General features: G+C 41.4%; 2 protein-coding genes across 12 annotated transcripts in view; both read right to left on the reverse strand.

Annotated features, from left to right (window-relative positions):
- The window catches only part of LOC121860080 (rap guanine nucleotide exchange factor 4-like), a 91,827-nt gene extending 74,604 nt beyond the window's left edge, over positions 1-17,223 (reverse strand). For all 5 annotated transcript variants that reach the window (XR_006087810.1, XM_042357094.1, XM_042357093.1 and 2 more), the window contains exons 1-2: positions 17,180-17,223; positions 4,696-5,078 (exon numbers count right to left, since the gene is read on the reverse strand). Coding sequence is in view for 4 of the 5 variants with exons in the window: in XM_042357094.1 (XP_042213028.1) it covers positions 4,696-4,734 (39 nt within the window). In the remaining variant the exon portion in view is untranslated. The remainder of the gene's footprint in view (positions 1-4,695; positions 5,079-17,179) is intronic.
- Positions 17,224-71,692: 54,469 nt separating this feature from the next.
- Positions 71,693-121,642, reverse strand: LOC121860083 (kinesin heavy chain-like). 7 transcript variants are annotated; one of them, XM_042357104.1, is made up of 24 exons: positions 121,527-121,642; positions 97,733-97,834; positions 97,130-97,255; positions 96,789-96,932; positions 96,360-96,484; positions 95,806-95,910; positions 93,693-93,838; positions 93,322-93,409; positions 92,730-92,862; positions 92,392-92,555; positions 91,773-91,979; positions 91,341-91,496; positions 90,861-90,980; positions 89,200-89,223; positions 88,571-88,714; positions 87,887-88,071; positions 87,509-87,610; positions 83,886-83,918; positions 79,192-79,324; positions 78,821-79,009; positions 76,827-76,946; positions 73,241-73,376; positions 72,786-72,890; positions 71,693-72,393 (listed from the first exon to the last, which is right to left on the reverse strand). In XM_042357104.1, the coding sequence occupies exons 2-24, from the start codon at positions 97,764-97,766 to the stop codon at positions 72,380-72,382; spliced, it is 2,733 nt and encodes a 910-aa protein (XP_042213038.1). In that variant the 5' UTR covers positions 97,767-97,834; positions 121,527-121,642; the 3' UTR covers positions 71,693-72,379. The 7 variants fall into 7 exon arrangements, with proteins under 7 accessions (XP_042213038.1, XP_042213036.1, XP_042213037.1 ...); XM_042357102.1 differs by having other exon boundaries at positions 83,886-83,984; XM_042357103.1 differs by lacking the exon at positions 89,200-89,223 and having other exon boundaries at positions 83,886-83,984.
- Positions 121,643-137,097: the final 15,455 nt, after the last annotated feature.

Here is a 137,097-nt window from a genome sequence, read left to right on the forward strand (position 1 = left end):
AGAGAGAGAGAGAGAGAGAGAGAGAGAGAGAGAGAGAGAGAGAGAGAGAGAGAGAGAGAGAGAGAGAGAGAGAGAGAGAGAGAGAGAGAGAGAGAGAGAGAGAGAGAGAGAGAGAGAGAGAGAGAGAGAGAGAGAGAGAGAGAGAGAGAGAGAGAGAGAGAGAGAAAGAGAGAGAGAGAGAGAGAGAGAGAGAGAGAGAGAGAGAGAGAGAGAGAGAGAGAGAGAGAGAGAATATAAATCCTGGCAGTCTTTCTCCTTTCCTGTTCTGTGTGTCAGTGCTGTCATCAGCCAATCACATTAATACGCCTGTTGTCTCCTTTTTGACTGGCTGACTGACTAGGCAGCTGACGTCTCTGCTAACCATCGGCTGATTGGTCTCCTGACTGCTGACAATCTCCCTGACGGATGGCCTGAGTGATTGCCTCTTATGGCTGTCTCACTGGGGAGTAATCACCTACGTCAGCGGAGTCACCTATCGAAAACACAATCACCTGACCCAATTAAGTCTTCTGCCCCTGATAATTAACCTGTCCCTGATATAAGTCACCTATCTATAATCTAATCCACCTGTCCTAATTAATTTACCTGTTCAGAATTTGAACCACCTGTCCCAATTAAGCCATCTGCCCTAATCAAGTGCCCTGTTCTCATTAAGTCAACTTTTCTAATTAAGTCACCTGTTCCACACGTTGTAACAGTGCCACATACGAATTAGCAGTGCCACACACGCATTAACAGTGCCACACACGCATTAACAGTGCCACACACGAATTAACAGTGCCACACACGAATTAACAGTGCCACACACGAATTAACAGTGCCACACACGAATTAACAGTGCCACACACGAATTAACAGTGCCACACACGAATTAACAGTGCCACACACGCATTAACAGTGCCACACACGCATTAACAGTGCCACACACATATTACTACGTATTATAAAAACGGAAAAAGCAACAATACCTTTTGAGGGACTTTATTCAGACTCGTATTACAACCAAATAAAATACAACAAACAAGCAAAAATTATGCCTGACGCAGCACCCGGAAGCATATACAGTATATATATCGTCTGGCGAAAGGGAACGATAATAGCTATTAACTGCTCGTACTGGCACTGTCCTTCTGGCTGTTAGGGTCTGTTGTCCACCATTACATCCGCAATCAACAGACATCAACAGATTAACAGTAACACGAGCCTGATTTAATCAACGGGAGGAGATTGCAGCCTTGATAATATTGAGAGCTCTGAGTCGTCACTCCGTCAGGCTCCCTTTGTGAGTTCCAAGAATCTCTGGAGTTTAATTTATGAGATCAGGAGTGGCGGGAATAGCCCATAGGGGGTAGGAGACGGGAGGAGACGGGAGGAGGAGATAGACGGGGTAAGGAGGAGGAGATAGACGGGGATTAGGAGGAGGAGGAGGACGGAGCAAATAGACGGGGAGGAAGAAAATGTTGGAAGACCAGTAGGAGGTAGACGTAAAGAGGAAGAGAGGAAGAGAAGGAAGAGTGGTGGTGAAGAGGAGGAGGAAGAGGTGAGAGCAACAGGGGGATGACGTTAGGTTAGGTTCGGTCAAGGTAAACACAAGTCACAGGTCACACAATAATTAACAATCCCAGGTAAGGTCAAGACAAGTCACAATCAGAGTACAATCACAAACCTTCATGTCACATCCATAATTACAGGAAATCACACGAACGTCATGAATCTCCAGGTAAATCAGGAAACGCCACGAGTCAGGTCAAGAAAGGTCAAAGATCAACGAGGCTAGTTACTGGAATATCACCTTTAATACATCAACCCGGCAACACGAGACACACTATGCATTAATAAGAGAATATACCACAAAGTTCTACGTCACATTTCACTGAACAATGGACAAGTTTGGTACAACGGCGGTGATTAAAGATAGTGAATTATATACCTCCAATAAACCTTCATTAAATTCTATATATATACAAATTCATGGTATAAAAACTCCACTATATACCTTTAAGTTAAGCCAAACCTTTACTAAACTCTATATATAAATTCATGGTAGGGAAAATATTATCAAAGTCTGTATATATAAATTAGTGACAGAAAAAAACCTTCATTAACTCGATACATTTAATTTAGGTTGAAAGTTAAGGACGTTCCCGTATTTCCGTATTTCATGTAAGTAATTTTTATGTTTTTATCCTGTGTTCCAAGATAATGTTAAGTTCTATAGTCTGAATTTTGCTTATTTATTTACAGTGGGGACGGTGGGATATGGTGGGGAGGGAGGAGGGACGATGGGGAGGGAGGGGGGAAAGGTGGGGAGGCAGGGGGATGAGAGTGTCAGGGTGTAGATGTAAGTGAGGGAGGAGGGGAGTACGTCAGGGTGTTGGTGTACGGGAGGATCAATATGGCGTCTCTTTGTTTACACTGTGTAGCAATATCTGTTGAGCGTCTGGGTAGCTCCTCCACCCCTGTATTGACGGTCAACAACAACACGGAGATTATACCGCGCTTGGAGGTTGTTCAAGGTGTTCCTTCTGTTCACTAAACGTTATTTTAGTCTCAGGAGATGAAGTTACACCTTAGACTGTGTACCAACAGGAGAGAGTTATCGGTACACTGATCTACACTTGTTAATAACGAGTGTATGATCAGGTTCCTCCTATGCCAATTTAAATCACTCCTTCACTTAAGTAGATCCAGTTAGCGGTGGGATAAGAGGCAGGAGGCGAAATGTGTGAAGAGGATCAGAGACTCAATGAGGTGATGGTAAGTTACGTCAACACAACTCAGTCAACAACTTCTGCAAACAGCCGAGAGTAACATCCTACCTCGCCATCATCTTATCGACGGCATTTAAGAACCCTTCAACAGAGTGCCACTACTACTAAACTAATACTCATGGCATCTTAGTTATAGGACCCGGCCGTTAGTATTTTACAAACATTCTCAAAAACGGTATTAATGTTCTTGAAAACACCAGAACATAGCAGGGGGTTATAAGGGGGGTGAGAAGGGGTTGTGTTGGGGGTGGGTGAGAAGGGAGGGGGAGGTTGTGGGAAATGGTGGGGAGGTTGTGAGGAGTAGTGGGAAGGGGAGGTTGTGAAGGGCGATGGAGAGGGAGGTTGTGGGAAATGGTGGGGAGATTGGGGTACTGGTGAGGAGAGGGGGGGAGGAGGCTATGAACAACAACACAATCAGTTACTAACACTCAAACAAACTTTCTCAACACACTGAAAAGGATTAATGATCTGGGCTGTCCGATTCAGCTCCCGATGTCCTCCCTCAGGTAACGTCTCAGGTGTTTAGTGTCAATACCTGGTGATTTGTGAGTTGAATGGAGGTGGACAGGTGAGGGTGTATCAGGCCGCTCTTGACACTGTCCTCACGCAGTGGACGAAACGTTACTATACTTCTATTAGGTAATTCAGTAAATATAATAATAATACATATGTATGATTAATATATTATTACGCCATGATTTGCATAACATGGACTGTAATAATAGAGGATTTACATATTACAAAGTCATATAATATGCATTGAAATATTACGAAGCCTTATTAATACATGCGATAAATTGTATAATATGCGACTGTAATACCCAATTTCTACCATAAAAATTAATTTGATATTTCGTATGATCAATGTCTAGATATTTACCTAAGAAAATAAGAACATTAAGAATGGAGGAAACTACAGCGGGCCTATTAGTCCATACTGGGCAGTCCCATTTACACCAAACCCCTATTACTCATATATCCATCCAACCTATGTTTGAAGCTATCCAGCGTATTCGAGTTAATGATGATGTTTGGTAACTTATTCCACTCATCCACAACTATTTCCAAACCATTGTTTACCTATTTCGCGCCTAAATCTACGAGTTCGCTCCTGGTTGGATAGTTTAAGTACCTTTGTTGTATCACCTTTGTTTAACCCTGACTTCCATTTATACACCTCTATCATATAGCCCCTCACTCTACGTGTCTCGAAGGAGTGTACATTCAGATGCTTTAACCTGTCTCTGTACTCAAGGTTCCTAATGCCCGGGATTAGTCTTGTTATTCTCCTCTGAATGTTTTCTAGGAATTCTATATCCATTCTGTAGTACGGTGGCCAGAACTGAACTGCGTCATCCAAGTGAGGTCTCACAAGCGCAAGATATAGTTTTAGGATAACCTCGCTAGTCTTGTAACTAACACTCCTTTGTATAAACACAAGTACTTTATTAGCCCTGTTTCGAGCAAATACACATTGTTTACTTGGTTTAAGATTCCTACTTATCATTACTCCTAAATCTTTCTCACAGTCAGATTTCTCTATAACATCGTTGTTCATCTGTTATCTGGTCTCTCTGTTTGCATCTCCTAGACTAAGTACTTTACATTTGTCCCGTTAAATCTGCCATTTTTCAGACCATGCAAAAAATTTGTTTAGATCTTTCTGTAGTTTTGCGGAGTCCTCGTCAGAAGAACACACACACACACACACACACACACACACACACACACACACACACACACACCTCAAAACAAACATTATAATCACGAGTATTATTAAAAAAAAAGACATTCCCACTTTTCTACCATTTTGAATAGAAGACAAGACTTAATTTATATATTTACAAAATATAGAAATACTAAAATATAACGTACGATACAATTAACTTATAAACATAATTCAGAAGTAGTTTAATTACTGTACCTTGGGATTAACGTGGTAAATGCCTCGGTGGTACCACATAGTCCAGAGCCCTGACTTGACCACACGATTCAGGGATACAGCCTGCTAGGGTCATCCAGGGATACTTGAGTACATCAGCAGACACAATGATGATTTATGTGGATAACCTAAGTCATCCACGAACACTTTGGGTCATCCACGGACAGAGTAACGGACACGGGTAGTTTATTGCTCAACCCATATCAGTGGGGTGAAGATGAGCTTGGTCGCTATGTAAACACTTGCCAAAATTTTCCATTGGAGGTTCGCCATTATTTTCCAGGTTACATAAATCTCACTTGTAATTTCCCCATTCATTCATAAATACAGACACCATTAATTACACTAGTTCATATTGTTAATCCCTGTTATATGGTAAAAATTATTTATTATTAACGTTACTAACATGAGGTTAAAGATCTTCATTTTTACGAAACAGAGAGAGAGAGTGTATGATAGATGTATGTTATTTACTGCTTTTTAACTTTAATTAAATGAACCTAACCTAACCATACCAAACCTAACAAGATATGAAGTCACCTATTCAAAACTAACCTAACCTAACTCCTAACTAATCTAAAACCTTTCCTAACTAAAAATCAAACCTAAAACCTAACCTAACCTAAGACCTAACCTAACCTATAACCTAAGACCTAACCTAACAAGACCTAACCTAACCATTACAGACGAGGATTCCCAGAAGCCTGACATAAACTGCTTTGTTGTGCCAAACCTCCACCCGTGTGCTATACAGGTCATAACGCCATAACATCCGGCTAATTATACCTAACCTACCACATGACACAATTACACGAGCGATCATAACATGTAATTACTAAGGTTTGGCATGACAATTGCTTTAAGAACATGACAGTGTAATAATTTACTCTCAATAGCTCCATATAACGTGTTATTTTAGCTAGTTTATACTGCTATTGTAATCTATTGAGGGTAAATTGCTATTTTGGGGACATTTTTAATTGACGTGGCTTTTGAGTTATAGCTAGCAACGTGGAGAGGGGTGACGTGGTTTATGGGTTAATTAGTTGACCCCAGGTGAGTTATTCTATACACAGGTGAGTTATATTAGTCGCTGGTGGTAGTTATATGTGACTTGCAAAATAATACAGGTAGCAACAGGTGACTCATATACAGGTAACAACAGGTGACTCATATACAAGTAACAACAGGTAACTCATATACAAGTAACAACAGGTAACTCATATACAGGTAACAACAGGTAACTGATACACATGTAGTGGTAACAAGTGACTCCTATACAGGTAACAACAGGTGACTCGTATACAAGTAACAACAGGTAACCAATATACAGGTAAGTAAAATGCAGGTAAAAACAGGTAACAGGTGACTCATATACAGGTAACAACAGGTAACTAAAGCTCACTGGCCATAAGGTACAGTCAGCACAAACTTTCTTCATTAAAACAAAAATTTTAATCCTCAACTTCAGCTCTGAAATAACACTTCAACATTCACCAACTCCCTAACATCGACCTCCCAACATACCATGGAAAAAAATATTACTAAAAATCTATCATAAACATTAATAAACATCAATTTGTGTTTATAGATTAACGTCTTTGGTATGTTTTTAATGGGTCGTCACTCCTATTACATCCAGGTGTTCCAGTGACTATTTAATCCTATTTAGAAGGTTAATTGGGTAAATAAACAGACCGACAGACAGACAGACAGACAGACAGACAGACAGACATAACCAAATATCCCTGAATCGTAATAACAATGTACGAATATGATAAAAAGTAACATTTAATTCAACTGTTTACGAATCTTATTGAAATATAACACAATGAACAATATAATCCTAAAACATTAAGTCGAACTTCAATACATAACAGCCATGATGAATTATGAGTAATGTTGTGGTATTTTCATTATCATCGTCACCGGAAGTAACGTATGAGTGTATCAGCCATTACTGGAACAAAGTGTGGGTGAATTATAGCCTTGTATACCTCCAATGTCACGTATAACAACTAAAAAATTATATATCATGCATACCAACGTGTTATGGGAATATTTGGCAGTGAGGAATTAATTTAAGGAAACGATTTGTAGGTCAGTTTAATATAGATTCTCATTTGATCGTAAGTTTATGTGTTTTTCCTTCATTATTATTTTTCGCCATAAAGTAAAGTTTTGGTATAATTTTACTTAATGGGATAAAGTTTCAGTATAAAATCTACGCCATTTAGATCTATAATACGCCACTTAGGTCTACAGGTAAGATCCATCACAATTAGGCCTGTAAGTGTCCTCAACTTCGTATTAAAAACAAACCTCAATTATCCGGAATTTAACTAATATTAATCCTCTTGTATCCGGATTCTTATTTTTCTCCTTGTAAAATCCTCATAAAAACGCATTTGTATAGCTTATTCTAACTCACAGATAATCTTTTTTTACAGTTTAGTTTCTCTACAACATTTACTATTACTTAAAGCTGTAGTTATGAATAGTTACAAAAAATATAATAGTTTAAAGTACTATTACAACGTCAAAATATTTTACAGCGGAATATTAAAGAGAAACTCTCTTTTAACCGACATATTCTCATATCCGGCACTCCCTCAGTCGGGAAGTTGCCGGATAATGAAACTTTTACTGAATTTTGATGGAAAATAGAGGAAAATCGATGTAGTCTTTTATGCAACATTAATTGTTTAAGCTCTCACAGGAGGCGTGGTATCTCAGCTCACAGGAGGCGTGTCATCACAGCTCACAGAGGTACGTTATCTCAGCTCACAGTGCTCAGGTACACTTACACCATTATTATTATTATTATTATTATTATTATCGTTGTTATTACGACAGATGGACGCAAACAATTCACTCACGTCTCCATAACTAAACATCTATATGTCCTTGTTCCGTTACAACATCCACTTATTCTTCCTGTACATCACTCTCTCACATTCTCTCAGTGGTGGTCATGTTAGCATACAAATTCGTCATTACATATTCACCTTCATACATACAGCTTTCACTACTGACTGAAATTAGCATCAATGGTCAAGCTGCTGTGACGCCAGGCAGTGGGGATTAATCTTATGTAGAGATGAACGGCGTCTCATTCAACCTAACACTAAAACACATCGCTAAATTTACGAACAGCTTTTATGGTGTAACATACATTAGCTTAGGGACAGTTCTTGATAGCGTAGTTCTATAACAGATAAGTTTGTTAACAAGTGAGGGATGTAGGTGTTGTCTAATGTGTGTTTATAGTCACCTGGCGCTACTAAATCCCTTTCAGTTGGATCAGATTCTCACCGTTGGAGAAGTCAATACTATGTTACATTGGGTTTCGAGGTTTATACAATGCTACAGTGATAAGAGAGTTTCAGATAACCAATAAATATGTATTTTCCATTGTAACTTGTCGTAGTGAATGATTGAAGAATACGTAGAATTTTAGGGGTCTGTTTTAAGGGATCCGTTTAAAGAGGTCCGTTTTAAGGGGTCTGTTTTAAGAGGTCTGTTTTAGAATCTATTAAAGGTGTCATCAATTCCGTCTTGTCATACATAACTTAATAAAATCAAATAAAGACGATGAATTAGTGAATAAGTCAGATGAAGACGATGAATTGATGACTAAAGCACTTGATGACGATGACCAACGTGAATGTTGAGAATGTAGACAACACAAATTAGCATACGCACCCCTCTCCCCCTCCCCTCCCACACCCCTCTCCCCTTCCCCTTCCCTCACCCCTCTCCCCCCACTCCTACCCCCTTCCTTGTCCCCCTCACCCCTCTCCCTTCTCTCCCACCCTCTCACTTGTCCCCCTCACCCCTCTCTCCCTCCTCTCAATGACCTTATTACATAATGACCGAAATTCATGCATACGAATGAGGTAATGCAGAGTATTAAAGGCATGTAAGGAAGAGCTTAGTATGCCCTTAGCAAATTTGTTTAACATGTCATTAAAAGCGGGTGTAGTGCCATAATCCTGGAGGACAGCGAATATGATACCGATTTTCAAGAAGGGAGACAGATCACTATCCTCTAACTAGTTCAATCCGTTTAACATCAATTGTAGGCAAATTGCTGGTAACAATAATTTCAAATTCTATTCGAAATCACCTGAAGAAGCACAAGTTGATCAATGATTCCCAACAAGTGGGCGTTCATGTTTGACTAATCTATTAATATCATTTCAGCTGTTTTCGAATCAGTGGACGACGGGCAAGATTATGATGTGGTATATCTTGACTTTAGCAAAGCCTTCGACAGAGTCCCCCACGAGAGACTAATGCGAAAAGTGGAGGCTCATGGCAGTGGAGGAGATATTCTAAAATGGATTAGGGTGTGGTTACAGAACAGGAAGCAGTGATTAAGCATTAACGGCACTAAATCCGATTGGAGTAAAGTCACTAGTGGAGTACCCCAAGGCTCAGTACTTGGCCCATTATTATTTATTATATACATAAACGACATAGATATCGGCATAGACAGCAACATAAGAAATTTGCTGATGACACTAAAATAGGACGTGTTATTAAATCTGACGAGGACTCGGCAAAACTACAGGAAGATCTAAAAAAATATTTCGAATGGTTTGAAAAATGGCGAATGAAATGTAAAGTACTTACTCTAGGAGATGTAAACAGAGAAACCAGTCATCAAATGAACAACGATGTTATAGAGAAATCCGACTGTGAGAAAGATTTAGGAGTAATGATAAGTAGGAACCTTAAGCCAAGTAAACAATGTGTATTTGCTCGTAACAGGGCTAATAAAGTACTTGGGTTCATACACAGGAGTGTTAGTTACAAGACTAGCGAGGTCATCCTAAAACTATATCTTGCGCTTGTGAGACCTCACTTGGATTAAGCAGTTCAGTTCTGGTCACCGTACTACAGAATGGATAAAGAATCCTTAGAAAGAATTCTGAGGAGAATGACAAGACTAATCCCGGGCATTAGGAACCTTGAGTACAGAGACAGGTTAAAGCATCTTAATTTGCACTCCCTCGAGAGACGTAGAGTGAGGGGCGATATGATCGAGGTGTATAAATGGAAGTCAGGGCTAAACAAAGGTGATATAACAAAGGTACTCAAATTATCCAACCAGGAGCGAACTCTTTATAATTGTTTTATATGAGACAAATTTAGATTTAGGCGTGAGATAGGTAAACATTGGCCTGGAAATAGAGTAGTGGATGAGTGGAACAAGTTACCAAATATCATCATTAACTCGAATACACTGGATAGCTTCAAACATAGGTTGGATGGATATATGAGCGATAGGGGTTTGGTGTAAACAGGACTGCCTAGTATTGGCCAATATGCCCGCTGTAGTTTCCTCCATTCTTATGCTCTAATTGGCTAATTGTATAATCAAGCTAGAAACCTGTTATCATTTATAAATATGATATATTAACTCTCTTTGTTATATTTGTTATATTTAGAGTCAAATTTACATAATATAAACTAGATATTTTATCCAGAATTATTAAGCATTGGTAATATAAATTACTATTTTTAATTTAATGAGCTAATTTACATAAGTTATCAGGAGTCTCCAGTGACGTAATATATAATGATAAATTGATAGGTTTTAATTTGGGGTAATTTGACCTTCAACAGCTTAGTCGTGTGATTCAGGCGTAACTACATTGACTATTCTGTATTCTGATTGGTTGATACTTATTTTTTTTTTGCATTCTCATTGGTTAAAAAAATTCTACGTGATTGTTGGTAAACACTTTATGTATTCTGATTGGTTGAAATTTTTTTTATATTTTGATCGATTGGTTAATGCGTTAATGACCTGATTTTCATAAGGATATCTCCTGTATATCGTTGTTATGAGGTCCCTGTGTTCTGATTGGTCGATAGTGTTGTTCATGTTACATTCAATTAAATCTGGTCTAATTATTGATCAAATCTCATACATACATACATACATACATACATACATACATACATACATACATACGTACATACATACATACATGCATACATCCATCTTAACTAATGGTCTTACTATGGTGGTCCTCCAACTGCTCAACACGGGACCATGGAGGACCACTTGACCCTAAATTCAACCATAATACAAAGCCTTTATACCTCTTCCTCACCTCCTGGTCACCTCTCCCTCACTTCTTCCTCACCCTTCCACCTCTCCCCCCTTCTCCTCACCCCCCCCTTCCCCTCAACTCCCCCACCCTTCCTTCTTACGTGTGGTGCTGACGTCATCTACAGGTGTTTTCATGAATCATCCGCGGGGGAACTGGAGGCAGGTTCACAGCTGTCGTTACCACTGACTCCACTTCCCCCGAGGTAAAGAAACACGTGATAATTAGTTTACGAATTCTCAGGTCACGTGAGATAACGGGGGGGTTAAGGATGTTAGCATTAGAGTGGTTAATCTTCAGGTGATTCTAAGACACTGGCTGTTACGTGATTGGCTGAGTCTTAACTCTCGTCTTGATATATAGTGTGTGTGTGTGTGTGTGTGTGATTAGCGGTCTGCAAGCACTACCTCGATCTGACACCAACTGCGCCACCTCTTTATCTCTCCCTGTTTATCACTCTGTTTAGTACACACACACACACACACACACACACACACACACACACACACACACACACACACACACACACACACACACACAAACAAACAAACACTCACACCATTATGCATTCAATAAGTGGACCAAACAAAAAACAAACATTAAATGGAAACTTTAGCATCACAAACACAGTAAATCCTTCACGACACACCACAGAATATTCAAGGTATATTTACTTAACATTATACATACATATAAACACACACTGAGACACGGGGAAGTATTAATACCCCCAAAAAAAAAAATATCCACTTATGTTAGAACAGATATTTAATTCCTTTTATTATTGGATGTTACTTTTAATATTTACTTAAAGTCGTATAATTCTCTCACCTCCTTCCTTCCTTCCCCTCCTCCCCCACCTCCCTCCTCCTTCCTCCCCACCTACCCTCCTCCCCCCACCTACCCTCCTTCCCCCCCAGCCGGAAGTGACGACAGTGTTGTAGTTCCAGTGTGAACCTGACGGATGAACCTGACGGATGAACCTGATGGATGAACGTGATGGATGAACCTGACGAGTGAACTTAACGGGTGGAACTGACTGATGAACCTGACGGGTGAACTTTACGGGTGAACCTGATGGATGAACCTGACGGGTGAACCTGACGGGTGAACTTAACGGGTGAAACTGACTGATGAACCTGACTGGTGAATCTGGCCGGCCGGAACTACACACATCCGGCCGGGGTGATATTCAGGGCGACACCCTCCCTTCAGCTGGATGACCCTGAATCACCCCTTGTATCTTTTCCAGACTGTCCCCACGTGACCCTGACCCGTCGAAGGGCTTAAATGGATAAGAACTAACGAGAGACCTGAAGATTAATCACCCCTGCTTGATACACTTGATTGACACCCTTACCTAGACGAATTAGGTTAGGTTAGGTTAGGTTTGGTTTGGTTAGGTTAGGTTAGGTAGAATCTTTGCTACGATAACTTTGGCGATTCCTACGACATTTACAATACGGATAGATTAAATATATATCAAGTCTAAATATACCTCCATTTATATTCTATTTTAAGGATATTATTTAAACATTACCAATTTATTTAATTTTGTTAATAATTATCTCAACAAACATTGATAATATTGTTTTTCTTCAACACGTTTAAGAGGAAGTAAGATAATGATAAGTGTGTGTGTGTGTGTGTGTGTGTGTGTGTGTGTGTGTGTGTATGTGTGTGTGTGTGTGTGTGTGTGTGTGTCTACGTGAGTATAGGTGTAAACATTCCCAGGCAGACAAACATACCGACAGACACGGCCTTTTCATACACCTTTAATAATAGAACAGCAATACTATCTCGTCCACAAAGTCTTTAATGTATTAATATGTAAATGAGTTGGCTGGTATGTAAATGAGGGTAATTGTTTGTCAAATGAGGGAGAACTTTGTGTTTTGATTCCCCTTTCTGTCTGTCTGTCTGTCTCTCTGTCTGTCTGTCTGTCTCTCTCTCTCTCTCTCTCTCTCTCTCTCCTCCACCTGCCCTCCAACACCTCAATTTACTCACACGGGCACACCTGTACGGAACACCTGTCTCAACCTCAACATGTAATTAGTGTTCACCTTAGTCTCACACACACACACTAGTCTAGGAAAAGAACCAAATGTACTGGTCAGGGAGGTAGGGGAGGGTGGGGGGGGGACTAGACTAAGCCAGTCACCCAGCCAGCCAGGTCCTGTGTCCACCACCAGCATTACAATTAACTATAGTGAGAAGCCAAACGTGTTTCTATTGTTGATTACTCTCTCTCAGTGGATTTTGCCGATGCTATCACCTGAAGATTATCCTTCCAATTTATTTTACTTAAAGCATAACCACGATAAGGCTTAATAACATACTAGTAACACGCTAGTAACATAGTAAAGTCCTAGTAACATTCTAGTAACGTTAGGGAGGTACTAGCCAGTTAAACTACCAATCAGACCTCACTATTGGCAAGCTATTAAGTTCATTTCCTCACTAGTCCTCTCTGCTACAGGATTAGTTAACGCTCTTTACTTGTACCTGTTGAGATATTAATTAATTTGTTTTAATATTTTACACCTGTGTTAATATTATATAATTTGAGAACTAACTTGAATTAATTTTTAGGTTAGGTTAATTTATTCGGGTGGTTTAAGAAATATATGTGGTTGTAAATGTAAAGAAATATTAAAATTAACTTTGATTAATTGGTATTTAAGGTAATTATATGTGTAAATTAAAGTAATTTTTGTTATAATATTGAGAAAAATAACTTTGGATGTCAAGATGTTTACTTAATTACTTGTTTGTCTCTAAATATTAAGTAAAATAACAATTATCTAGAAGTAATTTGTTATTTAAATCACTTGATGGTGTGAGGTAATTTTTTGTTATTTGTTACCGATATAAAAATGAATTAACCTTTGACAACACGATTTATTAACTTATTCACAAAATAAAAACGTTAACTTTATCAAATCATTAACCGTAAAAATAATACTTTCATAATCTTTCAAAAATATATAAACTTTAATAATTTTCTTGACTGTATATCGAGAAGCTGACATGGTACTTTATTTAATGGCTAAATAACTTAATACGTGTCACTGAGTATGATAGTGTATGAATCAATAAGGTACACAAAGCAATTTCTTCCCCAGGTGTTAAAATCAATTAAATACGCCAGGTGTTTTCATAAGATACGCCAATCAATACAGGGAAGAATAATAACTCTATTAACTTAGGTATGATTGCAAGTATGAAATATGTGTGTGTGTGTGCGTGTGTGTGTGTGTGTGTATGTGTGTGTGTGTGTGTGTGTGTGTGTGTGTGTGTGTGTACTCGTATCACTATTATTATTTATACTCTTCTGGGAATGGCATCACCACAAGTGCAATGTATACACCTGAAGTGGGGGTGGGGGGTGGGGGTGGGTGGGGGTGGGGGTGGGGGGGTGTACCTACTCTTCCTTCACCCCTCTCCACCACCACCACCACCACCACTACCATAACCACCACCACCACCACCATCCCATAGGCCTAACTTAAACGTGTCAATAGGCCTATAAAACACACACTTAGCATAATGTGATGACATGTAATGTGGGTTATTACATATTAGAAACTTGTACTGAACAAACTAAATTGTTGATAGATTAAACGTATATATTTCTATTAACTATCTATCTATCTATCTATCTATCTATCTATCTATCTATAAGTCTATCTATCTATCTATCTATCCCCACTGCTCTCTGTCTGTCTGTCTGTCTCAATCACTAGTATCTCATTATCAAAACAAACCAGACAGACAGAGAGACAGATATTTGTTCAGTAAAATCGACAAACAAATTTACATTGGCTCAGTATTGAATTAAAGACAAGAATTAACTTTGTCTGTGTATAAGTAAAGACATACCTGGTCTCTTACTCCTTAATTAAGGTTTGCTCAGGTGTCTTGGTAATTAAAAGTGTTTCCCAGGTAAGTTTATTCTAGATGTTTTAAGAAAGAATAAAGTTACATTCTTTCTCATTAACGAAAGATACTGGGAATAGTCTCTCTCTCTCTCTCTCTCTCTCTCTCTCTCTCTCTCTCTCTCTCTCTCTCTCTAATAATAAGGTACCATATTGCACCATACTGGAACTCACTGCATCATACAGTACTATACTACATCATACTGCATCAAACTGCACCATATTGCCTCATACTTTACCATACTACATCATACTGCACCATTCTATATCATACAGCATCATATTCCATCAAACAGCATCATACTGCACCATATTGCATCATACTGCACCATACTGCATAATACTGCATAATACTGCATCATACTGCATAATACTGCATCATACTGCATAATACTGCACCATACTGCATAATACTGCACCATATTGCATCATATTTCATCAAACAGCATCATACTGCACCATATTGCATCATACTGCACCATACTGCATAATACTGCATCATACTGCATCATACTGCACCATACTGCGTTATACTGTACCATACTGCATAATACTGCACCATACTGCATAATACTGCACCATACTGTATAATACTGCACCATACTCCATCAAACACACTCAAACAGCATCATACTCCATCACACTTCATCATACTCTCACACAAAAGCTGAAATTAACTTGTTGAGTTAATGGAAAAAAACTCGAAACGAAAATTGAACGAATTACGAAACTGACAGAGTGACAAACGGACAAACATCACTACTATTACTCCCTCCAAACAGAATCATTACGTGAAGGGAATAATACAGGTGAGTACAAGGGGCAATTTGGTAGTTAATGAAGGAAGTGATGGAAGACTTAGTGAGTATGGGGACTAATTGAAGTTCATTGGTAATTAAAACAGGTGGACAAGTCAGCTGGGTTATAAGTGTCATGTTACCTGTGTGTGTGTGTGGGAGTGTAGGGGGTGGTGTGTGTGGGGTGGGGGGGTGTGGGGGGGGTGGGGGGAGGTATGATGCACTATGTGTCTATGCGTATGTATCTGTGTACGTGTGTGTGTATCTGTGTACGTGTATGTGTGTGTATGTAAGTCTTTTTCACTTCAATATAAATTACAAGTACGTTTTCAGGTCAACGAGTCACCCCATCACACGTGTCAATTGGACATAAACTCTTTCCTCTTCTCTAATAAAACGATTTATTTTTTTACGTAATGATCAATGAAAGTATGATTCTATGAGTGTATGTGTGTATGAGTGTATGAATGTATGAGTATATGAGTGTATATGATTATGAGTGTGTGTATGAGTGTATGAGTGTATGTTTGTATGAGTGTATGAGTGTATGCGTGTATGAATGTATGTGTGTATGAGTGTATGTTTGTATGAGTGTATGTGTGTATGAATGTATGAGTGGATGAGTTTATGATTGTATGAATGTATGGGTGCATGAGAGTATGAGTGTATGTGTATATGAGTGTATGAGTGTATGCGTGTATGAATGTATGAGTGTATGAGTTACTGAACTGTATAAGGATCTTTAACTCTTAAGGTTATATCGCCCCTCAGTATAGCCTAACACCACCACCTTATACTCGTATATACGTGGGGGTTCCAAGACCACATACCTCTTCCTATGACCCTGATACCACCAGTCACCTAATTTGCATACAGTATTCCTTTATAAGATCTATTGACTGTACTAAGACACTTTTGAACTTCCTTGTAAGGATTTGTAGCATAAACACACTTCTGTATAAAAGATAAGAACATTCGTCTATGTACTTATAAAATGAATAAGATTACGTTCCTTAACCTGTGTGTGTGTGATGGTTTTTGTTATTCTCACCAGATTAAGGTAGTATATTCAGTGTTGCTTACTTAGTGTTGCTTACTTACAGTGTTGCTTACTTACAGTGTTGCTTACTTACAGTGTTGCTTGCTTACTTACAAGTGAGGAAATATTATGTTTATCATTATCGTTTGCTGCGTCAACTTTTTTTTTATATATCAATCTGTTTCCATAATAATTTTATACGATTTTTATTTTATTTTTTTTATAATTTATGCAATTTTAACCTCTATGAGATTTTCTATGAGGAATTAACATTATTTGGTGTATTTTTCACATGTATCTTCAAAGGTTTATTAATTATCAATAAATTCTACACTTTTGCTTTCACTAGTTAGGGTAAATTATCTTGTCACAAATATATATTAATCCTTTAACGGGGAATATAACCCATATTAACAAACCTAAACCATTCCAGTATTACTTTCTGTATTTCTTTAACATAAACTTTGGGCTTGTCAACACATATATCACCAAAAATTCCAAGTAAGCGCATGTAAAAAAAACACACTCTTATTTACACCCATTTACAAGTGTAACAGCGACATTTACACCAGAGAGTATAGCAATCCAGGTCTAGAACGAGAGGCGTCGTTCACCACACTAGCGCCACCCCAGTCTGACCGACATACACTCACTCACACACACACACTTACTACATTACGTGGCTGAGATACTAATTTAACTATACTAACACAACTTAACATCTTAATCATCTACAAATTATACATAATACTATAACTTTATTCATTCTTGACTATGTATGATATTATGTTGAGTAAAAAACATAAGAGAAATGAATGTCGAAATGTGTACACGTGATCAGGGAGTATTGAGCAAAAGCCCTGACTCGTGTGTCGTAGAAGAGGAAGGAAAGGCGAACGAAACACTGTGAAAAAAATTGCCTGAGGTGATTATATACACGTGGGGAGGGGGAGTGGGGAGAGAGGGGAGGAGGAGGAGGGTAGATTAGAAGGGGAAGAGGACCTGGGGGAGTGGAGGGGTGTGTGTGTGTGTGTGAGATGGGCAAGGTTTACAGTCACTTTCCTGGTGTCACATCCCTACGCCACAGTACCGTTTTTAATTACAGATGTTGGTGTTTTTGTTTATAGGTGTTCTTTTTAATTACAGGTGTTTGTGTTTTTGTTTACAGGTGTTCTTTTTAATTACAGGTGATTGTGTTTTTGTTTATAGGTGTTCTTTTTAATTGCAATTGTTGATGTGTTAAATTGCAGGTGTTGTTAGTTTTAATTGCAGGTGTTGGCATTTTTAATTACAGGTGTTAGGTTTTTATTACAGGTGATGGTGTTTTTAATTACAGCCACACCTCCACCATCCATCCCGGTTAACTGTACTACTCCCACTTAAGTTACCCACTTTCAGTACCTTGGCCCCCCACCTGTCCACCACCACGGACATCAATGAAGAGATTCAACATCGGATCAGGTGTGCCTCTCAAGCCCCATGATAATGATTAAAGTTGCTTCCTGTATGAACTATGGATTAGATATATGTAGTTTATTTAATCATTTAGCCCACATGGACCTCGTTATAATGTGTCGTCACCTGTAGAAGAAACCCCTTTATACGGGCACCTAGTATAACATACAAACCGCAGACATAAGTGGGAGGTAAACTTGTCTATTTCCTGTCTTTTGTGTCTTTTAGCCAACTGTCTACTGGGGTCAGAGGTCACACCTGGAAGAGGAATAAAATGAAGGTGAGGTGAGGTGAGGTGAGGTGAGGTGAGGTGAGGTGAGGTGAGGCGAAGACAACCTATCATTGTTAACAGTTTGGTGACTTCTGGGATGGTTAGGATGAGGGGAGAGGTCAGGGTGAAGGAAGAGGGTGAGGGATAAGGGGAGGGGAGGGATGTGGGTGAGAGATGATGGGAGGATGAGGGATAAAAGTGAGGGATGAAGGGAAGGGAGGGAGGTTGAAGGTGAGGCAAGGGATTGGTAGTTGAGAAACGGCAGGGGTTGTGGGGAGGAGGGGAGGATAGTATGGTCATGGCAGGGGGAGGGGAGGAAGGTGTTATCATTGAGTCATGGTAGGAGAGGGGAGGGAGGGAGGAGGGATAGGATGTTGTTGTTGTGTCATGGAAGGGATGAGGGGAGGGAGGAGGAGGGAGGGGGAGGAGGAGGGGAGGGGAGGGGAGGGTAGAACACCGACTCTAGTTTATACAAATGCAAATCAACTAACGTCAGACCAGTACCAGCGTCCCATTGTACCAGAGTAGATTATACCAATGTGATAATTAATGTACAGCTGATGGTTACCAATGACCTGTTAACCACATTAGGGTCGCGTGCCCCAAATACCACCGGGCAAAGGTCAATTGCTAATATAAACAAGGTCAAAAAAGGTCAAAAGAGGTCATCATAGGTCAGTTTGTCTAATCCATGTTATAATTTAGCCGACCAATCACAACATAGATATGAGAGCTGGTTGGCTGATTCATCTCTCGTAAAAAAAAAATTAAATAGATAAATAAAAAATCAGAGCAAAATAAAGATCCACTATAACTTGAATCAAATGAGTGACTTTTGTTATGCTTCGCCACAAATATTGAAAGGTTATACTCAATAGCCTTATCTGTCTGTATGTCATTTCACACTAATCACACCTGTAAACTATCTCCACCAGGTAATCAATTACGGGAGGATTGGATACTTTTCATTTCCAATCAAAAATCTTCAATCTGTCAACCTGGAAGTAATCTGAGAAAGTTTAAGAACTTCTACTTTCCAATTATCTAATGTCAATATTAAAACACACACACACACACACACACACACACACACAGTCAAGGAAGCCTCGTACCGTCTCTACATGCTACGAAGACTTAGGTCACTTGGGACACCCACGCCAGAGCTGAGGACCATCTACAACGCTTTTATTCTCCCCAAACTTACATATGCGTCACCAGCCTGGTCGTCTTCTCTCAACTCCACCCAACAACGTCAGCTAGAGAAGGTACAGAAAAGGGCCTGCAGAATCATGCTCGGCGCAGAATACTCCGGCTACACCAACGCTCTCTCCACCCTGGAAATGCCATCCCTCAGTGACCTCCACCACCAAGCACTGGAAAGGTTTGGCCGTGGACTACTGCACCACCCTCGTCATCGCCACCTCCTGCCACCTGCAGCCCCCCACCCAACTCGCGCAGTCCGCCACTACAACAAAATTCAGCCCATAAGAGCCCGCACCGATAGATATAAGAACAGCACCATCCCATCTATTGTTAAAATAATAAACAACTCCTGATTTATGTACTGTACAGCCCTGTAAATGTATTCAATGCATATTATATCATTATGTCTAAATCAAATGTAAGTCTGTATATTTTCAGCCACCGGCTACAACTCTATTAATAAACCGTTTATTATTATTATTATTATTATTATCACACACACACACACACACACACACACACACATTAACTGAAATTATCTCTCGCTATGTAAATTAAACAAAACAAATCAATTCATACACTCAGTAACGGGAAATAATAACACTATCTTGTACACCATTAAGTTGTTTTTGTTGCTCCATCATAAACATAATTCATTTAATGGCAAAATTTCGGGTCACATTAATGAATTTCACAATGAACACTGTGTCTCCTGTTGTCTCAGTTGGGTTGTCAAAATCATTCGTCAGTTGAGTCATATTGTTCAATACCAAGTTGTGATTACCCTAAACCCTCTCAATAACGGACTTCTCAATTGAGGATATTCTCAATAACAGAATCCTCCCAATAACGGACAGGGTTTACAAGAATTAATCCGGTATTGAGAGAGTTTACTGCACACTCGAGAGGCAACACTTCCCTTAACGGTAATGAGAAACACAAGATGGCGGTCACGAGAAACACACAAGATGGGGGTCACGAAAAAGAAAGAAAGAAAGAAAGAAAGAAGGAAGGAAAGAAAGAAAGAAAGAAAGAAAGAAAGAAAGAACTACAATTCTTCAACCTAACCTACCCTAACCTAACCTACCCTAACCTAACCTAACCTAACCTAACCTACCCTAACCTAACCTGACTGTGTTGCTTTACTTTATGTTCAATCTCCAAAATATATCATCGTATTATACCTTTACAAACACACAGTGAGACCGTAGCCAGTTCTCTTTCTAGTAGGTGGCGTTGAGTGTGACACGAAATGACTGGACTTCTTGAATTCAGGTGTGTGATGTTTAGGTGAAATTGTTCAACTTTTGTGTTCTGTTATATTTGTGTTGTGTTTTGTGTTGTGTTTTGTGTTTGTTTTCTGTAGAGACAAGGAGAGTAACGAGACTTCAGAGAAATAGTCAAATGATGGACGGTTTTGACGTGAGTGAAATTGATACTTTTAGTGTATTTGTTTTCACTCGGGGGTACGATCGGTGGTACGGTCGGTGGTACGGTCAGGGGTACGGTCGAGGATACGGCTGCTGAGTGGATACAACACTCGTCTTGTGTCCTATAAGTAGTTGGTTCACGTCTAATTTACCCAGCTGAGAAAGGGTTCTTAACTTTACAGATTAAGAAATGAAAGCAATCAGGTGCAGTGTCGGCCATATTGTGTACTAAAACCAAAACATTGACTGCATTATGCTGTATCCACACTGCCCCGAACGCAACTGTGCCTGTACCTGTAATTATACTGTTATTTCTGTATTTACAAGTCCAATAATTCTGTAATAGTATATATATAACTTGTACCAGGACAGTCTTTCATGAATTATCTGATGGAACGTTTTCTTGCAGCCGAGAAACCATCCGACTCTCCCTTTAATGGTCGAGTAATTGGTGAGTGACAACTGGGAGAAAAGGGGTGAGGGGGTGAGGGGTGAGGAGGATGGGAATTAGGAGAGGGAGAGAAATGAGGGATCAGGGGAAGGTGGGAGTGAGGGCAGGAAGAGGATTTAGGAGAGAGAGAGAGAGAGGGGGGGGGGGATCAGCTATAAACCAGAGTCTATCTTTAAAATTGGGTAATAAATGACCCCGTGACCTTTGACCTTAAATAATATAACAACTAGATCAGTATTTATTTATGTTTTATACCTTGTGGAAGAGATAACTGGTGATTTTAATCCGTATTTTACAAAATGAAAAATATGAATACAATGAATAATGACGCCATCGTTTGTTCAAAGTAAGAGCATTATCCTAACCACTTTTTATCACTATTTATCCCTATTCTATTTCTATTCTATCTATCTTTCGTCTTGTCTTTATTCTCCGCATGGTAACTGTATATATTCACCCACTTGAAGACACCCACACACACACCCACACACACACACCCACACTCTCTCTCTCTCTCTCTCTCTCTCTCTCTCTCTGGTACGTGCCTATAGATATCCTTCTGGGATAAGAGCGACCACAGTAGTACCAGAATAGCTGAGGAGGTTGAAAGACATGGGCTACAGGGCTGGGGGAAGACATGGGGAAGACATGGGCTGAAGTGGGAAGACATGGGCTAGGGGGAAGACAGAAGACCTGGGGGAAGACATGGAAGACATGGCTGAAGGGAAGACACATGGGCTGGGGGGAAGACATGGGCTGAAGGAAGACATGGGCTGGAAGGGGAAGGGAAGACATGGGCTGGGAAGACAATGAAGGAAGACTGGGAAGACAGGGAAGACATGGGCTGAAGGAAGACATGGGCTGAAGGGAAGACATGGGCTGGGGGAAGACATGGGCTGGGGGAAGACACAGAAAGGGCTGAAGGGAAGACATGGGCTGGGGGGAAGACATGGGCTGAGGGAAGACATGGGCTGGGGGGAAGAAGGGCGGCTGAAGGGGAAGACATGAAGGAAGACATGGGCTGAAGACATGGGCTGGGGAAGACATGGGCTGAAGGAAGACATGGGCTGGGGGAAGACATGGGCTGAAGGGAAGACATGGGAGACATGGGCTGGGGGAAGATGGGCTGAAGGGAAGACATGGCTGGGGGGAAGACATGGGCTGAAGGAAGACATGGGCTGAAGGAAGACATGGGCTGAAGGAAGACATGGGCTGGGGAAGGGGGAAGACATGGGCTGAAGGGAGACATGGGCTGGGGGAAGACAGGGCTGAAGGGAAGGGCTGAAGGGAAGACATGGGCTGGGGGGAAGACATATGGGCTGAAGGGAAGACATGGGCTGGGGGGGAAGACATGGGCTGGAGGGAAGACATGGGCTGAAGGAAGACAGGGAAGACATGGGCTGAAGGGAAGACATGGGCTGGGGGGGGAAGACATGGGCTGAAGGGAAGACATGGGCTGAAGGGAAGACATGGGCTGGGGAAGACATGGGCTGGGGGAACATGGGGGGGGAAGACATGGGCTGAAGGGAAGACATGGGCTGAAGGGGAGACAGGGAAGACATGGGGGGGGAAGACATGGGCTGGGGAAGACATGGGCTAAGGGAAGACATGGGCTGAAGAGGAGACGCTGGGGGGAAGACATGGGTTGAAGGGAAGAAAATAAGTATATAGCAAATAAAAACAACAAAACCAAGCACACACACACACACACACACACACACACACACACACACACACACACACACACACCACAAGCAGGGACATTGAAATCCCTCAAACTAAGAGACATATAAAATATATATATATACATAAGCCAAAAGACCTAAATTATATACTATTTTTTTCCATGACATAAAAGCCCCTTTAACATGATACCACGGAATTATTCTTCAAAAAAATATTGTGTGGAACTGTGCTGGATAGTTTGTTGTTGGTGACTTTGTTTTTTTACACTGTTTGTACACTTCACTTTTAAAATATCTTTGTAAACTCAACTAATTTTAAGTTATGTGTTTTAATATTCCTTTTTCTTTGGATTTTATGTAACTATGTGCAGTAAATTATGAAAGTCTGTTCGTCTCTCCTGAATCTCGAACCCATGAGTGATTCAGACTTGTGAATCCGAAGCATTTATGGACTTATTAATGTATCAGTATACTGCTTCGGGTTCACGAGTTTGAATAACAGGTGTGAGAGACAATAACAGGTGTAATAAAAAAGGCAGTAACAGGTGTGAAAGAGACAATAACAGGTGTAAAAGAGGCAGTAACAGGTGTAATAAAAGAGACAATAACAGGTGTGAAAGAGACAATAACAGGTGTAATAAAAAGGCAGTAACAGGTGTGAGAGACAATAACAGGTGTGAAAGAGACAATAACAGGTGTGAGAGAGACAATAACAGGTGTGAAAGAGACAATAACAGGTGTGAAAGGGACAATAACAGGTGTAATAAAAAAGGCAGTAACAGGTGTGAAAGAGAAGACAATAACAGGTGTGGGAAAAGGGACAATAACAGGTGTAATAAAAGGCAGTAACAGGTGAAAGAGACAAATAACAGGTGTAATAAAAAAAGTAACAGGTGAAAGAGACAATAACAGGTGTAAAAGAGGCAGTAACAGGTGTAATAAAGAGACAATAACAGGTGAAAGAGACAATAACAGGTGTACAAAAAGGCAGTAAATAGTGGAAAGAGAGGTGAAAAGAGACACAACAGGTGTGAGAGAGACAACAATAGTGAAAGAGACACAACAGGTGCGAAAGGGACAATAACAGTAATAAAAGGCAGTAACAGGTGAAAGAGACAATAACAGGTGTGAAAGGGACAATAACAGGTGTAATAAAAAAGGCAGTAACAGGTGTGAAAGAGACAATAACAGGTGTAATAAAAAAAGGCAGTAACAGGTGGGAAAGGAGACAATAACAGGTGTAATAAAAGGGCAGCAATAGTGTGCGAGAGATAATAACAGGTGAAAGAGACAATAACAGGTGTGAAATAAAAAGGGCAGTAACAGGTGTGAAAGAGATAATAACAACAGGTGAAAGAGACAATAACAGGTGTGAAAGAGACAATAACAGGTGTAAAAAAGAGTGGGCAGTAACAGGTGTAATAAAAAGAGACAACACAGGTGGAAAGAGATAATAACAGGTGTAATAAAAGGCAGTAACAGGTGAGAGACAATAATGAGGTGTGAAAGAGACAATAACAGGTGAAAGAGACAAATACCAGTAATAAAAAAGGCAGTAACAGGTGTAATAAAAGAGACAATAATAAAAAAGAGACAATAACAGGTAATAAAAGGCAGTAACAGGTGTGGAGAGACAATAACAGTGTGGAAAGAGACAATAACATGTGTGAAAGGGACAATAACAGGTGTATGTAAAAAAGGCAGTAATAGGAAAGAGAGGTGTGAAAGAGACAATAACAGGTGTGAGAGACAATAACAAAAAGAAGAGACAATAACAGGTGAAAGGGACAATAACAGGTGTAATAAAAAAAGGCAGTAACAGGTGCGAAAGAGACAATAACAGGTGCAAAAGGGACAATAATGAAAAATAAAAGGCAGTAACAGGTGAAAGAGACAATAGCAGGTGTACAAAAAAAGGCAGTAACAGGTGAAAGAGGACACAACAGGTGTAAAAGAGGCAGTAATGTAATAAAAGAGACAATAACAGGTGTGTTATACGGCCAACAGGTGTAATAAAAGCAGTAACAGGTGAAAGAGGAGGTGAAAGAGACAATAACAGGTGTGAGAGAGACAATAACAGGTGTGAAAGAGACAATAACAGGTGTGAAAGGGACAATAACAGGTGTAATAAAAAAGGCAGTAACAGGTGTGAAAGAGACAATAACAGGTGTGAAAGGGACAATAACAGGTGTAATAAAAAGGCAGTAACAGGTGTGAAAGAGACAATAACAGGTGTAATAAAAAAGGCAGTAACAGGTGTGAAAGAGACAATAACAGGTGGCTAAAAGGGCAGTAACAGGTGTGAAAGAGATAATAACAGGTGTGAAAGAGACAATAACAGGTGTAATAAAAAGGGCAGTAACAGGTGTGAAAGAGATAACAACAGGTGTGAAAAGAGACAATAACAGGTGTGAAAGAGACACAACAGGTGTAAAAGAGGCAGTAACAGGTGTAATAAAAGAGACAATAACAGGTGTGAAAGAGACAACAGGTAACAGGTGTGAAAGAGACAATAACAGGTGTGAAAGAGACAATAACAGGTGTAATAAAGAAGGCAGTAACAGGTGTAATAAAAGAGACAATAACAGGTGTGAAAGAGACAATAACAGGTGTAATAAAAAGGCAGTAACAGGTGTGAGAGACAATAACAGGTGTGAAAGAGACAATAACATGTGTGAAAGGGACAATAACAGGTGTAATAAAAAAGGCAGTAACAGGTGTGAAAGAGAGGTGTGAAAGAGACAATAACAGGTGTGAGAGAGACAATAACAGGTGTGAAAGAGACAATAACAGGTGTAATAAAAAAGGCAGTAACAGGTGTGAAAGAGACAATAACAGGTGTAATAAAAAAGGCAGTAACAGGTGTGAAAGAGACAATAACAGGTGTAATAAAAAAGGCAATAACAGGTGTGAAAAACAGACAACAGATAAGACAGACAACAGGTAAGAAGGCTTTAGAAAGTAATATATATCCCGGCGTCCAAGACAGGTAACATATTGAAGAACGCGTGAGCCAGTCTGGGCTTAAAAAAAAACGTACGAGTATTTTGCAGCCAGTACGTGACTCTGTGTGTGTGTGTGTGGTTTAAATTGTTGTAGTTATATGTTGGGTTTTTTCATTTCCTGTTTTCTTACCAAACTACCTGTGTTTTTATCCGACTATCTGTGCCGCCACTTTCTGCTAACTAACTCTCTTCCTATTGCCTGTGTTCCTCCCCACTACCTGTTACCTAGAGACAACCAATCACCAACTGACACCTAACATGTCAACACCAGGCCTCAATTTTGTAATTAATTGGCCATAAACATCATCAGGAGAAAGAGAGAGAGAGAGAGAGAGAGAGAGAGAGAGAGAGAGAGCAACAAACCTTCCAACTTTACAACAACAGGATTAGGTTAGGTTAGGTTAGAATTAGGTTAGGTTAGGTTAGAATTAGGTTAGGTTAGGTTAGAATTAGGTTAGGTTAGGTTAGGGTGTTTAATCATCTAGTCAAGATCCCGGACCTGTCATCCCTGTGGTCGCCAGTTAGTCACTTCCCACCCGACAGTGCCTATGACGTCACGCAGGCAGACGGGAGAGCCACGCCCACCCCAGGAAGCTGATGGGCGTGGTTTCCGGTGTGGGCGGAAGTGAGACCCCAAACTGGTTAGCGGGAGGGCGTGGAGGAAGTGTGGGGGAGGGAGGGGGAGGGAAGGAGGGGTGAATGGGGGAGGGAGGAGGGAGGGTGGGAGAGGGAGGTGGAGAGGGGGAAGGATGGTGATAGGGAGGGTGGATGAGAGAGGGAAGAAGGGAGGGTGGGGAATGTGGGTGGGTAGGTGGGAGACGGAGGGTATGAAGGAAGGGAGCGTAGGGGGGAGAAAGGAGGGAGGGAGATACAGTTAGTGTGGGGAATTAATGAAGAGGGAAGAGAGAGGGAGGGGCAATAAAAGAGGTGAGTGAGAGAGGGGGAAATAAATGAGTTGAGTGAGGGAGGGAGGAAGTAGGGAGATTGAGTGAGGGAAGAATGAGGAAATGAGAAAGGGCAGGGAGAAGACGCGAGGAAGAGGAGCGAGGGTGGAAGAAGAATGAGGAAGGAAGAGGAATAAAGGAGGAAGAAGAGTGAGGGAGGAAGAAGAATGAAGGAGGAAGAAGAATGAGGGAGGAAGAAGAGTGAGGGAGGAAGAAGAATGAAGGAGGAAGAAGAATGAGGGAGGAAGAAGAATGAAGGAGGAAGAAGAATGAGGGAGGAAGAAGAATGAGGAAGGAGAGTGAGGGAGGAAGGACAGTGAGGGAGGTAAAGTTTCCTACGTTTTATTTGTTGTCTGTGTGTGTTTTAACCCCACATCCCCCCCTCCCCCCATTAAAGCTTTACCCACACTTGGAAAAACCATTGTCGGCGATAGGTATAAGTGATCATATCTCCATAAATTTCCATCTCCCACAGAAATAAAGATCATATGCGTTTCTAACAGGAAGAAATACGTATGAAAAACCTTGCTAACAATTTCCCCGTTATGGCGTAAATCGATTTTTTATGGAACAATTTTTTTTAGGAATATTTTGTGATGAAAAGTCAAATCATAACGAGTAGACTGTTTCGTTTAAGGAACAGGTAAGACCTCTCTCTTTCTTTCCCATCCCTTTCTCCTTTTCCATTTTTTTCTCCCTCCTTCATCCCCTTTCTCTCTCTTATTTTTCCCTCTTCCTTCCCCTCCCTGACCCTCCTTCCTCTCCTCTTCTCCCTGTTTTCCCACCTTCGTCCTCCTTCATTCCCTTTCTCTCCCTTATTTTTCCCTCTTCCTTCCCCTCCCTGACCCTCCTTACTCTCCTCTTCTCCCTGTTTTCCCACCTTCCTCCTCCTTCATTCCCTTTCTCTCCCTTATTTTTCCCTCTTCCTTCCCCTTCCTGACCCTCCTTCTTCTCCTCTTCTCCCTGTTTTCCGACCTTCCTCCTCCTTTTTTCTTTCTTATCCGTCCTATCCCCTCTCCTCTCTCTCTCCTTCCCATTCCTCTCTTTCCTTAATTTCCTTCCCCACCTCTCTCTTCTTCCTCCCCCTCTCCCTCCTTCCTCTCTCCCCCCTACCAGGTAAGCGTCCTTAGGGTACTCACCTGAACACAAGCAGGTGCTGGTGCCTGGGCGTCCACAGTGCCGCTGAGTAAGGTGTACCAGTTGGTTCCCTGATCTCCTCTCTGGTACACTGAAACACACGCAAGGAATAGTGTTATTTCCTTATACTTAAACTTATATCTCACTTACACTCCTCAACCTGTGTTATTTCCTTATACTTACACTGAATCACACACAAGAATCACAGTGTTACTTCCTGATAATTAGAGTGAAACACACACAAGGATCAGTGTTACTTCCTCATACTTAACACTGAAACACGCAAGAATAACAGTGTTACTTCATCATTCACCGAAACACACGAGAATAACAGTGTTACTTCATCATACACCGAAACACACGAGAATAACAGTGTTACTTCATCATACACCGAAACACACGAAAATCACAGTGTTAAATCCTGATACTTACACTGAAACACACACAAGAATGCGTATTACTTCCTTATACTCATACTTATATCTCACTTACACTCCTCAACCTGTGTTACTTCATCATACTTACACTGAAGCTGTCCTCAATTTTAACCCAAACAACAGAAGGGATTATATGCAATATTTCAGCTTCCATTTTATCAAAGTAAAGTCACTGTTCCAACTTAATAAATCCCTTTTGATCTGTTTACGTCCCTCATAGACCGTTAAGCTGCACCATAGAAAGTTTCACATTGTTTGTAGGACAGCTCTAGGCCCACAGTTTAGGCCAGGTGTGTGCTGTAGGGTGTAAGTTTAGGTAAAAATAATATGACACAGAACGCTAACACCAGAGGGCGTAGGAGGCTCCCTAAAGCAAACATTTCTACACGACAGAAAAGCATCACCCAACATCTGCAACAGAAGACGAGGTTGGAATCCATAAGGATGAATCGGTATGCTGGCAGACACGGGAGCTTTCCGTGTCATATGAGACTGAGGGGGGGCGAAGAGGAGACTCAGCTCCATTCCAGAGTGTGACAATACAGTTGAGTGGTTGGCAATATCTACCATGTTCGATAAAATTCTAGGGAGTTCACTCGCCATTATACACTCAACCACTGCAGGGATGTCATCAAGAGTTACATAACTAGCCCCCTCGGGGGCAAATCTGAATCTGATCAAGAGTTACAGTGACTCTCTGTTGATGGTCGACTGTTCCACTACATTATCCCCTTATAATGACCAGCAATGATACCTGGCTGTGTCGCTTACTACACTTAGAGGAGCAGGAGTGTTCAAAGAGGTCCTCCGAGGTCTGTTCAACACTAAGATTATCCATTACTGATAACTCTGGTTGTGATGAGTAGAGTCTTATGTTATCTCTGTCATGTTTTCTTGATCTACATCACCTTCACTCATCTCGTAACAAACCTTATCTTCACCCACCATTAATATGAAACGTGTTCCCAATACAGTGATAAGGGAAGTATTGATACAGTCGACGTCCTGAGAACAACATGACTCCGTGAGAATGTAATCTAACTAGTGGCTCCCCAGTCAGCCAGAGGGCAAGTTAAGGCCCTACGATTCTCAGCTGCTGAATACTACTAAGTCAAGCCCTCACAAATCCTCGACTACTCCTAACCAATTCAAGAATCCTTATACCTCACTGCGTCCTCACTGCTTCCCTGAGTACGTAAAAACACTCGTTTAAACACTGAAAACAAAGACTGAACTCACAGCTCCATATTGCTGTTTTTGACATTCCCGTTTTCCACGAGAACAGATCAACGGGGATTATATAATGCTGTTTTTATGCAATATGATTTATCATTATAGTTTAGTTGCTTCTTGATTATACACGTGATTCACTCAGTTTTATTTTCGTTATCCTGTGAGGTTTTCCCTACTGCCGTCCTTGACTACGTACACCACACTACAGGTCCAGTTAACCACGCCAGAGACGTCCTTGACTACGTACAGCCACACCAAGTCTCACTCGCATGTCTTCTCATTATGGTGTGTGTGTGTATATGTGTGTGTGTGTGTGTGTGTGTTTATACAATCATACAGACACTCAAACACGATCACATCACACAGATATACACAAACATAGATACATACATATCTTTAATACATATATACATAATATACATAACTGTGACGGTACAATAGGTATATAAAGTAAAATACATAAAGGTAATGTTGAATAGAAATTTCTCATTGTTGTTGTATCTATAAGAATTCAGCGGAGAAGCAATAATTCAGGGTTATATAATTTTTCTTTTGTGTGTAGAGGGGGAGGGAGGAGGGGGTATTTTATGCTAAACCTCGAGATTAAACTTGTAAAATATTTAAAACTTTGAACCTAAAAGCGTTAAAAGCATTTACTCTCTCTCTCTCTCTCTCTCCTGGCTTCCACGAAATTATCTGAAGAATATAGACCAACACACAGACACATCTACAAAAAAATTCTATCTTATTAAAATTCCAAACAGCACATTCTTTCCTGGAGGCGAAATGGAGGAGATTTAAGAAAAGTCCCCAACAGAGGCGCTTTCACTGGTGCCTGAGCTCCTGTGTCCTAGAAAAATGTCCCTGCCTGCCTGCCTGCCTGCCTGCCTGCCTCCCTGCCTCCCTCACTCACTCACTCCCTGCCTACTCCCTGCTAAACTTAAGACGTGTTTAGGATTCTTGAAAAAAAAATATTTCCCAAACATCACCGTTTCACTTTAACTCCAGATTCAATGCAAACAAATAAACCAAAGAGGAATGTGGTAACTCAGGAGGGATGTGGTAACTCAGGAGGGAATGTGGTAACTCAGGAGTGAATGTGGCAACTCAGGAAGGAATGTAGTAACTCATGAGAGAACGCAGTAACTCATGAGAGAACGCAGTAACTCATGAGTGAATCTGGTAACTCACATAGTATATAATAAAGTGACACAGCAGGAAAAATCAACAGGTACTCACAGGTAACACCACGTTCTAGGTCCTCATAATAGGAACAGCGTGCCAGGTCCCCCAGCACAGGTGAGGGGAGGCGGTCCAAAGGGGTCAACCTCCGGAGTCTAGAGGTGATGGTCGATACATCCCCCTCACTCCTCTCCTCTGGCCTGTGGATACGAAATACATGGTCAAGGAGTGGGGGGAGTGGGGGGGGGGAGAGAGGTGGGAGAGGTGGTGGAGGTGGGAGAGGGGGAGGGTGAGGGTGGGAGAGTGGGGAGTGGTGAGGTGGGGAGAGTGGGAGTGGTGGGAGAGAGAGAGTGGGGGAAATTGGAAGACAAAAGAAAATGACGGAGAAAGAGAGAGACACAGAGAGAGGTCGGGAAAGAAGGAAGAGAGAGGAGGGAAAGGAAGACAAAAGAAAGGGGAGAGAGAGAGAAAAGAGAAAGGGAGAGAGATTATGAGAAGGATATAAGGGATGAACAGAGGAGGAGGAAAAAGAAGAGGTAGAGGAGGAGGAAGAAGAAGAAGAAGAGGAAGAGGAGGAGAAACAAGAGCTAGGAAGGACGAGGAAGGGGAGACACGGTATAACAAAGGATAAGAAGCTAAAGATGAGAAGATACTGAAGAGGAAGAGAGGGAAAGGGAATAAAAGACTGGAAGAGGGACAAAGAGGATGAGAAAGAGAGGAAGAAGGAGGAAGAGAATGAGAAAGGGTAAGACTAGAAGAGGGAAGAGAGGGCTGAGAAAAATACTGACAGGAAGAGAGAGAGAGAGAGAGAGAGAGAGAGAGAGAGAGAGAGAGAGAGAGAGAGAGAGGCTTAACATATTCTAAAGTCCATAAACATCTGAGTACGATAACTGTGTACTCAAGAGGTTAAGTCATCATAATCAAGGGATAAATCACCGTACTCAAGGGGTTAAATCACCGTACTCAAGGTGTTAAGTCATCGTACTCAAGGGGTTACCAGGTGTTCTTATCCCTTATATAAGCGATAGTGGAGTCCCATATGTCTATCTGATCATTTGGAGGCAGTGCGGATATAGTACACTGTATTGTCATAGAAGTAGTCACAGATACACACACAGACAGGTGAAAATACACTCATTAACCTTCACTCCCTCTAATCATCAAGTTTGGTACCCATTCACAGCTGGGTTGAACGAAGGACACCTCGGGGATGGAACAGAGTATGAGCATTGTATCCACTTTACCACCTTACTCTTTGAGCCTAATACCACACTGTAAAAACTCCACCACATAATCAGGGAGACTTTGATGTTAAGGCTAAATAAAGAAAAAATAAATAAAGGTATAATGAGGTTGGGGTAATTTGTCGATGATGTGTGCAGGTGTGCTGTGTCAAACAGGTGTGTTGTGTCAAACAGGTGTGTTGTGTACAAGTGTGTCATATCAAGGTGACTCTTAGCTTATATTTCTATTATGAAAACTTTATCAATTTTCAGATCAAAAACGCTTCATTTTCAGAACTAGTTAATGCTGTACCAACGACCAAAATCCAGAGAGTTTGATCAGCCTCGTACGCAGCCACATATACCAGTGCTGCCATCTGTTGGTTGACTGGGGTACTATGGCACTAAATCTCCACCAATCAAGGAGTCACAAGATGGCGATGTTATTATTTATATTTACATGTCAGTCCATTATTTCTAGTTACGAATCAACATTAATGAGGTAATTTATGTTGTGTTAATATACACTGTGAATCTAACTTAACCTAACCCAACCCAACCTATCGCTATTGACTTGTTGAAGAAATCCTATTCTTGAGTACACATTGACTTTACCCAAACACACTCACCACACCATCACCACATAACACTCACCACACCACACTATCACCACATCACACTCACCACACCACACTATCACCACATCATATCACTCAGTCACCATATCATCATCACCACTCCAAGTAACTCATGTAACGCCCCCCTCTTCCCTTATCATCAATCTCCAAGGACAGGTCCCACCTCCTGCCCACTCTGAAGAGCCCACCTCCGCCCCCTCTGCCCATCAATCTCGACAGGTAAGAGCCCACCTCCCCCCCTCCTGCCCATCAACTCCAGGACAGGTAAGAGCCCACCTCCGCCCCCCTTGCCCATCAATCTCCAAGGACAGGTAAGAGCCCACCTCCCTCCCTTGCCCATCAATCTCCAGGGACAGGTGGGGCCCTTCCTTGCCCATCAATCTCCAGGACAGGTAACAGGACAGGTAAGAGGCCCACCTCCGCTCCCCTCCCCTTGCCCATCAATCTCCAAGGACAGGTAAGAGCCCACCTCCGCCCCCTCCCCTTGCCCATCAATCTCCAAGGACAGGTAAGAGCCCTCCCCCGCTCCCCTTCTCTCCCGTCACCGTCCCATCCTTCAAAACATCAACCCATCAACATTCCTCTAAATTTGGAGTAAAACTTGAATGGATCCCCATCTACAGTGTGGTTTTTTCGTCCTCCAAATAGCCTCCAACAGCTCAAAACATCATTGGAAAAAATATTCAGTGTTTGGCAGAAGGGGTCGTCTCGGCGTTTGGGTTTGATAGTGGATTTTTTTCTGATATTTTCCTGCGCCATTAATGAAAAATATAGTAGTGACAAAGGTAGGTTAGGTTAGGTTACGTTAGGTTAGGTTACGTTAGGTTAGGTTACGTTAGGTTACGTTAGGTTAGGGTTAGAACAGGACTAGATGTTTCGGTTCAGTGTTTACGTAGAAGAATATTATTTTAAAGAATTTGAAGTTATGGAAAGAATTTGCGGATTAAGTCAAACTATATAAAAGAATTTATATCAAAACAACGCGAAAAATACTAAGAATTTCTGAGATTAATCGAAATATCGTTGTCTTTACCTTACAAAGTTTATTTTAAAGATAAATTGACGTAAATTGATATAAGGAAGTGAATATCTGCCCCTCGTTAATGTGGAACTATATTGTGTGAAGTATTGCTTCTGAATACAAGAAAAATAAATGAAAACATTGGAATTAATTTTTTAGAAGAATTTGTTGCATGGGAAGGATTAAGGCAGAACAATAAATACAGATATAGTAAAACGAAATAAAATAGATGCCAGAAATAGGGACTATGGAGGTTTAACTGGGGTGAAATTGATAAAAGATGATGTAGAAGGTAAGAGAGAGAGAGAGAGACAGACAGAGAGAGACAGAGAGAGAGAGACAGAGAGAGAGAGACAGAGAGAGAGTGAATCACCATACACCACCCTCTTTTATGGTGTCACCTGAGTTCACCTGATCCTCCGTTCGTCAGATTTATTTAATTCCTCTCAGTGGACACAGTGCTGCTCGTGTCCTCTCCAAAGTATTCCGGGGCTCGAATCAGGGACAACCATATTCCACCCAGCTGTGAATAGGTACCTAAATATACAGTTAGGGAAGTGATGATTGAGTGCACTGTCAGGTACACTATAATGTAAATAAACAAGATGAAGACAAACAAGAACACAAGACAATGATTATGTTTACGATGACAGCCATTTCAGTCAGGGAGGAAGAGGAGGACTGACAGCTAGGATGCTAAAAATATCAGGAGGAAGATCGTGTTCCTTAAGATCTCTATCTGACAGACCTTCGCCAGATGGAAGTCCTCCCCGGGAAAGTAGAGTCAAGGAAATACAACCAAACCTACAGTACCTCGAGGTAGGGATTCTGAGCACGATCCACTGAGATAACTTTTGGAGAACCTTGAGAAGTTTACTAACAATATGACTTATGTTGACGACAGGCCAGAGAGAGGACTTGATCATGGTAGAGAAGGGGAAGAGGAGGAAGAGGAGCAGGAGGAGGAAGAGGAGCAGGAGGAGGAGGAGGAGGAAGGGGAAGAGGCGGACATCATCAGTATATTCAGTCAACAACAGGATAAGGAAAAGGTAGTACTTGAAGGTTTTTAACAGGGTGGGACTCAGGACTCCACCTTGAAGGATGCTAAACAAGGATGTGAAGCCTTTATCGTGAGTTTTAAGCTTGACCTCCAGTGATAAGGGGCAATCGAATTAAGGTGTCTCTCTCTCTCTCTCCTCAACATCTGGTCACGCTAGTAGTAGTAGTAGTAGTAGAGCAGTAGTAGATAGTGTGGTGGTGGTGGTGGTGTGGTAAATGGTAGTAGTAGGTATATGGTAAGTGCTGGTAGTAGTGTAGTATGTAGTGGTAGTATTATTGGTAGGTGGCGGTAGGTGGTGTACCCACGCGGGCTCCTCCTCACCTGGTCGATAGTATGGTTAGTTTCATTACCTGTTCCCGGGAGACCTGCAGCCTTACCCACCCTCCCCTAAGGTGGGCCACGGGAGACCCACCACCTGGCCCACCCTCCATAAAGAGACAGAGTGACTCGACGTGTTTACGCTCCTGTGTGTGAGAGAGAGAAAGAGAGAGAGAGAGGGGGGGAGGGGGGACACACTCTCTCTACTACGTGTTAGGTAACTATGACAGATAAATCCAGGTAAGTTGTATCGCATGGTTACACCTCCATCCCTTTTCCACCACTGACAGGGCAAATTATAAGAGGAATTTGTCTGTGTGTCTGTCTGTCTGTCTGTCTGTCTGTCTGTCTATCTTTCGGACTGTACCCCTGTGTCTGTCTGTCTGTATGTCTGTCTGTCTCTCTGATAATCTTCACCGACAGTGTTCAGGTAAATCCCGTGGAACTGGACACACCTGTTGTATATAATGTCATGGTCATTACAGGATTATCAAAGAAAAACTTTATAATATTGGATGTATAAGACTCTGAGTATTATATTCATTACCAAATTCTTAAAACGAGATGAAAGCAAGGAGCATTATTGATCAGTATTAAATATTTCACTGAGACAAAATACCTAAGCGAAGGGTTTTAAATATACTGAACAAAGGTCATATATAACTAGGAACGAGAATATAGCAAATAGCAAATGATAAATAATTAACAACTATATTACCAGTTAGTTATAGTGTCGCTTTTTATACAAGAGTTATCCAGAGAACGCAAATTATCCACAATTATCCACTAAAGTCTGTATATTATTCTGTAGGTGACGTCACAACATAACACAGGTGACGTCACAACATAACACAGGTGACGTCACAACATAACACAGGTGACGTCACAACATAACACAGGTGACGTCACAACATAACACAGGTGACGTCACAACATAACACAGGTAACGTCACAACATAACACAGGTAACGTCACAGCATAGCACATGGCTGTGTTAATAATCTATTCACTTAAAACACGAAAAAAAATTAGTTCAGGTTAAATATAATAAAATTGTAATAAGCAAGCCAGGATAAACACACACACACACACACACACACACACACACACACACCGCCAAATATCATCATGTGTACACTATGACGTGTTGTGTTTATTGTCAGTATTGATCCAGTGTTGCAGGGGCTAGAAGTGTTGTGTGTGTTACAGGCACAGAAGTGTTGTGTGTTTTAGGGGCTGGGAAGTGTTGTTGTGTTGCAGGGGCTGGGGGGAGGGGTGTTGTGTGTTGCAGGGGCTGGGGGGTGTTGTGTGTTGCAGGGGCTGGGGGAGGGGTGTGTTGCAGGGGCTGGGGGGGTGTTATGTGTGCAGGGAGGCTGGGGAGGGGTGTTGTGTTGCAGGGGCTGGGGGGTGTTGTGTGTTGCAGGGCTGGGGGGTGTTGTGTGTTGCAGGGGCTGGGGTGTTGTGTGTTGCAGGGGCTGGGGGGTGTGTGTTGCAGGGGCTGGGGGGAGGGGTGTTGTGTGTGTTGCAGGGGCTGGGGGTGTTGTGTGTTGGGGGCTGGGGGGTGTTGTGTGTTGGGGCTGGGGGGTGTTGTGTGTTGCAGAGGGCTGGGGGTGTTGTGTGTTGCAAGGGGCTGGGGGGTGTTGTGTGTGACCCAGGGCTGAGAAGTGTTGTGTGTTGTTACTGTTGTGAAGTCTTTGTATCTGTGTTTTTGTGTGTACCTTTGTTTGTGTATACCTGTGTTTGTGTGTGTATCTGTGTTTGTAACTATACCTGTACTTGTATGGTGGAGGTTTTTTGAGATTACAAGTGTTCACAACGACAATGTATCAAAGCCTCAATGAATGTTTGTATTTTTATGCTTTTGTGTATAGAGAGAGAGAAAGAGAGAGAGAGGTACAAAACACCTCATATGGCGTCGTCGTCATCAGTAGGAGGAAGAGGGGGTAATGCTGGTAACCTTGGAAACATACCTCAACCCTCAGTGCACAGTACTATAACTTCCCACACAGAAGAAAATAACACAACTCAACTCGTCTGACTCTTCCCAGATATAAATCAGGATGGTGGAAAAAAAAATACGACTGGAGTTATTGTAGAGCCCCACCCCACCCCTGAAGCTTTCTATTTAACTTGTCACTCCTCAGCACAAATTGCTTCTCCTGTTACTACTTTCAGAGGGCTTGGAGAAGGCTTTAAAAGGTCAGACAGAATCAGATCCTCTACAGTGAACAAATTCCTTTTTCTAGGGAGTTTTGTAAGACGTCATTGAACCCTCCAAAAGAAGAGACTCAGGGCAGGGTTTCTGTGGGTGACTGAAATTAGTAATAAAGTGAACCCCAATCAAATTTACTCGAATGCAGCAATTTATAAAGGCTTAATTACTCCTCCTTAAGACAACAGCAATAAAGACCGACTCCTGAACCACCTCATTATGACAGGTTCAGTTCTTGTTTACTTAAATCTGCTTTACAGGCACACACTATTACGTCAGGCTCGTGGCTTAAGGGTAGCAAGAGAAGACGGCTCTGTTTCTACCGTACTACGTCCACTGGGAACAAAAGTGAGATAGTTCTTCCTGTGTGTCATTGAGTTTGTAAAAGTTTGATGTGTTGTTGTACGTTGGTGAATATAATGGAGGAAGGAACAACATTTTTATTCTTGCCACACTCGTTCCCAGTCACCCGTATCTTCTCTCTCTCTCACTCCCAGGAAAAACTTGCAAGCCTTCCTAGTTCTTAGACCGGTTCTATACCACGCCTCCCACGCCTCCCACGCATCTAGACGCCTCCCACGTCATCCCTTCTGCCCTCTACAGCCCATCCATTAACCTCATTTCTGTCCTCCCACACCCTCCTCTCACCCCACCCTCTTCCACCCTCCGCCCACCTCATCCTCCTCCCAAATACTAATCTCGCGCACCCTCACCTGATTAATAACCCACTCACCTTCCCCTCACCCACCAACCCTCCCCCTAACCCACCAACCCTCCCCTCACCCTAGCCCCACCACCAGCCCTCCCCTAACCCACCCAACCTCCCCCTCACCCCTAGCCCTCCCCCTCACCCACCAAAACTCCCCTCACCCACCAGCCCTCCCCTGCCCCACCACCAACCTCCCCTCACCCCACCAGCACTCCCCCCTCACCCCACCACCAACCCTCCCCTCACCCCACAGCCCTCCCCTCACCCCACCACCAGCCCTCCCCTAATCCACCAGCCCTCCCCTCACCCCACCACCAGCCCTCCCTCCCCTGCTCCCTCCCCTCACCCCACCACCAACCCTCCCCCTCACCCACCACCAGCCCCTCCCCCTAACCCCACCAGCCCTCCCCTCACCTACCAACCCTCCCCCTCACCCCACCACCAGCCTCCCCTCACCCCACCACCAGCCCTCCCCTCACCCACCCAACGCCCACACTGAGCAGATCATCCCCTATCCAGTCGTCACCAATCATTACTTCTCCCTTATACCATCGTCCCTCCACCACTGGCCCTTAGTCCCCTCCCCTTCCACTGATCCCCCCTCCATTCCCCTTCATTGCCCTCCTTCCCTCCAACCTCCAATGCCCTTCCTTCCTCCTTCCACTTTTCATTTTCCTCCTATGACTCTCCTGCATTGCCCTCCCTCTCTAACTAATGCCCTCTATTGTCCTCTCTCCTTTTCCTCCTCCTCTACCCCTCAACTGCCTCCCCCCCCCTCCAGTGCCTCCTCCCTCCTTCCACCCTCCATTGACCTCCCTCACCCTCCAGTGCCCTCCCTCCCCATTCCCTCACCCAGGAGCGCCACGTGTAGAGATGATCAATACGTGGCCCCGAGTCTCACACCCACCTGTTGCTCCCCGAAAACACAGGAGCCGCACCACTTTGTCTACTTGTCTGTCTGTCTTTCTCATGTGTGTCTCTGTCTCTCTGTCTATCTCTCTGTCTGTCTCCTCAAACACCCCCCCCCCACCCACTGAGTCCACCTTAACATCCCGTCGTACTTTACATCAGGAAAGGACTCAAACTTAACCACGATACTCAGACGGACTCAGTAAAACTTCTATCAGATGCACGATGTCGCACTCGAACATCAAGGAGGACCCATTAGCCACCACTCAAGTGTATGTTCTGATAGCGGCCACACAGATAAAACCCAGAGAGTGGAGAGGAGGGGGACGAGTGATGGAGGAGGAGAAAGAGGAAGAGGGAGAGGGAGAGGGTGGGAGAGGGGATTTGAGGAAGGGTGAAGGAAAGAAAGTGGTTTTGAGGAAGAGTGAGGGGGAGAAAGTATTGAAGAGAGTGAGGGAGAGAAAGTATTGAAGAGAGTGAGGGAGAGAAAGTATTGAAGAGAGTGAGGGAGAGAAAGTATTGAAGAGAGTGAGGGAGAGAAAGTATTGAAGGGAGTGAGGGAGAGAAAGTATTGAAGAGAGTGAGGGAGAGAAAGTGAAGTGAGAGTGAGGAGAAATGATGAAGAGTGAGGGAAGAAACTGATGAAGAGTGAGGAGAGAAGTGATGAAGGGGTGAGGAGAGAAAGTATTGAAGAGGGTGAGGGAAGAAATATTGAGAGGATATGAGGAGAGAAAGTATTGAAGAGAGTGAGGGAGAGAAAGTATTGAAGAGAGTGAGGGAGAGAAAGTATTGAAGAGAGTGAGGGAGAGAAAGTAAGGCTGAGGGAGGTCAGGAAGGAGTTATTTGAGGAAGGGAAAGGGGGAGAAAGTAATTTTGAGGAAGGGAGAGGGAGAGAAAGTATTGAAGAGAGTGAGGGAGAGTAGTTTTGAAGAAAAGTAAAGAAGAGAAAGTACATAGTATATTTCATCGTCTTGCCAAATTTAAACTAAAAAAAGAAAAGTCAATAATGAACAATACACAATAACAAGAGTGTCCATAAAAGGTAGCAAGGCACCCACCCTACCCCACCCCAACCCCACCCCATCCCACCCCACCCCACACCCCACTAGCCCCACCTCACCCCCACCCCAACCCACCCCACATTACCCCAAAATATAAATAATATTTTCTTGGTTTTAATTTATTCTGGCGATTTTTATTTCGTTGTGACAGGTTGTGAAAAAATAAGGTCGGAAAATACTGCAGTTTCTTAACAATTTCTTGCGATCTTTGTTTTGTCAGGTTTTTTAAGTCAAAGGTTCTTAGTAAAGCCGTAATTAAGGTCTTTTTTCTCCTCTCTCTCTCTCTCTCTCTCTCTCCATCCGATAAGATAATCTCTGGCTGTTTTCCCCCACATGATATTTCTGTCCTGCTCTGTACACACACACACACACACACACACGACAAATCCTCAAAATACAGTCATGGGGATTTTACCTGTAACCTATACATGGTTATTTATTGTTAAAGTCTGACGAATATTTCTTATATATAAAAAATAAATTAGAAAAAAATATGCAAAGTGTATATTTTTTTTTGTTTCAATTAATATTCGTAGATCTTGAGTCCTATAAAAATTTATTCTTCTTCTTCTTCTTCTTCTTCTTCTTCTTCTTCTTCTTTTTCTTTTCTTCTTCTTCTTCTTCTTCTTCTTCTTCTTCTTCTTCTTCTTCTTCTTCTTCTTCTTCTTCTTCTTCTTCTTCTTCTTTTTCTTTTTCTTCTTCTTCTTCTTCTCGTTTCCTCCTGTGTATTTTTCTCTCACCTCCCCGCCCCCCTTACGTCCCTTTCCTCACTTCCTTCCTCTTGTTTTTCTCCTCACTTCCTTCCTCTTGTTTCTCTCCTCACTTCCCTCTTCTTGTTTTTCTCCTCACTTCCTTCCTCTTGTTTTTCTCCTCACTTCCTTCCTCTTGTTTTTCTCCTCACTTCCTTCTTCTTGTTTTTCTCCTCACTTCCTTCTTCTTGTTTTTCTCCTCACTTCCTTCCTCTTGTTTTCCTCCTTCCTTCCTTCGCCCTAATTCTCTCCTTACCTCAGCCTTTTCCTCTTACCTCAATCTTCCCTCCTTACCTGTTGAACCACTAATTAACTAGCCACCTGTCCTTCGCTTATGACTTACCTGTTGGACACACCTGGTCGTGTTACCTAGCTAATTACTCTCTGTTTGTGTCTCCTTTGCCATCTGTCTGTCTGTCTGTCTGTCTGTTTATATCTCTCTCTCTGTCTTATCTTATGACTCGATTATCTGTCTGTCTGTCCTTACCCCTTTTATGCTTCAACTATCACCTGTCTCCATCTACCAAGTTTGACTTTCCGTCTATTTCTTTGCTTCTCTTTCTCACTATCTGCCTGTCTCTCTGTCTCGCTCTCTTTCTTTCTCTGTCCGTCTCCTGCTGTCTGTCTCTCTCTGTCTTTCTTTCTCTCAAGTATTTATTTATTTATAGTTATTATTCACGTTTTTTTACGCAGCAATTTCACCTGCGTCATTAAAATAATCACAATGAGTTATCACTGTTTTTTTAGAGAGTTTATTACCCTACGACACGCACGCACACACACACACACACACACACACACACACACACACACACACACACATTTCCATCATGTGTAATTTTCATTTTTCGAGTTATCGGGAATGTGTGTGTGTGTGTGTGTGTGTGTGTGTGTGTGTGTGTCAGGGCTCGTTTGAAACCGCAGATCCATCCCTGACAGCGTGTGATGGTGCGAGTCCTTAATTAAGTTTGTGATGGATGACATTAACACCCAACACACTCACACTCACTTTTTTGCGTGTGTTTTTCGTATTACAGAATGGATATAGAATCCCTAGAAAGAATTCAGAGGAGAATGACAAGAATAATCCCGGGCATTAGGAACCTTGAGTACAGAGACAGGTTAAAGCATCTTAATTTGCACTCCCTCGAGAGACGTGGAGTGAGGGGCGACCTGATAGAGGTGTATAAATGGAAGTCAGGGCTAAACAAAGGTGATATAACAAAGGTACTCAAACTATCCAACCAGGAGCGAACTCGTAACAATGGTTTTAAATGAGACAAATTTAGATTTAGGCGTGAAATAGGTAAATAATGGCTTGGAAATAGAGTAGTGGACGAGTGGAACAAGTGAAACTCGAATACGCTGGATAGCTTCAAACATAGGTTGGATGGATATATGAGCGATAGGGGTATGGGACTGCCCAGTATGGGTCAATACGCCCGCTGCAGTTTCCTCCATGTTCTTATGTAATTAGAATGACTCAAATGCTCACTAGTTGGCTTCACTGTTAAGGGGGGGGGATAAAATTGCCAAATATCACCAGCGTGTACAGGTAGATGATGGAAGAGATATACGCTTATATACAGGTATCATCATATCTTTTAATATACGCAAATATAAAAAAAAAGACTACACTGCTTTTTTTTTCATAGTGAGTTAATGAGGATGATATTCTAAATGGCAAAAGTGAACTGGTCTTGTCGTCATGATGCACAAAATAGGTTTCACATTTTACTCTCGGAAAAATAGATAATGATGTAGGTTGTGTTCTTATAGGGACTTATTGATGGTGTTTGGTTTAATATAATACTCGAGTTCATATTTTTCTCATTGCTAGCGAGATAAATTATTTTCCAATTATAAAGATATTATATAGTAAGTAGAGGATCATGTGAAGATTAGGCACCCCAGTTGACAGTACATCACGTTATTAATAAATATATTAATAACCTAACCTATCCTCACCTCACCTCACCTCACCTCACCTGCCAGCTCCCGCCTTCACACACCTGGGTTCAAATTCTCTTCCAACATTTTAAAATCGAAGCAAACAGGAAATTTATATGATGGGAAGAATCTCCAACATATTGGCTCTATTGAGGATGAAAGTCAAGGGTGTGTTGCTACATTCTGTAACTTGAATATGTTCATTAAAATGCTAACTAGGTTGTTGAGTGTGTTTGTAAAGGGGGTGGAGAAGGGAAGAGTGTGTGGGGGGGTGGGGGAAGAGTGTGTGGGGGGGTGGGGGAAAGTGTGGGGTGATGGTGGAGGTGGGAGGAAAGGGTGAGAGTGTGTGGAGGGAGGTGGGAGGAGAGTGAGTGTGTGGGGGAATGAGGAGTGTGAGTGGGGGAAAGAGGTGGGAGGAGTGTGTGAGGGGGAGATGGTAAGAGTATATGGAGGAAGGATCAAGGAGGAGAGTGTGTGGGGTGGTGGAAGGAGAGTGTGGGGGTGATGATGGAGGTGGGAGGAGAGTGTGGGGGTGATGATGGAGGTGGGAGGAGTGGAAGGAAGAAGGAGAGAAGAAGAGTAGACTGATTGAAAAGAATAAAATAAAAAGAGGAAATAGTACAATAAACAAGAATTACACCAATAACAAATTACTACAGGAAGAATAACAAATAAAACAAATACAGAAAATAATAACAGCATAAACAGTAATAACAATTATGCTTCAGAAAGTATTAAGAGAATATGTGAGAAAGTATAACAAATTAATGAAACTTTCTATTAAAGTTGTTATATTTTACACTTGTTTTTTTTCTTTTGTTTTTTACCTGTTATTAATTACCTCTTGGTATTATATATCTTTGTTGAATTGAAATGTTTTATTGGAAGACTCAGACCAGTAATGTTAAAATTCATATTAATTACCATCAAACAAGAGCCCTAATGTACGTTAATAGTCGTCGACGTCATTTAAAAAACATAATCCAGGTTGGAACGAAAGAGGAACTGAGGTGGGAGGGGTGTGGAAGGGAGAGGTGGGAGGGGGGGATGGAGAAGGGTGGGAAGGGGTGGAAGCGGGGAGTAAGAGGATGGAGAGACGTAGTAAGTAGTGGAGAGGGATAGTGAAGGGTGGAGAAGAGTGGGGAGGGAGTGGAGAGGGGTGAGGAGGGAGTGGAGAGGGGTAAGGGAGGGTAGGGAGGGGTGGAGAGGGGTAAACAGGTGTGGAAAGGGGTGGGAAGAGGGTGGAGAGGGAGGGGGGGAGCACAAAGGGCGGGGAGGGGTGGGCCCGACTAAACCACCTGTGGATGTGGCCTACTATATTGATTGTCGGTTGGTTAGGGTGGGTGGGTGGGTGGATGGGTGGAGGAGAAGGGTGGGTGGGTAGGTGGAGGATGGGGGCCGTTGGGCGGGTTGGGGGTGAGGGAGGATTGCTAGGTGGTGAGGGAGAAATTAGGGTGAAGATGAGGAAAGATAAGAAATGGGAGGGCGGGAGAGTGAGGGAAGGAGGAGGTGAAGAAGAATGCGATTGAGGGAGAAAGAATATAAGTGAGGGAGGATGGTTGGAGATGAGGGAGTAACAATGTAAAACCTCCATCTAACGAACTAAATATATATGAAAATCCATTATATCGAGGGTCCATTATATATGAAACCCTAATATAGGAGATCACATAGATATAAATCCGTTATATGAAGGTTTCACTGTATAAGATTATAGATCAATTATATTCCACACACCTGAACAGTTGACGTATCATAATTCTCAATTCAACTCAAGAAAATTATTAATCGATATTATCTTTATTTAAACAAATACCAGCAGGCCAACAGATCACATTTCCTGCCTTTAACAAACAAGTAAAGATTTTCTATACTATATATATTCTATCGCGTATATTCAATGATATATAAGATCTAAGTAATAGCTAAATTTATATAGGCAAATTGGTAGACACGGGGAAAGTCATGTGATTTTGGTATAGATTAAATTCTTGTGGATGTGATTTTTGACGGGGTGTGGAGAGAGAGAGAGAGAGAGAGAGAGAGAGAGCATATTCATATTTCCGTGTTAGTGAGGATGTAGTAGGGTAGTTTAAGGTAGGGAGAATGGGTAGAATAGGGTAGAGACAAAGGGGGAGACTGACGTAAAATAAAAATCTTCTTATTTCGAATTAATTCTTAAATATTTTTTTCCTCTTACAGCCTTCCACTACAACCACTACCACCACCACCCCTCCTACAACCACCACTACCACCACCACTTCCCCTCCTACAATCACCACCGCCACTACCACTTCCCCTCCTACCACCACCATTAAGGAAGTCATTACCATCATTAGCCTAGCCACTGAAAGCCCTACCACCATTATCCAAATATATCTCTCATTGGAACTACACCCGCCACTACCTGCGCCACTGATGCCATTGTCGCGCCATTCTCGTTCCCCACTAGCGCACCACTACCTACCTGGCTAAGTCATTACACACGCACCTCTCTCTCTCTCTCTATAAATAGTTCGTCTTGGACAGTTGCTTACACACACACACACACACCAAGTGATTGATGGTAATTGACGTGGAAAGATGCACAGTACTTCAATTCTTACGATGGATTGAGTGATAGAGAGCCAGACATTCGTGGGCCTTGAGTGTGGATACGTGGATATATTAGGTGAGAATATCTTTTGCGTGTGGATAAACTCGCATTAAACTACCTCGTACTAAACCTGGGATCGATGTGGTGGCTGAGTGGATACTGCAATCACCCTTTGTCCTAATGGTCACAGGTTCGAGCTCAAAGCACTCCCAGGTATTCCAATTATATTACAGGTATCCAACGTTACAATTGGGGAAATGAAGGCTGTAGAGTGCAATATCGGCCATGATGCATCTCTGTAACGAAAAGCATAGGGCACAGTGTACTATATCCGCACTGCCTCATAAATAGACCCTCAGTAACTGGGGATCGATCTTCACTCAGAGCTCCCTGTACAATGTACATTGATTACATTCACTCAACATTCTACCTGGAGACATCTGACGTTCACAGGATAAATAAGACGGGAAGAAAATAAGGAAATATTACACATAGTCTTTTGTTGTCCAATGTTCATCTGTCTGTCACAACCTATCAGAGGGGAGGTCCTGATCCCACTGAAAGAAGATTTAATTATGAAAAAAGGAAACAAAAAACGTAATTTTGTGCACCTTTAACTCTTGGGGGAATTGTTACTGGGATAATCGCCCTGTGTCATCAGACTAGACAAATATAATCCGACTTTGTTCGATGATGGATTCAGTATATATCATATCAGAGAGTTTTTGTGTTTTTTATTTCTCAAACTGATTTATTGTATTGAAAACAAATATTAATTCACGCTCAAGCGGATCCAACACCTCTTTATAAATACTCAAGAGGATCCAACACCCTTAATAAGCACTCAAGAGGTTCTAACACCACTCTCTCTCTCTCTCTCTCTCTTCGTACCAGTGAATCTAATTATCACACCTCTGCTAAACACACCCCCAATTACAAACCTGTCCTTTATCGGGTAACAACAGGTACAGCGAAGGGTGAAATAGGCAACTTGACTCTACAAAGAACACATTACCCTCAAGACCCGACGCTTACAGGAGAACCTAAACATCTGGGATAATTAATGAGAGGAAAAAGGTGAAAACAATACTAATTACTTCCCAAGAACGTGATGGATTATAGAGAATATATAGGTTAGATTAGGTTAGGTTAGGTTAGGTTAGGTTAGCGTTAGACAATTATCCTTAATAAGTTACTGAGTTGTTTATATACCTGACAGGTGTGACAGGTTAAGGGGTTAATTAGTGAAGCGGCGAAAGACCTCACAAGAAGGGGAGGAGGTGTTGTGACGTAATGCTCCATCACCTTTACCTGAGAAACATCGCCAGACACTACCATTGGCCCCACCACGCCCACCCCTACGCCCCCAGGCTCCCACGTCCACCCCTATGCTCCCCATGCCCGCCCCTCACGCCCCCACGCCCACCCCCCCCCACGCCAACCCCGAAGCGCAGCCCTACATTCCACGCCCAGCCCCACCCTCCACGCCCACCGTTCCTTAAGGTGTTGGAAGAATGGCGGGGAGTGGTGTGTAGCAGGTGTGTTTGACTGAGGTGATGTAGCAGGTGTGTTTGACTGAGGTGATGTAGCAGGTGTGTTTGACTGAGGTGATGTAGCAGGTGTGTTTGACTGAGGCAATGTAGCAGGTGTGTTTTGACTGAGGTGATGTAGCAGGTGTGTTTGACTGAGGTGATGTAGCAGGTGTGTTTGACTGAGGTGATGTAGCAGGTGTGTTTGACTGTTTGACTGAGGCGAGAGACAAATTATACACAGATGACGTCATAGCATAAAAACTTGACGTGTTTTACCTACAATAATAGACAGGTAACACTTCCTACCGTCAATAAATACATAGGTAATTTCCATATACGTGTAACATAAACATCGAAAGTCATGTTATCTATGATTCCATTACGTTTATAGTCTTGCTGACAAATGAGCATCGCGGTGACTCGGGCACAGCCAACACTCGTTTCTTTGTGATGGTTTGCGATAAATCTTTTTCCTGTGGCTTGATTTCGTTATTATTAGTCATAGTTAAGCAAGCAATGGAAGTAAATATTTATTCTCTTGATATTAAACATAATTCACAGACGAGAACTCACCGGCTGTCACACAACAACATGCCAAGGAGCTTACAGATCTCCGATGAGGTAGTCCGTATTCCGGGAAAGGATTCCTTCTGTTATGGGAACGATGTTTTCTGTCTGAGGCTTTCATGTCACCACGTTCCTAACTCTTCCGTCCTGTTCATGTCTGTACACCGACAGGTAGAGAATATTAGCTGTTGACGTACATTCTGATGGCTGTACAGGTGTAGCCCTCGTGCAAAACTCACTGTACTGACTCCAGGAGTGTACAGACCCACTGGCTACCGTCCACACCATAATCTCTGCCGCCATACGACAAGCTCTCACGTGTGATTTACATGTCAAAGGAACAAAACATTATTGGTGTAGTAAATAAAGACTTGAAAAAGTGAGAGACTAAAATTAAGACCTTTTAAAACTCTTGTGCTTGACCCTTCGAAGACCTGACAACGCCAACAATGGTTCTAGATAACGCCTGGCGTTCCCCTTAACCACACAGTAAATCAGCACAAGTAAATGACGGGTTTAGAAGGTTACTACAGACAGACGAACTTTCGCTCGCTTTTTGCCTGTAGTGGCATTCCTATACAGTAAGGCGCTTAGGAGTAAATATATGCAGGCTATTTTGCATCAGTGACTGCCAGCTCTCTCTCTCTCTCTCTCTCTCTCTCTCAACGTCCTCTGTTATCCTCATAAACTATCAGCGGGAAGAAGAAACTGTATTAAAATATTTCAGTGTTTATGTGACTTTCCTCCCCGAATCACTCTAGCTGAAAATTCTAAGAGACACCCCTTGAAATTAATCCATAATATCGTTTTCTGTATCAAATTCTAACGTGGAGAGTTATAGGGGGTAAATTGTGTTATCCTTGTAGTAATTATCGAATCCCTATAATCGAATTACGACTATAATGGGGAGCTGGAGAGGCCATTACTATATCCCTATCATCGTCTTTCCCCCTACCCCTCCTCCCCCTTCTCGACCTCCCCCTTCCCCCTTCCCTCTCTCCATCTTCCCCTCCTCAACCCCCCTCCACCCTTCAACACACACGTACACGAAACGAAATATGTACACACACGTATACAAAGTCACACACACACACACACACACACACACACACACACACACACACAGGCTACAACAAAACTTACCTAAGCATTACTCATACTAATTAAAATTCAAAGACAAACTTCAAAGTCTATGGCACTAATGAAACAACAATCATCAATGTTCCCACCTGTGATAAACACCTGGTCTGCTAATTACCTTCATTTATGCTAATTACCAATAATTTAGTAACGTTATTCACAGGTATATATTAGGTTAGGTTAGGTTAGGTTAGGTACAACATTATCTAACGTAAGAATAAAGACGTTAATATATACAAACGCTCATATTTATATATCAAATTAAAATAGTCTTTACTGCTCTACTGTATAAACCTATCCATTTTACTCCAATTAATCCGAACAATATACAAATTATATAAATATTTAATTAATCTACATAAGAGAGCTTAAGTAATTAAATACTATATAATGGAAGCTTATGAGTGGACTTTGGACAATGTTTATGCGGCCGTCCATCGTGAGTATTTGTGTATCAAGCGAGTTTTTACGTATCAAGCGAGTATTTGCATATCATAGCGAGTATTTACGTATCAAGCGAGTATTTGCGTATCAAGCGAGTATTTGTGTATCAAGCGAGTATTTGCGTATCAAGCGAGTATTTGTGTATCAAGCGAGTATTTGTGTATCAAGCGAGTATTTGCGTATCAAGCGAGTATTTGTGTATCAAGCGAGTATTTGTGTATCAAGCGAGTATTTGCGTATCAAGCGAGTATTTGCATATCATAGCGAGTATTTACGTATCATAGCGAGTGTATGAGTCAAAGTGTAAAAATTAACTGTGTTACATTGTGTTTGTTTGTTCTAGATAGGCGTAATCTAGAGAGCTTAGGGAGAGGTGGGGGTGAGAGAGGTGGGGTGAGAGAGGTGGGGGTGAGAGAGGTGGGGTGAGAGAGGTGGGGTGAGAGAGGTGGAGAGAGGTGGGGGAGAGAGGTGGGGTGAGAGAGGTGGGGGGAGAGAGGGTGGGGGAGAGAGGTGGGGGTGAGAGAGGTGGGGGGGAGAGGTGGGGGTGAGGGAGAGGTGGGGGGAGGGAGGTATGGAGAGAGGTGGCGGTGAAAGAGGTGGGGGTAGAGGTGGGGTGGGAGAGAGAGGTAGGGGTGAGAGAGGTGGGGAGAGAGGTGGGGTGAGGGAGAGTGGGGGTGAGGGAGAGGTGGGGGGTGAGGGAGAGGAGAGGTACAGGGGTGAGGGAGAGGCATGAGAGAGTGGCGAGGAGAGTTACATATTCTTCCATTATAACCACTCTCTCTTCTCTACATCTCCTCCTCCTCCCCCCCATCCATCTCCCTCCCATCCCTCCTACCCCACCCCTACCCTTCCCCTCCTCTACTACCCTATCCACCTCCCACTCCCCCTCTCTTCCTCTTTCCTTTTTGCATGTACTTACCTATACAGTAGTCTCTCTCTCTCTGGAGGTCATGTGGAAGCTGTAGAGGTCATGTGGAAGCAGTAGAGGTCATGTGGAAGCTGTAGAGGTCATGTGGAAGCTATAGAGGTCATGTGGAAGCTGTAGAGGTCATGTGGAAGCTATAGAGGTCATGTGGAAGCTGTAGAGGTCATGTGGAAGCTATAGAGGTCATGTGGAAGCTGTAGAGGTCATGTGGAAGCTGCATAGGTCCTTGGGGGGGGTTCTGTGGAGTTCCTAGGGTGGTGTGGAGATCCTAGGGTAGTGTGGAGGTCCTAGGGTGGTGTGGAGGTCCTAGGGTGGTGTGGAGGTCCTAGGGTGGTGTGGAGGTCCCAGGGGGTGTGTGGAGGTCCTAGGGGGTGTGGAGGTCCTAGGGTGGTGTGGAGGTCCTAGGGTGTTGTGGAGGTCCTAGGGTGGTGTGGAGGTCCTAGGGGGTGTGGAGGTCCTAGGGTGGGTGTGGGAGGTCCTAGGGTGTTGTGGAGGTCCTAGGGTGGTGTGGAGGTCCTAGGGGGGTGGAGGTGGAGGTCCTAGGGTGGTGTGGAGGTCCTAGGGTGTTGTGGAGGTCCTAGGGTGGTGTGGAGGTCCTAGGGTGGTGTGGAGGTCCTAGGGTGTTGTGGAGGTCCTAGGGTGGTGGAGGTCCTAGGGGGTGTGGAGGTCCTAGGGTGGAGGTCCTAGGGTGTGGAGGTCCTAGGGTGGTGTGGAGGTCCTAGGGTGTTGTGGAGGTCCTAGGGTGTTGTGGAGGTCCTAGGGTGGTGTGGAGGTCCTTGAGGCCGCGAACGGGTGGATGTTTGGATCCTGGCAAAGGAAGGAAGGAGTCGAGGAAAGAGAAGGAGAGGTGTGAGGTGGGGAAGAGAGGGACGGGGAGAGGGACGGTTCTGAGCGGGGAAAGAGAGAGGGGCGGGGAGAGGGACGGTTCTGAGCGGGGAAAGAGAGAGGGGCGGGGAGAAGGACGGTTACGGAACAGAGAGAAAGAGAGATGGTACGAAACAGGGAGAGGAACGGTACGAAACAGGGAGAGAGACGGTATGAAACAGGGAGAGAGGCGGTACAGGGAAAGGAAGGGTACGGAACAAGGAGAGAGACGGTACGAAACAAGGAAAGAAACGGTATAAAACAGGGAAAGGAACGGTACGGAACAGGGAAAGGAACTGTACGAAATAGGGAAAGGAATGGGGAAAAATGGGGAACTAGGGAATATTACCTGGCGCAAAATGTCAAGGGTGGCCGCTCGGGGTAATGACTTCTTCACCTGTACGATGAGCTTCGCCTCCTAGACGTGATTTGAATTTAGTTTTGACACCAAGATAATTCTCAAGAGGTACACGGCGAGAGTAGGATTTTTATCATGATTCCTATTGGATTTTATGCTAATGTGTAATATTGTAGGTGATGATGATGATGATGATGATGAAAATAATAATAATAATAATAGTGCAAATAGTAGAAATAGCCCGTGTTGACGTCAGTGCTCGAGGATTCTGGACGCGGGGACAGCGAGCCTTCTTTGACATCAGGATTTTTGATCCCATGGCCGCATGTCACCGTAACTTAGCTCTCGATGCTGCACACAGGAGGAACGAGAACGACAAGATAAGGGCATATGGGGAGAGAATTCAGAACGTTGATCAAGGCAGCTTCACTCCTCTAGTGTTCACAACCTCTGGTGGGATGGGACCAAGCAAAAGATGCTTCTACGCCAGACTCGCGGAGGTGATCTCCGAACAGAAGCAGCAACCCACAAGTTATGTTACAGCCTGGATGAGATGTCGACTGTCCTTCTCTCTCCTTAGGTCGGCTTTGCTCTGCCTCAGGGGAACGAGAACATCGTCCCCAATGCCGACAACAGCTGCAGATATTGACTATGAGGCAACAGTCACTGAATGCCGCATAGATCTGCGGCTCAATTAACTCAGCACAGCTAGGATAGCTTCTTATGTATTAGGATATTTAATATTAAGGTAATAAAATGGTGGCGAAGGTGTGGCTATTGGGGGAGGCTGGAGGCCATTTAAAAAAAAAGTAGTAGTAGTAGTAGTAGTAACATACCTACAGTACACAAATAATTTAAAGGAAAATTCGAACAATTGATAATGAGAATAATTAGCCTCATTAAGTGATCAGATTATTAATTCCTAACATTTAATCAGTTTAATTATAATTGTGTAACAGTGAGAAATTATCCCTTCCCTTCCATTTTCCTCCCCCTTTCCTGTTCCCTATCTTTACTTCCCTTCCCACCACCTCCCTCCTCCCCTTCCTCCTTCCCTTCCTTCCCTCCACCTTCCTCTCCCCCTCCATCTCCTCCCTTCACCTCCTCTCCCTCCATCCACCACCCACCCCCCACCACAGGAGCAGAAAAAATACCGTATATCATAATAGCATTTCAATTTAACTTCAATAATAATAAAAAATAAATAAAAAAAAATTCTACCCCTGATTGACGCATCTCTTATGACCCGAGAAAATTGTCGCCTGGAGAAAGTTGTCGTGTGTAAAATGAAAGAACATAAAAGTTTGTACAAGAACCAAAGTTTGACCTTCTTGCTGGCCAGAACATTTAGCACTATATTGTTGTTATTATTATTGTTATTTGTTGATGTTATTGTTGTTATTGTTGTTATTTGTTGTTGTTTTTGTTATTGTTATTATTGTTTTTTTATTATTATTGTTATTAATGTTGTTATTATTATTGTTATCATCATCATCATCTCACATAAAGACAGGAGAAGTGTCTTACATGTAATCTGTGTATGCGAGTGTCTCAGTGCGCTAAGTCAATCTTCAGCCGAGTGCCTATTGGATTACTCAGTACTAACAATATCACAGGAGAGAGGATAGGACAAGGCAGAGAAACAAGACGTTACAGAAAGACTAATAGTGATTTAGTTTTTGAATATTAGGTCAAAGGTCACTGTGGTATCAGGTCAGGTTTGTTGTGTAAATAGGAAGGATATTTTTGCATACGGAAGGGTGCAACCACAGCTAGTATATCAGCTATCTTTGGTCGAATTGGTTTACTATTTACTATTATTTTGAATACCTGTACTGTCTAGGTTCATTATGAAATTGTATACCTGCACAGTTTAAGTACAGTCCCCTTCACTAGTGCGTTTACAGGGGCTCGTCAGGTTTACAGTCCCCTTCACTAGTGCGTTTACAGGGGCTCGTCAGGTTTACAGTCCCCTTCACTAGTGAGTTTACAGGGGCTCGTCAGGTTTTGTGCAGCGTGTTTGTGTTTGTTTACATTCGACAGAGGGAAACTCGCAATAATAAACATATAATGGAATCAAAGTAAAACAATATTAAAACAAATATCTCAATATAATGATATGTGAAATGTTTATATGACGAGCCCCTATAAACGCACTAGTGAAGGGGACTGTAAACCTGACGAGCCCCTGTAAACTCACTAGTGAAGGGGACTGTAAACCTGACGAGCCCCTGTAAACTCACTAGTGAAGGGGACTGTAAACCTGACGAGCCCCTGTAAACTCACTAGTGAAGGGGACTGTACATTTTATATCGGAAGCATGACTCAAAACTCCTTCAATAACAAGTTTTAAAAGACTTTGTCGATTCACTTAAAAATAAAAGCTGATATTTTGAGTAGAAAAACACCACTCAGAGTTTTCTTTGATGAAGGTGTCAAAGGGATTTGAAATGACCAGAAAATAAGAAAAAGGAATAAAAAAAATCGTAAATGATTGAATAAAGACGAGGTATTTACGAGAAGCCAGAGTGGTGGGGCTGAGTGATGTAAACAAACCCTGACAAAACAAATGACGATCACCAATACTTATACTTTGATTACAAAGTTTATGACCGTAAAAACGAAAACATTTAAGAAACTACGGGCGAATAAGAACATCTAAAATAACTACGGACTTGAACTACGGACACGAACTAAGGACGACAAATAACAACTCAGAGAAGAGGTAAGAAGGCTGAGAGGTTGCTGAGAGACCTACACTAGCGTCCTGTGAACTCTTGAGGGTGACAAAACACCGATGAAAGTTAGATAAATTTATTAAAGTTTCACCATGAAGAAGAGGACTTTTTTTTTTGGTGACAGGCAAGAAGAAATGGGCGTCTCTCTCTCTCTCTCTCTCTCTCTCTCTCTCTGTGGGTGGGAGTCTGTCTGTCTGTCCTCATTACCAAGAGGATCAACTACCATTACCCTCTATAAAGACACAATTTCTTTTATCTAACTCATTAACGACATTTTACTTCCCCTTCCTAATCAATTCTTCAACAACAACAACAACAGCACCGAGAGAGAGATGGTCATTATAACACCCTGGAATATTCTCCTCACAACTGTTGTATAATAATGGGTTGTAATGATGAAGTATAATTTAAAAAAAAATAATTGCTTTTTGCTTGTATGGTCTATTTATCATCTTTATTACCTCAATCTCCTTATTCCCTTGTTTATACTCTCTCTCTCTCTTTACCTCCTTTCAATGTATTTATCTTTTCAATTTTCATGAGTCGTATTATGCAGGAAAAGGTTAATTTATTTTATTATTCATTAACTGGCCTCCAAGGCATCGTTCTGCATCAACCACCATTTTTATCCAGGATATTTTGCCCCCGTGAGGTCTAGCGGAAATAAATCTTTAATTATTCTAAAACGTGATTTTCTAAACTAGATTTAACACGATATCTTCTCAAAACATATCTGGTATCAGTTCTATGTTATCTTATGTTATCTTGAATTAATGTATCACTGTTATTTTTTGTAGAATTATGAATCAATCGGTTAGTTATCATCGAGCTAATCCCGACATTGTGAGGATGATTTATACACACGATCCCTGAGTTAACACAACAAGACTAGAGTTTGTTTATAAGTGACGTCACTTGAATGCTCGCTTAGTTAAACACTTCTGGCTTATTCAGCACTTTTCTCACAACTTATCCAAACAATAAAATAATAAGAAAATACCTAATAAATAAAAGAAAATACAACTTCTACTCTGATATAAACAAGTAAACAAGTATCAACAAACAGAGAAAAGGAAGTTGATTTTTTTTGGACAATATTGTAAAAAATAATCTGACGGAAAAATTACCTTCAATACGTAATCACATTAATTTTACCCTCACCCCCAATAAAAAAAGATTGCTATTGTATGTCTGTCTGTCTGTCTGTGTCTGTCTGTCCGTCTGTCTGTCTCTACCAATATAACATACAATTATCTCCATAATCCAGTTCTCTCATTCTTCTCCATTCTCTAACCCTACCCCTCCCTCCCCTTATCTCTCTCTCCTTCTCCTTCCCTCACACTTCTCCTCCCCCCATCCCCCCCCCCTCCCTCATCTCCCCCCTCATATCAGGTCGACGATCCACCAGGGAGCTATGATGGATATTAGATATTGCTTACCAGAAATTCTCCCACACCTCCCCCAGCACCACCCCCCATCCTCACCCCCACCACACCTCATAATCCTTCATCCTTTTCCCCACCCACTTATATGAGTCCCATCCTCATCCTCCCTGATATATACGTAATCAATCTCCCTAATCTTCCAGGAACCAGAAATGAACATACGATTCAGTGAACCAGTGATGAGTTAATCCTGGGCTACGTTGCTTTAGGTTAGGTTAGGTTAGGGAGTTATGTGTCTCTCTCTCTCTCTCTCTCTCTCTTTGTATAAAAATCTTTCTCTCGTGGCTTTTTCAGTATATCGTTTTCCTTTTACGTAGGAGGCAGGAGGAAGAATGGAGGTGGGGGAAAGGGAAGAGGCAGAAGGGAGGAGGAAAAATGGAGGAGGGATAAGGGAAAAGGGACAAGAGAGGTGGGAGGAGGAGGAAGAGGAAGACAAGAAGGGAGGAAGAGGAAGACAAGAAGGGAGGAAGAGGAAGACACGAAGGATGAAGGAGGAAGAGGAAGACAAGAAGGCAGGAAGAAACAAAGTCGTAAACATCAGATACGAGGAACCAGGTGTGTAAATTAAAAGGCATAAGTGACCAGGTAAACATACTTGAATAAGGTCCCCTCCCCCTCCCCTCCTCCCCTCCCCTTCCCTCCCCCCTAGTACACATTACCTTGTTGATAGGTGTGATCGATAACCAGTTGGGGCGGCCTCTATCTTATCGCCAGACCCCCACCCCTACCTCCTATCCCCCCACCCACCCCTATCTACCCACCCCCTATCCCCCCACCCGCCCACACTCTTGTTTTTGGTTATAGTAAGATTAGCTTGTTAGTAGTGGGGCGATAATCACAACATATCAAATCACCTGAAGATTAGGCACCCAAACTTATTACCCGTGAAGAAAAAACACTCTAATGTTAACCTAACCTAACCACACACCCTTGTTCCCACACACAATTGTTCCCCAAGAAGATGGTTGATGCCGTTGAAGGTAGGAACAAATTAGCCAAGTTACGTTACATCTCAAACCAATTATGTTTAGCTTAACTTGTTGTAATGGCCAGCAACTATCCACAGTCTCACCCCCAGCGATCACTACCTACACCCCTAAACACCCCACTCCCCAGCCTTCCCCAACACCCCACTACCAACACCCCACTCCCCAGCCTTCCCCAACACCCCACTCCCCCTATAACACTGTAGTTCCCCCTCTCTATACCATGGCTGCTCATACTACACACTCACAACAATACAGCCTTTGTTTTCACTACAACCCTTACACAGAAGAGAACAATCACGACTTGTTGAAAAAATACGACTTCAGAGACCCTTAATACACGAAAAAACGACCTCTCACCCCTCTACCTCCCCCCATCAAACAAAAACACTCCTGGTTTTTGTTTTTTGTTAATTTTACGTGAAAAAAAAAGAGGATCACTTACCTTTTGTCAATACTGTCGACCCAGTCTCTTCCTATCATGGTGGTGAAGATGAAATGTTTATTTAGGTTACGTTGAAATGTTTCTGTCACTGTGCTGTATATTTTGGTTGATCGTGGTTGGTTGTGGTTGATCGTGGTTGGTTGTGGTTTTTCGTGGTTTGTCACTATAATAATGATTCTAAGTTCATAATAAAATAACCACTGATGTTATTCTTACGAGTGTGTTATTGATATATGGATCGTAATTAACAATATCTTCACTGTTAATTGTGGGATTTTATACTGTAGATGTGATTAGCACTGTATAAACATTGTCTTTCTACACTGTTACTATCAATGTTTCTACAGGTATATTTTCACTGTCAATATACTGTCACTGTTACACTCACTACGCTCTAATTATCACTGTTTTTACCTGGTAGGACATAGATAAAATTACATTATTATCACACTTCTGTTAACGGTGCCATTCATTACACCGCCGTCACTGTTTTCAAGTCACTGCATTTCCTCTTTATTGCATCACTGTTATTGCTCTTACTACACTGCTGTTATTGCTGACTTTACACTGTAGTCTCTTCACCCCTATGCAGTTACTCTGAGCTGTAATCAATTTTACTACACTGCAGATAACTTCACTGTTTTGTCACGTATTCTCACTGTAATGTAGGTGTTTTCACTGTACTGTAACTGCCCTCACGACACTGCAGTTCTCCCTCGCTAGACTACAGGTGTTCTCACTATTCGTTCACATAATCATTCACGACTCACCTGTTCCTCTAGTATACCTGTATGTTAATTACCACAGGTGTACCACTCATTACGGTTTTCGTCTCTCAGAAGGGCTGAAGACCTAAGGCACTAGCTCTGATTGTACACGGTAGAGGTGCCAGGTCAAGCGACTTACCTGTGGACAACGGCTGATTACCTCCTTATTATAGCTAAATCAAGACGTATTTCATCGTATTTTTGCTTCATCACTCGTCGCCACTGATGATAGAGGGAGGACAATGGGGTAATTACCAGGTGATGAGAGAGAGGTGTAATGACTCATTTCCTGGTGCTTTAAACCAAATCCAACCTTTAACAAAACGTCTTTTTCCTGACTTGTTTTTTTTTATCCTTAAATATCTAAGTATATGGTTAGATGCTGGCGATGGTTACGTGTTTTATTGTCATGGTCGAAGGCAGCGAGGAGAAGTAGGCGGCGTCTTCAGGTGTGTTTGTGTGTAGTGTGTCAGTGTAAGGGAGAGCGAGGGCGTGTGTATGGCAGGAGGCAGGTCAGTCCACCGACCCCACGCGGCTCTCACGCCGTCACTGGTCCTTCACCACCTCCACTACCCTCAGCAGCCTGGCCACGCCCCCCTCCTCCTCCTCCTTCTCCCGCCCTCTATCACGCCTGCCCCGCTCCTCCCCACCTGTGGCACTCTTCCTCCCCACCTGTGGCACTCTTCCTCCCCACCTGTGGCACTCATTCCCCCACCTGTGGCACTCTTCTTCCCCACCTGTGGCACTCTTCCTCCTATTTGTGGCACTCATCCCCCACCTGTGGCACTCTTCTTCCCCCACCTGCCCAGCACTCTTCCCTCCCCTCATGCTCTTCTTCCCCATCTGTGGCACTCTTCCCCCAACCTGTGGCACTCATCGCCCCACCACGGCACTCTTCCTCCCCACCTGTGGCACTCATCTTCCCACCTGTGGCACTCATCCTCCACCTGTGGCACTCTTCTTCCCCACCTATGGCACTCTTCCTCCTATCTGTGGCACTCATCCTACACAGCTGTGGCACCCATCCTACACAGCTGTGGCACCCATCCTACACAGCTGTGGCACCCATCCTACACAGCTGTGGCACTCATCCTACACAGCTGTGGCACCCATCCTACACAGCTGTGGCACCCATCCTACACAGCTGTGGCACTCATCCTACACAGCTGTGGCACCCATCCTACACAGCTGTGGCACCCATCCTACACAGCTGTGGCACTCATCCTACAGCTACTTACATCCTACACAGTTGTGGCACTCATCACAGTTGCTCATCCTACAGCTGTGCTCCTTCTACAGCTGTGCTTCATCCTACACAGCTGGCACTCATCTGCCTGGCCTGTGGCATCATCCTACACACCAGCACTCATCCCTCCACCTGTGGCACTTCTTCCCCACCTATGGCACTCTTCCTCCTATCTGGCACTCATCTACAGCTGTGGCACTCATCCTACACACTGTGGCACCCATCCTACACAGCTGTGGCACTCATCCTACACAGCTGTGGCACTCATCCTACACAGCTGTGGCACTCATCCTACACAGCTGTGGCACCCATCCTACACAGCTGTGGCACTCATCCTACACAGTTGTGGCAGTGATCCTCCTTATATTTGGCACCCCTTCCTAGACCTGTGACACTCATCCTCCACACTTCAAGCACTAATCCTCCCCCGTAGCTGAGTAATGAAATGTCAAGTTGTGGTGACGGTCCACGCCTGATCACTCCATCTCATCGCTATATCAACAAAAGCATTACGCGCTTTAGTTAATTCACCGACCTGTAACCGATCCTGATATAATTTAAATCAACTCTAATTGTTCGTTAAATACCTCAAACGTCAAAACACACACTTCTTGCCTATTGCAGACTCCTTATTTTCTTATGTTGTCAGTGATTGGTTGAAGCGTAACACACCACTCGGCGTGTGAAGGCAACGGAACGGGGTAGTCAGCCAAGCTTACCAAGAGGAATAAGCGACTGACATATCCCCCGTGCTCCCTGACTCACCAATGGTGTTGTGTTGTGGTGTAGAGGCGATATAAACACGGGGAAATCAGATGCAGAAATACGGGTTACAGACAGGTGGTATTAGGGGGAAATTTTTAACCATTTCAAACGTTTCATTTTTCCTGATACTTCCTGGGGTAAATGTTTTATGACTCATGGTTGCATTAGTTATTTACGAAGGCATTAGTAAACACAAACAACGACGAGTTAAGTATTCTTAATTTTCTAAAAGTTGACGATACTGCAGTGTGGCCGTAATAAAAGTTGATGTATTAAGACATCATTAACCACAAACTTAACCAGTTACCCGGAATACCTCCACCAGTATAAGAGTGTTTCCCAATGAACAATAATTTAATGAAAACGATCGTGTGTGTGTGTGTGTTGGGTGCCGTCTCGTATATCACCTGTGTTGCCTGATCTGGTCTACGCTATCCCCCACATTGTTCTAAGTAATTATAACAGGTGGGGTAAAGGGGGCGGCGTAAATATCTTACAACAGGTGACTAGTGACAGACAGGTGTATAACACAGTTCATCTCATCATTTCAAATATTAATATAATGTTCTTGGGTCACCTGATGATTAGTCACCTCAGACTATTTCGTCTGAATATTAATCATCCTAGCACTACCTGGAGGGATTGATTTAAGTTGGGTTAGGTTAATGTTAGGCATCCAGAATGATAATGCTTTTATATCCTTTATAATGTTAGACACCATCACGTACAGTAGATCCACAATGAAAACGTGATAAGATAAATCTTGATAAAATCACACAGAAAAAAGGGAAACAATGGAGCACCTTAGCTTTAGTCTTTATTCAAGACATCTTCAGAGGCAACTGAATTACAAGGACCGAGAGAGGCTTAAGTACACACGGTGACCTTACTAAACATGAGGTCAGAGCATAAACATGACATCCACTAATCCGCACACCAACACTACCACACACACAAAGGAGCTTACAAGAAAGGGCGACGTAAATATGGGACCCACTAATCATCTATCCTACATCTAACTCGAAGGCTTTCAAAGCATTTTTAACCTTGGGCCACTGACAAATAAATTTGTGTAACATATCAGTTTTGTACTGACCATCACTAAGGTTTATAGAATATAATTCCCTAATCAAACTTGCTTCAACCAGAAGCCTTTCTGTGACACATGATGATTTGTACACTTCTAAGCTGTTTTCCCAATCTATGGGATGCTGTTCTAATATTGTACTTGTGCTGTTTAATTCTGGGTTGTAAGGCTTTCCCAGTCTGTCCTACATAGTTTCCATTACATTTGCTACATGGAATGCAGTAAACACTTCCATTTACATTCAAGGTTGGGCTAGTCTTGATTAATATATTAGTAATAGTTGAGCCATACTTAAGAGCAACAAATTTAAGGGACTCCAGCTTACGCCTGCAGATTGGACGTGGACCTGGTCCAGGAGTTGAGGGCTGGTCCTCTCATTTGCTGGTTCCCAGGTGTTCAACATTTGTGCCCAAACGTGTTCAATGACATTCATTTCCGCTCCTTTGCTGGGCCATTCCAAGAGCTGAAGGATGTCTTGTTCTTGAATCCAGGGACGAACGGCACGGGCAGTGTGGTTCGGACACCTGTCGTGAATATATAAGACAGGCCCAGCTGGGAAAGGAAAACTCCTTGCCCGTAGTTGGATGTATTTGGCCTCAGTAAAGCGACCCTCAATGGTGAACACGTCACCCAGGCCCTGTAATGTCACCCAGCCCCAGATATTACAGGTAACGTGACCTGAACGGGCCTCCTCACTCATGTTGGGGCGATCGTATCTGTGTACGAAAATTATTATCATTTTAATGTTTTTTGCTGAGGTTATTCAAGGTTTATTATATTTGCGGTTTATTAAACCTATCATATAATATTCACATTTGATTTTCAGCCTTATGTATGATTAACGGCAGCAGAACAATGAAAATGATTAATGGCAACAATCGCCTTATGTTTGATTAACGGCAACAGTACGACGAAAACGATTAATTGCACACACACACACACACTCACTGCTATTCGACACCACAACCGCATCCAGCCCATACGAGCACGTACTAATCGCTATAAGAACATCCCAGTCCCAATCATTGTAAAAATTATCAATAACTCGTAATCAACCAGTGTATTCACTCCCAGTCAATCTTACCTTTTTGCACTGTCACTGTGTTGAAATGCCCTGTAGTATGACCTTCTCCCCACCTAGTTATTATATATCATATTTGTATCACCTATGTTACTTGTATATTATTTGTCAATCAAGAGACCCATTCACCCAATTATGTAACTGTATATTTTCAGCCTTCTGGCTGCCATGCTCTTTCAATAAACCGTTAATTATTATTATTATTATTACACACACACACACACACACACACAGCCCACTTGTGTCGGTGTGTGTGAGTCGAAGATGTGATACATAGGAAGTAATGTTATTTAACACTTAGTCGGCAATTATCACTATTTAGCCTAACACACACACACACACACACACACACACACACACACACACACTGTATATATAGCTAGAGTATTATACTATAAACTTCAAGTAATGAATACATTGAAGACTCTTGATATATGAGCTCTGTTCAACTACTTCTTATGGCGTTCATTCGAAACCAATTTCCCTATTGTATTTTGATATTCGAATAGATACTCCTATCACTACAGTTTTCTTCTCTCGTCAGCAGGATATTCAGATCAATATCCTTCCCATCTCCTTTTGATGAGTATTCGTTCGACTCACACTGCTCCGTTGCCAGTTCCACTGTGTGTGTTGGTGGGAGGGTCGGCGTAGTGACCAGTCGTCCTTCACACTTCACCGCCAGTGTTTCACGCACGTCTGAACAGAACTGTACAGTAGGATCGGCTCGTTAGCCGCTTGGGCAATCGGTCACGTCTCTGTTACGCACTGTTGGCAAGTACCGGCTCTTGAATGTACCTGAACCCGCTCCAGTGTTGGTCAAATCTGGTCTTGAAAGAGCTCACACTCAGTGCCGTCACAACACTCTCTGGCAGATTGTTCCAAGAGTTTAAAAATCTCTCTGAGAAGAAAAAACAAGAAATGAAGATTCAGGAAAAGACACAAGTTACCAGGAGACCAGATCACCACAAGACCCTAGAGGCAGACCAACACCTCATCACAATCTCCGATTTCGTCAACTTCATCGAGCAACTTGTACACGAGGAAGACAAGACCAAGAGACTAGTGAGTGGACAATCCAAGAAAAGAAAAAAAAGAAGAGGAAGAGAAGATCTTCGTCTTCAATATAACAAGACCCATAGCAGCCCGCCCATCAAAAACCAGCAATCACACCAAGAAACACACAAGAGATCAAGCCGACCTGAAGTAAGGAACACGTTGCCCGGCGCCATCCACTCTCCGGTCCCCGCCCCTCTGCTGCCGAGCCCGGCCATTCACCAATCAGAGCACAGCTCGCCTCCCTCGCGCAAGCGGTGTTTGAGTCACTGCATCTTTCCTTTCCTTCTACAAATCACTTCCATCTTCCCTTTATCCCTCCCCTGAACCTTCTTCTCCCCTGTCACTAGCCATTATTCATTCATTCACTCCGAAAAAGTTTTCCCTCACAATTTTCTGGACTGGTGGCTTCAACCTTGAGCCCTGACCCCTTGTGGGGCGAGCGTCCGCCAGCTCCAGGAATGGACACTCTACTGAGTAGTGCCCTTTCAGATATTTGTAAACGTCACATAGGTACCCCCTTGCCCGCCTATAGTATAAACTAGGCAGTTGCTGGCGCTCTAATCTGTCTGGGTAACAGAGGTGCCGTAGTGTAGGCACCAGTCTAGTGGCCCTCCTTTGGACATTTTCAATCAACTGACAGTCTCGAGCACATCTCGGGGACCGGACGGAGTGATAGTACTGCAGATGGGGAAGCACCACGTTCTTGAAGATCGTTACGAGGGACGGGCCGTCTAAATATCTGAACGACCTTCCTTTAAGACCTATTTAGCTTCGTTGCTTGATTCACCTTCTTCTCACAATGGCCCGAGAACTTCAGTTCAATTCTCAACATACACACTCAGCTCGGGTGTCCTATCTTCAGGTAATACGATTAAACTAACAAAGATAAATGTACTACACCAACAATACCCTCCCTTCCTACACCAACAATACCCTCCCTTCCTACACCAACAATACCCTCCCTTCCTACACCAACAATACCCTCCCTTCCAATACCAGCTATGCCCTCCCTTCCTATACCAAAAATACCCTTACTCCCTGGTTCGTCACCACCCTCCCTTTATCAAATTTTTCATAGTTTACGAACCTAAATTTTTTCACACACATACACACAAGTTCACCTCACCAATATCACACTATATTTTTGCCTAACGTAACCTAACAAGAGTTTTTCCGTGGCAACAATGAAAATTTGCTTGGGACTCGTGAGCCTCTACACCTGGACGGAACATTGGCTCGAACACTAAGACAACAATGCAAATGGCTACCGTGATTTTCCGAAATTTTTACCCTCTTTACCTTGATAATATCCCCCCGTGGTTTTTTTTCCCGTTATGTGTTTCTCCTTCTCTCCGTCTCCCTCTATTTCCTTTTATCCGTAGCCCATAATGCTCGCCAACAAAGCCCATAGCTGCCCACCTTTAGGTCTATTACATCACCCTATTATCAATTCACCTGCCATTACTAATAAATAGCTTACCGTATCCTCCGCTTGGTGATGTGTTGCGCCATCCGAGAAATTCTTCACTCCCGCAATGGTTCCTCTTGACAGCCGCGGACACACACACACAAAACATCTTACAAAGTAGGGGAGGAGATGAGAATGGAGAGCATCGAGTCCGTTACCTGAGCACTGCGTTGCTGGAAACAAACTAAACAATTGAAGGAATTTTTATAACCGAACACTCAAATCGATCCAGAACGAGACAGCCTCGAACCAACGACCCAAGAGACGAGGGAAAGATGTGCCATGTACTGAAGTTACATTAAAAAAATATTATTGTTAACTTCGTGCTTCTCACAACTTCTATCAGGGTAAGATTCTCGCTTGGATCTGATGTAATAAGAATGCTGGTTGTCCCATGTGAATCAGGGAGTGTGGCAGGTGGCTCTAGTCTCCCCTGTACTACCACTCGCCCAATTAAGATAGAGAGAGACGTAGCCAGGTATGGAACAGACAGGATCTAACCGTCAACATTCAAACGAGGAAATTGTTAAAAGAATGTCTCACAGAAAGTCACATTCCAATGTTGCACGTATATAGACCCAACAGAATAATACCAATGGTAGTAATGGTGAAACTGTGGACATGTGTGTTATCATCCTTGACCCAAAGACGTGGTTGTACTAGAGTGTAGTTCTCTTTACTTGGTGTACAAATACGTTTTCACTAGGTGGTAGGGTGCAAACATCCTTCTCACTGACATAATGGTACAGGTTTGTTCAGGTTCTTCATATACTGTATACCAAATTCTTCTCTTAGACAACACATAAATTCTGGCCAAAACGGATGACTTCTCGACCTTCTCAAGCTGCTGACATACTTGTATTAGTTCTCGTACAATGTTGGGATGCGCTGTACCATTTCTAATTAGTTTCCTCTTCAATATATATGTACAGTAGTTTGTAAAATAGCAGCCACTTATAGCCCCCCCCCCCCTCCTTACATTTGCACAATAGTTAGTTCTGGAGTGGATTATTGGGTCTATTGAATACAGTTCTCTGGAGCTGTTAATCTTGACAGTTCTTACCTGTGACCTTGTTGCCATTTTATCTCATTAACCTGTTTGCTCCATGGGACTGCTATAATCTTGAGTCCCTATAATAAATACTGTACTCGGCTTAAATGTATAATTTCTATGTTATATGAACTTGTTGTGCGTATTTCTTAATTAATATTTACAACATTTACATTATTTTCAATATTCATGACTATAATGAGGTAAAACGCTGATATAAACATGACTACCTCACCTCATTTCACTTCACCTCACCTCACCAATCAGCATAGACACATCATATCTACACTCGACGAAGATTAGTTATACCAAGAGACACCCCCAGCCTGGTGCACCCCTTCATACAACACCTGGGGAGGGTTGTGTGGCGTGCTGGGTACTAACCTGAAGCTGACCACAGGTAAACAAGGTATCTACCATGACCCACCTTGTGTTTACATTACTGGTAGGAGAGCGTGGAGGTAGCAGTTACCTACAGCGTACGAGCATAAGCACCAGCCTTTGAATGCCACTTCCACACTCAGTTTCCTGGTCTCATTCCCAGTACACTCATAAGCGTCTATATGTATGGTTTACAATATGGTGTGTTATATTATTTCAGGGTTGTAATGATAAGATTCCATGTGTATAAATTTGTACTCGAGTATGAAGTTATTCCCAAGATATTTAGTAACTTTGTGAGGTATTTTGTGTGTCACGTGAAACAGGACTCGAACATTATTTTAGGGTGAAACTATGCGCTTGTAAGGATGCATTTAATCCACTAAGCTTATAAGGTGCTGGGTAATGTTCACTTAAAGTCATCTACAAGTTAATTACCTCTTATAGAATCTTAATGATGTCCTGTTGAGAGGTAATGATCCCTAAATGCCTTGCTGGAGTGATGGATTCCTTAGTATAAATTCACTATACGTTGAGGCTGTGTAATAATGAGTAGTAATTCATTAAGATGTTCTTGGTTTATTCTACCGGTTTAATGACGCAGTTAATGTAGTTTGAGTGAAGTTAAACCACGAGGTTTAAAGTGTTTTGTACTAAGTCACCGAAATCACACATACGCTTGTAACCAAACTGGCAAGTCGGGAGTGTTTACGTTTTTGTAATCCATCCAGTAAGTCGGATTAATATACGTTCTTGAAATACTACTGCTACCACCACCACCACTACTACTACTACTACTACTACTACAAATAATAATAATAATAATAACAACAAATCTATCCACCACCACCTCACATAAACACAGAATATCCAACCAATATCCACACACGCTACACAAGTGGATCAATTCAACCAACCCAAACCCTCAATTCTGGTATGAAAAGCGAGATTAAATCGGATGAGGTGGAGAGCCCTGCGCCCGGCCACAGTGAACAGGTGGGAATTAATGGCTCACCTGTCCATCAGTCGTGGCTGCGAGGGGTTGAGGAGAGGTAAGGGTGGTGGACAGGTAAGGGTGGAGGAGAGGTAAGGGTGGAGGACAGGTAAGGGTGGAGGACAGGTAAGGGTGGAGGACAGGTAAGGGTGGAGGACAGGTAAGGGTGGAGGAGAGGTAAGGGTTGAGGAGAGGTAAGGGTGGAGGACAGGTAAGGGTGGTGGACAGGTAAGGGTGGAGGACAGGTAAGGGTGGAGGAGAGGTAAGGGTGGACGACAGATAAGGGTGGAGGAGCGGTAAGGGTGGCAACATTATGAGTTCCTTGCTGGCATCGTCGACAAGTGGTAGAATTATTAATTTTTTGTAGTCTGAATTTAATATTAACAACACCAACGACAGGTGATTGTAGGTAACCATTGACTCTGGTTATTGTAAGGTAATAAAAAAACACATATTTTAAGAGGTGTATAATACAAGGATACACTACCATAGGCATACAAAATAATTTTCTTCTATTTTTCTTTTCCCAATATAAGTGAGATTATTTAGCCAAACAATGATATAGAACAATATATTCACGTGACATGCACCAGGCCCGTGGAAATGAAATATGCTGAAATATGACGTGGAACTAGACACACACACTCATTCAAACCCAACTGGCCAATGAAAACTTCCGATACCATTATAATAGTTTAAGAGAAGCTAAATCTCATACACATACATGAAATATGATGGAACTTGGGAGGTTTAAGACTCCCTCAAGGAGGCTTTGCACTGTATAATATTGACAGATAAAGATCAACTTCCTCTCTGGTGTTGATATAATTAGTAAGTAAATCATGTGCTTGACTCTACACAACATTGAACAGCCAGTAGTTGTTATTTAACGTTTTTTTTTTTTTTCCAGCCAAGAGCAACAAGATACTGTATATGTTTCAGTACTCGTGAGGAAATTGGAATGGTAAGCCAAAAAATGTAGAGAATATTTCACCAACACCGTGGAACATTATTATCTAAACTACATCTTGAGTTTAACGTTTCGCCTTTTGGTATATAAGTTGATATAGTTTTACTGAGTATTGACAGTATTGGGACCTACACACAATTATGCTTAACAGGTTTTGTTTTTTGTCTCCAATGCAACACAGAAGCATATTGAAGCAGAAGATCTGTAGCAATTCACAAGCAAAGAACAGATTCCTCTCTCACCAACCTCTATCAAATAAAAAAAATCCTGTAGTGTACATTATTATTTAGGGATATTTTGTAGCCTGGTAATTATTTTCTTTAGACTTAAAATACATAATGAAACTCACTTATTAGGTAATTTAGAAAGGTAAGTATAAACTATATTACTTATCGTTAAATCTGCCAGGTCAGGGTTTCACTTAACCATATTTTTAAGTTTTTTCTCAAAATACAAAAAATAACATTTGTTTACTTTTTTTTATCAACAAAGAGGTCATTTTTCTCTGGGCACAATTCCTTCTGATAGTTTAATACATATATTGTCAAGCGTAAACAGCTACCAGTCTCTGTATTCAACTCCTTGATGTCGTCACCAGAAGCAACACTAAAACACACGAAGGGAGAAATAATCCGCTCGAGCCTTGACTGTTTATGATATACAGTATCAAGTGTTGTGATTCCCTGCTTTAAATAACAGCAGAAGACTAAAAAAGAACATCTAGGAATAGGTGACGTGATCTTTATAATTGAGCTCCATAGAGGACACCATTGGGGCTCATATTTCTCTCTTCATACTGGACAGGAGCTTCTAACTTCACGGACGACTCCACATTAGATAAAAAGTCACTGATCTCGTCACTGTTAAGTCAGGGATGTTACGGAGATTCTGCAGACGAACAATAATTGACCCTCTGCATCAAAGGCTAATCCAAAATGCATAAATTATTAGTGATGGATAATTAGGAGCACATAATTATGAGGAGAGACACATTAGGCAGTACATCTGAGGCTTTCACCTCTTCCTCAGCTTCTCTTGGAACAGGTTGTGCCCTAAAGAAGGAATTCCAAACAGTGTAGAACAAACTATTAACTTTTCTGTAAACACATTCATCTGTTTCGTCTATTTTACCATGTTTGTAAGACGGGTATTTAAATTCATTCCTCATTAAAACATTTCACTACTCAGAGACGAAGTGATGTTATAAATGTTTTGTCCAATATGTTTATATTCCCTATCAGTCTTTCATCCCTAAATATAATATTGATACAGTGAGAAGAAATTAAACTCGTGATTTTTTTCCCCCAGGTCCGTATTTCACAACAGACGGATCACCTTAATTTATACAAGTCATAACACATCTTTACAATATATGTTTATTTCTAACTCAAAATCTATTAAGCTGGTGTGATCAGTGTTTCCAGAGAACGGATGGTGACCTTGAGAAAACTTCTTATGCTGGACCATATTGAGGCGAAGGGTTGTATTATACCTAAATTATATCACTATTTAGATAACTTTTTAATAGGTTCGTTTCCCTTAGTTGCCAATAGTAAATGAATTTTCTTTTTTAGTCATTTCTACTTATGTTTTATCCAACCCTTTAAAGAACACAACTTAAATATGTGATTAGGATCTATATGAATGAACTTACATCTCTCCCGCTAACAAAAGAATGACATGAGCTTACCAAACCCTAACTAATAGACGCCATCTCACTTAAGCTTCTCAACAGGTGATCATTTTAATGAGGTTGAGAACACAGGTGATCTGGGCAGGTAAACGGTACATGCACCATGGATTATTTTAAAGAAGTGTAATACAGACGTTCTTTGGTAAATATATGTCGATAACACTAACAAATTAATATGTAAATTAGTAATTTATGATGAATTATTTAGTATGATACTTCTAAATGTTTATGTCAATAGAAAAAGAAGAAAAAATATGAAGACATCCCAGCACAAAATTGGGAGAACTCTATTAAATGCTTATTACAACCTATTATTATCTGTACAGACACTGTTAAACATACACAGTACAGCGTGTATGTGTTTACTTAATTAAAGCTAGAACCAAAAAGATCCAAAAAACCTTTCAGACTTCTATACAATTTTATGCTTTGATGACTATGGTTTTATTCACTCCCTCTAAGTTTTCCCTTCAATCACTTTACAATCAATATTTTTTGGTCTCTTCCACAATTTAAATTACCAGACCGGATTATTTTACACCCAAGAAGTGATTTTTTTTATTACATTTACAATAAAAAGAAAGAAAATTAACTGTATTGTGATTTATCCATAGAATATAAAATTTCCTCTGGTTTTTTTTTCAAGGTAATTGTAAAAGAGGTTTAGTTCAGTATATACAACAAAAAGACTCCTATCTCCCACGTTTTACAAGTACAGTATCTAGTCAATGATACACTCACTATGCACTTACAACCACCTGTGATAGACTTAAACACCCACTGATGACACCTGCACTCTTCTTTACACACTTAATATTATCAAGTCAGTTGGTGATAAGTGCACTTTGAGTCCATCACACTGACTTAAAGTGGACTTCCCACATACACCCTTATATTAATATCCTCCTCAACACTGCACAAGACTTAAGGAACTTGCCCACTTTTCACTAACGAAAAGTTGAGTTTCCTGCTTGTGAATAATGAACTGAAAAGACTAAAATATAAGGCGAATGTACAGTACAGTTAACTACTAAAGTCCGTTCACCTCTCCTCCCGAGCCACGAACCCAGGAGTTGAGACTCATGAACCCGAAGCAGTAGACTGATACATTATCCTGTACATAAATGCTTCGGATTCATGAGTCTGAATCTCTCGGGGGTTCGTGGTTCAGGAGAGACGAACAGACTTTAATAATTGACTCTACAAACTCATAGAATTTATAAACAAACCACAACATAACGGCATAAATACTCCAGATAAATAAATATCAAAGTCACCCATGACCTAATGTATAAAGAATAACCTCTCGTGACCTTTAACAACTCAATATTATAATACATAACCCAAATAAATCAACGACATTATCAAGCACACCTTCACAGTGATCTTAACCATATATAGCATGAGCGTCTTAAGCAGTGAATGGTACGAACAATAACAACCAATTACGGTATAAATTACAAGTTCATGATAGTTACCATTGTTGACATAGGTGTATGTTGTTGAGTGTCATCACAAGTATAGAGTGACCTCGATAAATGTCCCTGCCTGCCCGCCTGCTCCCTGAGACACTGTGAGTTGGAGGGAGCAGGAAGGGAGAGAGGGAGGCAGGGAGTAGGGAGGGAGGGAGGGAGCAGGAAGGGAGAGAGGGAGGCAGGGAGCAGGCAGGGAGTAGGGAGGGAGGGAGGGAGCAGGAAGGGAGAGAGGGAGGCAGGGAGCAGGCAGGGAGGCAGGCAGGGAGAGAGGCAGAGAACAGAAAGGGAGGGAGCGAGGCAGGGACATCTTTCTGGGACACCCTGTACAATATATGAGTAGTGGACCTTCACTAGTCGTTGACAAGTCTTCTTATCATGCTATATATTAATAAGATCAGATATATATTTTGATATAGCACTCACTTCATATTGAAGGCCAGATACAGAAAAGTCTCATTCATTATAAGACTTAATAAGACTTAATTAATCCCCAGAGTCAGTCCCTTAAAATTAACTTCAATACATAGAAAAAAATAAGTAAATGTGGAGGAGACTTTGTAGTGGTGGATTATTTTATTGATTATATTTTTATTATACTTTTTTTTTACAAATTACAAAGTATATTAATGAAACATATATAACAGCCAAAATAATATATCTGAATGAGGATTAATTGTGTGTGATATATATATATAGTTTTATCTCTCCCAGTGAAAGTATTTTTAGTCCATTATCTCATTAAGGGGAAAAGTATATTGCAAAGTTATGGACAGATAGGAACCACTTTTTAAATACTTCGTGAAGACTTTATACCAACTTTTATTTTTGTCTTGATATTTTTACTTTTTCTAGACATTCTTTGACAATTAATGATGATATTGACTATTAATGAACTTTGGTTAATTACAAACAGGTAGATCAATAAATAATAGTGTTTGGAATTATATAATGTGTGTGTGTGTGTGTGTGTGTGTGTGTGTGTGTGTGTGTGTGTGTGTGTGTGTGTGTGTGTGTGTGTGTGTTCATGAGCAACTGAGACACACTGGAGAATATAACCTTACATCTGGAGGCGTTTATACATAGATAATTAATAAATAACTTGAAATTATATGTATATGTATAAAGTGGTCCCTAATCTCCCACAATACATTGACTCATGCGTGCGAACCAGAAGGTATACATGAACGAAGCATCCAATCTCAGGGTGGGATGCAGTTTATACATCGTGACGAATATATAGACAATGACTAAGGCTCAAAGGCTCAAACTAATGGATGAAACATTGTTGATACGGGAGGAGGTTGTTGGCGTGAAGCAGAGACGATTGAGTCTAATGGTGCCAGGTAGCTGCTAGAGGGGGGGAGGGGGAGTCTACGAGATGATCGGAAGGAGGGGGAGGCTTCACATCTAGCTGTTTGAGGCTGAAATTAACAAGATTATGTTAGGTTAGAAGGTTGATGACAGAGAGAAGAAGACAAGGAGAGAAGAGGAGACTGAGAAGTAATAAAGATGAATAGAAACAAATACAGGTAAGAGAGAATTAGTGAGAGACGAAGATAACAAGTGAGACATTGAAGTATTAAGTCTAGCGAGAAATATCAGATAAGATCAAATGTACTGAAGTTTACAAGGAACAATATTTACTAATGTTAGTATATACAAAGTTCAAGGTTAGTATATTACAAATGTTAATTTCTAATAACTTTCCATATTAGTAATTTGTTATATTTTTCCTCTGAACTAGAACTCTTTTTTGGTCTGATTATTTTTTTTCTAAGGGATTAAGACGACGAAAGGTCAACACAACACTTACCAACAAACTGGCGGGGGATGGGAGGATTTGTCGGAGTTCGTCCCATCATGCCAAGCGCACCAGGACGTGACAACAGGCTAGCTGGACCAGTACGGATGGGCTTAGCTGTGAGAAAAATCAGTCTTGTAGTCATGAACATATTAAACTATCAACACCAGAAACAAAATCGTATTCTTTGATTTTTTTTTAATATCTTTAGGATTTGATAACTTAATAAAAATGAAGTGAGTAAAATATCAATAAAAAAATAACTCTTGATGACCTAGTGAGCTTACGTGTTTAAAGACCTTAGTTGTTAATGCAAAGTAATAACATAATATCTAGTAACCCCTTATGTACAGGTCTTCCTCTGAGCTGAATTAAATCATCTGGCGATCTTAACATGAAATAATAAAAGAGCTTCGCCATAGTGAAGAAGTTAAAAATGATGATAATGTTCTCGTTATAAGACTCACCAATATGGGCTCCTTGACCCCTTCTGGCTAAGTTCTTCTGCCTCACTGCTTCCTTGATCCTGTCTACCTCGTACTGATAACGCTTCCTGTCCCTCATAGCGCCCTCCTTCGCCTCCTTCAGGGCAGTCTCCAGCGCCTGCCACAGGAGATACAGGTGCTGTGATTTCATTGACATAATTTAGATACAGGAAAAGGTTTATATATTACTAATAATGGGACACTGGGGGACATCTTGTAGTGATTAAGCTTCAAACTCTTCAGTACATTTAATCCATTTTCTAATTAGGATATCATAAAAACATTCATAATTGTCTGTATGATTGTTAGAATTAATTACTACCCATGTGATCATTAATGGATGCCATAAATGAGTAAATAGTCACATATTTTTCTTATTTTTTTATTTTATTACTTGAAATATTAAAATCAGATGCCGATATATCTTAGCTGAGGAACTTTTAGATACTCTACAGTCTTACGAGTTTGTTATGGAAGGCTGACTCTAAAGCATCTCTCCTTACATAGACTATTAACGAAAGAGAAATACCTCATCTTTATCAACTAGAGTAATCACGTCTGATATATAATCCAAAGTAACTTAAATACCGTTTTTTTTCTCTCTATAAATATCTTTAAAATTATTTCATCTACAGTGAAACCTCCATTTAACGGACTAAATGGAAATGGATATTGAACCGGCTGGTTAATTCAAAGTTAACCAGGTTGGTACACATATATATTATATTGGGCTTTAGTAACGAAACCCAATTGAAGTTTCTTCTTTTATTAAAAAGTATTGTTTGTATAATTCCTGAGTGTAGCTCAAACCGTAACTTCCACTATTAATGAGCGTGAAGAGAGAGGACGGCGGCTATGTATAGAGACGTGAATCAACGTCCGTACGATGTAAGTTTATGAGTCTGACTCTGAGTAGTGACCCATCGAGGGAGAACGGAATAGGGACTTCGTCCTCCCTCGAGGGAAGACGGAGCTATCCACTGCGGCTCTCAAATAACGTCTTCCTCTAGTCAAGGATATCAAACTACTGCTCGCTTCAGGTGGCCAGAGAGCCGGCTACTTTATGCCTTTACTCAGCATAGTATGATGCAGCTTCCTGTGGGCACACCTTATCACGTACATTGAACATGTCACCTCATAGCTGGTGGAAAGTTACAGGGGATGAATCAGTATATAAATCAAATGTAATTAACCCATTTATATAATACTTCTGTTGATGAAACAAGGGCCATTACAATATTTCTGTCACTGAATGTCCGTTATATGCAAAGCCTCTGTTTAATGGACTATATGGAGAGGGAAGTCCTTTATATTGAGGGTCCATTATATGTGAACCCTCCATTTAACTGATATTAACGAAATTCCAAAGTACGAAATTAACCGAACCATTAAAATCTTTATCCGAATAAGGAAGTATTTTAAACCCTTTATATATTGGGTCTATGATTGAAAGTTAATCCTCTATAACACTATATTATTCATCTTTATTATTCATTCTGTCTATACATGTGTTCTTTGACCTAACACTTTAATAGATCATCTCCCACAGTGTATAATGTATGGTCTATTGTGCTTCTTGTGTATACTGTGTATGTTATTGTACTCACAGTGTATAACATGTGATGAATTATACACGAACAGGAGCCTCTTTGCAACTTGTATTCAATGTAAACAACAAAAATAGTCACCAAAATAGCCGCCAAAAATAGCCACCCAAAATAGCCGTTAAAAATAGCCGCTAAAAATATCCACCAAAAGTAGCACTCGAATCATTTTTAAGCTGTACTGTTTATTGTCAACTAAAGAAAATAACATAATTAACAAAATCTCCTTCTCTTGAAAACCAGGACACAATCACCATCGACACATACAATCTTCAAATCACTTTTATATGATGTACTTAACCTACAATACCCTGAGGGACCACACCATTACTACAATACCTTAGGGACCACACCATTACTACAATACCTTAGGGACCACACCATTACTACAATACCTTAGGGACCACACCATTACTACAATACCCTTAGGGACCACACCATTACTACAATACCCTTAGGGACCACACCATTACTACAATACCCTTAGGGACCACACCATTACTACAATACCTTAGGGACCACACCATTACTACAATACCTTAGGGACCACACCATTACTACAATACCTTAGGGACTCAGGATACAATTCACTATTATCGACACACAATCATTAAACCAGTTTTATATAATGTACTTGACTTACAATACCCCACCAGCTGCTGTGGCTGAAGCCTATTGAACTCTACTTACTGTGCCAAGTGTGAAGACAGTCAAAATAGTGACAATTCAACCAAATGGAAAGAAGACAGTGACCAAACTTTCCATGGTGACCTACTGTCGAGGCGACCCGAGGGTGACAGAGAGAAGGAAGGATGATGATGATGATGATGATGATGATGATAAGAATGGAGGAATCTGCAGCGGGCTTGTTGGCTCATACTGGGCAGTCCCTTTTATACCCAACCCCTATTGCCCGTATATCCATCCAACCTATGTTTGAAGCTATCCAGTGTATTCGAGTTAATGATGATATTTGGTAACTTGTTCCACTCATCCACTACTCTATTTCCAAACCAATGTTTACCTATCTCGCGCCTAAATCTAAATTTGTCTAATTTAAATCCATTGCTAAGAGTTCGCTCCTGGTTGGATAGTTTGAGTACCTTTGTTTCACCTTTGTTTAGCCCTAACTTCCATTTATACACCTCTATCATATCGCCCCTCACTCTCACGTCTCTCGAGGGAGTGCACATTAAGATGCTTTAACCTGTCTCTCTACTCAAGGTTCCTAATGCCCGGGATTAGTCTTGTCATTCTCCTCTGAATTCTTTCTAGGGATTCTATATCCATTCTGTAGTACGGTGACCAGAACTGAACTGTTTAATCCAAGTGAGGTCTCACAAGCGCAAGATATAGTTTTAGGATAACCTCGCTGGTCTTGTAACTAACACTCCTTTGTATGAACCCCTTTATGATGATGATGATGAGGATGATGGCGGGGTCAAAGTAGTGATGAATCAGAGAAAAGATGAATCAGACTTAAATGGAATGTCAGGGAGGATCAAGGAAGGTCAGGGAGGATCAGGTAGTGAGGGTGTCGAGAAGGACTATCCGGTTAGGGGTGAGGTAAGGAGAGAAGTAGGGTGAGGTACTAAGGGTGGTAGGGTGAGGTCAGGACAGTGGCAGGGGTGAGATGAGGTCAAGACAGTGGCAGGGGTGAGGTGAGGTCAAGAGAGTGGCAGGGGTGAGGTGAGGTCACGACAACAGGGGTGAGATGAGGTCAGGACAGTGGCAGGGGTGAGATGAGGTCAAGACAGTGGCAGGGGTGAGGTGAGGTCAAGAGAGTGGCAGGGGTGAGGTAAAAACAACAGCCACGTGTGAAATAAGGGGAGTGTCAGGCAGGCAAGGAGGTAAAGAGGGAGGAGAAGAAGATGGATGAGAAGGGTAGGAGAAGGAGGAGGATGAGAAGGGTAGGAGAAGGAGATGGATGAGAAGGGTAGAAGGGTAGGAGAACACATCCTCACCTTGACCCTTCCCATAGTTGCCTTAAGCCGTTGCTCTAACTTTGGCACTTCACAGCGGAGTTGGGCGTTATGTTCCTCCAGACTGAAGTGCCACTTAAGTTCGCTTCCTTCGTCCTCTATCTAAAGTAAGTGGAAAGAGATATGGCAACACCCCTATTGTACTCCAGTAACAATAACATCAGTGAGCATTCATATAAAATAACTTCAAGTCTAAACAATTATTATTTTTTTTATATATATTGTATGAGATTATTGATTTATCTTTATATATATATAATTACCTTGATGTAAATATATACTGTAAATATTTAACTAGGATTCAATTTATGAGATATTGTTGCGTGCTATCCATGCAAGTATGCTGCATTAGATGGTAAAGCAATTAGTAGATTAAACAAACAACTACGATTTAAGATGTATGTATGTTATGTCAGGTAAGAAATCATATTCTGTACCAATTAAATCTTCATTATACAAATTCTCATATATTAACTATACATATTATTTATATTGACTATATCTACATTTTTTTTAGATAATTTATATATGGATTAATATTAATTTATAAAACAAACTATCAAGGGTGTTGCCATATTCTTCACTACTGTTGATATGTGTTGCCATAACTAGGCGCCACAACACATTACCCACCCTGAGGCACACGCTGTCGAGTGCTGGGGGCTAGTTAGTTCAGTATCAAGTACCAGCGGGGATTAAGGAAAAAATATATCTTCCCTCATTCCAGATTATATTACAGTTTATCAATATTTTCTTACATTAACTTCTTTTATTATCTAGTGTGTGTATTATCCTGTGTTTATTATGCTCTCTATCTCTCTCTCTCTATCTCTATCTCTAATTAGTTTACCTGGTTGGTCATTAAGATTTTCACACCTCAATTATAAGTATATTTTTCCATATCTATCTACAAGTAACCATATATTATACAAACACAACAACAATATAATGTGTGTATAATTTCCTGTTAAATCTCATTTTTTTCCATCACATGCTAATTTTTTTTACTTCCCTCTATATATCTCTACATGTCAATAAATATACAATTCTTAATATATTTCTTAGTACTATATGTATCTCTATTAAGTATATATCAACTATATTAAGTATCCATGTATTCTCTCTAATGTATCTCACCCAGTGTCTATTTTCCTTCATTTATTATACTTATTTTATATTTTTTTGTACCATATTACAATCCAATGTTCTTTATTCTATTTCCTTCAGCAATAATCCGTTTTCTTTAATATCCCATTTTCTTTAAGTTATACCCCATTTTCTTTAAGTAATACCCCATTTTCTTTAAGTAATACCCCATTTTCTTTAAGTCATACCCCATTTTCTTTAAGAAAGGCCCCATTTTCTTTAAGTATTTTCAAATTCTCCTATTATTGCTTCTTATCTCCATTCTCCCATACCTTAATTATTCACCTATTTATGCCTTTTTTATTCACCAGTATTTTATTTAACACAACATACTTGAGTACCACCTCATAAATATAAATAAAAGATGATGAAACCAGATAGAAAAATAAATAAAATAAACCTGGGTGAAAATTTTTGCCATAAACACAAAAAGATCCCAAGGTATAATTGGGTTAATCTTCATTCCCAGAATTAAAGAAGGATATTCAAGCAAAATTCTCACACAAACCAGGTGCATTTACGTCCCTAAAATGAGAACATATTAGTACTATTTCACACATACATAGGAACACCTGAAGATTAGGTACTACAGCTTATTACTCATTTGATGATTAGACACCATTATGCTATCTGTGGATTTTAGGTTTATTAGGTTAGGTTAGGTTAGGTTAGGTTAGGTTAGGTTAGGTTAGGTTAAGTTACATTAAGGGTGTTTAATCATCAGGTGAAAAATATACCCGAGTGACCTCATCCATAGAGAAATCCGTGAGTCATTCCACCACTTAATATGATCTCATTTTAAGGTGACTCTAACTCCATATCATCCATACCTTAACCCTCTCCATGGTGGCCCTAAGCCTCTTCTCCAGCTTGGGCAGTTCACACCTCAGATCAGCATTATCTCGCACCAGCTGTTTGTGAACTTTGGTCAGCTGGTCGAGGTTGTTCTCTAGAAAGCTAATCTTCTGTTTCTGGGCCACTGAGCCACCCAGGATGTCTTCATCTTCACCTGCAGCGGACTGAATGAAAAAAAATAAAAGGATTTCTTATGTTATATTGTTGATGTTGTATAAATATATGGGTATAAGCTACCTCTTGATTATTACTATAGTTCCCCCTTCTTTCCTGTCCCATTTTCTTCATAAACCTTCACCAAAACAATAAACTTTCCTCTAACGACAGGATAAGACACCATACTAACCCTCCTCACTCTAGCCTGAAGATCTTGGACAAACAGTTTCCTCAGGTTGTGGAGTGTCTGAAGTTCCTTGGCTACAGTATCTTCAAGTCCCTTCAGATCATGGTGGGCCTGCTCTCGTCGATCATTCAAAAGACTGTGGTACAATATGGGACTTGTTAGTAGATCAGAAAGTGGAATAATGTGGCACTTGTTGACAGATCAGAAAATGGTACAATATGGCATGTATCACCAGGTACAATATGGAATTTGCTAGCCAATCAAAAACTGGTGCTGTACAATATGGCGCTTGTTAGCATATCAGACGATAACACACACGTGCCCTAACCCTGTGTTGTCTTGTACCGCTTTATCAGTAAATTAAAGAAAATACTAAGTTGTTAATCGAAGCATCTCATTTGGGTTGAGAATCCTTTCATCAATATTTAGATGTGTTTTTATTGCACTGGTTCCATCTCTGCTGAATATAATCGTCTGGTGTTAGCTAAATAAAATATTAAAATTAGTGCCTCCGTTGTGGGGATTAAGTCATCATACTCAAGGGGTTAAGTCATCGTCCTCAAGGAATCAATATGCATCTCCTGGCAGTGTTAAGGACCTCACAGGGTAATTTCGTCTCCTCAGCCATAAAGCGAGACCTCCTACATCAATCTTTCATTTAGTATATCTTAGTTCTGTCAATTAATTCATTATAATAACGTAAGTAGATATATATATATCAACCATACAAAATCTCGTTAACTAATCATTTACGAACACATTACCGATTCTATATAAATCACATATGCAAATGTTAACAGTTAATAGCCGACTTCATTCCTATTACAACTATAATTTCTTTTCTCTTTGATGGTTTACGCGGCTCTTGAGATGACTCCTCCACACCATCTCTTGACAGGCTACCATGGTCCCAGGACTCCCGACACTGTAAACGATAAACACTGATCTATCAACTTAGTGTTTAGTGTTACATAAACTGTCCTTTTGGTTCTTTATTGTATTGGTTCACCTTCATAGCCTCACTCCCGCCTGTTGTGTTACTCAATTCTGTCGTATATGATGAAATAGACTTAATGAAGATCGCAGTTCCCACACACGAAATAGTTCAAAGCATCATTAAATATTTGTCTTTGAGATTTGAGTGTGTGAGTGTGTGTCACTATTACCTGGCAGCCTCCCACGCAACACGCCAAAGTAAACAGGTGAGAATGATTTTAATTTACTCCCATTACCTGTGATTACCTGTGTCTATGCTAGTCAGGTAAACCTTTAAGTAATTTGGTTTATTTTTAAACAATGGACTGGGACTCCAATTCTAAATACAGTAAATTTCGTATCAGACTCAAAATCAATATTTGAAATTTATGAATATTTTTTTTTTTTAAATTTTGTGAAATATCGTAAGAATATAAACATCATCATCATCATTATCTCCAAGCTTAATGCCATATATGCTCATGCTATATCAATGTCATGCTGTGGCAACAAATAACACAACTTACCATTCAGTCATCAGAGGTACAGTTCACAGTCACTTAACAATCACTGTGGATCCTAATCAGTGAAACAAATCTTATCTCCAAAATATTATCTTCATTAATAACGCAAGCTGTTGTTTCCCTCTTGTTAACACCATATTGATTTTTAAGTTTTCCTGACTTTATGTAAAAATAGTCATTATATCCAGGTCAGGAACAAGAGATTCCTATAGTCTTACAAATAGACAGACGGTAACACACGATAGTCACTTCTGTTATGGATAATTCCTATGTGACTCATTCCTTCACAATTTATTTATTTTCGCATTAAATTAATTATATACAATAACTACTGTGTTTAAAGAGAGCCCAACGCAATCCTTCTGAAGTGAAAAACAATACAGTGAAACCTCTATATAACGGACTTCTCTATCCATATAATCCGTTAGACTGAGTGTCATATATTAATGGACACTAGATAGAACGGACTTATCTCCATATAGTTCGGTAGATGGAGTTTTCACAGCTAACATACCCTTGACATAACGGACTTTCCTCTCCACATAGTCCGTTAAATAGAGGTAACAAGTGATCGCGGGCCCTTCGTGCCCGGTGGCGAGTACGGTGGTACAGTTTACCAAAGCGTGAAAGTTCGAACGCTCGTGCTTGGCTAGCGCGCAACCGCCGGAAGGCTGACAGCGTACAGAGACATCGTTTTCCAGCGTAAATAAAATGGTTAATTAATTCCTTCCTAAAGAATCCATCGACATGGGACCAGGTTTGTTCGACTCTACGATTTTTTTGCGATTTTTCCACCAAGTTTGATGAAAAACGATTGTGCCGTTTCGGCTGCCCAGAACAGACAGACACACAGACACACGGATATTCCTATATTATATGAGATAATAATATAATACCCAGAACATTGAACTATTGTAGATAAGCTCATTGGTCAAGGCAGCACGTAATGAAGCCCTAATACAGTATTATTCTTACTACAAATTTACATGTTATTCGATATTTTATGAAGATATTTTCAAAAACTAAATTGAAGCTAATATTCGTAAATAATTCCAATTCTTCGGTAGTTCTTTGAGACGTTCACCATACTAGTAATAAATAAGACATAAACAACGAAATTAAAACGAAAACTAAAACCAAAAAACAGTAGGGTGCCTCTTAACGAATAACCAATGAAACAAAATTCGGTTTAACGAGCTTATTATATTAGAGCATTAAAAGAAATCAATTAACGAACTTCTTTTCAATTTAACGAACAGAATATCGAGGGAAAGAATGACCATATGCTTGCCAGAATGCCCCATCAAGAGACTCAATAGATCCAAGTTATTCTCCACGAAGTTAACTACAAGAGGTATAATCACTATTGCATTAATATTCAGGGTAAAAATTCTTTGATTGGGTTTTAAAGTCGAAACTCTTAAGGCTGGAACACATCTCAGCTTTTAACATGGGATCCGATGGGAATAATGGGTCTCGTTTAGCGCGAATTTACCCAACGAATTTTACTCTCTTTTTTCAGGTTATATATTTCTAGTTAAACGAGATCTTCTTGCTAGTGGCACTCATTCAGGAAGATCTCAGAATAAATCATGGAATTATTTGTGAGAAATCTGACATAGGATCGTAAGTCATGTCAAACAGCTCAAGATCATCCAAGCTTAATTATTAATTCCCTTATTGTCGTCATTGTTGAAAAGGTCAGAAGAAATAGCATCAAGCAAGTCTTATACTTCTACTACTACTATTACTACTACTTCTACTATTACTATACTACTACTACTACTACTACTATAACTTTCAAAAAGTAATCTCAAAGGTTCTCTAGAAAGTTCGTCCCAAAGAACTAAAAATTCTGATTAGGATTCCATAAGTACAAATACAGTATCAAAATTAATAATTGATAAAGGTCTCTATGTAAATTTCCCTCATTCAGTTTATCAACATGCAAGAGAATGTGTTAGTGATCATTCATAATAACATACAACATCAAAAGTCATTCTTATTTGTGTCATCACTTACCTATCTGACACAATACACTGAACATCAAAACAACATCAAACAACATCATGCCAGAAGCTATTGTTGACACTACACATCACCTTAACATTACTTGTTTACTTGAGAGTTTGAAAGAATGAAAAGAGAAGCATTTGACCTCGTGCATGAATATAAATCATAAAAGATACATCTCTACTTACAAGAGAAGTTAACATAATACTAAAGCAAGTCTGCAAAGAGGAATATTACAGAAAACAAGATAAGAAGCTACAAAACTCCACACGGTGATAACTTAGTGAACTTAGAGGTGACAAGGCGAGTCCCAGATGACTAACCAATGTTTACACCTGACAAGCAATTTGCTGTCAACTGGTGCAAAGCAGAATGTACAGCCTTCATTGAATATGCTGGAGATAGCAGCGACAACAGCCTCCATTATAATAATCATATCAGTGAGACTTACTACTGAGTAAATTAAAACAAGAGCTCCAGACTTTGATCTAACAAAAGGATAACTTCATTATATATGAGTGCAAACATTGTCTTACACACATCATCAAGAAATACAAGCACTGAGGCACAGAGGAGGCGAGGTATAAATAACAGAAATACTTTAAGGCCAAACAAGAATTAAAGAAAAGACCAAAGTGGGGGCCACACCAAGGTTGGGCCAGACCATGGTGAGGCCACACCATGGTGGGGCCACACCAAGGTGTGAGCCACACCAAGGTAGGGCCACATCATGGTGGGGCCACACTATGGTTGGCCCACACCATAGTGGGGGCCACACCAAGGTTGGACGTGATCAAATAAGCCAGGCTTACAACAGCCAGGCCGTGGTGGGGTGTAGAGGGACTAGTGATGGACTGTCCAGTGTCCTCACCGAGTGTATAAGGCCAGCGTGCGAGTACATTATATATCGTCCTCTTTAACCAGTCTGTGTATAGCACTGTTCTGATCTGTGTCCATTATTCTAAACTAGATAGATGTTTGTAACTGCTTTAGAATTTAACTTATGATAGACGTACAGAGTGTTAGTCGCTCACTGGTCTCTCAATCATTACATCAGCTCAGAGTCTGATAATAACTTGGGGGGGGGAGGGCCTGGGGGAGTCTGAAGAGTCTGGGGTAGCCTGAAGGAACCTTGAGTGGCCGGGAGGTCTGAGTGCCTACAACTCTCGGAGCCCAAGGACTCACCTTGTCGAGCCTCTGGGAGTCCAGTGACGCAAGCTAATAGTTTCGTGAAGAAGAAGAGAGACCTCATTGAGGTGCTGAGCCCACCGAAATCCAGCAAAACTGAGAAAGACCAGGAAATATGCAAAATTGAGCCTATTCTGAATTATCTACTCTACATCCTGGTTTGGTTTGATTCTCGGGGTCTGATTTTGTTTTACTCTAATGAAGTAAATTCACATCAGAAGTACCTTGAGTGAACTGTGTGCTGAGCCACTGCCCCGTTATGACTCGTGGCTGGTTACAGGCACTGGTACTCTCGCAGTGCGATCAAACAGATGGACATGATCTATGTACTTAACATAATTTACAAAAGAAAGGTAATCTAGACTAATGAAATCTGATCAACTATTTAAAGCAAGCAATACAAGAGAAGACATTTATTCTTTTGTTTTAGTCCCAAATCAAAATGTCTTCCCTTTGTGCATGCACAAATCCTCTCTGTTTTTATTAATGAACTAAAAAGATTATTTACGAAAATTATAATATGTAATTATTCAATAAATAATAAAATATAGTGGCAAATACAGTGGCTTTCAATACAAGTGTGTCCATGCTAAAGGCGAGTGTAGGTGGGCGGCTGTCCTGCCTGCTGCCGACCTCTACACGATGGTTTGTTTACACTTAGTAACATCTCCTCAACACTGTTTTAGCTCAAGAGGAGGACAGCAGCAGAACACTTCAGTGTGTTGCGAATACCAGCAGTATAAGTGATGGCAAATCATACAAAAGCTGCAGACTCTACTTTAAAAATAAATACTGTTTTCCTTACAAAACTTCTCTCATAATTTGAAGACATTAATACGTCTTCAGATCATTACCTGTGCCGTAGTTTATTTCACCTGTCATGTTACCTGTGAAACTTATAACAAACGTCACCTGTCTCTTCCCTTCAGCCTTGGGATTTTATGTCAGTAATTTATTTTTACCCACTACTTTTTATCGTATTTTGCTGTACAGTAAAATCCAGTGAAATTAATATTTATTGTGTGTGTGTGTGTGTGTGTGTGTCTGTCAAATAATTAGCTCATTACATTAATGTGAATTATGTTTACTCTGTTGAAGGCGGTGGCTGAGTGGTTACCAACTCTTACCTACTGTTCTGAAAGTCGCTAAGATATAAATCGTAGAATATATTAAGATTAATTCCGGATCACGTAATAGTGAAAACGTTAATACAACACGGAAATAATAATGGTTTATTTCCTAATCTGAATTGGCTTTAAGTAAACTCTTATTTAGTATTTCATTATATCTTGTCGCTTTGAATATAAAAGATTAATAATACTGTAATTTATTTATTATTGGACAAAACAAGATGAAAGATAAAGCTATTAAGCAGATACATGGTATTAATATAATTTAAGGATTGCTTTAGTAAAGACTGAGAAGTGAGTCAATATGGAGGATTAAAAAGCAATAGCATGGTACGCTGCATCAACTCCAGTATGTAGAAACAAATGAAGATCGATCTATATACAAAGAACAAATAAATCAAGTCCCATATGTGAAAACAAAGGAATAACATCCGTGTGTATAAACAAATGAATAGTGTCCCGTACGTATAAACAAGTGAATAACGTCCTGTATGTATAAACAAATGAATAGTGTCCCGTACGTAAAAGCAAATGAATAACGTCCTGTATGTATAAACAAATGAATAGTGTCCCGTACGTAAAAGCAAATGAATAACGTCCTGTATGTATAAACAAATGAATAACGTCCTGTATGTATAAACAAATGAATAGTGTCCCGTACGTATAAACAAATGAATAACGTCCTGTATGTATAAACAAATGAATAGTGTCCCGTACGTAAAAACAAATGAATAACGTCCTGTATGTATAAACAAATGAATAGTGTCCCGTACGTATAAACAAATGAATAACGTCCTGTATGTATAAACAAATGAATAGTGTCCCGTACGTATAAACAAGTGAATAACGTCCTGTATGTATAAACAAACGAATAGTGTCCCGTACGTATAAACAAGTGAATAACGTCCTGTATGTATAAACAAATGAATATCGATCTATATACAAAACAAATGAATAATTGCCGAATAGTGTCCCGTACGTATAAACAAGTGAATAACGTCCTGTATGTATAAACAAATGAATATCGATCTATATACAAAACAAATGAATAATTGCCAGATCATAGAAGCAATTATCTAGAAGAATTTAAGGAAAAACAATAACAAATAATTGGAGTAACGTTTATACCGTACTTCAAGACAGGTGTGTCATGAGTGGTAGAGTCAGGTGTGTCATGAGTGGCAGTCAGGTGTGTCATGAGTCGTCGTCAGGTGTGTCAGAAGATAACAAGATAAACCACAACAAATAGATCAAAAAGTGAAGAAAAAAAATGGGTTTGTGAAAGATATTTAAAAAAGTTACGATGCTCTACGATTTATTTATTTTTTAATGTCACTAAATTAATTCTGGTTTAATGAACCAAGAAAAGATTATATACTTCAATTACTCAAAATATCTAGAAACTTTATATATTTTGAGCCTGGTAATGGTATAGTTTCAATAAAGTTAAGAAATTTCCGTAGTGTTTTGAATAAAGTATCGATATATTATTGGTTATTTACGATAATTAAGGGAATCTCTCTTTTTATGTTCAATTTGCATAATGGTTCGTTCAGTTAACATAAAGCAGATGATTTAATTTATTAGGCGGAGTTTCGTTAGCCTATGTACGATTTTTTTTAATTTACATTTTACAATAAATTTTTGTATTCCTGTGAAATTATTCTATTTAATTATTTGTTAAATTATATGATCTATAATCCATACAGGAATAACTTAGCCAATAATCATAAGTTTACTTCCTCTTTGGTAATACTATAGTTGACAGAAGCACTGGTTTACAAAGCATCAATCCTGCACACAGTTCTAAGTTAATCTACCACTCTCTCTACCTCAACTAGCAGATTCCTACAAGTTGACGATAAAGCACATCGTCTCTCTTACTCACTTGTTATTCCTGATTTGCGTTCACTGGAGGATTTTGATTCGAGTTGACCTCCATACGTAAAATAATAAATAATTTGTGGGGGAGGGGAGGTATGTAGTGCAATAGGCCATGCATTAAGCTGGTACACTCTGCAAAACAAGGTGCTATCATGGTTGAAGCTTAAGTGAAGAATTTTTTTAATATAGTTTGTTGGTTTGTAATATATCATGGGTTACAGTTATGTGTAATTAGTGGTATATTTTTAAACCATTGAGAAACTGGATGATTTCTTGTAATTACACTATCACATGACGGTGTAAAATTCATTCGTTGAGGAACTGACACAATTTGAGTTTTTTTTTTAATTAATTACTCAAAATAAAGAAAATATGATCTTGCCATTAATAAAATATTAAGTAAACGTCATATACTCAAGTGGGGTCATCATCAACCCAAAGATCCATTACAATCCATTTTTATTAAACTCCAAAACCAAATTGCAACAGATAACACAAATAATAAGCTATAAAAATAAATGAAAAAAAAAAGAAAATATTAATCAACATTTGCTGTTAAAAAAAAGGTATTTGAGCAGCATATCTATGTCGGTATGAGGTACTTACATGAGCTCGTGAAGGCGTGTGCTTTTCTCTGCCTCCTCAACCTTGAGTTTGTTGTGTTCTGCTTTCAGTTGCTCGTGTTCAACGCTTAACTTCTGATTTTGGCTGTAGAATTAATTGTAAATATTAGTTATGGCACAACGTCTTAAATCCTAACTCGAGTAAAGTTTTGTTAATAATGTATAGGGGGCTACAAGCTCTTTACTACACTTGTATTTTAAACCAATAGAAATACAATAGATAAACCAACATGGCAACATCAAGTACTACTGTATATGGGAACTACAAGCTATTTACTCTACTCATAACCTAAACCAATAGAAATACAATAATTAAACCAATATGGGATTATCAAGTACTGTATGGAGACTACCAACTCACTCCTTCAGATCTTCCACGAGTGCCTGCTTGGCGTTGATCTCCAGCCTAAGTTGCACCACCTGTTTCTGATGAAGTTCTCGGTGCGTCTCCATCTGTTTCTCTAGAGCTTCTTTGGACAGTCCTTCTGATTGATTCAAGCCTTCAGCAGCCTTCAATTGGGCCACTTCCTCACTCAAGGAGTCAACCTGAAGCAGTCCATTCAATATCACCGCTAAATATGTAAACAAACTGTATAAACCTGACAGTGTGTACAGATCTCACAGGGAAATGAAAACAGTGTAGTACCAGCCAAGATTTCTCTATGTACACTAAGAGCTTTATCTCATATGTGTTGTATCCATAATGCACCTAATGTGTCACCAGCTATAAGAGACCATTTAATCCCTTTTATGAGGTAATACTTTTTTTTAAACTATGATCACTCACTCAAAATAGTAGTCTATGCTATGACACTATAATACAGTATTCAAATGAGGTCAAGAAAGTAAGGGAATTAAATGTTGAAAATATTGAGGATTAAATTTTTACCTATTAATTTGTCAGCCAGGTAATAATTTTCACACTTACTAATTAATATTACCAGATAACAATGTTTTTACACCTTTACTAATTAATACCAGATAAAAAACTACACACCTTTACTAATTACTTTCCTCCCAGGTATTCAGTAACACATGTACTCACCTGTTCCTCCAGTTGTCTCTTACGGACTTCAACTTCGTGCATTGAGTCCTGTAGTGTTCTCATACGAGCCTCGTGTTGGCTGATCAGGAGACGACAATCACTTAACTCGCGTTCATACTCATCTATTTTCTTGTTACAGTCGCCCTATAAAGACACATAGAGATTAGTTAACATTTCTCGTGGATTTACTGGATTACATGAAGATTAGTCACCCTTAGCTTATTATACCTGATGATTATGCCCTCTAATACTATCTGGGTTGGCTTGGGTTGGGTTGGTTTGGTTTGGTTTGGTTTGGTTAGGTTAGGTTAGGTTAGCATTAGTGTGGCTAATCTTATAGTGAAATAAGCTCTGGGGGTCTAATCTTCATGTGATCCATCTACTAAACTGAATACCCACAACCATTCTTAATTCATCTTTGTTTCCACCGTGACTAATATAACAAGGTGCGAGGAAGGTCTTACAGGGACAAAAAAAAAAATAAAATAAAATAAAACTTCCATAAAATAGTACTAACAAGAGACTGTAAACTACTACTAAAAACAACAAACACAAAATATATCTGAGTAATTAATTCATTTTATGTCTGCAATAGTAAAACGTAAACACCTCAACGCTAATCAACTTACATTAAACAAAAATCCACTGTTTTCCTTCGTGGGCGATGTGTGGAGAAGTGGAAGACAGTGTTGACATATAAACATGGAACAACAATTTACTACACGTATTTATATAACCTGTATTTAGTCCTGTACATTGTTTACATTTGGCTCCTCGTCTGGGGTAACCTCATGGATAGCTACAGTCCCTTCATAACATTAAATTCACCCTCAAATATCTCGTATTCTTGAAGGCTACACTTAAAATCATCTACTTTAAAGGTTCTACATGTGAGTGAATTAGTTACCATTTGCTTCCATAGAGACTAAAATAGTGAGGGAATAAAAGTGTTGACAGTACGTAACAATATACAAAAGAAAAGTATTGAGGGATATTATTTCGATATTTACATCAAAACAACAAAAGCTCGTGGAAGGAATGGGACGATGGTTATGTCGGGAGGTGGTAGGTGATGGAGGTGGCAGGTCAGGGAGGTGGTAGGTGAAGGAGGTGGTAGGTCAGGGAGGTGGCAAGTGAAGGAGGTGGTAGGTCAGGGAGGTGGTAGGTGAAGGAGGTGGTAGGTCAGGGAGGTGGTAGGTGATGGGAGGTGGTAGGTCAGGGAGGTGGTAGGTGAAGGAGGTGGTAGGTCAGGGAGGTCAGGGGGAGGGAGGTGGTAGGTGAAGGAGGTGACAGGTCAGGGGAGGTGGTAGGTGAAGGAGGTGGTGGGTCAGGGAGGTGGTAGGTGAAGGAGGTGGTAGGTCAGGAGGTGGTAGGTGAAGGAGGTGACAGGTCAGGGAGGTGGTAGGTGAAGGAGATGGTAGGTCAGGGAGGTGGTAGGTGATGGAGGTGGTAGGTCAGGGAGGTGGTAGGTGAAGGAGGTGGCAGGTCAGGGAGGTGGTAGGTGAAGGAGGTGGTAGGTCAGGGAGGTGGTAGGTGAAGGAGGTGGTAGGTGAAGGAGGTGACAGGTCAGGGAGGTGGTAGGTGAAGGAGATGGTAGGTCAGGGAGGTGGTAGGTGAAGGAGGTGCCAGGTGAGGGAGACGACAGGTGATGGAGGTGACAACAGATGCAAAACAATGCAATAAAACATAACTGGACTGTATTATCAACGTGTGTAGTCGAGGCTAAATAAACACTACTGTACTTTACCTCCAGACCTCCAACACACTTTAAATAACTAAATTAAGTAGTAAATATCACACATATAAACACATATGTATTTGATTCTTACACTGAAACAACTAGCAAGTCCAACACAACACAACACAACACAACACAACACAATACATAAAAAGTAAATTTTGGTCAGTTTGTATATAAAGTTAACAAACACCTGGAAAAAAAAAGAGTGAATGTTATGGTAAGTAAGAGATATAACACTAATTAGAGGACGAAGGTTAATACTTGAGGGGGAGTTTACAAGGTGAGATCCAGGTGTGTCAATAAACTAAATTAACTATTACCTATTATATCTTCCTTAAGAAAAATGTAAATTTATTGATAATTTTAGACAATTTTAGATAAAAACGCGAAAGAGCTCAACATTTTCCATGAATGTACACCAAACAATTTCATGCTTTGTTGTGAATTAAAAGGACACATTCAGTATAAACAGATGTACTAAAATTTAAGAACGAAGATATGACTTCACACCTCCATACTCTCATAAGTTTTAGTACATTATTTTCTCACCTGGAAGTTCTCAAGTGTACTACAGCGCTGGACAAGGTTACGAACTTCACTCTTCATCTTGGATACGTACAGTCTGGCCATGGTAAACTCTTCCTCCAGTTTGTTGGGATCTCCTGAATTCTGAGTAAAAAAATGAACGATGGAAAGAGGTTAGGTTAGTTTTTGAGGTTGCGACTCATTCACTGCTGCATATATTATCTACCAAGTGATTATATACTAAATAGTGTATAATATTCTCATTAATAAACACTCAGAAACATTAAAATTAATTTCCTGTTGATATTAACTACTTCAAATTCCAATGAGTCAAATTCTATTGTAATCTAATCTATCTCACGTTAACAATTACATTATCTCTTCCCTTCTCAATATTCCTCTTTATCCCCATCTATATCCATCTCCCTCACTTAAATTAATCACTTAACCTAACCTAACCTAACCTAACCTAACCTAACCTAACCTAACCTTACCTAACCTTACCTTAATGGATAGATCACCAGCACTGCCGCCTACCACTGTGCCAACTTCCCCCAGATCAGACAGAAGCGAAAACAACATCTCGTTCATTCTCCTTCGCTGGTGTACTGACGAGTCCTTCATCTGCTGTAGTTCACTCTGCATTGTTGTTAAGGTGGTCTGTGGGCAAGGAAATGGTTTGGTAAGTTGTGCTAGTTACAATATGGCAAAATGGTGAAATAGTATGCAGTGCTAGTTGCTTTTTAATGGTTAACACTTTATTCTAGTTACAATACGTATGGTGAAATACTGCTCTAAAAACCTTTGTAGTGATGAAGTTTATGGTTTTGTGTGGAAGCTTAAACAAAGATGAGTCGACCATCTAACTCAAGGGACATCACATCACTCGTCCGAATCAGAGAAACTTTTTCCAAGAATGACTCGCTACCTCCTCACCTGTTTCTCCGTAAGTTCCTCGTTTAGTGTCTCGTTCTCCTTGCACTTGCTTTCCACCTCCTGACTCTTTTGATCATAGTTGAGGGCCAGTTCCTCAAGGGCCTGTAGCACCTCCTTCACCTCGTCCTTAGCGGAGTCATTCTCAGCCTGAATCCTGGACATTTCCGTCTGTAGGACCTCATAGTCACGCCGGGTAGCAGCAATAAGCTATAAATGGAAGAAATGTTGTAAGTAAGGGGAATTAATATTGTGTACCTGGGAAAATATTCTGTCCATCAGTAACCTAACCTAACCTGATAAAACATTCTGTCCATCAGTAACCTAACCTGATAAAACATTCTGTCCATCAGTAACTTAACCTAACCTGATAAAACATTCTGTCCATCAGTAACTTAACCCTCTGATCTATTGGTCACTGGTTTGCTCCGAGGACACCCCTAGTGCACCCAGCTGTTAATAAGTACCTAACTATAAAATTTTTCTCCGAGGATGAACAAAAATAAGTATCATTTAATAATCTCTCATTTTTTTTTAGGATGAACAAAATCATTCCTATCGTGTATCTGTTACTGTCTCAACAACATTTTTCTCCCAGGATGAACAAGAAAGAACAACTTACTTCCTCCTGCTCCAGCATCTGTTCCTTGAGCTTCTCGGCCAGCTGACTATGCTGGTTGATCTCTTCGTCCTTTTCGTCCAAGCTGATGTACAGCTGCTCACGCTCCTTCTCCCACGCGTCACGTACCTCGTTACTCATAGGAGGTGCTGCTGGCTTCTTAGGTTCTGAAAGATGATGTTTAAGTATACTCATCCATTAATGTTGTTTACCTGTTATAGAAGCTGTTTATTGGTACAGGTAAATGGAACACAAATTACAAATTAATTATCATTTAACCGAGCAGGTAAGTCACAAGGTGTAATTAGAGTTATTTACAGGTGAGAACATCATTAACTCACCTTCACTCACTGATGTCACCATAGACTTCTCCATATCAACGCTAATCTGCTCCTCTGAGTCGACCTTCTCACCGCTACGCCAACGAGCGAGTTCAGTTTCCATCTTCTCCACTTGGGCCTTAAGCTTTGTGTTCTGTAAGTAAGAAGATGAATTTAGGGTTTACATATTTTGGTGAACCAGGATCATATCAGTATCTACAATAACAATAGAAATTGGTATGGTGTAGGGGGAGAGGAGGGGCAGTGGTATCACAAATTGGTATGGTGTAGGAGAGAGGGGGTACAGTGATATCAGAAATTGGTATGGTGTAGGAGAGAGGGGGTACAGTGATATCAGAAATTGGTATGGTGTAGGAGAGAGGGGGTACAGAGTTATCACAAATTGGTATGGTGTAGGAGAGAGGGGGTACAGTGATATCAGAAATTGTTATGGTGTAGGAGAGAGGGGGTACAGTGTTATCAGAAATTGGTATGGTGTAGGAAAGACAGGACGGTAACTAGTATCAAATTGGGTACAGTAAATATGGTGCATTGGAGAGACACCATAACACTGTACCAATAACATGCAATACCACAATACATTATCTCTCACCTTCTCTTTCTCTTTGTTAAAACGTCGCTTCCATTCCTCAGCTGTTAACTCCTCGTTAACACACACACAGTTCTTGATTGTCTTAGCCCTGGAAAATTAAAAACACATCATATACTTTGATACAGTCTAAAACTATAGCTGGGATGTGTCTAAAATTATGGCTGGGATGTGTCTAAAATTATAGCTGGGATGTGTCTAAAATTATAGCTGGGATGTGTCTAAAATTATAGCAAGAATCTATCTCAAATGAAAGCGCAGGTGTAAATCTTAGTAATTAATACCCGTTCATTCAAGTCTTCTCTATATCTCAAAAAATACCCTAAAAAAACAGGTAAATCACAGTAATTTATATCAACACCTTAATGTCTTACCTCTTGCCAAAATCTAACGTGGATCTTGTCTCAGACTCGTTGAAGGACGCGGGAGAAGCACAGATTACAATGGTGGTACGAGCATTGCCTCCCAGACTCTCTTGTAAGATGCGCGTCAGCTTGGAGTCTCGGTAAGGCACGTGAGTCTGTAGGGGAAGGAGGAGGGAGTCACAATACCAGAATGTAAGCAAAGTGGTGAAGGGAGAGAATGACACCAACACCAAAATGTAAACAGGGTGATGAAGCAATGTTAAAAAGGTGAGAGACGGGGAGAGAGACACGAGTGACAACACCAAAATGTTAACAAAGAGATGAAACTCCCTAATACAAATCGTAAGTCATTAATCTTCATTTTATTCTTGTCCCAAATAAAATCAATAAAAAATAAATAAGTTTCAGAGAGGCAATATTTACATTTTTATTGTATAAGGTTGTTACCAGTGTCCGCTGTTAGTTTCTGTTCTTTGTATAAAATTCGTTGTTTGGGATGGTGTGTGGGTGTCTCGGGCAGCTTCGTTCACTACTCGCCCACACCAACTGAGCCCTTATTAACTTTGTTTATTACATTGTATTATGGTTTATTGTATTGTTTAATTACATTAGGTTTGTACATATGTGGAATTAATGTCAGTAGGGTAATTTAAATATAGTTTTATGTCTTAGCCAATCAGGATATGTTACGTCAGTATTTGGCGGTAAAAGGTGACGTCGGTAGTCAGTCTAGGCACAGCTGTCTTTAAGTTAAGTAATATACTCTCTCTCTTATGTTTTGGGAGTTGGCATTTGACTTTTGTGATTTGTATTGATTGATATTGTGTGATAATGTTGGACCTTCAGTCTTACTCAGCCACTTCCAAACATCTTATCGTATTATTGTTGTTTTAGTGTTTGTTAATATAATATTTTTAATTAAATCTACTTCATGAATTTTAATATACCCCATAGTAATGAGGTGATGAATTTGGTGGGATCTATTCCTGGACCTATAGTACAAAGAGAAATATGAATTTGTGATATTGTTACACCCTATGAGGCCAAGGGTCGTAACAAGGTCTTTCGTGAGATTTAGAAAAATATTTATCAAAAGTTGTGTGGAGGAGAAAAATATGTTTTTAACCAAATTTTTCTTTTGATTTTTTTTCAGTCATGTTGAATATCATAGTAAAAGTATGCTGAGAATAACGAGGTCACTTGTTAAGCTGTGTGTGTGCACCATCTAACTCGTCTTCGTGACAGACGGACGGGCAACATCTAAATATTAAAATTATTTATGAAAAGATACATTCAAAACGTCACGGTGACCTGAAAATCTGACGATCATTTTACTTCGAATCTTTCCCATAAACTTTCGCTCACGGATTTGAGACTCGCCTACCCAAGTTTTACTGAAACAATTCCTCTGCGTCTTAACTAAAATCGTTCTGGTGTTCCACTACCATACCACGACCATCAGTTCCTCACATTCCGTCGGTGCCCCGGTGTTCTCCTGCCATTTCAAGACGTCGCTGAGTGTGGAGTGAATGGACGCTTCCCTGCCCTGAGTGTGCATCACCGTGTTCCAGAACCTTCCCCCAGGGCCACTGCCGTAGGAAATATTTGTTCATTGTTTGATTCCTTTAATTGTTTGCTTCCATTAATTGTTTGACTCCATTAACTGTTGACTGCCTTAATTGTTTGACTCCCGTAATTATTTGATGTTTGTTGAGTGGTGTCAGAGTTTTGTGTTATATTTTTTATAGTAAAGAGATGTCAATCTCAAACGGTTGTTTGTTATTCCTCAGAAAACCATGGTCCTTGACTTTCCTTTAAGATCCTAATTAGCCTGGTAAGTGATTTCTATCCGTAAGTCCCAGGCCTTTACAATAAGTGACAGTGTCAGTACATGCAGTCGACTATTTCCCCACCTCCACGGAACAGCCAAAACGTCAAGTAATATTAACAAAAATTAACAACACAGTAAATATCAAGTTTATAAATTCATGCAGTATCAAAGAAAGCAAAATAACTTATGTATGTTTATTATAACTTTGATTTTCAGCGGTAAATAATAATATACCCTTAAGATGGCTGGCCTTCACCTGTAGAATATAGAAGTAATTAATGATCACCTCACCTTTCCATCAGCCAGAGCAGCGATGACGTTACCGAGCGCTGACAGGGATTTGTTGATGTTTTTAGCCTCGTCCAACACCGACCCTTCAGCACCTGTCTTGCTCACCTGCAGAGAAAGTTACCTTTCTTAATTGTTCGCAGTTACTGTATTCTGTACTGACCTTTTAGTGGGTGATTAAAGACCTTACTCGTTAAAGGACAGAAATATATATAAACAAAAACATGACGTGTATAGGATAGTAAAAGGTCAACTTGGTTTATGCTACAATTAAATCTAGGTATTCAAATACACCCCGACCCCTAAGTTAGCTTAAGTGACCTATGACCTTTCATCCCCTGACCCCGAAATCATGTTGTTCTGGTTCATCTTCTATATTAGAGTAACACACCTGTGTAGTGTCGTCAACCGGTGAAAATATACATGTGTTATAGAGGTAAAAGGTCCCTCAAGGGATAATGTCCTCCTTAAATGTCCCTCGAGGGTTGATGTCTCCCTAAAAGGCTTTCAAGAGTCGTCAACACAGGGAGCAATCTTGTAAACAAACAGTATCTCACCTTCTCTGAACCAGCCAGATCAACGAGATATAATTTGCCCAGCAGCTTCTTCTGGTTCTCAATGTTCTCTTGCTTCACCTGGATCAAGAACACACTATGGGAACGGGAGCTGTGTTCGTTCATGTCTGTGGAGATAATAATAATAATAATAATTTATCACTTTCCTTACTAGATCGTGAGGTAAAGTGTCATGGCGACCAAGTTCTTATTTTTTTTATCAACAATAAGATGACAAATCGAGATTCATTTATGGAACTTGTGGCACTTGAAGAGGTTGGTTGGACTTACTTGTGACGGAGAAAGTGTCTCTCGGACTTACCTGTGATGACGAAAGTAATAATTGAACTTTCTGTATTGGTGACGTCTGTTGTACTTACCTGTTACGACGAAGTTCTTATTGGACTTGTTCGTGACGCCTGTTGGACTTACTTGTGACAGCGACGTGCCGATTGGACTTGCCCAATTCGATCACCTCAAAGACCTCTTCAGGGGATGAAACGAATCGCTCGGTGGCGCCTTTTACCGATGGAACTCGGTTCTTGTCTTCATGCACCGACAGATTCACCTTGGATACTGTCGGTACACAAACACATACATTACAGGAGGTTACAGTAGTGGTTGTGATGGTTTATTGTCATGAACGTTACAATAGTGGAGATGTGGGTTCAGGGTACAAAATATTATACACTTCTCACACCCTACACACACCCCATCCACCTCACCCCTCACCTCTCACACACCCTCCCTCACACACCTCACACAAGACTCACCATCCAACAAGTCTCTGATCTTATCCATGTAGATCTCGAAGTAGGAGACCTTGATGTGGAACTCCAACGCCTCCTCCATATTGTAGATGTGATTGAAGATATCATGGACGATTCTGGGGATGATACCTGAAGGAGAGGAGACACAGGTAAGTACAGGTCATATTAACAGGTGAATACAGGTCATATTAACAGGTGAGTACAGGCCTCTAACACTACTAAAATCCACATCATTATCAAGGTATATAATAACGTTTGATACACTCTTGATATACTGAGATTCGGGAGTTTGTTACCTAATTAATGTAATGGATTAAAGGCAGGATAAATCTAGTGGGCTGACCGTACCCCAAAGGCCGCTACAGGTTAATTACAATATCCAGGAAGGGAAATACCATTGGGAAATACATGCTAGATTTTATGGCGGGAAATTATCGAAAGCGTGGGAAAAAATGAGAGAAGTGGGGATAATAATAATAATAATAATAATAATAATAATAATAATAATAATAATAATAAACATATATAGACAGACAGATAGACAGAAATAGACAGACACAAATAAACAGACACGAACAGAGATAGAGAAACACAAACAGTACTCACCCTGCCAGGTCGGATCTCCCAGCTTTCCTTCCATAGTGTGCGTCTTCCCCGATGATGTCTGTCCGTAAGCGAAGATGGTGCCATTGTACCCGTTGAGCACATCTGTAAATAGTACACACCTGTTAGCACATACATCTGTAAGTACACACATCTGGTACACATCTGTTAGTACACATATGTTAGTACACACATCTGTTAATACACACATTGGGTACACACATGTTAATAGTAGTCATCTGTTAGTACACACATCTCTTGGTACACACACACACACACACACACACACACACACACACACACACACACACACCGAAATAATAAGCGGGCAATAAATATGTATAAAAGTCCTCAAATTGAATTCGTTGAAAAAAAAAATATATATATATATAAAGTGCAAAGTGAAGTATTAGGTTTAGCCAGCACCACGGCCCACCTTCGCTACCTGTCCATTTTAATAGGAATTTCCTCAAGATGAGTTTCTTCTCCAGAAATTTTCGTCTCGCTGAGCATCACCCGAGAGATTCAAGCAGACGTAGGCAAAATAGAGAGATATTTATATTGGATTTCACAGCTAAAAAAATCCTCCTACTGTGTGCTCGATGAAGTTCAATAATCCAATGACAAGACTCGTTCATATTAAAACAGCTATGCGATTGGGTGTCTCTGTGTCCACAAGAAGGTAAACAGAGTAAAACGCGATGCAAAAATCTCAAGTCGTGGTTCTTAAGTGTTCAGTGCACTCTTGTATCAAGCTGGTGGCGTCTGGCAGGCAGCCGACTTGCCACATGGGATTATAGTTGCCATAAACTCAATACTTTGTATATATTATATTTTTACGACCTGAATCTTTTAATACTACAGGGTGGTCAAATTATGCAGCACCTTCAGTACGAGGTTAGGTTAGGTTAAGCAGAGGAGCGATAAGTTAATGGAGTCCAGGTAGGTTGAGAATACTTGGGATAAAATAGTTTGGGCTAGAAATGAGTTATACATTTGGCAGCGTAGTCTAGCATTGCCTTTATAGATTTTTCCAGGGAGAGTTTTTGGCGATTTTATTTTCCTGAGTGGATTATTTCAGACGCTATTATACAAATTTACTAACTATTTTAAATTACTATCTTACTAGCCAGGAGTGCTTGTAGACTGTCGTGCTTGTAGGCTGCACGTCAATACTGCACAAGATCGACGATATTTTGTAAACAGAGATGATCATACGCTGGTGCTGTGAGGAATCCGTGGCGTGAGGGAACTTGAGACTAGAGGAAATATTCTTTAAGTCAACTAAGAGAAGCGTGCATGGAGCTGACTGACTACTGCGACTAAAAACTTTGATCCAATTTGGGGAAAAAGTTAGTCGTGGGGCTTCTGAATTCAAACAATAACTCTCTAAACTTCATTACAACTTAAATATACCCACATAAATTCAACCCCCCAACAAAATGCGTCTAAGCTCACGTAAAGTTGAAATTGGTAAGAAATGTTTTAATAACGTCGTTCATATCCGTATTAAAACCTTTTAGGATGAATGCATGACACATATAAGGCAGCCACGTGTATATAATATCCTCCCTCTGGCGGCACTCAGACATATATCACACCCGATGTTCCACCAGAGTTAATTTGGGGAGGAAAATTTATCACTCCATTCCCGTGGTGTTCATGGCTTGTGGCTACAGATAAAGACTGAAGCATCAACCACACAGAAAAAAATCAACACATTCTGCATCACGTGGCATTTTCAGATTACATCAGGCATATCCGAGTCCAGGAATAATGGTAAAAAAAAATCGTTCTATATTTTGTGTGATCCGTCTGGCAGTGCAGTATACCTCTACAGCGGCGCCTGGCAGTGCAGTAAGATACTACCTCCATAATGGCGCCTGGCAGCACAATAAATATGTTCCCTCATTTGAGACAGTCTGGTAGCGGTCTAAATAATGATATCACAGCGTCACCTTCCTCTGACATTTCGTTATCTGACTTCACAGCCGACGGAAGGTTTGTCTGATATACCGATAAGACTGTGCTCTCTCTCTCTCTCTCTCTCTCTCTCTCTCTCTCCATCCTAACCCCATCATGCCGATATAATATAATCTACTTATTAATCATTATTTCAGGTCCCACTCAGCGAGACACTGATGAACAAGGACCAGAAGAATTAATCATAGAATATTATATTGAGGTTTACATAATATAGTGACACTCGGGATTATAAAAGGGAATAGGATGATAAATATTTCCTATCATTCTCAATATTTTTAAAAACCAGATAAATAGGTTGAAATCTTTTATTATGATTGGTGAATTGAATCTATTACCCAAATCACTGTTGTTATAGAGGAAGGAGAAGGTAATTAGGTAGAATCGTAGTGTAGTTGAGAGGTAATTTGGGTCGTTATTTATGTATCGAGTTAAAATAGTCAAATATCTTCTCACTTTTCCTACACTGGAGAAAATTGTTATCATCTGAACTTAAAATTTTCCACTACATTATAACATTATATTTAAGAACTTATAATATATACAGTAAAGAAAAATAAACCCCCTTATTTTTAACAAGTAAATAATGCACTACTGTTTATGATATTACGTTCGCTCATCAGATATTCGTTAATGTTTTGGCAGAATATTGCAAGTGAGTCAAAGATCTACAAGTCACCCCTTCATCATAGAAAACGTATCTCATAATAACCAGAACAAGATCATATGTTCTGTAACGTTCCAAATATCGTAATAAACACAGTTATTTCTCTTATTCTCTAATACTTATAAAACCACAGTTCGACTTTACTTTATACTTACCGTAATTCACTTAAAACCAGATTCCATTTAAATAAAAAATTCCCACAAAAAAATGCTACAAACAGACCAACAGACATTTTCTCTAACCGTTCAAACCACCAATGGCAATAAATAATAAAATAATATAATAAAATAAACCACAAATATATATTACAAAGAGGGAAAGTGGTATAAAATTATCATATATATATTTCCTATACAGTCTCTAAGTAGGAATATATAAAGTAACTGAGATGGCAGAGTCGTTGCTATCCTACTTCTATGATTCAGGAGGAGTTTCGGCCCGGTAAACACACAGAAGAACAAGTGTCCCCTGGGTATATGTATGTGTGATGGTGTCTTTTGTTATGATGGCTCCCGTTGTGTCTCTGTCCCTCCCTCTTTATTTCCCTCCTTCTTTCCCTTCTATTCCATTCTTCCCACATTTTTCCCTTTTTTATTGCCATTCTATTCCTTCTCCCCGCCCTCCTTCCCCCATTCTATTTCCCCCTCCCCTTCCATTCCATTCCTTCCTCCCTCTTTCCTTCTTCCATCCTTCGTCCCATTCCATTCTTCCTTTCCATCCCTCCCTTATCCATCATTCTACCCAACCCACCACCTTCTTCCCACACTCCACCATTCCCCCTCACTCACCATCCCCTCACCCACCATTCTCCTTAACCCACCACTTCCCCTCACCCACCATCCTCCTCACCCACCTCCCTCCCTAACCATTCACTTTCCCTCACCTAACACTCTCCCTCATCCACCATCCCCCTCACCCACCATTCTTCCTCACCCATCATTCTCCCTCACCCCACCATTCCCCCTCACCCACCCCCTCACCCATCACCTGTGACTGAATTCCTGCATCATAACACAACAGCACTGAGATTACTACACAATTCCCTGCTTTGGTTTGCTGACGTCATACTGCTGTACCGCGCCCACACGCCTACCTCATGCTATATCACACCTACACGCCCTATCCCTGGTTATATCGTGTCTATATTCCTTCTTGTGTACATGTTTCCACGCCCATATGACCTCACACCATCCCCACATAACAAACCACGCCTACACAACAAACCACGCCCACACAACAAACCACGCCCACACAACAAACCACGCCTACACAACAAACCACGCCTACACAACAAACCACGCCTCACTACCAACATCAATACAGACAGACACATGTGATCGTTTATAGCTAATCAACGTATCCTATTATCAGTAAAATAATCAACACTATCAACGTTATCATGATTATTATAATTATCTGTCACACCTGTCAGTCTACCCTAATTACCTGTCAATGTACACTGTTTCTGATCTCTCAACGTGATAATTTCGTTCAGTAACATCAATACTATTATTAACGTGATGGAGGTTTGTCATCATTAACACCTAACTTACACTATCATTTTTATTAGAGTAATGGTATAAATACTACTACTAATACTGCTACTACTACTACTACTACTACTACTACTACTACTACTAATAATAATAATAATAATAATAATAATAATAATAATAATAATAATAATAATAATAATAATGGTACAATCAAGATAAATAATTAAAATTGCCTTAAGTTAGGAAAGGTACTATATAATAATGGGTCAGTCACTAGACACGGGACTCAGAGCGTGAAAAAGTCTACGGTCGCAGCCAGCCACGTTTCACTTACTCACGTTAATAATAAAAATAATAATAATAATGACAATAATAATAATTAATAATAACAATAATAATAACAATAATAATAGTAATAATAATAATAATAATAATAATAATAATAATAATAATAATAATAATAATAATGGTTCAATCAAGATAAATAATTAAAATTGCCTTAAGTTAGGAAAGGTACTATATAATAATGGGTCAGTCGCTCGACACGGGACTCAGAGCGTGAAAAAGTCTACGGTCGCAGCCAGCCACGTTTCACTTACTCACGTTAAAAATAAAAATAATAATAATAATGACAATAATAATAATTAATAATAACAATAATAATAACAATAATAATAGTAATAATAATAATAATAATAATAATAATAATAATAATAATAATAATAATAATAACAATAATAATGGTACAATCAAGATAAATAATTAAAATTTAAGTTAGGAAAGGTACATATAAATAATGGTCGTCGATCGACGGACTCAGATCGTGAAAAGTCACGGTCGCAGCCAGCCACGTTTCACTTACTCGCGTTAATAATAATAATAATAATAATAATAATAATAATAATAATAATAATAATAATAATAATAATAATAATAATAATAATAATAATAATAATAATAATAATAGCAATAATAATAATAATAATAATAATAATGGTACAATCAAGATAAATAATTAAAATTGCCTTAAGTTAGGAAAGGTACTATATAATAATGGGTCAGTCGCTCGACACGGGACTCAGAGCGTGAAAAAGTCTACGGTCGCAGCCAGCCACGTTTCAATTTACGCGTTAATAATAAAATAATAATAATAATGACAATAATAATAATTAATAATAACAATAATAATAACAATAATAATAATAATAATAATAATAATAATAATAATAATAATGGTACAATCAAGATAAATAATTAAAATTGCCTTAAGTTAGGAAAGGTACTATATAATAATGGGTCAGTCGCTCGACACGGGACTCAGAGCGTGAAAAAGTCTACGGTCGCAGCCAGCCACGTTTCACTTACTCACGTTAAAAATTCGTATATTATTCTTCATTACATTTATCACTCTCTTTTATTATCTTGTTCTATATCTACTTAACCTATATCTCTTTATTTTTCTCTCTTTATTTTTTCTCTTTGTATCTATTTTTATTTTCATATTTTTTTACAGTTCCCCATTCTCTCTCTACCTACTTTCTCTACTCTTATTTAATTTACTCTTCTCACTACTTTTATCAGGTTTCTCTACTTTCTGTTAATTTTTACACTGTTTTCTCCTCTATCTCTCTTTTTCTCTCTCTATCTCACTAGTTGTTACACCAAATATTACATCATTCTTTTCTCTTCATCTTTATGACGTAATTATTATAGAAAACATTAAATCCACTGAGTTTTCATCATATTACAGCCTCTACCTTGAAACGACGTCATTATAATAAACAATAAATCACGCCAAATGTGTCCTAATCTTTCTCTCTTCCTCGTAAAGACTCACATTATGACACCCAGTACACTGTTCACAATGCTAATTTACATACGGACTTCACTTCGACATATCCCAGAGCACTCTTGGAGATGTCAACACTAAACTCACTCTCGCATCAGCCAAAACAAACGCTGAGTTAGGCCACTGTGTCAAGAAAGAATGAGAAGGGAGGAAGGGACTTGGGGTACACCCACTCACTCACACACACTTGTCTCAACACACGAAGCGTAAAACTCAAGATTCTGAATTGTCAAAGGAATTTCGTCAAGGTTTCAGGTAAGATTTCTCCAAGTCTGTCAACCTCTGGGGAGATGTGAGAACAAATCACCTCATTACTCAACAGAATAATGATAGTGAAGATCATGAACAAAATATATGACGTAAAAATTTGGACTGAGACTCTATTGTCAGGGAAGACATCCCTGTTTTGTTTACACAATATTTTCGCAATTAAGAAAAATGTTTTTAAGTAAATGCTTTAGAATTTACACTGAAAGCCAGTTGGTCCCTGATGCTGTGTAGTGGTGGTGTTGATTCTCTCTCCCTTTCTCTCTCTCTCTCTCTCTTTCTACCCCACCGTCACCCCTAGTAGAGCATGAAGGGTATACTATAGATCTGGGCCAGTGCCCGGGTTTGTGCTAGTTATCATATAAGGCAAATTGGAACCGTAAATTTCCCAGAAAAATACAAAAAGAGGAGAGGTAAATATGCTAGGGGAGAGGGAGATGGAGAGGGAGAGGGGAGAGTGTACTGGTTCATTTGTTTTCCTATCGTGTATTGTTCTGCAGGCTGGTGGATCTCTATAGAAGCCTGTGTTATTAGTAGTGTGTACAATGGAGGCTGTAGGACCATACTACTTACGTGGCTCTCTCTCTCTCTCTCTCTCTCTCCACACACAGACACACACACACACTAACAAGACAATATTGAAGAACTTTGTATATCCATTATCGGCTTCAATAAGGTCAACTATCTCCAACAAGCCGGCAAATTTTTCCTTTTATCATGAAAGTTGACTGAAATATTGTCTGAGTTTACCCTAAGATTGACCCTTGTGATGGTGGAGGTGGTGGTAGTGGTAATAAGAGGGATAGTGGTGGTGGTGATGGTAGGAGTGGTAGCAATAGTGGTGGTGGTGGTGGTGGTGGTAGCAGTAGTAATTGTTAAAAGACAGTTAAAAGACAGACAGACAGACAGACAAACAGACAAAAAGACAGACATTGGTCAAGGGAACACGTATTAACAGAGGAAGAGACGGGCACAGTGAGACGGAAAACCTTAAGATGTGGGGAAGATCGATGGTGACGGCTGGTGGAGGGGAGAGGGGTGAAGGATGAGGACCTGAGGAGGGGTGAGGGGTGAGGGATGAGGACCTGCGGAGGGGTGAGGGGTGAGGGATGAGGGACTAGTGAAGAGGAGGGGAAACAGGATGAGGGATGGAGGCTTCAGGAGGAGACTATAGTGTCAGATAGGATATTTGGGGAGGAGACGGGCGCCAAAATCCTAAGTAATATATTGCCAACGACAAATGTAAACAACTCAACATTTAAACGAAATAATTAATGACTGAAAAGAAAAGATAGAGGTAAATCAGTGAGTCTCGATGGCCTTCTCGGGACAGTGGCTACATTACACGGTATACTAAACCTTCGGTACTAACCCTTCAGTACACAAGGAAGGTACCGACACTGCAATCAACCGTAAAGCTTAACTACATATTTAAAGCAGGGTGGACTAGGAGTGCTCTGGGGGGTCAAACCAATAACCCTCAGTAATGAAGGCGAGTGTTGTATCCACTTCTCCACCACACCCCGTATATGATTAGATCATCGTTAAACTTAAAAGAAAATTCAACTTTTTTTCCACCTTTAAATTTCATAGATCATATAATTTTACAAGTCTTGGAATGGTTATTTTTTTCCCACTGCAGTTTTCCCTTAAATACAAACTAACCTAACCTAACCTAACCTAACCTAACCTAACCTAAATATCATCCAAATTTACCAATCATTACCTGGCGTGAGTACAAGGGTTCCTCCCCATCCCGAGAGACAAGAAGAATTTCAATATTTAATTCGTGTTTTACATTTCTCTCTGAAGTTGATTTTTAAGCTTCACTTCTAAACTTTTTTATCCGTTTTTTTTTTTTATTATTTTCTTTGAGTTCAGTTTTAGTTTATTTGTGTTGTATTATTTGTTTTTATTATAATTTTTTTTTTGTATTGTTGATTAAATTTTCTTTGATTATTGTTCTATATTTTATTTTTGGTCTTCCCTCAACGTAACGTAACCTAATCTACCACCACAGCCACCATCATCATCACTACTTACACCACCACTAAAACAACCACCACCATCATCACCACCATCACCACCACCATCATCACCACCATCACCACCACCATCACCACCTCCATCACCACCAATCATCTTTAACTAACAAGAAAATTCGGGTCATTCAATCAAGAAAGACGTTCATTGAGCTGACTAACGCAACCAAGTAACTAGGTAATTGCCTTTAGACATTAATGGTGGTGAGACATGTAGACCGAGGAGGACGAGGAGGAGGAAGTAGAGGAAGACAGGGATGGGATAACAGGATAAGGAGGAGGGAGATAAGAAGAGGTGAGGGAGTAGAATACGGGAGAGACGGAGAGGGAGGAGGGGGAAGTAGGGGAAGGGAGAGGAGGGAGGAGGGGAGAGGGGGGGGGGAAGTAGGGAAGAGAGGAAGGAAGGGGAATGAGAGGAAGAGGAAAAAGGAAGATGATAGTAATCCAAGGAGAAAAGGCGTGAGGAGAGATAGGGGAGAGGCAGATAGGAAGTGGGGGGAGGAGGAGGAGGGTAGTGAGAGAAAGGTAACTAACAGGTTCTTTGAATGGTTACTAAACCCTTCCTCCCCATCCCCCTGCCCTATTTCCACTTACCCTCCTCCTCCACCTTCCCCCTTACCCTCCACCTCCCCCTTACCCTCCTTCTTCCCCTCTTTACCCACCTTCCTCTCCTACCTTCTTCCTCCACCCCCCTTACCCCTCCTCACCCACCCTTCCCCCTCACCTTCCATCTCCCCCTCACATCACCGGCACTAATTACTCCTGACTCATTACCTGAGAGCGTCGGAAGGGAGGAAGTGGATAAAGAAGGGATGAAGTGGATAAAGAAGGGAGGAAGTGGATAAAGAAGGGAGGAAGTGGATAGGGAAGGAAGGTCGATGAGAAAGAGGAGAGGAAAAGGAAGAAATGAGATGGATAACCAGGTGGATAGTCTCTAACCTAACCTAAACCTAACCTAACCTAACCTAACCTAATCTAAGAGACAGAGACAGACAAATAGAGAGACAGAAACAGACAGACAGAGAGAAAGAGAGACAGACAGACAGACAGACAGACAGACAGACAGACAGACAGACAGACCCTCCTATCTGAGAATCATAAGTTATCTTCAAAGAGAAATTCCATCCACGTCAAGGAGGCCAAACTTCAATCTGCCACAGTCGCTCCTCAACACATTTGCATATCTGAAAGGTGGTGGTGGTGGTGGTGGTGGTGGTAGTGGTAGTGATGGTAGTAGTGATGGTGGTGGTAGTAGTGATGGTGGTGAGTATTACAGTGAGTACACAACGCAGCAGAAGGTTCAACTGCCCTACCTGCTAGACACCCACCCACCTACCCGCACCACCCACACCACCCACCCACATATATCAAACACCAACAAGTCAAATATATAACCAGAGAACCAAGTCTTCAATAATAATCTCGTGAGCATTTCTAAGATCAAGGGAAAACTTTTTATTACTAAGCAATTAAGATCATCAAACACGGTGACTCCTATCTTGTCTCTGAGTGGCAGAACACAAACACGAGAAAGAGAATGTGTAAGCCTCGTTAGTCATTAAAATTAGGAGAATATGAACAACATGGACAGGTGTATATTGTTAAAGGCAGGTGGTTAATTAATTTATGGAAAGAAACGAATTTTTGTTTATTGGGTGTGTGGGGGGGGGAGGGGGGGGGTACGTGTGTGGAAGGGGAGGAGGGAACTATATATGTTTGTGGAAGGGAAGGCTGTATATAGGTGAATGTGGAAAGGTGTGTAAAGGGTACAGGTGTATATATAGAACTTAAGTCTAGTGTTATAGTGATGAATATGTAGCGTGAAATGATAACCAATGTATACAAAAATATACAAATAAGGAGATAACTTCCACATGACCTTATCACCTGCCGGAGATTACCTTCCTGCATCGCCTGCCTTAATGATCACATCCAGGTAACACACAGGTAAGAAAGAACGCCTGGAGGAGATGTGTGTCAGTGGAAGAGGTTAAAAGAACTACACAGATGATGAGAAAAAACTTCCTGATTTACTGATTTTCTCGAGTCTGATTCTCAAAAGGCCATGAAAGTGATATTTTCTTCCTGGATGGATATGTGATGACGTCTACCTGGGTCATTTATATCACATTTGCATACGAAAACGACTTAGCTATTAACCTGTGTTACTTCCATTAATTTCAACAGCAAAAATATCATGAAACTCACAGCAAATTTGGCGTTCCTGAAGAAGATCGATTCTGATTGGGTGAACAAATAACCCTAAAGATGCGCTATTGGTCAACTGCTGTCCCTTTGATTATAATGTAAGAGTTTCATGAATTATCGAAGTCCTGATTGGCTAAGCAATTACACAGAGATATATCATTGGTCAACTGCTATCCCTATGATTATAACATACGAGTTTCATGAATATCGAAGTTCTGATTGGCTTAGTCAATTACACCGAGGTTTCTCATTGGCCAACTACAACTCACATACCTCTTTGAGCGAGTTTCCACTGACGGATTTTTTTTTCCCCCAGGATTTTCAAACGTTTGCCATGATGAGTTTTCCATTACCCTTCAGCGACGGTCACAGCTTAATCTTTAATGGATGTACATCACTTTAATATATCAGCCAATGACGCTTAATCTCTCAGTGGACTTGTGTTGAGTATTTTTAGGTAAAAGTTAATTTAAATGACGGGTTTTTTTGGCCTGGGGACGGAGGGAGGAATAGAGAGAGAGAGAGAGAGAGAGAGAGAGAGAGAGAGAGAGAGAGAGAGAGAGAGAGAGAGAGTGTGTGTGTGTGTCATGATAGACGGTGCAGGATATACTATGATGAACATAGAGGATAGCGATAGAGTCAGCTAAAGTGGTTTACCTACTCAACGGAAATCATTAATATTCACGAGCCAATGGACAGCCACATCCTGTTAAAGTGGTGTAGGTGTAATGGTGTGGGTAGTTGTTGTTGTTGTTTGTGTTGGTATAACTTCCACGTCATCACCTTCGTCACTTAATACGTCATCGCCCACGTCACTAAATACGTCATTACCTTCTTCAACTCAACACGTCATCAACTCAACACGTCATCAACTCAACACGTCATCAACCATCTCCAGTGCCCTATGTGTATGTCTGAGAGAGAGAGAGAGAGAGAGAGGAAAATAAATCAGGTTTAGACAAAAGTTACGATATTGTCACGCATACTTAAGTCCTCTTCTTTTTTCTCTTCCTCTTTCTCCTCCTCTTCCTCCAGTGTCCCTCTTTCTCTTTTTCTCTTCCTCTCTTCCTTTTCCTCCTTTCCCCCTTTTTCTCTTACTTTCCCTCTTCCTCCTCTTCCTCCTTCAGTGATTTTTCCATATTAAAATGTAACTCCTCCTCCTCTTCTTCTCTTCCTCTTCCTCCTCCTCCTCTTCCTTCTGTCCTCCTCTTCCTTCTGTCCTCCTCCTCCTCCTCTTCTCCTCCTCCTCCTCGCCTTGCTCTCAACACGAACAAACTTTCAAGAAAATTTGGACCGTAAAAGAGGATAAATGTTGTCTTTAGAACTATATTTCACCAGAGACTTTAAAGCAAAGACTTCCTTCATGATCTTTCTTCTTTCTTCTTTCAATTTTTTCTTCATTTTAGAGCTTTTTTCTTTCGCTTTCACTAACTTCATGTTGACTTGGGAAGGAAAAAAACGAATGAAAAGAAAAAAGTTTGATGTAATTTTTTTTTTTTTTGAAGGTCGTTTTTCTTTCGTTTTTTTTTTCCAAGGTTGTTGTTTTCTTGTTTTGTTTCGATTCTTCTTCTTCTTCTTCTTCTTCTTCTTCTTTCTTCTCCTTCTTCTTCGTCTTCTTCTTCTTCTTCTTCATTTTCTTCTTCGTCTTCTTCTTCTTCCTCATTCTTCTTTCTCCACTTCTACATCATCAACTTCTTCCTCCTCCTCCTCCTCCTCCTCCTTCTTCTTTTAACTTTACTTGCTCCCCCTCCCCCTCCCCCCCTAATCCAAAGTGCCGCTGATTCGGTCCTGAGGCAAACCCCAGTTAAACCCAGATGAAAATAGTCCCTTGTCCCTTCTCCTCCTCCTGTTCCTCCCCACCATCTTTCATTATCACCCCCCCCTCCTCTACCACTCCTCCTTCCCTCTCCTCTACCACCACCCCACTTCCTCCCCCTTCTCTTCCACTCCTCCTCCTCTTCTCCCCTTCACAGTCCTCCTTCTCCTCCTCCTCTTCCTTCTCCTCCACCCCTTCCTCTTCCTACTCCTTATATTCTTCCTCTTCTCCTCTTCCTCCCGAAAGAAAGAATTGACACTCTGATTCACTGATAAGCTGAGCACTGATCTTCTTCCAGCGCCTTGTTATGACCTGATTGGCATCTGATCGTGTTTTATGAGACTAGATTCCCGGCTTTACTGTCGTTACTGAACTCTTTGTATGTGTTGAGAGAGAGAGAGAGAGAGAGAGAGATTTAATTTTATCTTAACATCCTCTCTCTCTCTCTCTCCTGTTCGTTTACGTATTTTTTTGTTTTCCTCCACCTCGTCTTGTTTACCCTCTCTGTTTACCTTGTCTCGTTATTCTTCTGTTTTTATGTCTTCTCTTATGTCTGTCTTTGTCTGTCTTATGTCTGAGGATCTGGGATAAAGGCGTAGTGGTGTTCTTGCGTATAGTGGCGTAGGTAAAGTGTTGTGCTGTGTTGTGTTGTGTTGTGTTGTGTTGTGCTGTGTGTTGTACTGTGTTAGTTGTGCTGTGTTGTGTTGTGTTGTGCTGTGCTGTGTTGTGTGTGTGTTGTGCTGTGTTGTGTTGTGTTGTGTTGTGTTGTGTTGTGCTGTGTGGTTGTTGCTGTTGTTGTGTTGTGTTGTGTGCTGTGTGTTGTGCTGTGCTGTTGTTGTAAGTTGTGTTGTGTTGTGTTGTGTTGTGTTGTGTTGTGTTGTGTTGTGCTGTGTTGTGTTGTGTTGTGTTGTGTTGTGTTGTGTTGTGTTGTGTTGTGCTGTGTTGTGTTGTGTTGTGTTGTGCTGTGTTGTGTTGTGCTGTGTTGTGTTGTGCTGTGCTGTGTTGTGCTGTGCTGTGTTGTGCTGTGCTGTGTTATAATGACGCGGTGGTTCAGAGAGGTGTGAGTCATGATGCACTTCACAACAACGTGGAGAAGAATGTGGCGTAGATAATGGTGTTGGTGGTGCCGCTAGACCACACTAATTGATCCTCCTCTTCTTGTCTTTCTCACTCCGTCTTCCTCACTCCGTCTTCCTCACTCCGTCTTCCTCACTCCGTCTTGCTCACTCTGTCTTCCTCACCTATCTTTACTCAACTCACAAACCTAACCTAACGTAACGTAACCTAACCTAACCTAACCAAACTGTAAAGTCAGGTACACATTGACAGCTGGGTAAACTAAGGTTAACATTAATAGCGAACCTGAGACACCTAGGACAAGGACTGAGTCACTGTATCCACTCGCCCACCTCACCATTGGAATTACAGTACAGTACATAGTAATTATTTGATAAGATGTTGAATGAAAATGTAATTACCGATGGAAATAACGGTGGAATTACCTTGATATAATACACTATGCAGTCCCTCACCCGGATAACGAGTCATTCATTATTCACGAGGGGTAGTTATCACGCTATCCTGAAGACTTAACGTGAATGATAACTTGAAGGGATTATATACGATATTTAGTGTGATAATAATAACAACATCACCAGGTTAGGTTAGATTAAGTTAGGTTAGGAGTCAAGCAGTAAAGAGAAGGAGGTTTGTGCTGATGGTGTGCAGGCATTTGAGACGAGAGACGTGATAATTCCAGCCAGCCAGTCAGCCAGTCAGTCAGTCAGTCAGCCAGTCAGCCAGCCAGCCCTCGAGCCAGCCAGGGGTTAATGTACTGACTAAGACCACCACCACCTGCTGTTATATTTACATCCAACCAGGTCTACCAAACTCAACAAATACAATGCTGCCAACCTCTCCGAATATTAGACTGCCCTATGTATCATTATCACAGTCTACTAATATCATCACTACAGTGCTACCAATGTGTCTTTTATCCTCTATTTATACTGACCCACTGTTGCCAACATCTTTATTTCAGGAGTACCAACCTTCACATCTCAAGAGTTGCTAATCTTCCCGTAATATTTTCCCTACCTACAGTGCTGCCAACTTTTCCATTACGTTCTCACCACAGTCTTACCAACATTTCCACCACAGCCGTACCAACCTCTCCAATAAACATACCATCTCAACAACCCCTACAGGACTACCAACCTCCCCTCCCAACTAAAAATAAAACAAGGTTGGTAAGCCTGTAAGCTAATAACATAGTCAACATTATAGAAGATTATTGACCCACAGCCCAAGCTTAACTGTATTCATTATTAACTTTTATAATTAGGCGTAAATATTTGAGGATCTTCTTGACATATGACATTTAACCTCAGTGAAGGTCAGAGAGAGAGAGAGAGAGAGAGAGAGAGAGAGAGAGAGAGAGAGAGAGAGAGAGAGAGAGAGAGAGAGGGGCATTTGATACCCCTTAACCCCCCCCATATGCATAAAAATACCCCATATTTACGTACCCATAATGACACACTAATTACCATTAACACACCTGGATTAATTACCCAACTCAATTAACATGTTATTATAAAAATGACAAAATAATAATACTGTAATTAATGAAATAAATAACACAGATAAATTTAAGAAGTTATGATAAAGTAAATAAAGAATAAATGAAAAAAAAGATAGATGGCAAAATTGGTTATGTTTCGAGTTTATACAAGTATTATAGCTATTAGAGCCAGCTGGTTGACTTAATGACACCATCTGGCTATAAAATGTGGAGGGAGGGAGGCAGCTGACTCGTCGCCCCAGCTGTGTATAAGGTCAGCCTGAAATGTAGGTCAACTTACAGTATAGGTCAACCTGTTATATAAGTACACCCTACCTTTATAACAGTCTATAAGGTATATACAATTCACTATAAACCAACCTTATACCCTCAGGTTTTAATATATGCATAAATAAACCACAAAAAGGTATGGTTTTCACGGGTTTAATTTTAGCGTTTTGGAGGAAGTTCATAGTTGTAATGTAATCTCGCCCTTAGGTGGTGGTAACTTAAGGAGTAGAATAGCGTGTGTTGTGTTGTTCGACGCGTTGTCATGGTAACTGTATAATCATCAAGAGTGTCTGGACTTTAGTATTGGCGGGGTGTAGGGGGTGAGGTGTGGTAGGGTGGTTTTAGGTGGTAGGTGTGGTTTTAGGTGGTAGGGGTGGTTTTAGAGTGGTGGAGGTGGTAGGGGTGGTTTTAGGTGGTAGGAGTGTGTGGTAGGTGGTGGGTGTGGTAGGTGTGGTTTTAGGTGGTAGGTGTGGTTTTAGGTGGTAGGGGTGGTTTTAGGTGGTAGGGGAGTGGTAGGGGTGTGGTAGGTGTGGTTTTAGGTGGTAAGGGTGGTAGGTGTGGTTTTAGGTGGTAGGAGGTGGTAGGTGTGGTTTTAGGTGGTAGGGGTGTGGTGTGGTTTTAGTGGTGGTGTTGTGGTTTTAGGTGAAAGGGTGTGGTAGGTGTGGTTTTAGGTGGTAGGAGTGTGGTAGGTGTGGTTTTAGGTGGTAAGGGAGTGGTAGGTGTGGTTTTAGGTGGTAGGATTGTGGTAGGCGTGGTTTGGGTGGCGTGGCTGTGGTAGAATTGTGGCAGGCGTGGTTTTGGGTGGCGTGACTGTGGTAGAATTGTGGTAGGCGTGGTTTTGGGTGGCGTGACTGTGGTAGAATTGTGGTAGGCGTGGTTTTGGGTGGCGTGACTGTGGTAGAATTGTGGTAGGCGTGGTTAAAGCACCACTCACTGACTCAAATATTTTTCCTAACACTTAGACTTCAGCGCAACACACACACACACACACACACACACACACACACACACACACACACACACACACACACACAACACTTGGCATATATTTCACAGCTTAGAGGGCAACTTTTATCTGAGTATAACCGAGTGACACTTCCCCCTTTGTTTATCAATGCCACTAAAACCTAACCTAACCAAACCTAACCTAACCAAACCTAACCAAACCTAACCAAACCTAACCTAACCTAACCAAACCTAACCAAACCTAACCAAACCTAACCTAACTCTCTGCTAACAATATTTTTTCAGATTTTTTTTTAGAATTTATATAAATTTTAAGTTTGCCAGGAAGTGTTAGTCTGTATGTAAATAATTGGTTGATTTGTTAGTTAATATAATAATCAAGTTTGTTGGTTTTGAGGTGCAGGTGTGTTAGACAGGTGTGAGATGCAAGTCTGTTAGACAGGTGTAAGGTGCAGGTGTGTAAGACAGGTATGGGAAGCAGACAGGTTCTCAGACAAACACCTCACCTGGGAAACTACCTGACTCATCCAGGTATTCCTCGCCTTCTTCCTAATTCTCACTGTCTGTCTGTCTCTCTGTCTATCTGTCTGTCTGTCTGTCAAGCGTCACATATTCATATCCCGTTTACTGTGGCCACATATTCTCTCTCTCTCTCTCTCTCTCTCTCTCTCTCTCTCTCTCTCTCTCTCTCTCTTGGGCCTCATTATGTATGGATTATTTTCTGTTGCTGTCACGCCTCACCTCACCTCACCCTCCAGTGTATGGTAATCTCCTTCCCTCCTTCCTTCCTTCCCTCCTTCCTTCCTTCCTTCCCTCCCTCCTTCCTTCCTTCCTCCCTTTCTTTCTTCCTCTACCTTCCCTCTCCCCGCTCTCCTCCACCTTGCCTTTTCCCTCCCTTCCCCCTAACTTTCTTCTCTTCCCCCTCCTCTACCTTACTTCCTCCCTCTTGCCCTCCCTCCTTACCTTTTTGTCTTACTTCTTCCTTATCTCTCTACCTTCCCTCCTTTCGAATTAATCTCCCTCCTTGTCTACCTATTTACTCTCCTTTTCCTTTCTTCCATTCCCTCTTTTCTTCCTCTTCTTTCTTGACTCCCTCTCTTCGGTGTCTCTCCCTCACCTCCCCTCCTCCTTCCCTCCTCCCCCTCCTATCTCCTCCCCTCTATCTCCCTCTCCTCTCTCTCCCTCCCCTTCCTCATCAAGCATTAATATTGGTTCTGCTTCCTCGAACACCATCTTCGTCTCTCTCATTGTTATTCCTGGTAACCCCACTCCACCTGACCTCCCACCCTCACTACGACCTCCCACCCCCACTCATGACCTCCCCACCCCCACTACGACCTCCTACCACCCACTACTCCCACCACCCGCGACCTCCCACCACCCACTACGACCTCCCACCACCCACTACGACCTCCCACCGACCTACGACCTCCTACCACCCACTACGACTACGACCTCCCACCTACCACCACCACACGACCTCCCCACGACCTCCTACCACCCACTACGACCTCCCACCACCCACCACGACCTCCACCACCCACTTCACGACACCTCACAGCCTGTAAAATGTAGCAATAAATTCAGTGGAAAACATGGAAATAATCTGGGCGTGAGGGAGGTTAGGTTAGGTACACGCGATCCATTGGTACTGTTAGCTAATGCAATACGCTGCTGCTGTACCAATCTTCACCGCTGGAGTTACACGGTACCATTGGGGATTCCTGTGTCGTTTCTTGCTGGTACAGAAGTAATATTAAAAAGTTCGCCTTGTGTAGTGTTGTAGTCCTTGTCCTCTTCTCTCCTCTTCTTCCCTCTCTTCCCCTCTTCTTCTCCCCAGCCCTCTTTTTCCCTCTCTTCTCCTCTCCTCTCCTTCCCCCCTCCCTCTCACACATCTAATTCTGTGTGTTCTTTGAAGTGTTATACAGTGAACGTCACGATAAAGCCCCCCACCATCCCCTCCTCCTCTACCCCCCTCACCTCCTCCTCTACCCCCACCCCCCTCCTCTACCTCCTCCCCCGTCCCCTTCTACAGCACCAATTAGCTTGTCAGTAACAGCACATTCCTCTCAAGATGTCTGATATAGAGTCTTGCAAGATCCAGTTACTCCTTAACACCATCTTCACATTCTCCTGCATATCAACTTTTGTCTCCTAGTTTTAAATGATGCAGTTGGAGATGTTTCTCATATCTCTCAGTTAGTATGAGATAAACTTTGAACATAAGATACTTTGAGAACCGGAGTTTAAGCGTCTGTTTTCCTCCCTGGGGTGAGTTTCCATCATCTGCTTTGCCTGTGGTGGAGGTTCCCAGAGGCGCTCACACTGTAACAAGTAGGGCTGGTCTCCCTCTGCGTCGCCTACACTAGCCTCTGAGACACACAAAGTCCTCACGTATTGACCAGCGGTGTGAGAGGTGGTAATGGTTTTCAGTTTATCATGACTAATGTTCCTGTAGTATTTCTTACCCTTTGTGGTATATTAGATTTTATTTCAATTTTCCTTTCACCAAACGTAACCTAACCTAATCCCTTCCACCCCTCCTAATCTATCCTTCCCCCTTCCCTTCCTACCTCATCCACCTATCTCATCCCTCCCACTCCTCCTGAACTTCCCTCTCCCTCCTACCCTTTCCACCTCTCCCACACAGTGCCAAAATGTCCTCATTCGATCAAAAATATGAACTAAATTAGGGTCACTCATCACTGAAGCCTGGAGGAGGGATGCTCAAAATGTCATTATGCTTACGTGGGATTATGAACTTACAAAAAAAAATGAACAAATATTTCCAAGGTAAATCAACTATATAACATTTTACTGTATATTTCTGTATCTATCACTGTATCGACTGTAATGTGTATTTTAGTATATATGTATAATATATGTGTTTATATCACTACTGTCACCTGTCTCAAAAAATATTATGTATTCTGTTTATTTATATAACTGTTCTTACCTGTAATTATCCATCTATTTACCTTTCCTAATCCTAATTGCTAATAAAAATCCATCAATTCTTCTAAGTTATTATCAACTTTTATCTACATTATCTTTTCCTTTGAATCAGTATCATTAATCTCTGTTTGCTTCTTCAATATTCATTAAAAATATCAATCCCTTCCTCTTCTATATTCCCTGTATTCCATTTACTTTCATATCTGACTTATTTTACATATATAACTCTCTCTCTTTCTATTCCCTCTTCCCGTTTTATTGTCATCCTTCACCTCCCCTGGTTTATTGGAGTGTTTGTTTTAATTCTGGTATTCGTGTAGACTTCAACCACCCTTCCCTGTCCTAACTCTCCCTTCCCTGCCCTCACTCTCCCTGGTTAGAACGCTGCAAAATACTTCCTCTCATGCTATCTCTCCCTTCACCAGATTCTTTTGTTTATTGCAAACTGTCCTCTCTCTCTCTCTCTCTCTCTCTCTCTCTCCCAACCACCCACTGCAGTCTGACCCACTTTCCAGTCTCCCATTCCAGTGACCTTCTCCCCCACACATCTCCCACAGTCTTCATCCCTCTCCCACGCCTATCACCCCTTACCCACACCCATCACCCATCCCCCATACTCTTCACCCTATCTACCCCATAACCCATGACGATAGCTAACCTAACCTAACCTAACCAAACTTAATTTCCCGTGTCGTAAAATATTAGTTTAGTTCCATATTCCACGTCACTGTCAATAATGGCGAACAGCGGATTACCATAAATTAAAATATACAAGAAAAACTTTTAAAAATATTAATCTATGTTCCAACATTTCATGGGTCATAAATATTTTGATAACATTGAATTGAAAAGCAAAATTAATGTTATTTATTTATTTTGGAATTGTGCTTAAATTGTCTTGTTGCTGCCACACCTACAGCAGCTAGTGGGTTACTCCACCACCCTGGCAGGATGCTGGTCCACCCAAGGGTTGTTCCACCATCATTCAGCAGCTAGTGGGTTACTCCACCACCCTGGCAGGATGCTGGTCCACCCAAGGGTTGTTCCACCATCATTCAGCAGCTAGTGGGTTACTCCACCACCCTGGCAGGATGCTGGTCCACCCAAGGGTTGTTCCACCATCATTCAGCAGCTAGTGGGTTACTCCACCACCTGGCAGGATGCTGGTCCACCCAAGGGTTGTTCCACCATCATTCAGCAGCTAGTGGGTTACTCCACCACCCTGGCAGGATGCTGGTCCACCCAAGGGTTGTTCCACCATCATTCAGCAGCTAGTGGGTTACTCCACCACTCTGGCAGGATGCTGGTCCACCCAAGGGTTGTTCCACCATCATTCAGCAGCTAGTGGGTTACTCCACCACCCTGGCAGGATGCTGGTCCACCCAAGGGTTGTTCCACCATCATTCAGCAGCTAGTGGGTTACTCCACCATCCTGGCAGGATGCTGGTCCACCCAAGGGTTGTTCCACCATCATTCAGCAGCTAGTGGGTTACTCCACCACCCTGGCAGGATGCTGGTCCACCCAAGGGTTGTTCCACCATCATTCAGCAGTACAGTACAACACAAGATACTTTAGCCCTGCACAGTTAACGTCTTGTACAGTAGAGTTATTTTACACAGGAAGACTGCCATCACTCTCCACTTACCAATGGCTTACAAGGGCTACACTGACGACCACGGAGGGAAGTGGAGCAGATTGGATAATGGGAAGAGATGGAGGGGGGAGAAAAGGGAGGAAGGATAAGAAAGAGACGAGGGTAGATAGAGGAAGGAGGAGGAAGGTAGAAAGGGAGGTAGAGACAGATGGGGGTAGCGAGGAAGGGAAGAGAAGGTAGAGAAAGAAGAGGAGGGAGAAGGGTGGTAAAGAAAGAAAAAGAGAAGAAATGAGGAGAAGGTAGTGAAAAGAAGAGATGGAGGGGGGGGATGGAGGAGGAGAACGGGAGGGAAGAAGGAGGGAACAGAGAGAGAGAGAGAAAAAGGAGAAGGGGAGAATGTGAGAAGGGAAAAGGGGAGAGAAGGGGGATATAGATAGCGAATGAGAAAGAAAGAGATGAAGAGGAAAGTGCGGCTGTGGGAATGAGTGGAGGAAGAGTAGGAATACGAGAGAATAGCCGTGAGTGGAGAAGGAGGAGGAAAAAGAAGAAGAAGAGGAGGGGGAGGAAGAGGAGCAAGAAGAACTAAGAAGAGGAGGAGGAGGAAGAGAGGCAGCAGGTGCAGTTGGATGCCTGGCACGTGATTATTAATGGGTAACCACCACAGCAGATCAATGGCACACTACACGTTAACTGATGTGGGGTGGAGTGTGTTCCTGAGAGAGAGAGAGAGAGAGAGAGAGAGAGAGAGAGAGAGAGAGGAGGGCTTACAGGTTGAATAGGCCCCAATTCTATCAGACTCCAGTCCTATTTGATCCGAACGTGCCCTAAAATTGAGGCGAGGGAAGGTCACACACACACACACACACACACACACACACACACACACACACACACACACACACACACACTACAATCGGGTATCGACTGCCTAAATCAACTCCAACGCAGTGCTTCGATTTGGTAAATTCTAGGATTCCCATTTATTGAAAATCTGAAATTTTGTGGAGCTTTGATCGGCTAAGATTGTGTATGTGGATGTGATTGAGTTAAAATACCTTGTGATTGAGTTAAAATACCTTGTGATTGAGTTAAAATACCGTGTGATTGAGTTGAAAGTCTTTGTTATTGCGTTAAAAAGACCTTAAAATAACAGTGGTAACTAGCTGACTGGGTATTGTGTGTTCGGCTTGGAGTGTGTGTCTGAGAGGCGGGTCGACAGTAGATTTTGTGACCTGGGAGAAGTAGGTGAGTTATGTGAGCTGGGAGAAGTAGGTGAGTTATGTGAGCTGGGAGAGAAGTGTTTTAGCACCTGGGTCCTGTGAACTGAGAGATGTGATTTTTTAATAGTCTCTAGGTCCTGTGAGCTGCTGAGAGACATGTATTGAGCAGTATCTGAGTCCTGTGCGCTGTGAAAGGAAGTGTAATGAGCAATAGGTGTGAGATATGAATTAATTACTCTCTACAATAGGTCAAGGACACACACACACACACACAGTGACCGACGCCAAGCTGTACGCTTCCAAGGGGCTGTCTCCACCTTTCAGTCACTCACCTGTGGCGTCCCCCAAGGCACCAAGATGGGACCACTCTGCTTCCTTATGCTCATCAATGATGCCCTAAGAGAAACCCCCGCTCGCTGGAAATATGTCGACGACTCCACCATTGGGATCAGCGTCAACAATTCTGCCCCCAACTATACCGCCCTTCAGGATTTATTGAACAATCTCCAAAACTGAGCCACCAACAACCATGTCACCATCAACCATACCAAGACCATGGTTATGCACATCAACCTCTCCTCCGACATTGTCCCACCTCCTTCCATTACTTTAGGTCCGAACACACTCCAGGTTGTAGATTCCACGAAGCTCCTCGGCGTCACCATAGACAACAAACTAAATTGGAAACCACACGTCAGTGAAGTTGTCAAATCCTCCAGTTTCGTCTCCACCTCCTCCGCCGACTCAAGTCCCTCGGAGTTCCTGCACCCGAGCTCCTCAGTGTTTACACAACATTCATACTTCCCAAGCTCACCTATGCCTCCCCACCTGGTCTTCCTCCCTAAATGCCACCACAACGTAAACACCTAGAAAAAGTGCAAAAGAGGGCATGCAAGATTATTCTCTCCCCTTCCTACTCCACATATCAAGAAGCGCTCAACACACTGACCCTTTCGACTCTCACTGACCATCACCACGACCTCATCTGCAAATTTGGTAAGAAGCTTCCACACCATCCTCGACACCGGCTCCTACTACCACCTGAGATCCCTAGCCCGAGAATTGCTGTTCGACACCACAACCGCATCCAGCCCATACGTGCACGAACTGATCGCTATAAGAACAGTCCAGTCCCAACCATTGTAAAAATTATCAATAACTTGTAATAGACCAGTGTATTCACTCCCAGTAAACACTACTCCTTGCACTGTCACTATGTTGAAATGCACTGTAGTTTGAGCTTTTCCCCATCTAGTTATTATATGTCTTATTTGTATCACTTATGTTACTTGTATATTATTTATAATTCGAAACTCATTCCCCAAATATGTAACTGTATAATTTCAGCCTTCTGGCTGCCAAGCTCTTTCAATAAACCGTTAGTTATTATTATTTACACACACACACACACACACACACACACACACACACACACACACACACACACACACACAAACGAAAGTAACAATGCAATTTAATTTTCCCACCTGACATTATTATTCTATCTTTAATTAATCAGTACAATGATTCGGGATTTAATACTATCGGAAAGGACTTCATAGTTGTATATCTTCTTTCAATTGATAGAAAACGGATGAAAAAAACATTTGCGAGGGGGAACTACTCATAATTTTTTTCAAGGAATTTAAAAATATATGCGCCACAATAAATATATTAAGTAAACTCTAAAAACTTTTTATAGACAGATATATGGACAGATATACAGACGGAAAGACAATAGATACATTCCTCTGTCTCACCAAGTTGAAGGACCACAGACAGGAGATAAAAATAAAGAAGATATATTTATGCTTGAACTTCTGACTCATGGTGGACTTTTGTTGACACTTAAATAACTTAAAAGAGTATAATGGAAACTCACCTTTAACGATGTCCTTAGCTACGATATCATACACCTTCTCCTGTGTTGAGTTGGGCTTGATAACTCGGTCAAATAGGTACAGTTTCCCCTGAAAAAGAAAACGTATTGATTAGAGAACATTTATGGGCAGACTAAATCAAATCCAAACTTCATTTCACTTCATTGGAAAATTGTCTTACTCTAACCTAACTACATAACTTCAACTCCTCTAACTTCATCTTACTTCATCTAATTCACTTCACTATATAATTACCTAACCTAAGTGTATAACCTCAATTCATCTTACTTCATCTTACCTCACCTAATTCAACCTAATTCACGGTGAAAATAACGTCGTTTCATAAGTTAAAATAATAGAAAATATTAGTTTCACCCTCACTCCCTCGAACACTTGGCTACCAGAAGTCCAATAGCATTAGTATAACCACCAGCAGTAATACCATTCATCTGTGGCATAAAATTGTACATGAACAGATTAGGGATTAACTGAAGAAGAGCCATCCCTAACTTAATTCACCTGTTGATTAAACGCCCTAATACTACCTGGACAGTTTAGGTTAGGTTAGGTGTCTTTCTTATCAACTATGACTCTGATGGTCATCTTAGGGGGTTAAAACACAATTGGTACGTCAGAATAGCCTTTAAGACAGCCCTGGTGCGTCAGAATAGCCTATAAAACAGCCCTGGTGCGTCAAAATAGCCTATAAAACAGCACTGGTGCGTCAAAATAGCCTTTAAGACAGCAGTGGTACGTCAGAATAGCCTATAAAACAGCCCTGGTGCGTCAAAATAGCCTATAAAACAGCACTGGTGCGTCAAAATAGCCTTTAAGACAGCAGTGGTACGTCAGAATAGCCTTTAAAACACCACTAGCACGCCTGGAAAGAGTCGATAAAGACCTCGCTGGAAATATTACCCCCATCACCACCTGAAATCACGTATCAGCGTCCAAAAATCAGGACTAGTACCTTTTGGCAGTCTGACGATGGACCTTTCTTATTTCTCCACACCAATATTCCAGACATGAACGAGTGAGGTGAATCCCCGATTGAGAATTGGTTCCTGCGGCTCTCCACCTCCCCACCCCCCTTTCCCCCTCCCCCTTGATCCCCTCTCCACTCCTCCTACACCTTCCCCTCCTACACCTGCTCCCCTCCCCCTCTTACACCTCCCCCATCTTCCTTCTCCTCCTCCCCACAACCACCGGAGACCAACCCACCCATGCACTCTAGCCCAGCCACCAATGACCCACCTAGGCACTCCTAACTCCACCCTGACCCACCAATGACCCACCCAGGCACTCCTAACCCACCATTGACCCACCCAGGAACTCCTAACCCACCAATGACCCACCCAGGCACTCCTAACCCACCATTGACCCACCCAGGCACTCCTAACCCACCCAAACTTTTACCTAACTTAATTAAACTCCACCTCCCAGCCTCACACCTCCTCTTCCTCCTCCACATCTCCTGCTCGTCACCTCTCCGCCCCTCACACCCCCACCTCTCTACCCCTCACATCCTCACCTCTCGACCCTCGCCTCTCCGACCCTCACATCCTCACCTCTCGACCCTCACCACTCCGTCCCTCACTGCCTCCTCTTCACCCCTCACCTCTCCACCCCTCACGGCAGGCATCCGTCACCTGGCAGACAAGAGAGGTGACCTTGCCACAGACCATTACCGGATTACCTGCCGCTGTTCTCTAGTGACTGCTGAAAACTAATTACTGCCACACACATGTACCTTGTGTAGGATTGAACCACAACACGCCTGTAAACTACCGCCACACACCTGTAAACTACCACACACACCTGTAAACCACCACACACACCTGTAAACTACCACACACCTGTAAACCACCACACACCTGTAAACTACCACACACCTGTAAACCACCACACACCTGTAAACCACCACACACCTGTAAACTACCACACGCCTGTGAGTTTTTTTGGTGTGTGTGTGTGTGTGTGTGTGTGTGTGTGTGTGTGTGTGTGTGTAAATCATCACCACTGTCACCGCCATAATGAGTAGAATTCTCGAAAACAGGAGAAAAAAGAAAGAAGAAAGAAGATGGAAGAGGGAAGGAAGGACAAAGATGGAGGAGGAAAGAAAGAAAACAGAAGAAGAAAGGAAGAAAATAATTAAAGAAAGAGAAGGATAAAACGAAAGAAGTAGGAAAGAATAAAGATCAAAGAGGCAGTACAATGAAGGTGGGAGTCGGAGATGGAGAGGAAGATAAAAAAGTGAGGGAGAGAAAGAGCGATAATGAGGAAGAAAGGAAGAAGGGAACAGGAGAAAGAGGGGTGAAGGACAGAAAATGGAGAAGAGATAAAGGAAGATAGAGAAGGGAAATAGGGAAGAAGAATGGTACAGAAGAGACAGGGAGATAATTGAAAGTGACCTCAACTTTCCCCTAGGCACCTTAGGGACTTTCTCCTATTGGTGGGGAAGTTTGGCCCAATTCTGGGGAGCTGAGTGTGGGGCTGCAGGAGCCAGTGTAGAAGTGTGGAGAGGTGAGCCCAGTGTGGGGGGTGTGAAGTGAGGCAGTGTGGTGAGGGTGTGGGGGGTGGGCGGTGTGTGGGGTTGAGACGGTGTGGGGGAGTGTGGGGAGTGGGGGTGTAGAAGTGAGGGGGTATGGGGGTGGGGGGTATGGGGGTGAGGGGGGTATGGGGGTGGGAGGTGAGGCGGTGTGGGGGGTTGAGAGAGAGAGAGAGAGAGTTGTCACAAGATAATCCACCTCCCTTCCCTATTCCCTGACCTGATCATCTCCTTTCCTCCTCCTCTCTTCTCCCCTTTCCCCTCCTCTTTCCCTACTCCTACCTCTCCCAATCTACCCTCCTCCCCTCCCTCCTCCCCTTACCCCTATCTTCCTCCCTTCCCCTCCACCTCCACCACCCCTTCCTCTTCTAATCTACCTTTCCCGTTCCTTCCTCGTGGGGATGGATACTACACCTGGATACGAGGAGTCTGTTCCTTAATGATATTACCTGTGAGTACCTGACCGTGTACCGCCTAGCAATACCTGCCTCTACTGACACTTTGTTATTGATGATGATAATAATAATAATAATAATAATAATAATAATAATAATAATAATAATAATAATAATAATAATAATTTTACTACAGAGTTTATTATTATTATTATTATAATTATTATTATTTTTTATTATTATTATTATTATTTCTGGCTAAAAAATAAACATACTTATCACGTCTGGCCGGGAGGGAGGGAACCGTCACTCATAAGGCTGAAACAACAGCGAGACGATGTACCCCTCTCCCCCACACTCCTCCCTCCCCCACACTCCTCCTTCCCCACACTCCTCCCTCCCTCACGCCCCTCTCCCCTCTCCCCTCCTCCTCCTCCTCCGCCCCTCTCCCCCCCCTCCCCCACAGCCTGTTGGTCTGCAGATTTCCCGATCAGCTGGCTGTATCACAAGGTTGCCAGCCAATAACACTAAGTGGATATGTTGAATCCTGTACGCCCTAACCTAAACTAACCTAACTTAACCTAGCGTAACCTAAACTAACCTAACTTAACGTGACCTGACTTGACCTGACCTGACCTAACCTAATATCAACCTTAATAAACCCATCCGACTAATCCACGTCACACACACACAGCAAAATGTGGGTCTATTAGCAATTAAAAGCTTTACAAAAGCAAAAAATATAAATTCTTTAAAGCTGGAATACAAGGGGGGGAGGGGAGAGGGGGTAGGGGAGAGGGGGAAGGGATTAGGGGGGAGGGGAGAGGGCGAAGGGGTTAATGGGGTAGGGGGAGAAGGGGAAGAGGTCAAGGGGTAATGGGGGAAGGGATAATGGGTTAAGGAGGCGAGGGGTAAGGGGGAGAAAGAGGGGATGGGGAGGCAGCCTTGGAAGTCGTTAAGTAGAAATTAGTGTCCCCGACCGTGACAGCCAATCCTGGGAAGAAGCGAGCAGAGAGAAGCCAAAAATGTCTGTCTGTCTGTCTGTGTTTTTGTCTGTCTGTGTCTGTCTGCCTGTCTGTCTGCCTGTCTGTCTGTGTCTGTCTGTCTGTCTATCTATGTCTGTTTGTCTGTCGGTAATTGTCTACCTGTCTGTCTGTCTGTCTTTCTGTCTGTCTATCTGTCCGTCTGTAATTGTCTACTTGTCTGTCTGTCTGTTTGTCTATCTATATGTCTGTCTGTAATTGTCTACCTGTCTGTCTGTCTGCCTGTCTGTAATTGTCTACCTGTCTGTCTGTCTGTCTGTAATTGTCTACCTGTCTGTCTGTCTGTCTGTCTGTCTGGATAACCGGAGGCTGTGAGGCGCCCAGCTGTTAAAATTCTCGTCCCAAAAACTAGACTATTCGTTCTTCTTCTTTTTCTTCTTCGTCTTGGTCTTCTTCTTCTTCTTCGTCTTCATCTTCTTCTTCGTCTTCTTCCTCTTCTTCTTCTTCTTCTTCTTCTTCCTCTTCTTCTTCTTCTTCTTCGTCTTCGTCTTCGTCTTCTACTTCTTCTTCTTCTTGCCCACAGGTATATCAATCAGCTTCATGAATCTCTCTCTCTCTCTCTCTCTCTCTCTCTCTAAAGCCAAATTATGTGCAGGATCCTGGAGGATAGTGAATGTAATACCGATTTTCAAGAAGGGGGATAGATCACTATCCTCTAACTATCGCCCAATCAGTCTAACATCAATAGTAGGCAAATTACTGGAAGCAATCATTTCAAACTCTATTCGAAATCACCTGGAGAAGCACCTATTGATCAATGATTCCCAGCATGGCTTCACAAGCGGACGTTCTTGTCTAACTAATCTATTAACATTCTTTTCATCAGTTTTTCAGATCAGTGGTTGAGAACAATTATGATGTAATTATATCTCGACTGCGTGGTAATATTCGACGGGGTCCCCAAGACTAATTTAGAGGTAGAAGCTCCTTGGCATCAAAGGTGACATCCTTAAATGGATTAGGGCGTGGTTACAGGACCCGAAACAGCGAGTGAGCATTAACGGCACTAAGTCCCATTGGAACAACATCTAAATGGAGTTCCCCAAGGCTCCAGTGCATGGACCATTATTATTTATATACATAAACGACATAGATATCCAACATAGACGTAACATAAGTAAATTTATGATGACATAAAATAGGACGTGTTATTAAATCTGACGAGGACTCAGCAAAACTACAGGAAGATCTAAACAAATTTTTCGAATGGTCTGAAAAATGGCAGATGAAATTCAACGTGGACAAATGTAAAGTACTCAGTATAGGAGATATAAACAGGGAAACTAGATACCAGATGAACAACGATGCCATAGAGAAATCCTACTGCGAGAGAGATTTAGGAGTAATGATAAATAGGAACCTTAAGCCAAGTAAACAATGTGTTTTTGCTCGTAACAAGGCTAATAAAGTACTTGGATTCATACAAAGGAGTGTTAGTTACAAGACTAGCGAGGTCATCCTAAAACTGTATCTTGCTCTTGTGAGACCACACACCTGGATTACGCAGTTCAATTCTGATCACCCGTATTACAGAATGGATACCGAATCTTAGAAAGAATTCAGAGAATAACCAAAGACTAATCCGGAGCATTGAACCTTGAGTATAGAGACAGGTTAAAACACCTTAATTTGCACTCCCTTGAGAGACGTAGAGCGAGGGGCGACCTGATAGAGGTGTATAAGTGGAAGGCAGGGCGAAACAAAGGGGACATTACAAAGGTACTCAAACTATCCAACCAGGAGCGAACTCGTAACAATAGTTTTAAATTAGACAAATTTAGATTTAGGCGTGATATAGGTAAACACTGGTTTGGAAACAGAGTAGTGGATGAATGGAACACGTTACCAAATATCATCATTAACTCGAATACGCTGAATTGCTTCAAACATGGGTTGGATGCTCATATGAGCAATAGGGGTTGGGTGTAAACGGGACTGCCCAGTATGGGCCAATAGGCCCGCTGCAGTTTCCTCCATTCTTATGTTCTTATATTTCTCTCTCTCTCTCTCTCTCTCTCTCTCTCCATTCAGACCCCATCCTCTCACTCCTCCTCACCCTCCCTCACCTCTCACCCCTCCCTCTCACCCCTCCTCACCTCTCACCCTCCTCTCACCCCTCCTTCCCCTCTCCCGTCCCAGGATAAAAAATAAAAAATATGTTGATTCATAGTATTAAAGGTGCGGGTGACATCATTCCTGCTCCATCCCAAACTACATAGTTCTAGACTTGAGAGAGAGAGAGAGAGAGAGAGACGTAGATCTGCGAGATATTTGACCCTTTTGTTTTTCTTAAGGTAGAAAGTGGCCATCCTTTGAGGCAGTACAGTGCGGATAACAATACAAAGAGATAGATGGTATTATTTGTATGTATGGGGGTGGTGTGTGTGTGTGTGTGTGTGTGTGTGTGTGTGTGTGTGTGTGTGTGTGTGTGTGTGTGTGTGTGTGTGTGTGTGTGTGTGTGTGTGTGTGGTCCCCGTCGCCTTAATTCCTCCATTGTAAAGTTGTGTATACATTCACCTAAACCTAACCTAACCAACGACTCTGGGTACAGGGAGCGAGCACTGTACTGGCTGGGCTCTGAGTGATACCTAACCTAACACCTAACCTTCCTGAGACAAAACTGGCATTAATTTCCTCCCCAGTGATGTTAAGAGCTCTGTGTGGAGGACTAACTCAGGTTAATTTAATCTAACACAGGTAGGAGTTAATCCCACCTGTCTCTCTGTACTGAATTAGATACCAGTTTCTCTCTACACCTCGTAGAACTAACCAACACTCGTCCATATCTACACCTAACCTAACCTAACCCCACCTCATAACCCCACCTCATAATCCCACCTCATAACCCCACCTCATAACCCCACCTCATAATACCGCCTCAGACGTCAGGGCGCCGTGAGGTTAAGTTTGGCACTTGTGAGTCTGGCATTGACGGTTCAATATGTCTCTCCCTCCCCCCCTCACCCCTCACCCCTCACCCCTCACCTCTCCCTCACCTCTAAGGCACCATTGGCACTATCATTTCCTCCTCATCTTCCTCTTCCTCCTCCTTCTCCTTCCTCCTCCTCCGCCAGGTTAAGAATTCCGTCCCTTATGTGTTACTACCATATCCATCTACCACCATATCCACCTACCACCACCATCCGCTCCCTAAATCCACCCTCAACCACAACTACCATCACCTGCTTCACCATGCATGTGAGTGGTGGAGTGAGAGGGAGGTGAATATTGAAGGAGATGTGGGAGAGAGGTGAGTGTTGAGGGAAGTGAGAGAGAGAGAGAGAGAGAGAGAGAGAGGGGTAAGAATTGAGAAAGGTGTTGGAGAAAGGCAGGTGTAGGATCAAGTGTGGCAGCAGGTGTAGCAGCAGGTGTAGCAGCAGAGGTGGCAGCAGGTGTAGCAGCAGGGGTGGCAGCAGGTGTAGCAGCAGGTGTAGCAGCAGGGGTGGCAGCAGGTGGGAGGAGAGACACGGCCATCTTACCCCAAAGGCCCCATGGTAGTGTCACCAGGCCTTGGGGAGACGCGGACCGAGGACACAAAACCCTCCACGATAATTCCTGGATCATCACCCCGTCGCTTGTGTGTTGGTTAGGTTAGGTTAGGTTAGGTGTTGACGATGGCTTTTGTGGGAATTGTAAGTAAAACCAAACCAAACTTTACCTAATCTAAACTCACATAGGTAACGTTAGGTTGTTATCATCAGGTGAAATAAGCTGTGGGGTCTAATCTTCAGGTGATCCCAATCCAAAACTATACTCGGTTACCACAACGAGAAGGAGGTAGGTGTAGTGGGCGCTGGGCCAACGAAATTTCGACAAAAATAATAAACAACACGGCACCTGCCCAGGGGACGAATTAATTAACCTGTTGCTAATTGGTTTCGCTAAGTAGGCAGTAGAGTTTGTAGTTTGTAGTGTGGGGTGGTGTGGTGGTGTGATGGTGTGGTGGTGTGGTGGTGTGGTGGTGTGTGGTGTGGTGGTGTGTGGTGGGGTGGTGTGTGTGGGGGGGAAGGTTGTGGTAGAGTGGGGTGGTGTGGTGTGGTGGTGTGATGGTGTGGTGGTGTGGTGGTGTGGTGGTGTGTGGTGTGGTGGTGTGTGGTGGGGTGGTGTGTGTGGGGGGGAAGGTTGTGGTAGAGTGGGGTGGTTGTGGTTGTGGTGGGATGATACTGTGGAGTCAACAGTGTGAAGCAGAAGACACGACACACAGTCAACCATCACTCAAAACACCTCCTGTATATCCATGTATATCCCCCCCAAGTCACATAATACAACCATGAAAAGTGAACGAATATATTAATGTATATCCCGAGGTATATATATATACATATACATATGCGTAACATACATATATCCTTAATTATGTATATCAATAGAGGTGAAACTGAGGGAGGCTATTGTCTACAAACATTAAAATGAAGACAGAAATACCAGGTGTTAAATAGAAGACAATGAAGACAGGAATACCAGGTGTTAAATAGAAGAAAAATAAGACAACGAAGACAGAGATTCATTAAACAAGAGACGGTCAGGACAGAGGAGAGTAAGGTCATAAAACACCACCAGCTGTGAACAGACGACAACAAAGAGACAAAACCCCAAGGCGAGGCGACGAGCAGGAGAACCCACCCCATCCCACACCACTCCACCCACTACCCATCCACCCCACCTCCTCGGCATTATCACTTACAACGCCTGCAGGAGGTGTGTTGGTCGTCTGTCTTGGTCACGTAGGAGGCAACACATCTGTGACGATAGTTTAGGTTAAGACACGTCGGGATAAAGCCTGTAGTAGTTCAGGATGTTATGGTTTATATCTACGAGAGAGGAAGTGTGTTTAGGAGAGGGGGTCGTCTACTTGACCAGCGAGAGTTCTATAGTTGAGGGGACCAGACCACCTCCACATACTGGCTGGTGTTCCTGGGTCATTAAGTGGCTGTGTGTCAGCTTTAAAGTGGCCATTATACGCCAGTAATTAAAGCACTTAATAATATAATGAGTATACTGTTAGTTGTGCTGGCCGATGGTGGAACAACCCTTGGGTGGACCAGCAACCTGCCAGGGTGGTGGAGTAACCCACTAGCTGCTGAATGCTAAGTAGGCCATGCATCACTGTAGGAAAGGCTTCGATTCTGTGAAAACCAATATCCAGCTTGACGTTATGTGGAAGATAACACGATATCAACCATTGAATTGAAGAGAAAATGAAAATGTTTCAAACTATGAATATAAATGAAAAAAAATATCAAGATATTAAATTCAACATGATATAAAACTTGAATTTCAGTGGAAAATAAACACGATATCAAACTCGAACGTCAGCAAACAACACCACGATATGAAACACAATAATTACGATCATCAGCAGCAGCTTAACACAGGATGGCAGCTTACCTGGGGCTGGCACACGTGGCTGTAGTGTTAGTAATGCTCGAGCCCCTCACACACGTCCCCTTTAACAGTGAGGCGCCACAACACAACGCTGGGCGAGGCTCCATCATAAAATGCCGCCCGGCCACGAATTTTCCTATTTGGCTGAGTGTTGAGAGTCGTATGCATGAAAGACCCCAAAATTGCTCCAGGGAGGCCCTTAATGTTTCTGAAGTCACGAATATCGCTCCAGGGAGGCCCTTAATGTTTCTGAAGTCACGAATATCGCTTCAGGGAGGCCCCCATCACCGCCTGAAGTTGCAAATTGCGCTACAGAAAAAACCTTCACATGCATGATTATATAAACAGCGCTTCAGGAAGGTTCTTAACATCCTGAAATCATAAACAGCCGCTTCACGTAGCCCCTTAACACACCCTGAAGTCTGAAGTCACAAATATCGCACTAGGGAGGCACTTAACACCACCTGAAGTCATAAACAGTCAAGCTTATAGTTAGGTCCAGGGATATAGTGACCACAAATAAAATGGTCGAAACCTTTACATCCAAAGGTTAAAGCGTTCTGGATCTTAACCCCCAGAACATTAACCTCCAGGATTTTTAACTTGAGAGCGTTAGTCTTCAAGTCTTTAACCTTCAGAACCTTAACATACAAGAGAGGAGGGAGGGAGGAGGGAGGAGGTGTTATCAGACCTCCTCCACAACCTAACCTCCTCCTGAGTGTTGTTCCCTGATGGCCTCAACCATGACGAACTCCTCCTCCTCCTCCCTCTTCGTCCTTTTTCTCCCACAATTTCGTCCGTCTCTCCCATTACTCTTACCGTCACACCTCTAATAAGCACATTAATCACACACACACACACACAATAATAAATATAACACCAAATACATAAAATGAATAGTTAGGAAAAAGAGGATGTCTCGTATACACACAAAATACACTTATACACAAAACAGTGTGTTAATCCCACGCAAGAAGAGACCCGTTACAAGAAATATATTAATTAATGCCATATAATTTAACTTGTAACATGTTAAGCCGTTTCATCTCAGTTATTCAGATTATTGCAACTATTTACTGCCCTTTGATAGCAATTGCAACTCATATTTGGAGTATTAATCAACTTTGCAACTACAGACGTGAGAGAGTGTTCGATAGTAATAATTATATATGTATTAACTGTACGGTCTTAATATTTTTGTATTGATTTTACGATTTTCCCTTTGAATAAGTCAGCTATCATCGGGGTGTGTGTGTGAGTGTGTGTGTCTGTCTGTGTGTGTGTGTGTGTGTTGGAGGAAACGTAGAACCCACCACTAATTAACTCACCTGTAAGACTTCCTATACTAAGTACCAACAGTAACAGGTAATTTCCTATTCATAACGCTATTGTTTACCTCCCCCCTTCAATACGGAAATGGGAAACACATTCTCTCTATTGCTCCTGGGTAAAAAAAAAATCCCTATTCAATTTCCTTTAGAGTAAATATACACAACACCAAACAATAAATTACAGTATGTTATTATTTACTGTGTATGTTTGTGATTTTTACGTAGATGGAATGAAGATAATGTGATAAAGATTGTGTTAGTAATAATGTGTTGAATAGTGTCACACCTGTCAATCAGTTGTTCGTGTACAGGTTTTTTTCTTGAAGGGTGACACACACACACACACACACACACACACACACACACACACACACACACACACGTACAAAGACAGAAATTATCGTTGCAATAATTAATTACAGTTTATATCTGCCGTGAAGACAAGTTCCTGGCCTCTAGTTTCACCTCAATGCTTCCCTCCTTTATCATATTAATGTATATCAACTCCACTGTAAAATATGTATATACTCATAATATAAATGTAAAATAAATAAATAACGAAGTGATAACCGTGGTACTATTCTGATATGTTTTTATTACCACCAGGCTATGTGTACGATACCAGATGATACCAACTGTTACAAAATACTTCCTTGAGATAAATGTACAGTATATATCAGGTGCCTACAAGAGAGCTCAGGTTCTCAACTGATTTAGCCATGTTAATATTGTTATTATTATCGACTCTGCATCTGTGTTCTTCTGGCTAAATAAACTGTTTCAATATAAATAAAATTAACAGGAATTTGGGAGAATAGCGAAATGGTAAAGAGACTTAACCACCTCGCTCACGTCTGCCAGTAGCCCAGAGGGAGGAGGTGTGAGTGTGGTGTGTCAGGTCAGGTAAGTGAGTCAGGCGTTTATACCTTAGGGCAGGACAGGTAAATGCACGTATGTTAAATGTGATAATATTAACGTGCTAACTTTACTGTTCTACCACAACATACCCACCTATGACCCATGACTTGTGACCGATACAATGCCCATACACAACCCATATGCTGTACCACCCATGATCTATGACTTTTACACACACACACACACACACTACCAACCCACGATCCATAACCTTCAAATACCATCACCCATGACCTATGATCTTCACACATCACCACCCATGACCTTATAACTATCACACACCACCAACCCATGACCCACGACCCACACTAACCACCGCCCACGCCGTAGAGAGAGGCAGGGAATGCAGCATAAATAATACACAAGGGACAAAATTGACCTATTGGAGACTGTATCGACGAGGAATTGAATTGTAATAGAGACAGACAGACAGACAGACAGACAGACATAAAAAAAATCAATGTACAGAACTATCACACAATCCATCCTTAAAAAAACAAAAGCGAATCGAATAACAAAAACAAAACACTTCCAGAAAAAATGTAAACTAACTTTTCTTGTTGGTTTTAGTCACAAAGTATCGTACACGAGAGAACTTTTAACGAACGTAATATACTCAGTTTTTTTTCATGATAGGACGAAAAGACTGATTAAATGCTGTGTTTATTAATGGTTAGATGCTGTGTTAAGTGTTGGTTAGATCCTGTGTTAAGTGTTGGTTAGATGCTGTGTTAAGTGTTGGTTAGATGCTGTGTTAAGTGTTGGTTAGATCCTGTGTTAAGTGTTGGTTAGATGCTGTGTTAAGTGTTGGTTAGATCCTGTGTTAAGTGTTGGATCCTGTTTTAAGTGTTGGTAGATGTTGGTTAGATCTGTGTTAAGTGTTGGTTAGATCCTGTGTTAAGTGTTGGTTAGATCCTGTGTTAAGTGTTGGTTAGATCCTGTGTTAAGTGTTGGTTAGATCCTGTGTTAAGTGTTGGTTAGATCCTGTGTTAAGTGTTGGTTAGATGCTGTGTTAAGTGTTGGTTAGATGCTGTGTTAAGTGTTGGTTAGATGCTGTGTTAGTGTTGGTTAGATCTGTGTTGTTAAGTGTTGGTTAGATCCTGTGTTAAGTGTTGGTTAGATCCTGTGTTAAGTGTTGGTTAGATGCTGTGTTAAGTGTTGGTTAGATGCTGTGTTAAGTGTTGGTTAGATCCTGTGTTAAGTGTTGGTTAGATCCTGTGTTATGTTGGTTAGATCCTGTGTTAAGTGTTGGTTAGATCCTGTGTTAAGTGTTGGTTAGATGCTGTGTTAAGTGTTGGTTAGATGCTGTGTTAAGTGTTGGTTAGATCCTGTGTTAAGTGTTGGTTAGATGCTGTGTTAAGTGTTGGTTAGATCCTGTGTTAAGTGTTGGTTAGATCCTGTGTTAAGTGTTGGTTAGATCCTGTGTTAAGTGTTGGTTAGATGCTGTGTTAAGTGTTGGTTAGATCCTGTGTTAAGTGTTGGTTAGATCCTGTGTTAAGTGTTGGTTAGATCTGTGTTAAGTGTTGGTTAGATCTGTGTTAGGTGTTGGTTAGATCTGTGTTAAGTGTTGGTTAGATGCTGTGTTAAGTGTTGGTTAGATCCTGTGTTAAGTGTTGGTTAGATGCTGTGTTAAGTGTTGGATTTAGATCCTGTGTTAAGTGTTGGTTAGATCCTGTGTTAAGTGTTGGTTAGATCTGCCTGTGTTAAGTGTTGGTTAGATGCTGTGTTAGGTGTTGGTTAGATGCTGTGTTAAGTGTTGGTTAGATGCTGTGTTAAGTGTTGGTTAGATGCTGTGTTAAGTGTTGGTTAGATCCTGTGTTAAGTGTTGGTTAGATGCTGTGTTAAGTGTTGGTTAGATGCTGTGTTAAGTGTTGGTTAGATGCTGTGTTAAGTGTTGGTTAGATCCTGTGTTAAGTGTTGGTTAGATCCTGTGTTAAGTGTTGATTAGATCCTGTGTTAAGTGTTGGTTAGATCCTGTGTTAAGTGTTGGTTAGATGCTGTGTTAAGTGTTGGTTAGATCCTGTGTTAAGTGTTGGTTAGATCCTGTGTTAAGTGTTGATTAGATCCTGTGTTAAGTGTTGGTTAGATCCTGTATTGGAGGTGTTGGTTAGATCCTGTGTTAAGTGTTGGTTAGATGCTGTATTTAAGTGTTGGTTAGATCCTGTGTTAGGAAGTGTTGGTTAGATGCTTGTGGTAAGTGTTGGTTGAATCCTGTGTTAAGTGTTGGTTTAGATCTGTGTTAGAGTGTTGGTTAGATCTACCAATGTGTTAAGTGTTGGTTAGATCCTGTGTTAGTGTTGGTTAGATGCTGTGTTAGGTGTTGGTTAGATGCTGTGTTAAGTGTTGGTTAGATGCTGTGTTAAGTGTTGGTTAGATGCTGTGTTAAGTGTTGGATTTAGATCCTGTGTTAAGTGTTGGTTAGATGCTGCATGATAGAGTGTTGGTTAAATCCTGTGTGTTAATGTTGGTTAGATGCTGTATGTTAAAGTGTTGGTTAGATCTGTGTTAAGTGTTGGTTAGATCATGTTAAGTGTTGGTTAGATCCTGTGTTAAGTGTTGGATTTAGATCCTGTGTTAAGTGTTGGTTAGATGCTGTGTTAGAGTGTTGGTTATATCCTGTGTTGAAAGTATTGGTTAGATGCTGTATTAAGTGTTGGTTAGATGCTGTGTTAGGTGTTGGTTAGATGCTGTGTTAAGTGTTGGTTAGATCCTGTGTTAAGTGTTGGTTAGATCCTGTGTTAAGTGTTGGTTAGATCCTGTGTTAAGTGTTGGTTAGATCACTGTGTTAAGTGTTGGTTAGATCCTGTGTTAAGTGTTGGTTAGATGCTGTGTTGGGTGTTGGTTGGAGTACTGTGTTAGAGTGTTGGTTAGATGCTGTGTTAAGTGTTGGTTAGATGTATGTTAAGTATTAGATCCTGTGTTAAGTGTTGGTTAGATCTGTGTTAAGTGTTGGTTAGATTTTGTGGTAAGTGTTGGTTAGATCACCGTGTTGAGGTATTGGTTAGATCCTGTGTTAGTGTTGGTTAGATCCTTGTTAAGTGTTGGTTAGATCCTGTGTTAGAGATGTTGGATTTAGATGCTGTGTTAAATGTTGGTTAGATGCTGTGTTAGAGTGTTGGTTAGATGCTGTGTTGAGAAGTGTTGGTTAGATGCTGTGTTAAGTGTTGGTTGAATCCTGTGTTAAGTGTTGGTTTGAATCACCGTTAAGTGTTGGTTTAGATCCTGTGTTAAGTGTTGGTTTAAGATGCAGCAATTTAAAGTGTTTGGTTAGATGCTGTGTTAAGTGTTGGTTGGTCTGTGTTGAGTGTTGGTTAGATGCTTTGTGTTAGAGGTGTTGGTTAGATCCTGTGTTGAGAGTGTTGGTTAGATCTGTGTTAAGTGTTGGTTAGATGCTGTGTTAAGTGTTGGTTAGATGCTGTGGAAGTGTTGGTTAGATCCTGTGTTAAGTGTTGGTTAGATCCTGTGTTAAGTGTTGGTTAGATGCTGCTTGATAGTATTGGTTAGATCCTGGCCCCAAGTGTTGGTTAGATCCTGTGTTAAGTGTTGGTTAGATGCTGTATTGGAAATTGTTGGTTAGATCCTGTGTTAAGTGTTGGTTGGAATCCTGTGTTAAGTGTTGGTTGGTACTGTGTTAAGTGTTGGTTAGATGCTGTATGTTAAGTGTTGGTTAGATCCTGTGTTAAGTGTTGGTTAGATGCTGTGATAAGTTGGTTAGATCCTGTGTTAAGTGTTGGATTTAGATCCTGTGTTAAGTGTTGGTTAGATCCTGTGTTAAGTGTTGGATTTAGATGCTGTGATAAGTGTTGGTTAGATCCTGTGTTCAGTGTTGGTTAGATCCTGTGTTAAGTGTTGGTTAGATGCTGTGTTGGGTGTTGGTTAGATCCTGGCATTGAAAGTGTTGGTTAGATCCTGTGTTAAGTGTTGGTTAGATGCTGTGTTAAGTGTTGGTTAGA

Source organism: Homarus americanus, unplaced genomic scaffold, assembly GCF_018991925.1.
Source record: "Homarus americanus isolate GMGI-L3 unplaced genomic scaffold, GMGI_Hamer_2.0 scaffold57463, whole genome shotgun sequence".
In the NCBI taxonomy this organism is placed as follows: domain Eukaryota; kingdom Metazoa; phylum Arthropoda; class Malacostraca; order Decapoda; family Nephropidae; genus Homarus; species Homarus americanus.

Bases quoted from the DNA above. Each gene is read 5' to 3' on its own strand.
- LOC121860083 (XM_042357102.1), bottom strand. From the start codon at position 97,766: ATGGAAGGAAAGCTGGGAGATCCGACCTGGCAGG. The intron at 93,839-95,805 runs GTGAGGTGATCA...CTTCCCCTACAG, and splicing joins CTGCTCTGGCTGATGGAAAG to ACTCACGTGCCTTACCGAGA. The intron at 76,947-78,820 runs GTATGGATGATA...CACTTACTTTAG, and splicing joins CCACCATGGAGAGGGTTAAG to ATAGAGGACGAAGGAAGCGA.